Genomic DNA, 133,569 nt, shown 5'->3' with positions numbered 1-133,569 from the left:
GCCACCAGTAGCTTTATAATTGTGCTTCTGAATTAGTTTTCTGACATCGAATTGTAATCCAAATTATGTAACTCTGTGGCAGAGAGTACTATTTCTGATTCTTTCTTTTGTGGTGAGTTCTTTTTTCTAGGCATTTTGCTCAGCGCAGAGTGGCTGAAAATGAGTTGTACTTGTTAGAAGTGCAAACTCTTCTCTCTGTAGTTTTCCAGCTGTTCTTTCTTTAAATCTCAGGTCGAATTCATAGGTTTTCATGATGATTTGAAAGTTATCTAGGTAAGTTGGTGGGGATAGGTGACTTGGGGACCCTACTCCTCCACCATCTTACCTTTCTAGAGTTTCTGTCTGTGGTTCCCCCCCAGCACCATCCCCACCCCTCCAGTTTGCCTGGTTGTTTCCACATTCTCTTGTCTTGTCATACTTCAATATATTCTTTTCTTTCCTTTTTAAAAAAAATATTTTATTTATTTATTCATGACAGACAGAGAGAAAGAGAGACAGAGACACAGGCAAAGGGAGAAGCAGGCTCTACACAAGGAGCCCGATGTGGGACTCGACATCGACTCCAGGATCACTCCCTGAGCTGAAGGCAGATGCTCAACCACTGAGCCACGCAGGCATCCCTCTTCTTTCTTTAGAAATATTATAGATATATAGATATATTATTTTATGATGTGTCAGATAATTCTAATATCAGCAGTCTTTGACAATCTGATTCTACGTTGCCTGTGCACTTCTCTTGCTCGTGATCACTTATTTTGTTGTGCTTGATTTTTTTTTTAATTGATACTTCATCTTACTTGGGACTTTGTAGGAAGTTTTGAAGCCCGGTGTAAGTGCTTTCCTCCAGAGGAGGTGTGTTTACATATGTCAGGTGCAAGTGTATTACTCATTAGGGGTCAAAATTAAGTGGTATCTTGGGGTACCTGGGTGGCTCAGTCTAAGTGGCCAACTCCTGATCTCTGCTCAGACCTTGTTCTCAGGGTTATGAATTCAAGCCACATGTTGGACTCCACACTGTGCATGGAACCTACTATAAAAAAAAAGAAAAGAAAAATGAAGTAGTATCTTGTTATTTGTAACAAGCCCCTCTCCACAACTGGGTTTATGCTAATGAGGTGACTTTTGGAAGGTACCTGAGAATGGGGGCTGGTTTTCAGGGGAACCACACATGAACCTATCCCCTGATTTCTGGGGAGGGCATAAAGGCTAGAGGTTGAATCAATTACCAATGGCCAAAGACTTAATCAGTCACATCTAGGTAATGAAGCCTCCATAAAAGCCCAAAAAGATGGGATTTAGAGAGCCTCTGGGTTGGTAAACAGGTGGCGGTGCAGGGAGAGTAGCTTGCTCAGAGAGAGCTTAGAAGCTCTACCCACCTTCCCCATAGTTTGCCTTATGCATCTCTTGCATCTGGCTGTTCCTGAGTTATATCCTTTTATAAGAAACCAGTGATCTAGTAAGTAAAATGTTTCTCTGAGTTCTGTGGGCCATTCTAGCAAATTAATGGAACCTAAAGAAGGGTTGTGGGAACCTTCAATCTATAGCCTGGTGACTTATGAATTAGGGGAAGTGAGCAGTTTTTTTTGGCTGAGCCCTTAACCTATAGGATATGATACTATTCCAAGTAGATATGTCAGCATTGAGTTGTAGGACACTCAGCTGGAGTCAGAGTATCACTTGGTGGTTTTGAGAAAAATCCATACACACATTGGAATCGGGATCAGAACTCTTTTTAACTCTATGTTATGACTTTGAGATGCTCATCCATTTTGATAGATGAACTTTAGGTCATTCATTTTATTTTTTAAAAGATTTTATTTATTAATTTTTTTTAATTTTTTTAATTCTTATTTATTTATGATAGTCACACCGAGAGAGAGAGAGAGAGAGAGAGAGAGAGAGAGAGGCAGAGACACCAGCAGAGGGAGAAGCAGGCTCCATGCACCGGGAGCCCAACGTGGGATTCGATCCAGGGTCTCCAGGATCGCGCCCTGGGCCAAAGGCAGGCGCTAAACCGCTGCGCCACCCAGGGATCCCCTTATTTATTAATTTGACAGAGAGAGCAAGCACAAGCAGGGGAACTGGGAGCGGCAGAAGCAGGTTCCCCACTGAGCAGAGAGCCCAACATGGGGCTTAATCCCAGGACCCCAGGATCCTGACCTGAGCTGAAAGCGGACACTTAACTGACTAAGCCACTCAGGCACCACAAGGTCATTCATTTTAAATACTGATCAATATTTCATTATGAGTATTTGCCACAATTTATCTATTCTCTCTTTTTTTAAAAAAAGATTTTATTTATTTATTCACGAGAGACACACAGAGAGAGAGAGAGAGGCAGAGACACAGGCAGAGGGAGAAGCAGGTTCCGTGCAGGGAGCCCAACGGGGAACTCGATCCCGGGTCTCCAGGATCAGGCCCTGGGCCAAAGGCGGTGCTAAACCGCTGAGCCACCCGGGCTACCCTATCTATTCTCTCTCTCTCTTTTTTTAAAAGATAGATTATGTATGTATGTATGTATGTATGTATGTATGTATGTATTTATTTATTTATTTATGATAGACATAGAGGGAGAGAGAGAGAGGCAGAAACACAGGAGGAGGGAGAAGCAGGCTCCATGCCGGTAGCCCCAAGTGGGACTCGATCCCGGGGCTCCAGGATCGCGCCCTGGGCCAAAGACAGGCGCCAAACTGCTGAGCCACCCAGGGATCCCCCCTATTCTCTTTTGATGGACATTTAAGTTATTCTAAATTTTTGACTATTGTAAATAATGCTACAATAAATACTTTTTACATGTTTCTTTAGGTACATGTGGGTACACTAGAGTTTCTCCAGTGTACGTACCTGAAAGTGAAATTTGTAGATCATGGGATACATACATTTGAATTTTTTGAGATTATACCTAATTACATTCCAAGCAGTACCACGACATACTCCCACCACTGTTCACATTACCTCCAATATTACGAGTCAGATATTTTAATTTTTACCAATGTGAAAAGTGTGAAATGGTTATTATCTTTATCAGTGTGTCCTTGATTGCTAGAGAGAAGAGCATTTCTTCTTCTGTCCTTAAAAAAAATTTTTTTTTAATTTTAAGTAGGCTTCACACCCAACATGGGGCTTGAACTCAACAACCCTGAGATCAAGAGTCATACCCTCCACTGACTGAGCCATCCAGGTGCCCCAGAGAAGAACTTTATTTATGCTTTGGGCCATTTTGATTTTCTCTTCTGTGAAGTGCCTCTTTGTATTTATTTCTTTTCTGTATTTATCTATTTTTAAATTGATTTGCCATTCAATAGATCTTTTGAGTTCTGATTCCTTATCAATTATATATGTTGAAAATACTGTCTTCCTGTTTGTGGCTCATTGTATTTCATTTTATTGTGGCTTAAACCTATAGAATTTTTTTTTAAAGATTTATTTATTTATTTGAGAGAGACAGAGGGAGAGGGAGACAAGCTGAGTGGGGAGCCAGACACAGGGCTCAATCCCAGGACCCTAAGATTATGACCTGAGCTGAAATCAACAGTTGAATGCTTAACTGACTGAGCCACTGAGGCACCTCCAAACTATAGAAATTTAAACCAAATCTTTTCAGATTTGTCATTTTTTTTTTTGTATGCTTTAAGAAATCCTGTCCTACTCCTAAGGTTCTAAAGATAGCTTCCTGTATTTTCTGCTAAAGACTACAAATTTGCTTTTCATTTTTGGTTTTTATCCAGTTGGTATTGGCTTTTGTATAGGATTGTGAAGTTGGAGTTGATTTTTCCAGCTAATTGTAACACCATCCTTCCCTAGAGAATTGTAATGCTACTTCTCTAATATTGAAAATTTCCACACGCACAAAGATCGATTTCCAGGCTCCCTATTATCATTGCTCTATTGTGTCCATCTCTGTGCCAAAACCACAATGTCCGAATTTCAGTAATTTTGTAATTAGTACCAATGTCTAGTATGTGAGATTCTCATCTAATTTTAGCTCTTCAAAATCTTATTTATTCTAGGTGTTTTGCTCTTCCATTTGCATTTTAATATCTGCGTGCATATTTCCATGAGAAAAACTGTTGGGAATTTTATTGGAGTGGTGTGAATTAATGGACTAACTTGAGGAGAGTTGACATATTTATGACATTGAGTCTCTTATCCATGACCATTGTGTGTAACTAAGTGAATTTCTTTTTTTTTTTTTTGCTAAGTGAATTTCAATGGATTGATTGATTAATTGATTTAGAGCACTTGCACATGGTGGGGGGAGGGGAAGAGGGTGAAGGGGAGAGAGAATCCCAAGCAGGCTCCACCTTAGCATGAAACCCATGTAGGGCTTGATCTCCGGATCCTGAGATCATGACCTGAGCTGAAATCGAGAGTCCATCACTTAACCAACTGAGTCACCCAGGCATCCCTCGATAGTTTTATAATTCGATAGTTTCATAATTATTTTCCCAAAAATATTTTATGTATGTTTTGTTAGATTTATTCATTTTATTCCTATTACTTTATTGTTTGTTTTAGATCATTATATCTTTTTTTTAATCTAGTCTAGTGAGGTCTAATTTACATACAGTATTTGTCCTTTTCAGGCATTATAGTGCAGTGAGTTTTTAGAAGGTGTAAGGGGGCGTTACCTGGGTGGCTCAGTCAGTTAAGCTTTGGACTCGATTTCAGCTCAGGTTTTTGTTTTTGTTTTTTTTTAAGATTTTATTTATTTGAGAGAGAGAGAGAGAGAGAGGGAAAGCATGAGCAAGGGGCAGGGGTAGAGAGAGGAAGGACCAAACTCCTTGCTGAATGGGGAGCCCAATATGGGACTCGATCCCAGGACCCTGGGATCACGAGCTGAGCCAAAGGCAGACGTTTAACCAACTGGGCCACCTAGGCTCCCTCAGCTCAGGTCTTGATCTCAGGGTTGTAAGTTCAAAGCCCCACCTAAGGCTCCACACTGGGCTTGGAGCCTACTTAAAAAAAAGAGAGATATAAGGTCATGTAGCTGCGAACACAATCAAGATAGAGAATATTTCCATTACAACCAGAGATCTTTTGTTCTTTTGTACAATCCTCTCTCCCCAGCTCTGTTCCTGGTAGTGACTGCTCTGAGTTCTGTCCCTATAGTTTTGCCTTTTCTAGACTGTTGTGTTAACCCTAAAATCAAAACTGCCAGGGCACCTGGGTGGTTTACTGGTTGAGCGTCTGCCTTCAGCTCAGGTCAGGATCCCCGGGTCCTGGGATTGAGTCCTGCATTGGGCTCCCTGCAGGGAACCTGCTTCTCCCTCTGCCTGTTGTCTCTGCCTCTCTCTCTCTCTATGTCTCATGAATTAATAAATAAAATCTTTAAAAAAAAAAGCCTCCCAGTTATTTTATTTTTTTTAAAGATTTTATTTATTTATTCCTGAGAGACACACACACACACACAGAGGCAGAGACACAGGCAGAGGGAGAAGCAGGCTCCCTGCAGGGAGCCGATGTGGGACTCCATCGGATCCAGGGACTCCAGGATCACACCCTGAGCCTGAAGGCAGACGCTTACCTGCTGAGCCACCCAGGCATTCCTCCTACCAGTTATTTTACCAGCAAAAACGGGTTTGTTCAGGAAGAGCAGAGGATTACAACCCGTGACAAACCAGCTATGGCAAAATCAGAGGCAAATCCACCAAACAAAAGAGAGGAATGCTTTTTTACAGAGGAAAGGGGAAAGCTGGGGAGGCTCTTATCAAGTCCAGCTACAGTGACTTCTCATTGATGTCTTTCATTGGCTGGATTGTCAAGGTGAGAGGGGATGAAAACCTTTCTTCCCGCTGTTTGGGTAATAAAGTAGCATCCACATGAAAGGCTTGGCTCTTCCTATCGGATTTGCAGTTGGTGATGCCAGTAGAGTAAGACCTGAGAGCTCCCCTTCCTAACCTCCCCACTTTTTTTTAAGTGAAGTAACCCTTTATTAATTTTCAGTTGTATAAGTGGAATCAGAGCCATTTGGGTTTGGCTTCTTCCACTTAGTAAAATACTTTTGAGATTTCTTCACATTATTTTTTTTAAGATTTATTCATGAGACGCACACACACGTACACACACACACACACACACACAGAGAGAGAGAGAGAGAGAGAGAGAGAGAGAGAGAAAGAGAGAGACATGCCAAAATGTTTTTCAAAGTGGTTGTACCTATTGTTGTTTGTTTCTGGCAGCATCCAGAGTCCACATCTTCCAGCACCTGGGGCCCGAAAGCCTCTGGAATGTTCTAGCTCTAACTTATGGTCATACCATTTTGAATCCCCACTGGCAAAGTGTGAGAATTTCAATTGCTTTGCATCTTTACTAGTATGTGGTATTGTATTTTATTGTGGTTTTGATCAGCATTTTCCTAATAACTAATGATTTTGAAGTTCATTTCATGCAATTATGTGTAATCTGTATCTCTTCTTTGAAGTATTTCTTCAGGGATCCCTGGGTGGTGCAGTGGTTTGGCGCCTGTCTTTGGCCCAGGGCGCGATCCTGGAGACCCGGGATTGAATCCCACATCGGGCTCCCGGTGCATGGAGCCTGCTTCTCCCTCTGCCTGTGTCTCTGCCTCTCTCTCTCTCTCTCTGTGACTGTCATAAATAAATAAAAAAAAATTTTAAAAAATGAAGTATTTCTTCAAATCATTTGCCCAATTTTTAAAAATTGGAATTTTGGTTATTGAGCATTGAGAGTTCTTTATATGTTGTGGTTATACATCCTTTAATCAGATGCATGTTTTGCAAATATTTTTTTCCAGTGTGTAGGTGTTGTTGCTGTTAATGTTTTAAAATTTTCTTAATAGGGCAGTCCCGGTGGCGCAGCGGTTTGGCACCGCCTGCAGCCCAGGGCGTGATCCTGGAGACCCTGGATCGAGTCCCACCTCAGGCTCTCTGCGTGGAGCCTGCTTCTCCCTCTGCCTGTATCTCTGCCTCTCTCTCTCTCTGTGTCTCTATGAATAAATAAATAAAATCTTAAAAAAATTTTTTATTCTTAATATCTTTCCAAGAGCAGAATTTGTTAATTTTGATGAAGTCTGATATATCAATGTTTTCTTTTGTGGATGGATCATGGCTTTGGTGTTGAATCTAAGACATAGACCCCCCCCCCCAAAAAAAAAGACATAGACCCAGTTGACTAGAAAGTAAGGTAGGTAGGTAGGTAGATGTCTATTTCTGGACTCCATTCTATTCCATTGCTCTGGTTATTCTTTTCCCTATGCCTCATTGTCTTGATTTCTATAGCTTAACATAAGTTTGAATCCAAAAGTATGAGTCCTCCAACTTTGTTCTTTTTCAAAAAAATTTTTTTCAAAATTGTTTTAGCTCTTCTAGGTAATTATGTTTTTTCACATAAACTTTAAAATCAGCTGGGCAATGTCTACAAAATAGCCTGCTGGAATTTTGACAGAATTTTTTTAATAAATTAATTTTTTATTGGTATTCAATTTACCAACATACAGAATAACACCCAGTGCTCATCCCGTCAAGTGTCCCCCTCAGTGCCCGCCACCCACTCACCCCCACCCCCCGCCCTCCTCCCCTTCCACCACCCCTAGTTCGTTTCCCAGAGTTAGGAGTCTTTATGTTCTGTCTCCCTTTCTGATATTTCCCACACATTTCTTCTCCCTTCCCTTATATTCCCTTTCACTATTATTTATATTCCCCAAATGAATGAGAACATACACTGTTTGTCCTTCTCCGATTGACTTACTTCACTCAGCATAATACCCTCCAGTTCCATCCATGTTGAAGCAAATGGTGGGTATTTGTCGTTTCTAATGGCTGAGTAATATTCCATTGTATACATAAACCACATCTTCTTTATCCATTCATCTTTCGATGGACACCGAGGCTCCTTCCACAGTTTGGCTATTGTGGACATTGCTGCTAGAAACATCGGGGTGCAGGTGGCCCGGCGTTTCATTGCATCTGAATCTTTGGGGTAAATCCCCAACAGTGCAATTGCTGGGTCGTAGGGCAGGTCTATTTTTAACTCTTTGAGGAACCTCCACACAGTTTTCCAGAGTGGCTGCACCAGTTCACATTCCCACCAACAGTGTAAGAGGGTTCCCTTTTCTCCGCATCCTCTCCAACATTTGTTGTTTCCTGCCTTGTTAATGTTCCCCATTCTCACTGGTGCGAGGTGGTATCTCATTGTGGTTTTGATTTGTATTTCCCTGATGGCAAGTGATGCAGAGCATTTTCTCATGTGCATGTTGGCCATGTCTGTGTCTTCCTCTGTGAGATTTCTCTTCATGTCTTTTGCCCATTTCATGATTGGATTGTTTGTTTCTTTGGTGTTGAGTTTAATAAGTTCTTTATAGATTTTGGAAACTAGCTCTTTATCTGATACGTCATTTGCAAATATCTTCTCCCATTCTGTAGGTTGTCTTTTAGTTTTGTTGACTGTATCCTTTGCTGTGCAAAAGCTTCTTATCTTGATGAAGACCCAATAGTTCATTTTTGCTTTTGTTTCCCTTGCCTTCGTGGATGTATCTTGCAAGAAGTTACTGTGGCCGAGTTCAAAAAGGGTGTTGCCTGTGTTCTCCTCTAGGATTTTGATGGAATCTTGTCTCACATTTAGATCTTTCATCCATTTTGAGTTTATCTTTGTGTATGGTGCAAGAGAGTGGTCTAGTTTCATTCTTCTGCATGTGGATGTCCAATTTTCCCAGCACCATTTATTGAAGAGACTGTCTTTCTTCCAGTGGATCGTCTTTCCTCCTTTATCGAATATTAGTTGACCATAAAGTTCAGGGTCCACTTCTGGATTCTCTATTCTGTTCCATTGATCTATGTGTCTGATTTTGTGCCAGTACCACACTGTCTTGATGACCACAGCTTCGTAGTACAACCTGAAATCTGGCATTGTGATGCCCCCAGATATGGTTTTCTTTTTTAAAATTCCCCTGGCTATTCGGGGTCTTTTCTGATTCCACACAAATCTTAAAATAATTTGTTCTAACTCTCTGAAAAAAGTCCATGGTATTTTGATAGGGATTGCATTAAACATGTAAATTGCCCTGGGTAGCATTGACATTTTCACAATATTAATTCTGCCAATCCATGAGCATGGGATATTTTCCATCTCCTTGTGTCTTCCTCAATTTCTTTCAGAAGTGTTCTATAGTTTTCAGGGTATAGATCCTTTACCTCTTTGGTTAGGTTTATTCCTAGGTATCTTATGCTTTTGGGTGCAATTGTAAATGGGATTGACTCCTTAATTTCTCTTTCTTCAGTCTCATTGTTAGTGTAGAGAAATGCCATTGATTTCTGGGCATTGATTTTGTATTCTGCCACGCTACCAAATTGCTGTATGAGTTCTAGCAATCTTGGGGTGGAGACTTTTGGGTTTTCTATGTAGAGTATCATGTCATCGGCGAAGAGGGAGAGTTTGACTTCTTTGCCAATTTGAATGCCTTTAATGTCTTTTTGTTGTCTGATTGCTGAGGCTAGGACTTCCAGTCCTATGTTGAACAGCAGTGGTGAGAGTGGACATCCCTGTCTTGTTCCTGATCTTAGGGGAAAGGCTCCCAGTGCTTCCCCATTGAGAATGATATTTGCTGTGGGCTTTTCGTAGATGGCTTTTAAGATGATTGACAGAATTTTGATCCTGCACACCATTTGGGAAGAATAGACCTTTTAACGATGAGCTTTTTGATTTGTAAATATGGTATATCACTTATTTGGAACTTTGCTTTCTCTCATCAAGATTTTGCATACAGTTCTGGTCCCTTCCTGAGACTGCCTTTGAAGAGGCATCAAAAGGCTGTATACCTCATTTGTGTGTCAGGCATCTCAACCCAATTTGTTTCTTCTTGGCCCCTTGTCACACCTTCCCTGGAAGATGCTCCTTTCAATCTTCCATTGAAGTAAATGGCATTTCCCCTACCTACTGGCTCACGTTAGAAAATGGCGTAACCCTTGAAACCATCCTGATCCCCTCTCCCCGCAGCTAGGAATAACCCTGCCTCCAAAACACATTTTGAATCATCTGTTTCTTTCCTTCTGCATTCTACATCCTTGCCTCAGATACCCCAGCTCCCACCTGGATCACTGCAGTCACTCCCCAATTGTTCTTACTTCTATTTTTCCCCCACACAAGTGCTCTCTTCCCCTCGTCAGAGTGCTCTCTTCATAATGTCCATCTGATCATTTTACTGCTCTGCTTAAAACCCACCAGAGGTGACAACTGCCCTTATAATAAAATCCACTTCCCTTCCAGGGGCTTTGATTACTCCCTCATTCAACTTGTTTCAAACACACTGACCTGCTTGGGGCCCTTGTAGGGCCAAACTCTTTCTAACTAGGGCTGTTGCACGTCTTTCCCTGTCCAGAGTATTCTCTCCACAGTCCTTGCCTGAACCTCTCCCAATCAGTTTTGAGTTTTATTTTAGATGTCATCTTCTCCGAAAAGCCCCATTATTCCCTCTCGCATCACTCTCTGTTTTTTTTCTCTTTACATTTGTAATGTAGTCTGTTTGCTTTTTCTCCAAACAGGCCAGATTTCTCATTCATTTCACAGATATTGAAATGAGGCTGTTTGAGGGCCCTGTGGTGGAAATTCCAGATGTCATTGATCCTCCTTGGCAGAGTTTGCTGGAACCTGAAGTTGGAGAGCCTCCCCTCGCTCTCGGCTGGGCCAGCACACCTAGTACGCTGTACATTTGTTTGTCCCTCTGTGGGAGTGGGGGCACAGCCTGGGGTTTCTCATGGGGGGGAGTTACTCCCCACTAAGACCTGGGAGAGGCCCAGAGAATAGGAGGGGGCAGGAGTCTCTCCTAGTTCAATCCTCCCCTGCCAGCCCCCAACTCAGCCTGACCAGGGTCTTCTACCTGTGTCCTACTGGCTGAGCCCTCAGACATGCCTTGGCCCTATTTCCTCTCTTAAGGTCCCAGGCCCCTGACATTCACTTTAGAGGTCAGCGTGAGCATGGTGGGCACCCTGATTTGGTGGGGGCGAGGCCATGTTATCCAGTGCCCTTCAGTGAACCCAGCAAGGGTTCAAGTCTTCCTCGTCTGCGGGGGCAGAAACCACACACCCAGCCAGAGATTGTGATGTCCAGGTCCAGCACTCATTCTGGGCACTTGGCTCTTCCCATTGGTCCCTAGAAGGGAAGCAGCTGCCAGGCACCTTGACTCCCCTCCCCCAGGTTAAGGGTCAGTACAGAATGGTGGCTTCTGAGGGTCCAGAGCTGAGAGAGGCAGGGAGAGTCTGTACAGGCAGTGGGCCACGTGGAGGGCAGGGGTAACTAGTGATATGGGGATGCCAGGCGAGTGGTCAAGAAAGAATTCCTGAGACATTTTCAATGCAAAAAGTTTCTTTTATTATAGCACAGGGACAGGACCTCTGGGCAGAAAGAGGTGCACCTGTGACTGTGAGGAGTGAGGGGTTGGAGATAGCACAGGTCTCTAAGGAATTTGGAAGCAAAGTTTCCAAGACCTTGAGGGCTACCTATTGCTAAGAAAAGGCTATTCTCTACCGTCTAGTAAAACATTACTCCTGAGACCCTGCAGATGTAGATTGGTGGACCATATACTGAAAGAAAATTGTTACCATGTATCCTGGGGTCACCACACCACTACGGGGAGGGGCGAGTTTGTGTCTGGGGTGGTCGGTCCGGCCAGCTGTGGTGGGTGAGGAGAGGGCTGAGGGACCCGGCCTGGAGGGGTGGGGGTCGTGTACATGGGTGTGTCACAACTCCATCCTTTCCATGAGACCCCATGGTGCCCCCAAAGATGCTCTTCTCTCTGGAGGGTCTGGCGTTCTCTGCACAAGGACCTCTGGAAATCGCTTGCAGGCTGCTGCGCCATCCAGCCAGTCCACAGCAGATGTCAGTGGAGGTGGTCCCCGCAAGCCCAGCCTCCTGCCTGGGGCCCAGGGTGGGTCTCCCATCATCCTCCCCTGCTGCCCGAGCCCAGCAGACCCATGGAGGTGTCCAGACCAGACAGCTGGCACTGTGCCTCCTTTGCTCCCTGCTGAAAGCGCCCCTGCCTTCCGGCTCAGTGACCCCAGGCTCAGGCTCCATTTCTGTGAGATGAACTTGCTGAAAATACCTAACCCTTGGGGTTTAAGTCCTAAGCAAGACACTCTGTGCAAAGTTGCTTAGTACTTAGTCCTGGCTTACAAGCCTCACACCCTTCTGACCCTTACTATATACTCAATGAGAAAAGGGAGCCTCAGAGACATTGAACTGCTGGGGGTCTCACAGGCAGGGAGTGGCCCCTGGAATCCAAGCTGGGGGGGGGGTCCAAAGCCCAAGCCTTATCTCAGATTATGGCAGAGGGCACGTCCCAGATGCCTGGTGGGAGTAAGGGGGTTGGATCAGTCCTGTCCCCTTGGGCAAGTCATCTCTCTGTCTCTCAGGCCTCAGTTGCCATATGTGTTGGATGAACAAAGAACATTATTTCCAAGGTTGGGGGCTGAGAAGGGGCCTGGCCCAGGGCTCTCTGGGGCCGTGTGCTGTGGTGCCTCAACTCCGCTTGCCCAGCTGGGCCCTTCAGTGCTGCTGCTGCTGGAACATGGGGCTAGCCAGTGGGGGGCAGGCCAGCTGTGGAGACTTCTTGGCACCTGATGTTTGGGGCTTCATGTACTACAAGGACCAGGCTGGCTGTGGCTCTTTGAGTTTGTGCAAGATGGACTCGAATCCGGGGGAGCTCTCTCTGACTCCCAAGATGGGCAAGTGGCCCAGGAGGGGAGTCAGGTTCAGGCCAGGGATCCTTCAGAGCTCCCTCCTTTGTCTCATAAACATTCCCTTCCTAGAGAAATGAGGGTTCCTGGGGGAGCCCCCCAAGGCCTCCTCTGAGGCCCTGTAAGCCCTATTGTCCCCACACCCTTGTCCCTGGTCCTGACATGGTCCTAAGGCAGCTGGGCCCTGATCTACTCCCTCCCTCACTGACCTCTCCCTGACTCTCTTGAGGGACCTCCACAAACCCTCACCAGTCTCTTCAGGCCCCAGCCCTGCAGGGACCCAGCTGCACAGGACAGTGCTGAGGCCTTCTGAGAGGAGGGGGATGATCACTGGCTGAGGAAGACAGGCCCTCACTCTGCCAGGCCTATCCTCTCCCCAATGCTGTGTAGAGCTGGTAGCTGAATGGGGCTGGATCTTGGAGAGGCTGCATTAGAGCATACCTAGAATAGTAAACTGGGTTTCTGGAAGGTTCTGTGGTTAGACATGGGCTGTGGGCAGGCCCTCCTTCAGCCAGGCAGAGGGGGTGGCTCCTGGCTTGGCAGGTGGCACTGCCTGGGATTGTCCCCTCCCCCTGCCAGTATTCTTCCTGGCTGGGGTGCGGCCTGAGCCTGGCTCCAGGACTGTTCTGCCCCCTGCCACCCAGAACCTGCTAGGTTCCTGTGGAGACTTGCAGCCCACAGAGCTCGCACCACATTCTCACATGGCAAAAATGTGATAAGGTGCAGGCTGCTGGGCCTGTTTACCAGAGGAGGACTGGCTCCCAGATGGGAAGATCAGTGGGTAGGGGAGTGTGTGTTCAGTCCCTGTGTTGCCTGGGCCGCTACCTATGCCCCGAGCAACCAGTGGGGAATGGTGCTGGTGCCCTCAAAATGAGGGGGGCTGGAGGAAGCTGCTGTGGGCAGATTTGAGGTGGGCCTCCCACCTGTGAATTCTGTGGAAGGCAGGCGTCAGGACCCCATCTGCAAACCATCTCAGAGAGCCCAACACAGGGATGCCAGGTCAGCCTGAAGGGGCTTTTCTTGGGTTGGTGCCCCCGGAGCCCTTGCTGCTGCCCTAGGACATGGTAAGATATAAGTATGGATCACCCTGCCATCAGCCCCCCAGTCTTGTCTTCCCAGCCTCTGGTGTCTCTCAGCAAGGTCTACGGGCCAGGAACACCCCTTGTCCAGGGTGGGGGGTGGGCAGGCCCAGAGATCGCCCATGCATGGCCCTATCCCCATCCTAGTCTAACCTGGCTCTTGCCTCCCAGGGTTGAAACTATCTCTAACTTCTTAACCTGTAAAGAAAAGGTCCAGCTGAGGCCCCAGTCAGAAGCCACTTTTTTTTTTTTTTTTTTTTTTTTTTTTTACTTATCAACATCACCTATGGGGGCTGGGAACTTGAAAACAGGAAACAACCTGTGATGGGATTTTGTCACCTCACATAGATACACATGTGCCCACACGTGCACACATGCTGACCACATCCTCTGCCTGCAAAAAGGGGGCCTTGGCTGGTATGTGTGGAGACACTCATATAGTCCTAAGATAAAATAAGTTGTGCAAAGATGATGGGCGCCCAGGACAGACGCTCAACAGAAGGGGGACCCAGAGGCCTGAGAGGAGAGGAAACCCAAGCAGATTTGGGGTCCCTCTCATTGGACTCCTAAATGGCCCTCCATGGCTCCATGCCCAGACTTGGGGAAAGGGACAAGATTGGGGCTGGCTTGGAAAGGCCACTCTCCCGCCTGAGCATAAAGTCCATTCTCCATGGAGATGAAACTGTTGCGAGCAGAGGCTGGCAGGGGGGCCCAGTGGGCAGGTGGCTGGCGTGGGTATGCTGTGTGGGCGGGCAGCGCTGCCCACTGGGACAGTGGTGGGGGCCGGAGGGCCATGTCCAGAGTTGCCGGGCAGTAGCAGTTGTTGGTGCTGACGGTGGCGTGGGGGACATGGAGAGAGACCAGGGAGGCTTGGCCAGTCACCTGCAGGGATGATGGGGAAGTTAAGCCCTTCCTCACAGCTCTAGCCTACTCTGCCCCCCACTCTAAAACAGTCCCCCAGTCCTCACCCTTGCTCGCGTCTGTGTCTGGGGGCCGGTGAGGAGTGGCTGAACCTTCGTGACAGACCTGGGAGTGTCAGGAGGGTTAGAAACAAAGCATGTAGCTAGCCTGCTGGTTTGGGGGTTTAGACTGGGCCCAGCAGGGGTTGGTTCTCACCAGTGCCTCTGGCGACGCAGAAGGTGGAGGAGGTAGACACAGCCAAAGAGGAGGACCCCTGACACCCCCAGGATCCCGGCCAGGTCAGCCCGCAGTATGGGAGCTGGAGTAGGGGCAGGGAGCCCTGTGTATAGAGAAAGAGGCATACCAGACGGGTGGCTGGTGCCCTGCCGCCCTCCCTGCCCTCCCCAGCCCTCATTAGCTTCACCTTGGTTCGTGTTGAGGAAGGGGTTCCCACAGGCCTCCTGGGAGCCCTCTGGGAAGGAAACAAACTTGCAGCAGAAGGTGGTGTTGGGACTGGGGCTTCTCCCCTCAGACCCTCCTTCCAGGGTGAGGGAGATGCTGGTTTTGGTTTCCCAGTGGGCCTGGTGGGTAGGGGACCACTGCTGGATGCCAAATTCTGGGTGTAAAACAGCCAGCCTAGTCCCTCCGGCACCATCGGGCCCCCCCGAGCTCACAGTCACCAGGGAGACAGAGCCAGATCCCAGGAATCCACAGCGGACAGTGAAGGACGGGGACTTGGCGGCCTCCATCTGAACTTGAACCCATACTTCAGGGGTCCCTGTGGGATATAGGCATAGGAGGGCCCCAGGGCTGGGTCATCACCTTGCCCCCATGTCTTCTGCTTCTCTCCCGCCCCCAACTCACCAGCAGTGATGCAGAGCGTCAGCAGCGCCAAGAGCAGGACCAGGGCCCGGGGCCTGTCCATGGCTTCCCTCTGGCCCCAGCTCTGGGAGATGTCGTGCTGGGGACAGCACCTGTGTTTCCGGTCTCATCACAGGAAGTTTTCATGTACAGCAAGCCTGGGGCGCAGCCGGCCGTGTTTTCTGCACTCCTGCCCCACTTCCTTCTCTGTCTGCCTCAGCTTGGTGAATGCAGGGCAATGGACCCCCTTCCCCAGAGACTTAAAGCAACAGTGACCAGGTTTTATCCAAGGCTGTGCTGCACGTGAGCGGGGCAGTGGGCTCAGGTTCCTTTCCCAGCCCTGTCTCCATGTAACCACCTGGGCAGGGCAGGCCCTGGAAGTACGAGGGGTCCCTGGTTTCTCCTCAGGAAGAAGCCTCTGAGCCCTACCGCCCAGCTAAGGGAGTTGGGAAGAGGAAGACCCTTAGCAGGAAAGCCAGCGGGGGGCTGAGAGCCTTGCCCAGCTTGACCCGTCACTTACCTGCTGATCTCTCTAGCCCAGGCCTCCCTCCTGAACTGCGGCCTCACTGTGATCAGCTGCCCACTTAACACTCTCTTGGGTGCCCGTTACGAACGTGCCCCAAACTGAACTCTGCCATCTGCTGCCTCCCCACCAACAGCTGAGGGCAAGGGGCTTTCAGTAGCTTCGGCCAAAGGCATAGTCAGTCATCTGTGGCTCTTCTCTTTCATCTCCAGCCCATTAGGAAAGCCCAAGGGCTTCCCATCCTGACCACCTGAGCCCCTTGTCCCACTCCTCCTGCCACTTCCCTCATTCAAGCCATCTCTTTCCACGAAGTATTATTCCAAATTGTTTAAAAAAAAGATTTTATTCATGAGACTCACACACACACACACACACACACACACACAGAGAGAGAGAGAGAGAGAGAGAGAGAGAGAGAGAGAGAGAGGCAGAGACACAGGCAGGGGGAGAAGCAGGATCCATGCAGGGAGCCGGACATGGGTTTTGATCCCGGGACTCCAGGACTACGCCCTGGGCCAAAGGCAGGCGCTAAACATTGAGCCACCCAGGGACCCCTCCAAATTGCTTTCTTGCCTATGTTCATTTATAGAACAACCAGAATGCTGCTGTAATCAGAATGCTTTGCATCTTGTCCTATCCTATGCCAAGCTTGAGTCCGGGATGAGAGGAGCATGATGAGAGTCAAGGGCCTATGCTGAGGACTCTTGTCCAAGGTGTGGTGAGAACTGAGATGTGGCCCCGCCCCAGAGCTGTGTTCGTCTGAGGCCTGCCTTGTCCTTGTGTCCATTTCTGTGTGTTTAATCTTCTGTTAATCAAAAACCAATCAGTGCTCTCCTGGGCAGACTCTCTCATCCCATCCATACCTGAAAACCTAGAAAAGCAGGCCCTCCAGGTCAATCACTTCACCGCTCCCAGCCCAGGGAGCATCCTCTCAACCCTGTGACTCAGGCCCAACTGTACCAATCTCCAACCATAGACCTGCTCTCACCACTTCCTCCACTACTGTTCCCGACAGGGTGGGCACCCACCTCAGTGTGGATGCAGAGCACTGGGGCATATGCAACTTTAGCCTCCCTAGCCTAGAAGCCCTTTTTCTCACCCACTGAAATCCTCCTCACTTTGCAAGGCCCTGCTCAAATCTCACCACCTCCAGGAAGTGGTCCCTGAGTGAACATTTCCTTCTTGAACAACCACTGCACAGATGGTGGGTCCTGGGCATTGGCTGCCTGTGGGCCAGTCATCCCAGGCTGACTCTAAGCCCTGGAGGAAGGGCTGTCTTTCTGAGCCCAAGCATCCAAGGGGGGAGCTCAATACTTGGTTGATGGGACAAAAAGCAATTGCACAGCTACTCACAAACATCTTCCATTTTGCCTTATGAACCACACTGTCCCCTAAGTTCTCGTTGTAGACAATTTAAAACAGAAAACATCAAACTTCTACCCCCATTCCCCTCCCCATTTTTTCATGAGGTTCAGACTATCAATATTTTTTTTTATTTTTTTTATAAATTAATTTTTATTGGTGTTCAATTTACCAACATACAGAATAACACCCAGTGCTCATCCCGTCAAGTGTCCCCCTCCGTGCCCGTCACCCATTCACCCCCACCCCCCGCCCTCCTCCCCTTCCACCACCCCTAGTTCATTTCCCAGAGTTAGAAGTCTTTATGTTCTGTGTCCCTTTCTGATATCTCCCACACATTTCTTCTCCCTTCCCTTATATTCCCCTTCACTATTATTCATATTCCCCAAATAAGTGAGAACATACACTGTTTGTCCTTCTCCGATTGACTTACTTCACTCAGCATAATACCCTCCAGTTCCATCCACGTTGAAGCAAATGGTGGGTATTTGTTGTTTCTAATGGCTGAGTAATATTCCATTGTATACATAAACCACATCTTCTTTATCCATTCATCTTTCGATGGGCACCGAGGCTCCTTCCACAGTTTGGCTATTGTGGACATGGCTGCTAGAAACATCGGGGTGCAGGTGCCCCGGCGTTTCATTGCATCTGAATCTTCGGGGTAAATCCCTAACAGTGCAATTGCTGGGTCGTAGGGCAGGTCTATTTTTAACTCTTTGAGGAACCTCCACACAGTTTTCCAGAGTGGCTGCACCAGTTCACATTCCCACCAACAGTGTAAGAGGGTTCCCTTTTCTCCGCATCCTCTCCAACATTTGTTGTTTCCTGCCTTGTTAATTTTCCCCATTCTCACTGGTGTGAGGTGGTATCTCATTGTGGTTTTGATTTGTATTTCCCTGATGGCAAGTGATGCAGAGCATTTTCTCATGTGCATGTTGGCCATGTCAGACTATCAATATTTTATTTCTGGATTTTGTGCATTGCTTAGGAAGACCAAATTATAAAAATAACATTTGTAAATTTTGTTTTTATCTCAAACTCTTCTATGAAGAGTTTCCTTTTAGTCCCTAAAAAATTTAATTTGGGGATGGCATAAAATAGTGTAACCTTTCAGGTACAGAGCCAATGTCCCCAGAGTCTCTGCCTGCTGTTTTGAAATGCCATCTTGATCATAAATTCTTTTACAAATGACCTACTTCTGGATTTTCTTTCCTAATCTGTTGATTCATTTGCTTACTCTGGTTTCCATACTACATGATCCTAAGTAGAATGCTTTTGTTTTGATGTAATGACCTTCCCCTTTCTCAGAAACTTCTTAGCTATTCCTGAATCGTCTCCAGAATTTTGAGCTCTAGAGACACCAAAAGTCATTAAACCTACTAACAAAAGCCCTGTATCATCAGGCCTGCATTGCCGGTCCTCTTCCCTTTTTGGCCCAGAGGCACACATTAGATGACACAGGTCTGATAACGGCCACTTCCAGCTCTGACTTCTCTTCGTGAGATCCCTGCAGCCACGCACAGCTCACGTCCTGCTGCAGCAGTAATATCCCCATCATCAAGTTCTAGAATTAGGCCCATGAGGGTTGAATTGGTGCCACAATTTCCTAGCTCTGCAAGCTTTGACAACACAACCTAATCTCCCAAAGCAGCAGTATCCCAACGAGGATTATACTCCACTTCACAGCAGAGTAGCACTCTGCTCATGCCTGGCTCAAGCCTTCAGTGAATGTTGGTGACCATATTTTTTTAAAGTGATCTCCATCCACACCCATCTCACAACCCCGAGATCAAGAGTTGCACGCTCCCCTGACTGAGCCAGCCAGGTGCCCCCAGTGACCATCATTTTATAAAAGACCTTCCTCATCTAAGTTTGTAGAGTAAGACTCATAACTGATCCATTTATTTTCACAAATATTTTAAATGTGTGAAAAGGCCATTTATGCTCTATCAAGGTAATATAAACGAGAAGTAACACCAAAGCATACACTATGCGCTAAATTTGCTCTGAGCAAGTCACACATATCAGCTCTGTACTTACAGACCTTATGAGGAACTAACTTGGCCAGGGTCACAAGGCTAGTACACAGTGAAGCAAGGACTGGACACAAATTTTAGTTTCAGAACCCACATTATTAGCAACTATGCTGAGCTGCCTTTCCCATACATGTAAAGATTTTAAACTACAAGGTTTTTATCAAAGTCCAGCAGTTCTCTGTTCCATCCCTGGAGAACCTTTGCTTGGTTCAGAGGCTGGGCTTGCTCCCCATTCCCGGATGGAAGTGGCCCTGTGCCAACAGGAGAGGCTTTGTTCTTCGGCTGCTGCTACCCTACTCAATCCCTTTGGTGGCTCTCACCTACTGAGCTAAAGTAGATGTGTTTTCCTTCCAGTTTCCCCAGGATTCTGGGCTTCTCTGCTGTGCAGAGCTCTTCTCTAGTATCCCAGGCTTCATCTGGCACGTTGGCCACCCTGTTCCTATCTGCCTATCCTCCTTCAGTGCTGATTTCTCCGCCATTCCAATTCAACACCCAGGACTCCCTGGGAATGTGTGTTTGAGAAAGACTTGTTTTGTGGGCCCTTTCCAGATCTTCTGTTCCACCCTACCCCAGGAAATCAACTATGGAGCTCAAGGAGACTTTAAAATGTTTACGTGTGAAAACAAACCTTCTGCCATCCCACTACCTTATCCTTTCACACTGTCCAAGTACAGACTTTCTATCCCATATCATCCCCAGTCAGTGCTGCCTGGAATTCAAACACACAGGATGACTTACCTTTAAGCTGAAGACTGTTCTTAGCAATCTGAAAAAGAATCTCTTCACTTGATAATTTACGGAAGAACACCAACAACTCACCTTCTGGCAGTGCTCATGGCCACAAGCATTAAAAAAGAAAAAGCCTTAATTGAAGATTATTTAAAATAACTTAAAAGCTATTATTCAGGGTGCCTGGATGGCTCAGCTCAGGTCATGGGAACCCTATAGTCTGCTTCTACTCCTTCCTCCTTTCCTTCCAGCGGTGCATACGTGTGTGTGTGTGTGTGTGTGTGTGTGCCTATTATTCAGCAGTAAGCTAACAGGCAATGCAGAGCAGTGCCAGTCCCCTGAAAAGCACTGGTTGGTGTCACTTGTGAAGCCAGCTAAGGTCAGGCTGTGCAGCCACTTCCACCTCTCTGATGCAAGCTGGCCTCCATTTAGTTCCAGCTTGGCTGGGGCCTGGCCACTTAGGACTCCTGCTCTGAATCCCACAGCCCCACCTCTGTTAGCAAGAGATTTACTGGCACGTAGTTTCCAAGGTAGGGTGCTTGCACCTCAGACAGTACACAAAATATCCACTGCTGTCATGCAGGACAAATGAACATTTCTCATTTTTAAAGATAAAAATACAATGGAAGTTAACTTTTATTACCACTAAGTGACACTGGTGCCCTCACACGGATCCAAATGTTCACCTCTAATCACATCAGCATCCTGATATAAGAAATGCAAACCCAAAGCTTATTATGGACTATAATCTACATGCTATAAGATGTGGCAGTTTTGTGGCCCTAAACAATGTGTATCCCCTCTAAGAACATTGTCACTGGACTTAGAAATCATTTTCTGACCTGTTTACAAGTCTCCCAAATGAAAAATTTCAGTAGGTTTTGGCTCATCTATTAAAAGCAGTAAATGAGGCAAAAGAAACACCCATTCCATTTGGATTTACAGGTTTGGAGAAGTACTCTGTTCAGTGATGTAGAACATAAAAAAGAATTATCAAAATAAACTGAACTTTCAACAAGAACCTCAGAAAAGGTTTAACCAAAGGTTAAAAGATGTTTCTTACTTTGCTATTTTTTTTAGAGCAAATAGGCATTCTGTACTGTTAATTTTTTTAATAAATTAATTTTTATTGGTGTTCAATTTACCAACATACAGAATAACACCCAGTGCTCATCCCGTCAAGTGTCCCCCTCAGTGCCCGTCACCCATTCACCCCCACCCCCTGCCCTCCTCCCCTTCCACTACCCCTAGTTCATTTCCCAGAGTTAGAAGTCTTTATGTACTGTCTCCCTTTGATATTTCCCACACATTTCTTCTCCCTTCCCTTATATTCCCTTTCACTATTATTTATATTCCCCAAATGAATGAGAACATACACTGTTTGTCCTTCTCCGATTGACTTACTTCACTCAGCTCTGTACTGTTAATTTTTTTTCTTTTTTCTTTTTTTTTTTTAAGATTTATTTATTTATTTATTTATGATAGAGAGAGAGGCAGAGACACAGGAGGAGGGAGAAGCAGGCTCCATGCAGGGAGCCCCACATGGGATTCGATCCCGGGACTCCAGGATCGCGCCCTGGGCCAAAGGCAGGCTCTAAACCGCTGAGCCACCCAGGGATCCCTGTACTGTTGATTAATAAAATATTTCAAAATAGGGGTGCCTGGGTGGCTCAGTAGGTTGAGTGTGTCTGCCTTCGGCTCATCAGGTCATGATCTTAGGGCCCAGGGATTGAGGCCTGCATCAGGCTCCCTGCTCAGCAGAGAGCCTGCTTGTCATTCTCCTGCTGCTACTACCCCCGCTTGCGCTAATAAATAAAATCTTAAGAAAAATATCTCAAAACACTTATTTCATTAACTCACCCGCTCCTTTTTTTTGTTTTGTTTTGAGAGCGAGCAAGCTTGAATACTTATGGTGTGAGGGGGTGGGGGTGGAGGGAAGGGCACAGGGAGAGGGAGGATCTTAAGCAGGCTTCATGCTTAGCGCAGAGCCTGATGCAGGGCTCGATCTTGTGACCCTGAGATCATGACCTGAGCTGAAACTGAGAGTCAACACTTAGCTGACTGAGCCACCCAGGTGCCCCTCTTTTTAATGTGTACAATAGATTTAAAAAATTATATAAACTTCTACCACTAGTTTTTAACTGACATGCCCAAACTTTTGGAAGTCTTATGAACCTGAGATTCTGTTTTAGTTACTAGTCCTAACAAACCGCCCTAAATTTTGTTGTTCTTAGAGATTTTATGAGCATATTTTTTTGTGCTCATAGATTCTATAGGTCAGAAATTTGGAAAAGGCACAGAAAAGATGGGTCTTGGGGCCTTAGCTGGATGACTCAAAAGGTAAGTGTTAAAATCATCTGATTCATATCTGAAGCACATCTGGTGGTCAAGCAATCATAGAGCCCATATTCCAGGGGAGTGGACCTAGACCCACCTTCTCCCCTAAAGAGTGTCAAAGAATTTGGGGAGCATGATCTTGCACACATTCTAACGCTGGGGCTCAATTCACCACACTGGACTACCCGGATGCATAAGGATCTCCATATTTACAGAGCTGCCAAGTTTCTCTCTTCATCTTGTGAAGCACCCTCAGCATGCCTGGTAGTGGAATAACATGGGGATCTTCCTCCTCCTGGATCCTCAGTGACCTCCACATCTTCACCGGTTTTTCCACTCTATTCCCAGACCCCAGGGGAAGGGCTCCTCTCTGTTGTAGCTGCTCCCTCTGAATGCAGATTCAGAATCTCTGAATGCATCAGCTGCCTTTCCAAACAGAGACTCCTAAACCCAACTTTCAGCTTCTATCTGGGGGAGAGGGTACTGGAGAGGAAGACAGGAGGATAAAGAAATGGGTTTGGCTGACTGACCAGATCAAAGGAAGTCAGGGTTTCTTCTGCATAGATCACCAGCTAACTGGCCATATCCAGCTTGGGAGACCACAGTGAGAACCCGAAATTAAAGCAGATGCCCAGGACAGCAAAGAACTGATAATCCTATCTAAATGGAGGCTGAAGAGTTTAAACAAAGTAGAAAGTGACAAGAGTGTCTTCACATATCTGAATGCTCATTACAGGGCAAAGAAAGAGCAGGGGTGCTGTGCTTTTCCAAGAAGCAGAACAAAAACGAAAGAGAGTTCCAAGGAGGCAGGTTTCCAGAGCAGCCTAAGCGAGAGATGAGGGCAGCAATGAGGGAAGAGATGGACAGATGAGAGATTTTGCAGAAGGACTTGACAGGACTTGGTAAGGAATAGGTGGGGAAGGTAAGGATAAAAAAGGAAGCAGCATCAAAGCCTTGGATTTAGGGGCTGGACATTTTTTTTTTTTTAAATCTCAAATCTCTGTTACATATATATTTTTTAAATTTATGAGAGAGAGAGAGAGAGAGAGAGAGAGAGAGAGAGAGAGAGAGGCAGAGGCAGAGACATAGGCAGAGGGAGAAGCAGGCTCCATGCACCGGGAGCCCGACGTGGGATTCGATCCTGGGTCTTCAGGATCACGCCCTGGGCCAAAGGCAGGCGCCAAACCGCTGCGCCACCTAGGGATTCCTCGGGGCTGGACATTTTGAGTCACTTCTCTAAGTTTCCTCTTAACTCAGACACTGAGATTCTATACAATAACAAATTATAATAGGTCTTGGGGATGAAGTCATGAAATTCCCCTGGAAGAGCCCTTGGGTAAAGGCTGCCATGGTGGACGGCCTGTTCTCAATGTAGGTGAGATAGGCCCCCCTCCAGCCCATTAGGATTCTGCCCTCCTCAGTCTGAACTGTCCCCACTAGAGAAACCACTGGAAGACAGCCAGTGTTTTCCTAGTCCCTCTGCCCCAGCAGGCCTCCCAGTTACTAAGCATCCTTGAGCCAGTATACTAAAGCAGCTGCGAGCACGTGCAGCGCCGGCATGCATCTGTTTGCTGCACCATGGGGTCAGGCACAGCGGCTTAAGATGCTAGTGAAGAACCCGATGTGCATCAGTTTAACAATCTCGAGCCACACTCGTGAAACAGCTGCCTGAAACATGTTTATTGAGCTAATCACTAGGGTACAAAAGAAGCTGGGAAAGCTGTTCCAAAAATACAGGAAACTACTGGGTTCTTTCTATTCAGTACAGGGAGGCAGTGCCACTCCAGTACTGAGGTAAGGCTGCCACCTCCTCCAGACACAGCAGGAAAAAGGCATTCTCCACACAGGGACAGAGCCAGGAGTATGAGGAAGGTCAGGGGGCCTAAGGCTTCTCTATCCCAACATCATAGGAGAAACATTAGGTTAGAAAGGCACAGCCCACTCTCCTTCCCTTCAAAGACCAGGGTGGGGCCTGGAAGTAATGGTTCCTTCTTCTCTGTTCTCCTGTTTGCCTTTTCCCCGTTGAGGTGGGGAGTGGAAATGGGGAGGGGCATGGAGTCCTGTCAGAAATCCTGTAACGGGAAAGATGAAAACATGGAGACAGAACAACCCAAAGGGCAAAGAGATGATGGCAAGGTCCTCCAGGTGACCATTCTAGATCTCCTGCCCTCCCCCACCCTCCACCCCCACCCCCTACAACTACTCCTAAGGTTCCAAAGACAGCAGAGAGGGCAGGCCATGGGTTATGGCCTCCATCCACCTACTGCATAGTACACAGGTTACCTGTCAGCATTTCCCAAGGACACACAACCTCTCTTAACCTGCCTTCCAGTCTGTGTGGAGATACTTACCTCAAGGTTTAGCTCTGTAGAATCTAAGAGGTCCAGCCCGTGCTCACTGGGGGAAGTGTGCTAGAGAGAGCGGGTGAAAGTCAGATGGGCCCTTCTCACCTTCCCACCCATTACGTGGCAAACAATAAACAAGGGCCCTTTCTGAGGCAGCTCCCTGCAGCAGTGAGGGTGGGGGGCATGAGCCAAGGTGTGGTGGGCAGAAGGTTCAGAGCTAGAGGTGCCTCCTCTCCTGGGTTGCCACCCAAGTCCCTTAAATTTGTTCCGTTTGGAACCACAGAGTGCATTTTTCCTGAGGGAGGTTTAGGAAAAACTATTTTAATAGTGGCCTTGCTCTCTAATCTGTTTCAAGACCTGTTTTTTGTTTTTTGTTTTCCTTCCGAGTACCGGACTTCCGTTCCCCTGAACTATTCTGCCCTTTCTTCCCTCAGCAAACAGCAGAGAAGAGAGAAGAGTAACAGTAGCAGACACATAAAGAACCCTTCTCAGTGTGCAAGCTCCATTTGAAAGATGAAGTGGTTGAGCAGTCATGAGAAGCTAACTTGACAAAGTGATAGAGCTGAGGACTCAGGTCACCTCACAACTTCCTCGTGCTCCTACTGGCCTGGAGCCATTGGGGTGCGGCAGGACAGTGGGACCAGGGGACCTTCCATCATCTCTAGCTCTGGGACTCCTTTCAACTCTCGAACTCAGAGACAAAATACTTATATGGGGATTGAGAGGGAGCGTTATCTGAGTCCTTTGTGGTATTTTTGTTTTTCCTCCTTTTTTTTTTTTTTTTTAAAGAAGCCCAAGCAAATACAAAGGAACTTACAAATATTCTCCTTTACTCTGATTCTTTCACAAAATCCTAAGCAGCTTTCAGAGAAAGCATGTGGTCAGGACAACAGAGTAGAACTATTCTAGCTTCTATCTCATGGTTGCCTCTAGTTCTACAGGGAGAAGGGAATGTTGGGTCTGCTCACCTTGTCTGTTTCTTGCCATTCCTCACTTAACTCGTGAATTTCCAACTCTTCTTCATCCTCTTCCATGAGGCTGAGGCTGAGGGAAGTGGCAAAGAGTAAGGCTTTCATGGTGCTCTTTAAGGATGACCCCTGAGAGGCTCTGGGAAGCAGAAGGTGGAGCAGGCTCCAGGTTCCCACTGCTGTTTCAATCAGAGCAACTCTACTTCTACCAGTTCTATATGCTAGGGGCACGGGCACACATTATCCTGGAAAGAAGTGGTCTGTGATTTGAACAAGTCCAAAATGTATGGGCACAGAAGCAGTAGGTTAGTGGAGAACCCCTCCCAGTGGGTGCCAAATGTGAAGATGATGAGAAGCTCACCGGGTCAGCTGGTTGCCCAAACCAGGACCTGAAGGGTTGAGGAGAGTCTGGAAATGCTGTGGACTTGAGAACCTTGACCTCTGGTTGCCTGACAGGGGTTGGCTGTTGGGAATGAATAAGATCAGTGATGGGGATAAAAGTAAATAGTAAAAAGGGTAAGGTGAGTGATGTTACACAACAGGAAAGTGTACAAGGAGAAAGAAAATCTTAAGAAAATGGGAATGGTGTGAGGGAGAACCCGGGCACAATGGAGTGCTGCAGGACGAACAAGAGAGCAGAAATGGCAGGACGGAGACGGTGAGATGCCAAGACCAGCTGCCCAGAGCCGCCCTCAACCCTCACCCCTGGGTCAGCTCTGGTTCTGAGCGGCCTTCTTCCTCCACCTCTTCCAACCCCCTCAGGGGCTGCCTCCTCTTGATGGCTGTAGAGGTGAAGGTGGGTGTGGGTGGGATGCTGTTCAGCTGCAGGCTTTCTTCCTGAGACGAAGAGACATCCCCTCTCTGCTGCCTGGAGGGACCTGCAGAGAGACAGGTGTGCATATTCCCTACAGACCAGGTACTGTCACAGATGTTCCCTGTTTTCAAGACCTGTCCAGGGTTTGGTTAAGGAAAGTTGAAAAGAGAATGGAAAACCTATATGGCCTCATTGTGTTATGACTAAAAATGAGCATAACCCGACATACTAAAAAGTAAGGCTTACAGAAGGGTATCCAGGACTTGTTCAAGGATGATGAAAAAAAATCCCAACAAACTTAAAGTGGCAGTAGGAGCCCAGAAGCTATAAGAGTGGAAGCACGAGGCCTAGTGAGAACAGAAAAATTGGAGATGATTTTCTAAAAGCCAGGAAAATGAGATAACTGCAGTACCAGCGTGCCTCTGATCTGAAGGAGCAGCAGAGGACCCCCCCACCCAGTTCCCAGCATTAGTCTCTCCTGCAGAGACTCAAGAAGGCAGAAAAAGAGAAAGAATCCAAGGTTAACCCAGAAAACCCAAGTGACAGTATTTTCAAACTGATATTACTATTTTTAAACTGTAAATGTTCACACCCCTGTTACTCTCTGTCCCACAGCCATGTTTGCATCCTGTAACCAGTCACTGGAAAATGAACTGCTACTGGTCGAAGAGGACTAGAGAAAACCAGGAAGAGCTACTCATATAGACTTTGGGGCAGCTGGGTGGCTCAGCTGGTTAGGCATCCTACTCAACTTTGGCTCAGGTCATGATCTTGGGGTCATGAGATGGAGCTCTGTATCAGGTTCCATGCTCAATGGGCAGTCTGCTCATTGAGCTCATCCCTCCCTCTCTGCCCCCCTGTACCTGTATACACGCCTGTGTTCTCTAATATATAAATCCTTAAAAAAAAAAAAAAAGCCACACCCATGTCTTTGTATCCCCAGGGAGGACCAAGCTGGGCTCTCCTCCCCTCCTCAATGCATTCATGGCGTGATGCCCAAGGGCTCAACCCTTCAGCCTCTCCTATCCTCCATCTTCACTGGTTTCCTTAGCCACACAGCTTCCCATTTTTGAATACCAACTCCCAAATTTATCTCAAGCATCTGCCTCTCCCCCAGCTCCTATCCCCAGCTGTCCGTCCAGCACTTCCACCTGTGACAACGTGGCCAAAACTGGGGCTTCATTCTGCTTACTTATCACCTTCCCTATCTCAGTTGGTAGCAATGCCATCATCCCCAGTTGTTAGGCTAAAATCCTCTTTTTAGGCCAAATCAACCCTCAACTCCAGTCTTACATCCCACATCCAACTGGTCAAGAAATCCTATGAGTGATACCTTAGAAATATATCCAGGATCTGGCCACTTCTCACCAGCACCACCACTCCCCCAGGTCTACTCACTCCACAGCCTCCTTGCTGTTCCTTTGCTCCTGCCCTTGCCCCTCTACAGTCCATTCTCAACACAGCACCCAGGAGAAGCCTTTAAAAACATAAAAGAGATCCTGTTTTCCATTTCACTGCTGAGTAAAAGCCAGAGTCTGTACCCTGCCTCATAAGCTCTGCGCTCTTCCAAGCTCTCTAGTCTTCTATCCCACATACTCTCCCCATCTGCCATCTGACCTTCTCAGCTGTTCCCAGAACATGCCAGGTACATCCCCTGGGCACTGGTGCTCCTTTGGGGATGCTCTATGCTCTTCTATATACACCAGGCACCCCCGCTCCCTTCCTTGAGATCTTTGCCCAACACTCAAAGGCTCCACCAGGCCTCCCTCATCCCTCATGAGGAGACTGAAGCTCCTGCTTCCCCAGTGTTTGCTCACTTGCTTCCTGCTTTCCCACCAAGCACACATCACGACCTGCCACTCTCTAAAGAAGATAGATTTGTCTTTATTCGTGCACTGCTTTATTCCCAGCATATAGCGCTCAATGAATATCTGCTGAAAGGACAATGAAACCACTCTTTTCAGTCTTCTCCTACCTTTGCAAACCCTTTGTTAGGTAAACCATCCAAACTATACATCTACAAGCTTGGCTAGCACATACCTTCCTATGTTCTTCTAGTGCTACTCTACTAGTTCATGCTCCTCACTCTTCTTCTATTCAGCTTACATAAATCTTACCTGTTTTTCAAGCTCCGTTAAATTCCATCTTCCTGGTGAATCTTCATAAGCTTTGGATCAACTGGACTCAAAGTGATACCTTCCTTCCCTGCATTCTAAGGCACTCATCTGTCAATTCTTTAAATCCTCAGGAAGTTATCATTTACTGGTGACTATTCATAATTTAAATTTTCTTTAAATGTGTTTCCTCTCTCTCCCATTAGACAGTAAGCTGCTTGAGGATCCTTCCCAGCCTCTCAAACATCTAACACAGTATCATACACATAATAGGTCCTTAACAAGTATTAGTTAACTGATTAAAGCAGTTTCCTGGTGATATAAAAATACTCTTAAGTGGTATGCAAAAGACGTTAAAAAGAAGTTACACTCACACTCTACCTCACACCATATACATGAATTTACTCAAAATGGATGACAGACCTAAACCTAAGAGCTAAAACTAGAAACTTTTAGAAGAAAACACAGGTGTAAAAACTTCATGATCTTAGATTAGGTGATGATTTCTCAAGCTGACACCAAAGCACAAACAACAAAAGAGAAACTAAGTAATTTGGATTTCACCAAAATTAGGAAGCTCTGTTTCTAATTTCAAAGGCTACCAACAAGGAAATGAAAAAAACACCCACATGAATGGGAGAAAAATTCTGTATATCATATATCTGATATGAGACACTTGTATCCAGAGTATATAAAGAACTCCTACGACTCGTCAAGAAGACAAATAATCCAATTTAAAAATAAGCAAATGATTCGAATAGACATTTCTCCAAAAAAGATATACAAATGGTCAAAAAGCACATCAAAAAACGCTCAACATTAGTTATTAGGGAAACGCAAATTTTTTTTAATATTTTATTTTTAAAATTTTTTTTTAAAGATTTTATTTATTTTTTTAAGATTTTATTTATTCATTCATAGAGACACAGAGAGAGAGGCAGAGACACAGGCAGAGGGAGAAGCAGGCTCCACGCAGGGAGCCCAATGTGGGACTCGATCCAGGGTCTCCAGGATCACGCCCTGGGCTGCAGGCGGCGCCAAACCGCTGTACCACCGGGGCTGCCCGGGAAACGCAAATTTAAACCACAATGAGATACCACCTCATGATTGCTAGGAGATGGGGAAAGATAGGAAAGACAATAACCAGTGTTGTGAGGAATGTGGAAAAACTGGGGCCCTCATATTTTGGCGCTGGGACTGTAAATGATGCAGGAACTTTGGAAAACAGTTTGGTAGGAACTCGAAAAGTTAAACATAGAGTTACCATATGATCCAGCAATTTCACTCCTAGGTTTACCTCAAGAGAATTAAAAATATACGTACACACAAAAACGTGTATGTGAATGTCCACAGCGACAGTCAAAATGTGAAAGCAACCTTATGGAAGCAACCTAAGTGCCCCTCTATAGGTGAATGGATAAAGAGTGTATGTACACTGATACAATGGAACATGACTTAGCTTTCATTAAAGAGATCCTGCCATTTGTGACAACATGGATGGACCTAGAGAATCCCTGCTAAGTGAAATACCAGACACAGAAAGACAAATAATGATACAATTTTACTTATACATGGAATCTAAAGAACAAAACAAATGAAAAATCAGGAACAGACCCACAAATACAGAGAACTGGTGGTTGGCAGGGTGTAGGGGATGTGCAAAATGGATGAAGGGGAGTAAGGTATAGGCTTTCCAGCTATGAAATAAGTCGGAGGGATGAAAGGTACAGCACAGGAAAAACAGTCAGTGGTATTGTGATAGCCTATATGGTGACTGATGATCTCTATACTTATGGTGAGTACAGCATAACATATAGAGTTATCATATAGAGTTACAGAATCACTATGTTGTATACCTGTAACTAATGTAACATTGTATGTTACAACTATATTCCAATTAAAAAAAAGTGAAAACCACCCAGATGTCAATCAAGTGGCAAATGCATAAATAAAACATGGCATAGCTTTATAACAGAATATTACTTGGCCATAAGAAAGTATGAGGTACTGATATATGCTAAAACATGAATGAACCTTGAAAATATTCTGCTAAGTAAATGAAGGTAGCCATACAAGGCCCCATGTTGTAAGATTTCACTACATGCATATCTAGAGTAGGCAAATCCAGAAACAGGAAATAGATGAAAGATTCTGCCTAGGACTGGGGAACAGGGAGGAGGAGTAATTCAAAATGTTTCCTTGCAAACAAATGATAACACATCAAATTTGTGATTTTTAGGACATCATTACTTAAAATGAAACTGTATTTAAAAAGAAAATTTAAAAAAAAATCTTAGATTATAAAACAGGGGGATCCCTGGGTGGCGCAGCGGTTTGGCGCCTGCCTTTGGCCCAGGGCGCGATCCTGGAGACCCGGGATCGAATCCCACATCGGGCTCCCGGTGCATGGAGCCTGCTTCTCCCTCTGCCTATGTCTCTGCGCCTCTCTCTCTCTCTCTCTGTGACTATCATAAAAAAAAAAAAAGATTATAAGACAGGTTGTGATCTTGGGACTCCTGGGTGGCTCAGCAGTTGAGTGTCTGCGTTAACCCCAGGTCTGGGGATTGAGTCCCACATCTGGCTCCCTGCATGGAGCCTCCTTCTCCCTCTGCCTGTGTCTCTGCCTCTCTCTGTCTCTCATGAATGAATAAATAAAATCTTAAAAAAGAAAAAAAGGTTGTGATCTGAAAGTAAAATCATGAAGCTTGTGTAATAACCTTTAAAATTTGTAAAACAATAGAATAGTAGATGCAAAAAGGGGCCTCTTAAATGTACAGATTTCTTCATTCAATCTTTGGTTTTATGATTAGTTTCTATGTGATTTTTCACAGAGGTTTGCTATTTTTAGTTGGCTAGATAAACCTTGAAGAAAATGAGTATCCCTTAATGACACCACATGCTCAGTGAAATGTTTATTTGACCAAAGACCAAAGTTTGAAGGAGGCAAAAGACCAATGCTACTTATCTATGAACTAGCTAAAAACGGAGAAGTCATGATGAATCCTGATAGACAGACACACACACACACACACACACACACACACACACACACACACACACGGTACTCTACCTTCAGTACGCCTTTTCTTGTAGCGGGGGCAGCCCTGAGGACTGGTCTCTGCTATGTTCTCCACAGGGCTGAGGGAGTGGCAGTAGGTGGTGACTGGACCCCAGGGACAAGCAGGTGACTGGGAGATACGCTGCAAACACTTTTCCAGGTAGGACAGTCTAAGGAAGGGGTGGGACAAAGGGGCTGAGCTGCTCACCCACTGTTCCCTTCTTCTTCCCTGATCCATGTCATTACCCGCCCACTCACAGCAGCTGCTTGTCCTGATGGAAGAGTCGGGGGGAAAACTCTGAAAGGAGCTCCAGGAAGGCCAGGTTTGGGGGCTGACTGGAGGAGCCAGGTGGAGGCGGTTCAGACAAGGAGAACTTGATGCCTTCCCTTGGTGGAGCAGAATTATTTTAAGAAGACAGTCTCTCCCCATGTCCTGCCCAGAGCTGAAGCATCCCACCCAAGCATCCCACCCTCTCCTTCCCATTTGTCTCCCAGAGGACATCCACTGGCCACACTGACTGCCTTCTCTACATGCTTATCCCTCCCTCCAAGACCAGACTTCGGCTCTCCCTGTATACAGCCTTTGGCTTAGCCCTCTCAGAAAGATCCAAGTACCCTCCCCTGACTTCCAACTAGTACTTCCTTACTTGTGGAGTGTGACCACAAGGTCACGGTTCTGCAGCTGCTGGGGTCCAAAGCTCAAAGCAAACCTTCGGGCCAGATCCCTCATCTCACCAAAGGCTGGAAGCTCATTCAGGCCCTGGGGCCCCTGTTCCTGTAGCAGTTCTGTATATAACTGTGTCCACGAAGCATGGTACATTTGGGATAGAGAGGAACAAGTGGGAAGAGAGCAGGACAGCATTGCCTTCTCTGCCCAGAAATGCTCAAAGACTTGGGATGCCATCTGCTACTTTTACTCTTTCTTTCCTCCCAGACACTGCCCCTACCCCTGGCCCCCTACTGCAGAGACAGCCATCACCTTTGCTCTAGAACAATAAAAACATCTGTAGTAACTGAAGGCACTAAGAGACAACAGACTAGAAGAAAATTAGGAATTCCTATCATTTTACTGGTGCTGCTCCTATGCCCTGATAGCTGAAATCCTATGAAGTTAGGGTGGAAACTGCCCAACAACTAATACTTTCTACAGACCCATTAGTTACGAAGGAGACTGTCAAGTAGAGTCAAAGTAAGTTAGAAAGTTCCTGCTCTTAAGGATCTCACATCCTAAATGGCCAAGGGTTGAGCAGACAGTCTGGGCTACAGGGAAGGCACATCATAGGTCTGAGGTACTTCAGGCAGAAGGCAGTACCTGCTTGAGGCTCAGCAGCAGGATCTGGGAGCAATGACTCCGGTCAATCTGCCTTGCTCTAGTTAACGTTTCCTTGATGATGTCGCCATAGTCCTTGTAAAACTGAAGGACAGGAAACAGAAGATAATGTTTCACAAGACATTCCATTCTGTTCTTCCTTTACATCCCTCCTCATGTGAGGTGCTCAAAATAAACAGAAATCAATATAATGGTGAGTTGAGGAAACTGAGGTACACATCTAGATATCCTGTAAGGACTGATCCCTCTTCCATTCTTTTTCTTCTTCTTTTGTTACACTCCAGTTTATGGAGACTTAGTTCACAGGAAAAAAAAAAAAACTCTGGAAAGGAAATAAGATTATTTCCTTTCCAATGAATTTCTTCCTAACAGCTTTTCCCCATGATTGCTTACTACTGACTCTTTGGTTTCTTTATTCCAAACTTCTGCTGCCTTTTCCTTCCCACTTTTCCTGCAAGCCTGACACCACCACCTCCCCCACCTCGCCCTGCCCGGAGCCCTCCAGTGTTGGAAGTCCTGGTTGTGGTCAGCCTGACGCTTCACTGCACCTTGCTGTAGTGTTTGAAAACATCTGAGGCTGCATCCATGTCCAGCACCCCATAAAGCAACAGCTTGCAGAACCCAGCCAGGAGGCGGCGCCGCTGGTGGAGTTGCTCTATCTGTAAATGATCCTCCTGGGAATGACCTGGCTCACATTAAATGCAGAATGGAAATATTAGAACCACAGATTTAGGCCTCCTGCCTTTATACATCTGAGGCAGTCCTAGCCCCAGACCCTCCCTGAGCCCCAGGTACAGAGTCCTTGTACCACTGCCCAGTTCTCCAGGCTGGATGAAGACATGGTCCATGAGGAAGCTGGCTAGTTCAGACTGGAGAGTGGCTTCAGGAAAAAAGACAAGGGGTCTAAGGAAATCACGCCCCCCTACAATCATCTGAGGGCTGAAGATGAGAAGTAGATCACTCAGTAAGACAAAAGCCTGTTGGAAAAAAAAGAATGCTGAAAAAGGACAGGATGTTGATCAAGATGGAAATTATACAACTAATTTCCCCTTAGAACAAGGCTTCCTCTGACCACGGGGAGAAACATGCCTCCTTGGTCCCACCTAAGTAAATACTAACTTGCTCCTGGATCTCAGAATCCACATCTGACAGGCAGCTCTGGCAGAGTTCACAGAAGGCCACCATCCTGCCCTTTAAACTCAACAGCTGCTTCTGTGGAGACAGTGGCTTAAGGAGGAGGAATGGAGACACAGGCTCCTCCATTCCCAATCCCCCTACTCAGACCCATATTCACCTGGGAGGCACCTGATCCAGAAAGGTGAGTTAGTGTCCAGAGAATGGAAAAATAGACAAGAGTCAAGGCTGGCAGGATCACCTGTAACAACCAGATGTTGGAAAAATGGATGAGTCAGGAGAAGGAGGAACAGGGAGGAAGGGAGAAAGGGAAAGGCAAATAGGCAACACACATACAAAGCAGCAAAGAAAGAAAATGATATTGGGAGACACATGATTCCTTCTCTGGGGGGAAAAGAACCAATTCTGGACAATCTTCAGAGAATTGTCTTGAACAGGAATGCCACCTCCCCCTTATTTATCTGTCTCCTAGAATCCCTCAACATTATCCTTCACTCTCAGAAAACCAGAGAGGATGGCTATTTTCAGACATTGGAAAGTACAGTTCAACTTCCAGAGTGGAACAGAATAACAGCAAGCACCTGACTTTCCTCTCATGTCTACTCCACATTCCTGGGCCTGGAACTGCCTGGAATCACTAGCCACCTAAAACACAGAGCCCTTAAAAACTCTCTGCTTCCACATCTCAGACTTGTCTACTTGCCTGGTGAGGAACCTCTCCAGTGTCCACAGCCTTCTGGAGGAGCCGGCAGCATGGCTCATAGAGCTCCCAGCGACTTAGGTCATGAGCACTTTAGAAAAGAGAGGGAAACATTACGCAGGAACAAACAGGAGGAATCAACACCACAGACACCAGCAGAAACAGGAAGGAACAGGAGATGAGATGCTCACTTGTAGAAGGCAGAGAGGCGCTTCAGAGTGGCTGCCAGACTATACACCTCATCCTCATCTAGGAAGGATGACTGAGGAAGAAAGAGGATCCACAATGGGATTTTCCCCAAAACTCCTAGATTCATGTGCCCCATCTCGTGGCCCCCTAGGGCCCAAGTTTGGGGTGTCCCATCTTTCAGCCCCACTTCCTACCTGCAGCAACTCTTCCAGCTCCTGCTGGAAGCGGTCAGTCAGCAGGTCCATTAGCTGGCTGCGGGCAAAGTCTACCCGGCTGAAGAAGGTGAACTCAGGATTACAGAGCAGATAGAGGGCATGAGCACCAGCCTCAAGCACTGCAGGCTCTGCATGCTTCACCACCACCTCCTGGAGTTGCTGTAAGAATAGCTCCAGATGCTAACAGAGAGACAGGTGAGAGAAGATCATGTTGTGGGGGAGCAAGGGAGAGAGCAAGTCTTCTGGAGGGGAGGAGTGCTGAGGAAAATTTAAAAAATATGGCTGAAAGCATTAAACTTCAAGGATAAGATGTCTCTGAAAGGGTAGGCTTACTGATTTTTCTGGAACCCAGGTTCTTGAGAAGAACCAGACACTGGCAGTAGAACCTCTGGTCCTAGCAAGGAAGCAGCAAGGTATAGAACTATATGTTCCTCTCCTCACCTTCTCCAAGCGCCTAGTACAGTAAATGTTGAGGTCAAAGTACTTGAGAAGCTGGAGCAGGGGAGCAACCTTCTCCGCATCAGCTGAGAACTGCAGAGATTGAGAGGGAGAGCTACTTACTAGTTCACATATGCTAAGTCCTACTCCCAGTCCTCACTGAAGGCCATTTCCATTCACTGCTCACTCCCAGATACTGAACAGTGGGGCAGCTCTACCTTGGCCAGAAGCTGGGGCAGCAGAGGGATGAGATGCTCTGTCAGCTTCACCCTGTCGTCGGCTTGGATCTTACGTTCTTTTGGGGTTAAGCCCTGGAATTAGTCATTTGGGGGGTGGAGGGAAATGTGCAGAAAAACAGTGGCTCCAGAGGGTGTAGATATGTATCCCTCTTCCCCCACAACCTTATCTGCCCAGGAAGAAGAGAGAATTCATTTAGCAACTCCTTCAGATTTTTTTCTAGAAATGGAATTCTTTGAGAGGCAGAGAATGGGCACCCTTATCCTAGGGATAAGGAGTGACAATGCCTATCTGGATTTAATATTGCTAACCAATCCACCCACCCTTCATGCTGTACCTTCCTGCCAGTGATCCGCCCCACAGGTGGGTGACCCTCTGAAGCTTGCCGAACACTGGACACGAGGATTTCTATCAGTGTGCTCTCCTGCACATCGCCCAAGTCTGGGTCAGCAGGAGGATGAAAAACATAGAATCACAAATTAGTCATCCTTCATCTCCAAGTTACTCCAACTTCCCCACTACCCATGACACCTCTGCCTTTATAAGACTCTTGGTTTCCTACTAGGAGGTGAAAAGTCCCCTCCTCTGGCTACTACACAGTACGCACTCTGGTCCTTCTCCAGCAGCAGGCTGGTCAGACTCTCCCAGTCCTTTAGCTGAGACCCTGCACAGTCCCACAGGCTGTCTACTAAGTAAACAGCATGGTCATGGAGCTGTGGAAGAAGGTACATGTTGTTTTTTTTACATTTTTAAAATTTTACTTTATTTAAATTCAATTGATTAACATACAGTGTATTATTAGTTTCAGAGGTAAAGTGCAGCGATTCATAGGTTGCATATAACACCCAGTGCTCATTACATCATGTGCCCCTCTTTAATGCCCATTACCCAGTTACTCCATTCCCCTCCCCCCACCGCCCCCACAACCCTCAGCTTGTTTCCTAGAGTTAAGAGTCTCTTATGGCTTGTCTTCCTCTCTGATTTCATCTTACTTTATCTTTCCCTCCCTTTCCCTATAATCTTCTGTTTTGTTTCTTAAATTCTACAGATGAGTGAAATTATATGATACTTGTCCTTCTCTGAGAAACTTACTGCAACTTAGCATAACATCCTCTAGTTTCACCCACGTCATTGCAAAATGATAAGATTTTATTTGAAAAAGATACATGTTAATACTGAAGCCACATTAGAAAATTCTGGAAAGTGGCTACTGTTAAACTATGTCTTTCCTTCCCACAGTGCCAGCTCCCATCTTTCTCCACCAGCAGGTCTTATACACCACAGCCAAATAATACTTTCCCATACATCACCTCACTCTCCACAAAGAAGGACAGCAAAAGGTGAAAGAAAGTCCTCTGGGCACGTGGACTTCGGCGTCGCTCTCTCCCACCCACTGTTCTAGTCTCACATTCAGGGTAGAAGAGCCTGGTAGAATGAACATGGGGAAAAGGCCACACATGGGAGCAAATGAGGAGTGGAATAATCACTACGGGGGACAGAAAGAGTCCAAGGAAAGGTATAAGAAAAAGTGCAGAGCCAAGGGAAACCTCAAGGAGTTGAGAGAAAACAACAACAGATAGTATTATAGGAACAAATGAGAGGCCCTTACTCACTTCCAGTACAGAAACTCCCCTGCAGCAGACGCCAGGGCTCGGTTAGAGGCATATACAACAGGGTAGATGCCCTCACAGTCTGCATCTGTCAGTACCCCTTCCATGTTCCTGCCAAGAGAAAAGAATAAAAAGCAGGTAGATATGACTGTTGTCCTCCAGCACAACCCAGGGCTAGAAACCAAAAGAGGCAAATGAAGATTTGGAACAATCCAAAAGATGAACCAAAAAGAAAAAAAAAGCAACAAGGATTAATTGACAAAGAACTTTTAAACAAGTGGAAGAATGGAAGACAGAGGAGTAGAGAGTTAGAGAAGATGGAAATTTTCCCAGAGATGCTGCAACTCAGAAATGACCTCTATGTTTCAACCCACACATAAGAAAGAATCAACTTATGACAGGTGGAGGGCTAGGACTCTGGAAGGGCCTGTCTGATGTTAGAAAGGTAAAAGTATGAGATGCATGCCTCTCCACTCCCCAGGACTCACTTTAGGATAAGGGTTAGTAACTTGACAGCCTCCACCGCCACATCATACTCTCGGTCCATGGCCATGGAAACCATCCGGTCCTGTAAGGAAAGAGCACACTGCTCAAAACTTCATCATACTCATGCCCAAACATCATACTCTCATAGAATTTGAGAGATTCCTTAAAAAAAAAAAGGCACAGAAGCAGATGCTGGGATAGCTACACATACATAAGAGCAACAGGAATGGAAAGATAAGGTGGGGAAACAGGAACCACCAGAAAGAGTCAAGCACAGGAGTATGGCCCCAATTTCACCTTGAAGCGGCTGGTGAAGAGCTCCAGGCGGGCAGTCAAATCCTGGCTGCTGTACAGCCCTTTTAGAGCCTTCAGGCACTTCAGACGGACTTCTCGGTGCTATTGAGGAAAATGGAAGCATAACTGACTACTCCTCTACCCAACCCCCACTGGGCCTCCATACCCCTTACACAGATTACTCTTTCTGGGCCTTGGTGCCTCCATGCTGAGGACTTTGGGAGGACTCAGACAACAAACAAAAAGGTTAAGCAGAATTGAGCAATCATCATGAAAAGGCTGGTTTGGCTACAACCCTAGTACCCATCTTACTATCCATTTCTTGTTCTTCCTAGCTTTCTTGCTTTTTCCTAGGGAAAGTCTTTCTCTACTCTGGTTTGGAGGTGTTCCATCTCTTGGATGTACCTCTCTTCTGGTTTATCCTACCCTTCCCAATACCAGGGAGTTTTGTGGTTCACTGGGTTCCTTGATGGGCTGATCACTGGTGAAGTTTCCAAGTGGCAGGACCAGGAAAAGCTGCAGTGTCTCAGGGCACAAAAGAGGGTGAAGGCAACAGGAAAAAAAAGGACTGACTTCAACACTCACCTTATCATGCAGGGTCCAGCCAATATATTTCAAATAGCTGTCAGTGAGGAAAGATGTGCTGTAGCTTTGCATCCAAGACCCAATCTCCTCGATGCAGATAGCACGGATCTCAGGAAGGACATCCCTAGGCACAGACAGGTAAATGGACCCCTATTACCTTCTCTCCAAACTCACTTTCCATCCTCCCACATATCTTCCTGCCATAGAAGAAATGATTTTCTTCACTAAATGCCATGCTTCATGCCTTCCATTTCCTCTTCCCAATGTAAACACATAAAACATAAACCTTTTCTTTCTGTAATACTTCAGAAAATAATTGAGCTTATCCTCCCTGCCCCCTTTAAAACTGACTTTGGAAGTTAATCTAACCATTGGCTAAACTTCCACTTGAAGAGAAGATTAAATCAGCTGAAGAGTTCTTGGAAAGGCAGAGGTTGAAATCTTGTTGACTGAGGAAAAAAATATGGACACTATTTTTAACTTCATTCCACCAGTTCTTTTAAACAGTGTAGACCTCCCCTGCCTTTAGCACAGTGACACAGCAGGCTGGGTTAGGAAAAGGCCTGCGAAGTTGCACACCCTCAGAAAAGCCCTGCCTTTTGGCTCTTTGCTCTTGTCCTCTCAGGTCTCCAGTCCCAGGAAGATGAGGAAGGGAAGGTCCTCCGCAAAGCTGGTGCAAAATAATATCGAAAATGCCTTATTCTGTTATTTTCTCTCTCAAAAGAGCTTACAAGAGTCTTTGTAGTTGGGGATGAACTAAACTTCATGAATTCAAAACATCTGTTGTCACAGTTTTTGCTCCAGCTGCATTAGCGCTAGAACTAACCAAATAACCAGGGTCAGAGTGGGGGCCTTGCTACTTTTTACAGATTCTATAACCAAGGACCAGCTACTTCAACAAGGGGAGCCCATTCACTCACCTGTACCGGTGCACAAAGACACCCCTGAAGAGGGCATTCATCATCCCCTCAATCTCCTCTTGATGCTCCTGGAGCTGGAGGACAGGGAAGAACAGGTCAATCTTTCTCATTTTATGGCCTAAGGCCATAAAAATAAAGTATGACTCCCATCTACTTCCTATTACAGGACACAGTCTGAACCCCTGAAAACCTTCTAATTCTAGAAGAAGCTATAGAGTCAATTAATGCCTCAGAGGTTTCTTTGTATTTGGAAAAAATAATATCTCCCCTCTGGATCTGGTTATTCTGGCTATCTTTGACTATCCAGAGGTACTAGCTGGCAGTTATATACATTTTTGACTAACAACTGAGAAAATGAATTTTTAATAAATGCAGTTTAACAGAAAAACTAGAACTAATAAAAAACAAAAAAATAAGAGATTAGACCAATGGTACTCAACTGGGAGCCCCTCAGGGAACATTTAGCAACTTCTGAAAACATTTTTGGTGGTTAAGACTGGGAGGGGGTACTACTGCCATCTAGTGGATAGAGGCCAGGGATGCTGTTAAATATCCTGCAATGGCAGGACAGCCCCCATGTCAATAGTGCCATTGTTGGGAACCCTGGATTAGATGAATGATAGTTATCAAGGAAGCAGAATTATAAAGAGACTGACAAGAACAACAAGGAAGCGGGGTTATAAGAGAACATTCTTTAAGACAATTGACCCTACCTCTTCAATAAATCAACATACTGGGGGAAAATGGGGGAGGCAGAGGTTCTACACAAGATTATGACAGACTTAAGAAATATAATAAATACGGTGCATAATCCTTAATTTAAATCCTGGATGGAATTAACTATAAAAGGCATTTTTAGGACAGATCAGGAAATTTAAATATGAACTGGATTGGAAAATATTAAGAAATCATTATTAATATTTTTGAATGTGAAAATGGCATTGGGCTAATGTGGAGATCATTTTTTGGGGGGGATCATTTTTTAGATGAATTTTTTTGTATCTGGTAAAGTACATGTTTTAAGTCTTAGGTGGAAATACCAATGACCATAATTTACTATAAAATATCAAACTGGATGAGGCAATATAGTGAAATATTAGTTGTTAAATCTAAATAATTTGTATACAGTGTTCACTCTACCAGTGTCTCTACCTCTCACAACATTTAGAAAATTTCATATTGAAAAGGAAGGGGCACTTAGATGGCTCAATTGGTTAATCGGCTAGCTCTTGATTTACTCAGATCAAGATCTCAGGATCCTGGGATAGAGTCTTGTGTTGGGCTCTGTGCTCAGCAAGGAGTCTGCTGGAGGATTCTCTCTCTCTCTCCCCCTGCCCCCTCCTTCTGCCCTTCCCTGCCACTCACACATGCATGCTCTCTCAAATAAATGTTTTTTAAAATGAAGGAGAAAAGGGATGGAGAAAAGGAGAAAAGTGTGCCATTACTACCAAATTCTACAGAAGTTTGGATAAAGGAGATTGAGAAAAGACCACTGACCATATGGATTAGGAAGTCACTGGTTTGGAGAGAATAATTTCAAAGAAAAATGGGGACAGAAGCTAGGTAGCAAAAAAGAATTCAGTTGGATATTAAGAAATACTAAGAGGAAGGACAGAGATGGAGTAGTTCACAGAGAAGAGTAAAAGGAAGATCAAAGATCTACACACATTTATAAGAAAACAGTAGGGAGGAAGAGATTAAAAGCCAAAAAACAGGGATGCCTGGGTGGCTCAGTGGTTGAGTGCCTCCCTTTGGCCCAGGGCCAAGGGATCCTGGAGTTCCGGGATCGAGTCCCACATCGGGCTCCCTGCATGGAGCCTGCTTCTCTCTCTGCCTGTGTCTCTGCCTCTCTGTGTCTCTCATGAATAAATAAAATCTTTAAAAAAATAATAAAAAAATAAAATAAATTAAAAGCCAAAAGACAAATAATAACTGAAGAACCTAGACAAGTCAAAAAGAGATTCATGTGGTAGACACCATTTAAGACCTAACATACAAAAGGTTTAAGATCATACTGACATTGAAAACAATGAGAGTTAAGAAAGGCTTATTTTGGAAGAGACCTTGGTGAGGGATGGGAAAACAGTGCAGTTAAGACATGGGGAGTCCTGCCAACCTCATGCTGGGGGAGCCTCAGACAGTATAGGAGGGTAGGGAGAAAATCAGGGTCGCATGACATACATAACTGTTTGAAGGTTTAATCAGTGTAAAAGATTTTGTTAGAGCTTACATCCCCTCCAGTGGTCTTTAAGTTTGAAAGGATAAAGCAAGTACCTACAATGTGCCAGACTAGGCAATTCACTCACCATCTCATTTAATCTTCATAAAAAGGTAGAATTATCCCCTTTTTACAGAAAAGGAAACGGAAGCTTAGAGGTTACATAAGGCCACGGAACTAGTAGGTAATTGGAACAGAACTGAAACCCAGGAATGAGTGAAAGGCCTATTGCTTCCCAGTCCTTGAACAGTTGGCCTCCCTTGTCAGTGGCTGGCCATTAGTACTCCTGTGATGACCTGCAGACTGTATACTTGACCAGAAAATAAAAAGTTAACTCCTTGCACAAGATGCAAGCACAACACTTAAACACATTTTTGATAATGAACATAGACATGGAGACTAAGCAAAAGTGGAATTATGAGGAACTCTATAAAGTTTATTCTAAATTAGAAATAATTCAATGAGCATACATTCCAGAAACAAGCGTCAGTGACATCTAACATTATGGCTCTATTAAGACCATCAGACCCCACTTTTCATGACCTGAAAACGTTGCATAGGGGCCTGTGTCTTAGCAAAGAGAAGTGCTCAGGCCCTCAAGGCAGCAGCACTGGATGGCAACTGGGAGAGAGGGAGAGAAGAGGCAGGAAACATTTCTTACTTCTTTGCGCTTCTCCAACAGGCTCTCTAGCCGCTCAGGTGCTCTCTGTCCTGGCCCCTTATTTCGTTCAGCCTCATACTGTCGCTGATTATTGTCTTTGTGCAGACTCAGCTGGAGGGCAACTCTTACCAGGGAGGTCATCAGCTTCATGGCTTTGAGCCAGGAAAAATAAGAAAGGGGAATTATTACTTAGGTTGGAAGAGGGAGGATAGGTTCAAAAAGAAAGGAAAAAACCTTCTTGTGGTTCCAGTGGGAAGAGGAGGAGGAAGCAGGGAATGAGGCAGTTGGGGAAAACATACTATGACTGCTACCACCACTGCCACCAAAAACAGAAAAGGAAGGAAAAAAAAAAGAAAAGGGCAGTAAAAAATGAAAAGCTAGAGCAGAGTAACCCTAAAATCCGAAGACCTACTGTCCTGAACGGACATTTTTTCTCCCTCTTTTGGGCTTCATTTAATCCTCAGCATATTCCCAGCAGATGAGCTATGGGAAACAAGTTAAAGCTGTTAATTGTCATTGTAACCCACTTTTTTTTTTTTTAATACCATACTACTAGTGAGAAACTTGATTGCAAGTTCAAGGTAAGAGAAGCCTGGCCTTGAAGTAAAGGGCTAAGACAGAGAGAGAGAGAGAAAAAAAAAAAAGATCGGGACCAAAGAACAGAGGAAATCCCCCAGAGAACACTTAGACACTCAAATGAGTGCTCACCCGCTAGGGTGCTGGTGTGACGGAAGGCCCGGACCTGGGAGTCCGAGAGGCCAGTGAGCAGGGAGATGAGGTTGTCCATGGGGAAGCCATCATAGAGAAGGCTATACTGGCACTGATAGACCAAGGTCTTCACAAACTCACAGAAGCTTCCCTGGAACTTCTTCCAGGATGGACCTGGTGCTGTCAGGGGATAGTCTCCTGAGTCCTACAGAAGGGTTTATGAAAAAGATGAGAAAAGTGTTACCACGTCTATGAAGCTGTAGGGACTCTGTATGTCAAAACCCAATAGTACAGTAAAGATGTATCTTTGCTATACCTCATTCCCTGCTGTATTCAACTATAGAAGCATATTGAGATAACACCTACAGGTCCCTTTTTCCCACAAGAAACTTAACTCCTCCTTCCAAAAGCTATCCTATTTCCCAGAATCAGAAAAAGGGGGATAATGGGCCTTGTATTTTGAAATAAGAGTGGCAAGAGGATCCTGATTGTCTTCCTCCACCTCATTAAATTGTTCTGTTAGGTGCCGGATGATCTCTGAATTGGACATCTTCTTGAACATCTCAGGTGTCACAATGCCTGAGGAATGGAGGAGATGAGATACTTAAGAGAAAGATAACAAGACACTGACCATTTACACATATACCTGAAGATGAGCTAGGGGAATACACTGAAAAGAGCGTAGGTGGGGAATCAGAAGACCTGAATCCTAGTCCTAAATCTGCTACAATCTAACTGTGTATCTATTATAAAGCAACCTCTTTAGAGAACCCAAAGGAATCAAGAAATGGAAAGCAATAGAAAACAATGGTTAAAAAAATCCAAATGGGCATCTGGTTGGCTCAGTCGGTAAAGCACATGACTCTTGATCTTAAGCTAGTGAGTTCAAGCCCCACACTGAGCATGGAGCCTACTTAAAAAAAAAAATCCAAACAAAAAATAAAGCAATAAAACTACACCAGTTCTGGATTCCTGTAATACTGCTTGCCTAGGATTATCTTGCCCCAATAAATTAGGTCATGACCTCTGAGGATGTGGAGGGCCCACAGCTTCAGTGGAAAAATATGGAAGGAAGTGGCTGAGAAATAAGGATAAATGATTATTTCATCTAGAGAAAGGAAGACTAAAAGGTGTCTAATAGTCTACTTTCAAATTTGTGAATATCATCTTCATCACATTAGTGTGATTAGTTATTTTTCCCCAAAGGGTCTTAGCTCCAAATCAACATAGTTCCCTTACTAATCACTTCCCTATTTACCAATCTACAATGTATTCAAATCAGTGAAATTTTTCTCATGCTTTACCTTCTCTCTTTATTTAGGAAATACCTAGTCCCACTCATTTAAATGTAGCAAAAGTTTCATGACATAGGTACAGAGAGTTAAGGATTACAAAGGGATAGGAGTTTCCTCACCTTTACACCCACAAGATCGGATGAAAAAGTTAATAAGCTCCAGAAATCCTGCATCCTGGTCTTGCTTGTAGTTATCCAGCCACTCATCCACCAAAGACTAGGAAAATAAGATGGATGATTTCTGTTTCTGGCAATATGACAGACAGGAAATCCTATATGATTGTCCCAACTGAAACAGCAAAACTTCTGATTAAAATATTAAAAACATCTTTTAAAATGTATTGCTGAACCAGAATGAAAATGTAGAACTCCATGTAGACCAAAAATGAAGTGAAGGTATCAATCCTGGGAGATAAGAAAGCTGATTTTTGCCCTAAGAGTTCTATTAAACACTGGGAATCCTGACTCTGTCCAGACGGCTGCATGGAATGTAGAGCATAGGATATAGAGCCTCTGGGTTTTCCAAGAAGAGAGATCTAAAAGGAGGCTTCTGCAATAAAGCTAGGTACTGCAAAAAGTCACATCATGAAAGCAGGAATGAGAAATGAACCTATAGTCAAGCCAGAAGGCAACAAGCAACAAAACCAGCTTGTTAGGACTAGTGTGGGGGTGGAAGGGAACAAAAGAATTCTCCCTTGAGAATTCATAACCATAAGTCAGGTCTCAGGTCCTGGATTTGCAGTCCAGATCCACACGACCTGTACGATCAGAATACTGTCAATCAGAGAATTTAATTCAAAATGAACCTGGAATGTCCCCAATTAACTACCAGAAGCAAGTGCAGATTCCTCTCTTAAAAACCTACCTGTAACCCGGGGCCCAAAGAATTCTAACAGATAGAGCTCCTAGAAAAATGAGCAGTTCCTCGTGAAACTTAGTAAAGAAATAAGGCACTGAAAATAAGAATTGGCAGGAAAAAACAGCGGAATTATATTCAGACTTCAAGCATTAAAGTTATTACAGATTATAAATCATGCTATGAATAAAGAGATTGAAGCTTTAAAGTAGAAGCAAAGGACAATCATTTTTGAAAAAGGGCAAAAAGGGATGCCTGGGTGGCTCAGCGGTTGACTGTCTGCCTTTGGCTCAGGGCATGATCTCAGGGTCCTGGGATCAAGTCCCACATCAGGCTCCCTGCAAGAACCCTGCTTCTTCCTCCACTTATGTCTCTGTCTCTCTCTGTGTGTCTCTCATGAATAAAGAAAGAAAATCTTGAAAGAAAGAAAGAAAGAAAGAAAGAAAGAAAGAAAGAAAGAAAGAAAGAAAGAAAGAGGGAAAAATCTATAGAAGTGAAAAATACAATAAAATTGAAACTTGAACAAATGGATTAAAAGCAAATTGGACACAGCAAAACAAAAGATGAATGAACTGGAAGATTAAAAGAAAGAAATTATCCAAAATTCAGCCTGGGTGCTCACTTCAGAGCACATATACTAAAATTGGAACGATACAGAAGATTAGCATGGCCCTTGCACAAGGATGACACCCAAAATTCAGCCTGGAGACACTAACTGAAATACTGATAGAGCTACTAAGAGACAAGGAGAATAGAGGGAGAAGTTCTAATTGATGTCTAAATGAATTGCAGAAGTAGATAATGGAATGATAAAGGGACAGTATCTGAAGAGAATTTTCCACAGTTGTTGAAAGATATCTTCAGAACCTAGAAGCCAAAAGATTTCAAATATGACACATAAAAAGGAAATTTACATCTTTAAGCACTCTGTAAAACATCAGAACACAAAAAATAACTCTCAAAAACAGTCAAGGCAAAAAGAGATCACTTAAAAAGTATTTACATGTCATGGCACTTACAAACAAAGCCATTTACAAATTAGATCTGCACAAATAGGGGTGCCTGGGTGGCTCAGCAGTTAAGCATCTGCCTTCAGCTCAGGGTGTGATCCTGGAGTCCCAGGATGGAGTCCCACATTGGGCTCCCTGCATGGAGCCTGCTTCTCCCTCTGCCTATGTCTCTGCCTCTCTCTGTGTGTCTCTCTCATGAATAATAAATACAATCTTAAAAAAAAAAAGATCTGCACAAATACATTAGAGCCCCTAGCCATATATGGGTCTAAAAATTAAACCAAATAAAAATTTAAAAATCCAGTTCCTCAGTCACATCAGTCACACTTGTAAGTAAGTACTCAAGAGCCACATGTGGCTAGTGGATACTATATTAATGATGATACATAACATTTCCATCATTACAACATGTTGTACTAGACAGCGCTAACTTAGATGGCAGCTGGCCTTCAGCAGCAACAAATGAAGTCAGAAGGCAGTGGAATAATCTTTTCAATGTGAAGAGACAGAAAAATACCATCTTAGGATTCTATACCCAGCAAATAACCTTTCAAGAACAGGAATAAAAGACATTTCATACAAGAAAAAAAAAGCTTGCTAGTAAACTACCTAAAGGAAAATTTAAAGGATAAACTTGAACAGCAAGAGAGTGAATTTGTATTAAAGATGTGAGAAACAATGATAAGCAAAATGATAAAAATGTAAATACAAATACTGTATAAACAGTAATGTCTAATTTGTTGGAAAAAGGAAAATAGACATAAATAAAACACTACAAGACAGCATGAAAACTTGCAGGGACAATTAGAATTAAAGTGTGCTTAGGTTCTTATAGAAGACAAAAACCAAAAGCAAGCAAAGAAAGAAGAAACAGAAAAGGTAAAATAAAGCAAAAGTACATAAAATGATAGAAATAAATTCATATGTACCAATAGTGACAATACATGTAAATCAATCAAACTCTCTTGTTAAAAGAGAGATTAACAAAATGGATAAAAGAACATAATTTAGATATGTGCTATATGCAGAAGACAGACTCCAAACATACACAGAAAGACTGGAGACAAAAAGGTAAAAAGAAGAGTGCCTGGCTGGCTCAGTCAGTAAAGCATGTGACAATCTCAGAGTTGTGAATTTGAGCCCCAAGTTGGGTGGAGAGGGTCCTTAAATATAAAGTCTTAGGAAAAAAAGTATAGAAAAAGATATTAAGCAAATACTAATAAAAATAAGCTAATGTAGATTATATTTATAAAAAACAATTTTTGTCTTAAAATATAAAAAGTGACAATACATAACAAAGGTTCAATTTACTAGGGAACAAACACTCAAAATATTTAAGACAAAGATAGATGTGAATACAAAAGTAGTAACTAAAAAGATCATCTTTGTGGATTTTAATACATATCTCTGTAATTGACATACCAGACCAAAACCAAACAAAAACCTGAAAACCTAGTAGAAATATCAAAGAAGTATCATTTCACTGTGAAATAGCTTTGGAAATGAAGTAAATGCAAAATCATAAAGCTAGTCTCTGTAAGTTTCAAAGACATTTTCTGACTACAATGCAATAAAGTTAGAAATCAATAATGAAAAAATATATATAGAAAATTCCTTATGTATGAAAACATAGACTGTTCCAGAAACTATAAAAATCTACAGTACACAATATGACTAAATCTCAAACAATCAAAATAAGTCACAGAAGACTACACAAAAATGGTTCATTTATTTAAAGAACTCATTCACTGGTGACAAAAAAATATAATGAAAGACAGTGGAATGATTAACAGAAAATTAACTCTAGAAGTTATTTCTGGGTGGTGAGGGAACTGTGTGGGCCAGATGGAGAAAAGATATACTATGACACTATTAATGTTTCATTTCTTGAGCTGAGATTAGCGATCTGAGTGATCAAATTTTCTTTAAAACTACTTTTGAGCTTTCTACTCTTTTAGATGGTATCAGAATTACAAAACAATTATGGATAAAAATTCAGGGAGGGAAAGAATTAGATGTAACTGTTAACGTGGAGCTAAAACATGACAAGAGTGAACAAGCTGCCACCCATATCCATGATTTCTCTCTAGATTATCCAATGCCACTGCTTGCCTCCTCTGTCTCGATTTCTATCCTGTTCTGTGGCGTTCTCTCACACCCAAGGTCTCCCTTATGACATTCCAAGGATTCATTCCATGGTCTTAGCTCTGACTCCTGATATGTTATACTCCTTAATTGTCCACATTAGATCAGTTTTGTAAACATTTGCTCTTATCTTTCTACCCTACAAGATGGTAAGATGGTATCAAGAAACAGAGGGTGAGACAATGTTTTACCTGCATGTCACTTTTGGCAGCTTTCACAGCATCAAAGAGATCAATGGCTGTTGGCTCTGAGTCTTTCTGGCCATGACCACATACCATTTGGGACCCCTTCTTTGGATGTTTTGCCACCTAGTAAGTATAAAGGAATATTTTTAGGCAAAGTGATATTAACACTTGCTCTCATAACTGTCACACAAGTAGGCTTAAACCACCAATTTCACAGCAGAATCTGAGTTACTGAGATCTGAAATAACTAATTCTTACATTGTCAACTTTATTATTTTTCTCCTTTTAAAAATCCCCTCAGGAAAAAAAAATCCCCTCAGGCCCATTCCTGTTCCTCTGTATCCCTAATGCTGTTCTTTTATTCTTTTCTCTTCAAAATTTACCTTCTTCATACTTGTGTCCCTTAACACTTTTTAATAAAAATTTGTCCTTTCATCAAACTTATCACTGGAGTCTTTTCTAGGTTTTCTTTTGATGCTTCCCAGACCAGGTTCAAAACCAAAACAAAATCAAATGACTCACTGGGGTTGTTTTCAGTGGTCGTTTTGCTGCTCTCTTCTTCACGTTGCGTCTCAGGTGGTCTTCAAAGTCACTGCCTTCATCAGCTGATAAAGAATCACTATCCCTATGAGGGAGTATGGTTCTTTTTAGATACAAAATCCCAGTCCCTCCATATAAAAGGGCAAATGAATCATAATTTCTTTGTAACTATAGCCCCCTTTCCATGGGAAAAATATATTGAGATTTTTCTTTTTTTTAAATTTTTATTTATTTATGATAATCAGAGAGAGAGAGAGAGAGAGAGAGAGAGAGAGAGAGAGGCAGAGACACAGGCAGATGGAGAAGCAGGCTCCATGCACCGGGAGCCCGACGTGGGATTCGATCCGGGGTCTCCAGGATCGCGCCCTGGGCCAAAGGCAGGCGCCAAACCGCTGCGCCACCCAGGGATCCCTATTGAGATTTTTCTAAATAAATTTGTTTACTGTTAACAGAATGGAGACAAAATCTTAGAAGAAAACTAACTTGAAAAAAGCAGTGAAGATTAAAAATGAAAAACTGAGGTGGGGAAATGACAACCCTTTCCTAACATTCTCTCTGAATAAAAAAAATGATATTCGCTTAAGCAGGGAGAGAGAAAAATCAGCATGGCTTAGGAAGTCATTATTCATGCCTAAACTGGAAATTAATATGTGCCTATAGTTAAATTTCGCCTCTTGAAACAAGTTCACAAGTATTTTTTTAGAGTTAAGTTTAAAACATAGATATAGGGGATCCCTGGGTGGCGCAGCGGTTTGGCGCCTGCCTTTGGCCCAGGGCACGATCCTGGAGACCCGGGATCGAATCCCACATCGGGCTCCCAGTGCATGGAGCCTGCTTTTCCCTCTGCCTGTGTCTCTGCGCCTCTCTCTCTCTCTCTCTCTGTGACTATCATAAATGAATTAAAAAAAATAAAAATAAATAAAACATAGATATAATCTGGCCCCCAGTAGTAGCACTGATATATATGTCAGAGGAAGCCAATTAAAAAATAACCAGGAGATAAATCAGATCTTGTATGAGGTTATTTTTTTTCCTGGAAAGATAAAAAAACATATATATTACTAAAACCTTCACAAAGTAAGCTCATAGATAAGGACAGACCAATCTGTTTATAAAATTCCCCAAATGAACACAACACACCAACTAACAAGTATATACTACTTGTTAGGAAACAAATAAAGAACCCTTTACTTGTCCTCCTCCACCTCCCGGCTCTGGACAGAGGCTGTACATGTTGAATATACAAATGTATTCAAGAGGGATCCCTGGGTGGCGCAGCAGTTTAGCACCTGCCTTTGGCCCAGGGCGCGATCCTGGAGACCCGGGACCGAATCCCACGTCGGGCTCCTGGTGCATGGAGCCTGCTTCTCCCTCTGCCTGTGTCTCTGCCTCTCTCTCTCTCTGTGTGTGACTATCATAAATCAATAAAAATTAAAAAAAAACCTTTTAAAAAAAACAAATGTATTCAAGAAAGGTCTGGAAGAGCTGGATGGTAGGTTTAGAAAAAGATATATTATTTTTGTTGCCTACAACATACAAGGTAGGAAAAAGAAAAAAAAAAAACAAAAAAACAGCCAGTAGAGCTGGAGAGGATCACTATTCTGAACCAGTAAGCTTCTCTTATGTTTCCAGAGTCAAAGGCATACAGAGGGGAAAGCTGCCCGCACTGGAGAAAGTCGCGCAATACAAGTTCTCACCAACTCCACTCACCCCTGTGACGCCTGGTCTGAGTCCCTGTCACCATAGGGCACACTGACGGATGAACTGGAGGACGCAGAAAAGCCCCTCTGAACACCTCCTGCTGTTCTCCGCAGCGGGGAGGACACCGTGCTTGGGGAGGAGGAGGACCGCAGCGTAGGCATGCTGGTCTAGCTGCAGGAGAAAGAGGAGAAGAGAGGGCCTCTAGGCCACCACGTCTCCAGCCTCGGCCACAACCATCCCCTTTCCCTCCAAGGGGACTGCTCTGCCACTCGGGGTTGGGATGTGGGCGCACAAAAAAAATGGCAAGAGTCTTGCCCTAAGGCATCAGGGGTTCGGAGACACCACAGACCCACGGACGCTGGTTGGGAGTCGCTCTCTGCAGACATCCCTCTCTGCAGGCGTCCAACTGTCGACTGCCAGCCAGCTCGTGTCTGCGCGCTACAAATAAAAACTCAAAAAACAAAAAGGACTCCATCTTTCATTTTCAGGCTGGCGCCTGATTCCACATGGAATGGTATGGAAAGCGCTTAACAATCTGGGGCGTGGCCGCCATTAGAACAGGGTTAGAAACGCTGAATGAGTAAAGGCAATCGCATTCTCAGACCCATCCTGGGGTAAGTGGGCTGAGGGGCTTCCTAACCATTCAAAACAGTGGCTATCAGTCTCTTAAGGGCTGGGGCTAAGGGTTCCTGGCCTCTGTGAAGAAAGCCACTGAGGCATGGAAGAGGGCAGTTCCTCTCCTCAGGGCTGGGAGGGCGGGGAGAGGGCCTATTCTTGGGTCCAAGAGGAGTCTCACTGAGCCCAAAAGGGCGACGTCTGGATGGGCAGCGATGAGGAAAGAGCACTGCTTCGGGTCCTTCGGGGTTGTCCCGTCACCCCACCTCCACGACAGGCGCCAGCGGCTTCTCTTCCGAGGGAAGGGGAGAAGGGGGGTGGAAGAATCTAGAAAAACGCGGGAAGGCACGAGGCACCTGTGCGCAGGCGCGAGCTCAACGGCCCGTCCCACTGCTGGCAATTGTCGCGAGGCTTGGGCGTGCACAAGCTCGTGTTCACCACGTTCCAGTCACGCTACTCCAGCAGCCTCGTGCGCACAGCCTCTTGGGCGGGCCGCCCCGTCACATGGGCTCGGGCGCGGAAACCACCTGCTTTAGCCCTGCTCCACCCCGGTCCCGCCCCCTCTGCCCCCAATTTCCCCCTCCATTGGCCGGGCTTCGCATTAGAGTAGTTGTAGCCCCTTCAGTCTGGTTTCTCAACTGCTATAGGCTGAGTTCCACCAAGGCCCCGCCTTTCGAGTCAGATAGCCACGCCCCCAAGAAAGGCTACGCCCCTCCCCCACCAGCCTCCTTAGTTCCGCGGAGTACCGCCCCCCTGCCGAGCTTCCCCACTACATTGGCTTAATTTCTCCCTCGGCCCCGCCCCTGAGGCCCGCTCTTTACCATCATTGGCGGGGCCTTGCCTCGGACCCCGCCCCCTGTCCGGCTCCCCGCTCCCATTGTCTCCGCAGATGCCGCTTGGTCCAGCTATCGTGCTCGGGATTCAGTTTTCCGAGGTCGCGCTCTTTCTCTGGCCGGCGGAGCGGTGCGTTGGCAGAGAACCGGATTCCCGAGTTCGGGCTGTTCTCTCCTTCTTGGGACACACTTTGCTGAACCAGGTCGGCAGCGGCTATGTCCGCTCTGCGATCTCTTCTGCTTCTGCTGCTGTCTCTGTGTCCCGGTCCTGGTCCTGGACTTGGGAGCGAGGCAAAGGTCACCCGGAGTTGCATTGAGACCCGGCAGGTGCTGGGGGCCCGGGGATATAGCTTAAGCCTACTCCCTCCCGCCCTGATTTCAGGTGAGGAGAAAGAGGAAGACTAGAGAATTGGGGGCGCGGGAGGGGGCGGCGGCGGCTCCTCCCCAGTTCACAATAACTCTCCTCCTTTTCAGAATGACCGTTATCATAATCTTTTCATGCCATAGTCATGAGAGTAGTGTTTCTTCTGAACTTACCAGGATCACGATAACCCTCCTGTTCACATAATAGGTTTCTTACTCCACCCCCACCCTAGGAATCCCTTTTTAGTAATTAGCACCCCCCCCCGCCCCGTGTTTCTTTCTTCATAGCTCAATCTGTCCCCCTCGCTATTTCTAAGAGCCCCTTCAATGATAATACTTTCTTGCTTACCTAGTAACCCCACCCCTCCAATCCCCATTCTTCTCATAGACGCTGTCCTGTAAGTCCTTAGCGGCCTGGAGTGTGCAATATTGGGGAGGGTGACCTGAGGACACTGATCACTAATTTGGCCCATTACTATTTGATCCCATGGCTAATGGCAGTGGACTTGAGATGGGTGAGGGGACAATAAGGAGGGGATAGAGTCAGGTGGGGATGAGGCAGAGACAATAGAAAAGAGACCAGACAGGTAGAAGAGAAAGGGTAGCCCCCCCCCCCTACAGACAGAAGAAGGAAGGGATTTCATGAAAGCACTCCCGCCACCCCCATTGCTCTATGTCTCCTCTGTGCAGGTGAACACCTCCGGATCTGCCCCCAGGAGTACACCTGCTGTTCCAGTGAGATAGAGCAGAGGCTGACTTGGGACACTGAGGCCACCTTCCGAGGCCTGGTGGAAGAGAACGGCTCATTCCTGGTTCACACACTGGCCTCCCGGCACAGAAAATTTGATGGTGAGGACTTAGGGTCTCTAAACCTGGTTTGACACCTCACACCTCCTCTCTGCACTCATGACCCCAGTAAACATCCTGTCTCCACCCTCTAATCCATCCCTGTGGCATCCTAACCCTGGCTTAGCCCCCCTTCACTCTCACCCCCAGGCTCTCTCCAGGATCAGTGCCCCCCCCCCGACCCCCTCCCAGTCTTCCCAGGTCTCTAAGAGTTCCTGAGGCTCTAACTCACTTGTCTTTTTTTCCAGTCTTCCCTTCCTCGCTCTTCCTGCCCCAGCCCTTTCAATTTTCCATCCTTCCCTGGCCTCACCCCATCTCACACCCCTTTCTCCACATTTGCCACAGAGATTTTTCGGGAGATGCTCTTGTCATCTGAGCACTCTCTGGCCCTGCTCTTCCATCGCTCCTTCGGCCACCTGTATTCTCAGCACGCCCCCGTATTCAGTGGCCTGTTCTCTCGGCTGCGGGACTACTATGAGAGGTCCGGTGAGGGGTTAGATGACGCTTTGGTGGATTTCTGGGCACAGCTCCTGGAGAGATTGTTCCCCCTGCTGCATCCACAGTACATCTTCTCCCCTGACTACCTGTTTTGCCTCACTCGCCTCGCCTCCTCTGCTGATGACTCTCTGAAGCCTTTTGGGGACATACCCCGCCGCCTCTACCTGCAGGTGAGAGGCCCTAAAGACTGAGCTTCAGCCACCTCTGACCTGGTGACTTCTGAGCTGTGCACCACTCACCCCCAACTCAGTGAACACCCCCCATGTCCCAGTCACCCCTGACCTGGTGATCTCCCCCATCCTGCATGGCAGCCATCTCTGACCTGATGACCCCTATCTTGAGCCCCAGTCCCCTCCTCCTAACCCAGTGTTCTTTGATCTCCTTTAATTGGGTACCCTTTCACTCTCATTCTGTGCCCTAGTTTCACACAAGTCCCTGAACCACTCACCTGTTCTTGGCCCCAGCCACCTTTCTGCCAACTGCTCCCCAATCCTAATATCTTGATTTCCTCTGGTTCAACTAACCATGAATTAGGCACCTAATGAGACAGACTTTCATTTATGGTATCTCATTTAATTATCATAATTCTTCAAGGGAGATGGTAGTATCCCTATTCTATGGATAAGAAAGCTGAGCCTCCCAGAAGTTAAGGTCTTACAGTCAGTAAGTGGTAGAGGTGTATCTCTGGTGTGGGATGATGGGCAGGGTGTATCTCTGGTGTGAGATATACCTTTGGCTTCCAGTTCATTGCTTATGTGGATACACTGTCCCTCTATCACTCAGCCCTCAGCCCTATAAATCACAATTGCTCTGTTTCTTCCCAAACCCAGTTCCCGTTTATCCTTCTGGACTATAATTCCTTTGAGCCTTTTGAACCTGCTTCCCTGTACCACCTGGCACTCCTAACAATGCTGCCATTAACTCCACAAACCTAATCCCCGCTGCTTATGCCCTTGGTGTAGTCTCTTGGCTCCAGTCTTGACTGAACCATGACTGACCCTGTGGTTTCTCTCATCTTCTCTCCCCTATCCCAGATAACCCGGGCCCTGGTGGCCGCCCGGGCCTTTATCCAGGGTCTGGAGACCGGAAGAGATGTGGTCAGCGAAGCACTTAAGGTTAGAAGGGGCCTGAGTGTGGGCAGGGCCCAGGGAGGGAGAGGTAGAAGAGAGGCCCTATGAGGAAGAGTCAAGTGCCAGCTGGAGAGGTCTGAGGCCTTTCCGTGTCAGTCCTGGATACACCAGTAACCAGGATAAAGCAGGAAGGAGGGGCCCTTGAGCCATGACCCATGACCTTGTGCCATTCTGTAACCCTTTTCTGCCCTCTGAGACAACCCCCTTCCCAACCCTCCCCACCCCTGCCAGCCTCTGGTTGCCTGCTCATCTCCAGAGCAGCCTGAAATTGAAGTAGTGCCTTTACTATTCCCCCACACCATGTCCCACGGGACTCCTTAATAACTCCGCCTTCCTGGTACTGAAGGCCAGATTCCTGCTTTGGCCTTTATTTATTTTTTTTTTAAGATTTTATTTATTTATTTGAGAGAGAAAGGGAGAGGGAGAAGCAGGCTCCCTGCAGAGAAGGGAGCCCTACCCAGGGCTCAATCCCAGGACCCTGGGATCATGATCTGAGCCAAAGGCAGAAGCTTAACTAGCTGAGCCACCCAGCTGCCCCTGCCTTGGCCTTTAAATCCCTCTTTTCACCACCCATTTTCTCCCTGACCTCTCAGCCTTACATCCTGCATCCCCAGTCTCCTCTCTTCTCAGCCACAATGGGCTCCGTCTTCTCAACCTTTTCTCAGACTTCTCCTCCCACTGCCTCTCTAATTCCATCCCTCCCTCTCCCCCAAAAGATGGTATCTGTAGCCTGGCCCCTAAGAAACTTCCTTATCAGACGTGTTACTGTCTTGAGGTCTTACCTGTTGCCACATGGGGTCACCAACTCTACACAATCACATCCAGCTCTCCACAGAGAGCCTGGGGGTGGGTGGGGGGGTGGTGTTTGATTTCTCTCTGTCCAGCACCAAGTTTGGCTGAACGCAGTCACTTTGTTTGCGAATAACACAGTCCTGGTATCTGCCCCCAGGTGCCAATGTCTGAAGGTTGCAAGCGGGCTGTGATGCGTCTGACTGGCTGTCCCCTTTGTCGGGGCGTCCCCTCACTGCCACCCTGCCGGGGCTTCTGCTTCAATGTGGCCAATGGCTGTCTCCGAAACCAGGGACTGGATCCTGACTGGGAGGCCTATTTAGGTGAGGGGATTCAGGAGGGCTTGAGAGGGCTGTTTGTGTTTGGGATGCCTTGAGGTGGACTGTGGAGAGAGTTGTAAACCTTGTTGAGTTGAGAGACTGTTCTCATGTGAGGTTTCCCTATCCAACACCTTGTTCCTTCTCTCCAAGACCCAGGTTGGGATTTGTGGGAATATGATAGTTCCCTCATGACCCACTTTTTCTTCCTTCCTCTTCTTCAAGATGCTCTCCTGTTACTGGCTGAGAAGCTCCAGGGTTCTTTTTCTTTTGAGCTGGCAGCCCGATCCATTGGGGTGAAGATCTCCGAAGCTTTGATGTATCTGCAGGACAATAGTGTGGCAGTGTCAGCCCAGGTATGGGGGCCATGAGAAGAGTGGGAATGTCAGCCTGAGGAGAGGGGGGAGACAGTGTGGGGGTATCAGATGGAATACCAGAGAGATAAGTGGAGGTAAGGGCCTGAAGTGGGGAGACAGACTGGGGTGTCAGGGAGACCGGCATGTTGGGAGTGGGGACACTGTGGCTCTCACCGCCGGATGACTTGGCGGTGGGGGGGGGGTTCCTCTTCCTTGTGCCTTAGGTGTTTCAACAATGTGGGAACCCCGAACGGATACTGGCCCGGGCCCGCCGAGCCCCACCCCCGCAGGAAGAGGTGGGCCGCTTCTGGACCCCGCCGGCTGCGGGGGCGGCGGCGGCAGCACCGGCGGGGGCGGGGGCGGAGGAGGAGAGGCCCACGACGACAGCGAGCACCAGCATGAATCGCCTGGTGAGTGCGTGGCGGGAGGCGGCGGCGGGGGGGACCTGGGGGACGGGAAGTGGGGGGCGCGTGCTCCAGCCCAGCCACGCTCTCTGCTCGCCCAGGTGTGGGAGCTCCGCGAGCGGCTAGGCCGGGCGAGGGGCTTCTGGGCCGGGCTGCCCACGACGGTGTGCGGGGACCCCCGCATGGCGGCGGACATCTCTCAGGAGGCGGCACCCTGCTGGACCGGAGCTGGGCGGGGCCGGTGAGACCGGGCGTCGGCGGGCGGGCGGGGGGCGACTGCGGGTCGGCCGGGCCGGGCGGGAGCCTTCGGGGCTGCTCTGCCCGCAGGTACTTGTCGCCCGTGGTCGGGACCTCCCCGACCGAGCAGCTCGACAACCCAGAGATGGAGAAGGAAGACTCGGGCTCCGACCTCCAGACGCGGAGGCGGCGGCTGCAGCTCCGGGCGGCCACGACCAGGATGAAGGTGGCCGCGCTGGGACGCGACCTGGAACTGGAAGACTGGGGTGAGAGCCCCGGCGCCTCGGGGGCTTCGCCGCTCGCGCCTCTCTGCGGCCCGCCCCCGTCCCGCCCCCGCCCACTGCCTTCTGAGCCCCTCCCCTCGCATCTCCCCTGGGTTATTCTCTCTCTTCTCCTTTGAAAACTCGCTTACTGAACGCTTACCTCAAAGGCGAGGGGTAGAAGGCCGATGATAGGTCTCCCTCCTTGAGTCCACTCTTACAGAATAGGGGGGAGCCTCTGAGAGCCAACAAAAAAAGGCTATGGGTTGTTGGGGAGGGTGACCATCCTGAGGGAAGTGGGAAAGCCCAGTGCCGGGCCATTGGGTTGGCTCCCAAGATAGAGATTACCGGAGAAGCAAGGCACAGAGGGACGTTCATTTTTCTCTCCTACTGTTTGTCCATCTCTGTCTCTCATCGTCTCTCTTTCACCACCCCTCTACCTGTTGCTTCTGTGTGCATCTGTTGCCTTTTTCCACGTATTCTCTCTCCCCATCTTTCTCTGTTCTGTCTTATTGTCCCTTGTCTTTCATTCCTATATCTGTCTGATTTCTCTCCTTGCCTTCTTGTCACTTTCTCCCTTCTCCCAGCTTCCACCTATATACCTGTGTCTCTCTCTCCCCTCTCTTCTCGTCTGTTTTTAATCTCAAATTGTCTTCCCCCCTGTTTACATCTCTCTCTCTTTCTGACTCCTACTGCCTCTCTTTCCCAACCCTGTCTCTGATCCTCTCCTTCCTGCAGATGAGGACGCCAGCGGTTCTGGAGAGGGACAGCACTATGCAGATGACTGGATGGCTGGGGCAGCAGCTGTGGCACCCCCAGCCCGGCTGCCTCGCCCTCCTCGAAGGGATGTTAGTGGGGGCAGAGGAGGAGGTGTCCTTGTCCGCCACAACCAGGGCAGGAGCAGGACTGGGGGGACATCTGTTGGTTTTCACACCCAACCCATTCTCATTCTCTTCCTCTCAGCCCTGGCCCTGCTTGGACCAAGATAACAGGGGAGGGGTGCCCTAGCATCAGAAGGGTTCATGGTCCATCCCCTCCACCCCCTGCCGCTTGGCTGGATCTGGGGAGGAATCAAAGGGGGATGCAGACAGATAGAGAAAGGGACTTTTTGGGTGAATGGCTGGGGCCCCAAATCCAGATTACCATTGGTGGGTTGGGGGTAGGTGGGTGGGTGGGTGGTGTTCATGATATTTATTTTTTCATTTACAATCTGGGGAGGAGGGGCTGGGGCTATTTATTTAGGAAGGAGGTGTACTTTTCAACCTCAACCTTTATGTTGGGCCATTTGTCAGCCTCAAAAAGGAAAAAGGGAAGAATTTTAGAGTTGCAGTTGGGGATGGGATTTGAAGGAAGTTGGAAGTGGGGAGGGATGGGGCACCTGGTCTCAAAGGGATAAAGCTGGGTGCTGATGGGGTGCAGGGCAGGGGACTGGGGTGTATATGAATAGGATGTCAGGATCTGTGGGCTGTTTCTGTGTTTTCTCAGTATCAATTTCTTAAACTAAAATACCAAAAAGAAAAAAAAAGACTCATCTCATGATCTCTGTCATCCATATCCTTCACAAACTTCCACATTTCATATTTCAGTGTTGGATTCAGTATCTGTTCTACAAATAAACAGCTAATTTATTGGACCCTGTGTGTGACTCTGGACTTTTAGCATCCTTCCCTGAGCATGGCCACGTCCCTGGCAGTGACTTCTGACCTCTCCTGGAACCTGCCCCTGTCATTCAATTTGGGCAAGCTGTCTATTCTCTGGGTCTGAACCCCTTCATCTGTAAAATGGGGAGAATTGTGCAGCCTGGAGGCATCATTAATATTACCACACCACTGTCCCCTGCCATCAGGGTGGGGGCCCCTGTTCTCCGTGTGTCAACCCTGGAGCTACCTTGTCATGTCCTTGACAATGTCTGCTTTCTACTCGTTATTTTCTCTTTCCTTCTTTCTTTCTGTTGCCTGAATGAGTCTTCTGTTCTGCACAAAGCTGGGAGGAAAAGGTATAATTGATTCCCAAGTGTGAAAGGAGGGTAAAAGTGCTGTCTTCCAAGAGCGGGCTGGGTGCCCTGACAGAGAAGGAAGGATGCCGGCAGCGACCCAGAGACGCGATTAAAGCCCTAGCAGCTGCTGGGACTGGCGGGACAAAAGGAGGGAGGGGGAGGAGCCTGGGCGCGGAGCAAGTTTATGGGGAAAGTTAAGCGCAGCGCGCAGCCGGGCGGTGGCTGGGGCGGGCTGACGGGCCAGACCCCGATTTCCCTGCTGCTCCTCAGGGGGCCTGGTGAGTGGGCAAGTGACGCCGAGGCCGCGGCCAGTCGAGGGACTCTCGAATTGATGGGAGGAGACTTGGGGGTTTCATAGAGAAAACCCCGGAGCGGGCCAACAAAGGGCTGACGACAGACCGAGCCAATACCAGGGTGGAGGGGATAGAGGAGGGCTGGAATGGGGGTAATGGATGGATGAAAAGAACAGAAGTCTAGGTACAGGAGGGAGTCCGGTGCCAGGCTGGATCCTGGGGGCTGTGTTGGGGGAGGGAATTGGGGGGGGGGTAATGCCAGAGGGGGCGGGTCTCTAGGTAGCAAGTGCGGGTTCTCCTTGCCTGGGGTTACTCCTGGCTTGTCCCAGAAAGGGGCTGCCAGGGCTTGTTGGAGGGGCTGTGGCCCAGGGTTGTGGCTGTGATCTGAAGGGGTGGGTCCGGACTCCCAGTTGATTAGGAAGCCAGGGCCTGGGAAAGGACTCAGAAGCTCCGTGTTTATATCTTTCGGTATCTTTATGTCGCAGAGTTTTCTCTCTCCAGCTCCACCCTCTCAATCTCCCCTGGGTGCAGAGGGAGTTGGAAAGCAGGCATGGGTGTGTGTGTGGGGGGGGGTGTCCCGGGAGCTGAGCTTCACAAATAACCCCACATGTCCCCCAGCTCTTTACACACTGGGGTCTGCCCTGCACTGAGAGCGCTTTGGAAGGGGGACGAAATGCCTGAATTTTGACTCCTACTCATGACAAAGTCGCTTCTATAGTTGACCTCTCTAGGCTTAGTAGCCTGTGCCCTGACTGTCCCCCATTCCCTCCTTATGCCTGCCCCTCATGGCCTCAGAATGGGACTCTTCATCCCCATCTGCCACAGGCAAAGGAGCTCACTAGGAAGCCAGCCAGGGAAGCCTGGCCCGCCCATGTCTACCTCACTGGCACATGAACAGATTGGTCCTTCTCATAGGGTCTTTGCCTTTCTACCCTCCCCTTCTAAATCCCTGAGGCTCAGGTAGAAACTTCAGGTTGGGGCCAGGGAAGCAGAGGAGTAGTTGTGGGCCACCTGGAAGATCTGGGTGTGGAGACCACACACCCCTCCCCAAAGGCTCCCACTCCTGGAATGAGCTGCAGCAGCAGGAGAGAAGGCTCTACCCTCTCCTTAGACTCCCCTCCTTCCCCCCTCATTTCCCTTCTAGACGCTGACAGAGGCAAAAATCTGCTAACTCAGGGGGCAGACTCAACCAGGGCTACGAGCAGGCCTGGGGGATGACCCCCCGATCTCGAACCAGCGCCTTCCACGGCTGCACGGTTATCTCAAGCTGTCTGCCTCTGTGCCTGGCCCTCGCCCTGTCCCTTCGTTAGCGTCACCTTTACCTGTGCCACATGGGCCCTCTGTCTCCTACCAGGACCAGGCGCCTCTGGGGGCCTCGGAGCCTGGGGGTGGCTCTGGGAGTCTTCATGACCATCGGATTTGCCCTCCAGCTCTGGGGGGGGCCCTTCCAGAAGAGGTGAGTTCCTATCGTGTCCCAATGCCTGATAGATGCTCCCCATTAGCTCCTCCCCATGCCACCTAGGTCTGTGACTCTTGGGGACTCAGAGGAGGTTCCATGTCCTCTGTCCTTGCTCCAGATGCCCACCCACCTGCTGGTGAGAGACAGGAAAGTTCCTCTCCCATCTCTCCCCAGGCTACCAGGCCTGCAGCTCCGCCAGCCCTTGGCCCCATCCCTGAGATTGGCTGTATCATCCTGCCCACCCCGGCAGCGACTTGTGTTCCTGAAGACTCATAAATCTGGGAGCAGCTCTGTGCTGAATCTACTTCATCGCTACGGGGACCGACACGGGCTGCGATTTGCTCTCCCTGCCCGCTACCAGTTCGGCTACCCAAGGCTTTTCCAGGCCTCTAGGGTCAAAGGCTACCGCCCTCAGGGTGGAGGTACCAAGCCCCCCTTCCACATCCTTTGTCATCACATGAGGTTCAACCTGAAAGAGGTGAGAGGTGTGGGAGGGGGTGGGTGGGATTGGAGAGATGTGGGCTTAGGCTTGTGGCCAAGACCACCAGGGGAGGAGGCCCCAGGCCTGGGGATTCCCAGGCACCACTTCATCCAAAAGTTGGGCATAAGGGTCACAGAGATTCCTGTTCCCCTCTCCTCAGCCATCCCTTGCCTAGTAGTTCCTGGGAGCCAAAGTCCTGCCTTCTTCCATCTGGAACTTTCTAGCCTCTTTCCTTGACCAGTTTACCCCACTGGTATCAGTGCTCTGACAACTCTGACCACCCAACCCCCACCTCCATGCGTCTTGCTCTTCTTGGTCCCTTCTACTGACACTACCAGGTCCCCTGCTTGGCCACTGCCTTCTTACTATTTTCTGCCAGATGGAGAATCAGCTACATGCCAAGTCTACATACTAAGCCTTAGCCTGGTCCTGACCCCCTCCTCCCCAGTTCTAAAGGGGAAGATGTGTGCACTTATGTGCTCATCCACACACCCAGGAACCTGAGAGCTCTTGGGCAAACAAAATCAATGTGCAAATGAAAATATACAGGGAAGGAACTTTTACTGAATACTTGCTGATTCCTGGGTACTAATCTTACCATCACCTTGCCAGAAAGGCACTTAGAAGTGTCTCCATTACACATATGAAGAGGTCAAGTTTCAGAGAGGCTAAGTGACTGGCCTCCCCAACAGAAAGGAGCAGAGCTAGGATTTGAACGCAGGCCCATCTGCTCCCAAGTCAAAGCAACTTTCCTGGTATGTGTGCATTTGTATTTAGAGCTGTGGGGAGAATATTCACCAAAAAACATGGGGCTTTCTGGGGAAGTGGGTTTTAAGGAAAGGGTGGACACAACTTTGTAGTAAGAATATCAGCAAAGATGTGGTGGCGGCAGTGGTCGTGGTGTGTGTATGTGTGTGTCTGTGTGTGTAACAGGGGCAGGGGGATTGTATGTAGGTGGTAGAGTTTCAGCGGGGTCGGCAAAAATGTTCCTGTTAAGCTGGAGCTGGAGAAAGCAGATGAGGGTCATGAATAGGACCTCATGAGGAGTCACTTCTGGGAGTGAGGTGATGACAACAATCTTTCAGGCAGGTTTCTCTGTTTTTTTTTTGTTTTTGTTTTTGTTTTTGTTTTTTTACCTTTACCTTCATTGTCATCATCATTCACGGAGTAACTACAGTGTTCCATGCACTTCTGCATTCAAGGTAAGTGGTAACCCAGATTTATAAATGGAGGACAGTGGCTCTGAGAAGTTTGATAACTTGCCTAAAGTTACATAACTGATAAATGGCTGAACTGGGATTCTATTCCAGGTTCACCTGATGTCATAGGATGTTCTCTGCACTGTTCTCCCCTTCCTTCAAAGAGACACTCAGTTCATAGGCTCTGCTCTGCGGGCATGCCTGCATTAGCAGAGCAGATTGGAGGACATCATGTTTGGGGCATCAGGTTCAGTGACAAGCCATATTCAGAGGCAGAAACCCTTTGAGGAGTCCAGGAGTCGGGTTCTGCATCCTTGGGTGTGGCTCAGTCCAATCCTCACCTTTGTTTTTTTTTTTTTAAGATTTTATTTATTTATGAGAGAGAGAGAGAGAGAGAGAGAGGGAGGGAGGGAGAAGCAGGCTCCATGCAGAGAGCCTGATATGGGGACTCGACCCCGAGTCTCCAGGATCACGCCCTGGGCTGAAGGTGGCACTAAACCACTGAGCCACGCAGGCTGCCCCTCACCTTCCTTCTTGCTGAGAATTAGAATCATGTGTCCCAGGCCTCAGGTAGCATCCTACCAAGTGTCCATAACTCCCCAGTTCCCAGTTGAGGGGTGTCTTTTACTTTCCAAGATGCCTAGGAGCCCCAGAAGTACTCTGTCCTTTGGTCATGCTGAGCTTGGCCTGTCCACCTGATGCCTATACCTGAGACAGCTTTATGGTTGGCCCCTCTCCTTCCTCTTCACTGCCAGTGACACCCTCTCCCCACCTGGAGGAGGCCTGAGACCAGTTCCTTTCTTAGAGCTGTGACCAAGAGTCCCAGGGTAGGCACTTAATAGGTATTTGTTGGGGAAGTGAAGGCAAAGTTTGATTCTTAGAGATTTTACCAACCAAAGCTACATAGAGAGGCCCAAAGAAATTAATGTTCCTGAGGAGCTTCCCATGTACCAGCTTCCTTCCTACTCTTTGTCTTGTGGACCCCCATAGTCAGTGGAAAGGTAGGGGTATCTCCATTTTTCAGATGAGCAAATTGAGTCTCAGAGATGATAAATAACTTGCCCAAGATGTTAATGAAGGAAGCCAAGAGTTTCTAGCAGAGCTGTAAGAAGGAGGTATGAGGAGTCTAGGGGATGAGCTGGCCATGGGCTTGCTCTTAGTTTCTTCCTGGCCCAGTTCTTTCTCCCTATACCTGTTTTTTTTTCCTCTGCAGGTACTTCAGGTCATGCCTTCTGACAGCTTCTTCTTTTCCATTGTTCGAGACCCAGCAGCTCTGGCTCGCTCTGCTTTCTCCTACTATAAATCCACCTCATCGGCCTTCCGCAAGGCACCATCCTTGGCTGCCTTCCTGGCCAGTCCTCGAGCCTTCTACCGACCTGGGGCCCGTGGGGACCACTACGCACGCAATTTGCTTTGGTTTGACTTTGGCCTCCCCTTCCCCCCAGAGATGAAGACCAAAAGAGGAAATCCTCATTCACCTGGAGACCCCAACCTCCCACAGCTGAACATTTTGCCTTCTGGCACTGGTCCCCGAGCCCACCATACCCTGGATCCCAATGGTCTCTTCCACCCTGCTCCCACAGTTGCTGGTGGTCACAGACAGACATCCAGCCCTGCCTCTCTAGATTTGGCATCTTCGTCCTTCATCCATTGGAGTCTGGCCTGGCTAGACTCTGTCTTTGATCTGGTCTTGGTCGCTGAGTACTTTGATGAATCATTGGTTCTACTGGCAGATGCCCTGTGCTGGGGTCTAGATGATGTGGTGGGCTTCATGCACAATGCCCAGGCTGGAGGTGAGCAGGGCCGAAGTGCTGTCAGCAACAGCGGACTGACCACTGAAGACATGCAGCTGACAGCACGGGCCCGAGCCTGGAACCACTTGGACTGGGCTCTCTATGTTCACTTCAACCGTAGTCTGTGGGCACGGATAAGTCAATACGGCCAGAGCCGCCTGGAGAGTGCTGTAGCAGAGCTCCGGGCTCGCAGAGAGGCCCTGGCTAAACATTGTCTAGTGGGGGGTGAGGCTTTAGACCCCAAATATATCACTGACCGACGGTTCCGCCCTTTCCAATTTGGGTCAGGTAAGGTTTTGGGCTACGTACTTCGGAGTGGACTGAGCCTCACAGACCAGGAAGAGTGTGAGCGCCTGGCTACCCCTGAGCTACAGTACAAGGACAAGCTAGATGCCAAGCAGTTTCCCCCAACAGTCTCTTTGCCCCGTAAGACATCAAGGGTACTCTCCCCCTAGACATCAGACCACAAAGTCTAGCGACAAAGCTACAAGGGCACACATGGTTGAGCAGGGGGCAGCCAGATGCTATTTCTACTTTCCTCTGAAAGCATGTTTGTGGCCTAGAGGTTGAATGAAACTTTGCACAACTGTGAGGACCAAGTCTTCCAGCCTGTGCGAAGGCATTCGAGAGTCATTCAGCTCCTTGCAGTACCCCCTCCCGGCCCATTTTGCCCCTTCCCCTTTCCAACCCCCTGGCAGATCCCTTTAGCACTCTCCAAGATCCCCTAGAGGAGCAAATCGCGGAGTAAGCCAGAAAAAAATTGGACCGTGTAAGTTGGAATAATGTGTCCATTTCTCTATGAATTATTTAGTTCTGGACTATGCTCATTTCACTGTGAAATGTTTGTTGAATGAATAAATAATTTGAACCTTTGACTTGCTTTATGCGGGGCGAAAAGGGGAGGAGGATGGAACACCGGCCTGGGAGACATGGAGTTGGAGAGGGTTCTTTTAGCATTTCTTCTCTAAAATCTGTCCGCAGTCTCTCCAGAATCCTTACTGCAGCCTAACCCCAGCCGGACCCCGCCTCTCTCCCCAGCAGTCCGGTCACCCACAAATTCCGGGGCCTCGGAGGCCACGCCCCCTCTTTTCCGCTTCCGGTTTCTCGCCAGTCAATCGGCCCAGCAGCCCGGTTCCGGCCCTGCGGGGCCTCGGTACCGGGTTTGTTGCCCCGGCTCCCGGCCCCGGCTGGTCTCCCGGCCCGCAGCCCCGGTCGGGTGTCGGGACTCCCCAGCCCCACGCCAGCGGTCCCCTCGCCCTCCGCCGGCCCGGCCCAAGCCGTCCTCGCCGCCCCATGGAGTCCCAGTGTGACTACTCCATGTACTTCCCGGCGGTGCCGCTGCCGCCGCGCGCGGAGCTGGCGGGGGACCCGGGCCGGTACCGGTCGCTGCCCCGGCGCAACCATCTCTACCTGGGGGAGACTGTCCGCTTCCTGCTGGTGCTGCGCTGCCGGGGAGGCGCGGGGCCCGGCGCCGGGGGCGGCGCGGGCTTGGGCTCCCGGGGAGCCTGGGCAGAACTGGCAACGGCCCTGGCCGCCCTGGCTTCGGTCAGCGCCGGAGGCGGGGCGCCCGGGGGCGGTGGCTCCGGAGACCAGGATCCCGAACCCCCAGGGGGCGGGGATCCTGGCGGTGGGGCGTTGTTCCGAGGCTGCAGCCCCCTCCTCACCCACGGCCCGGGCCCTGCTACCTCAGGGGGAGCGACCACGGTGAGGGGCTTGGGGTGACAAGGCACGGGGCGGAGGGGCGGTTTGCTGGGCTCCAGAGACAGGAGGGGATGGACGCTGGGGGCCCTGGAAGAGGCAGGTGACGGAGGAGGAGAGCAGAGGCCTGGCGGAGAAGAACCGCGGATTGCACATTTTAAAGGGAACGCCGCAGGCTGCCTCTTTGACTCTCCCGCCCTCTTACCCCTTTCACTAACCCCAGCTGCCTGTGGAGGAACCAATTGTGTCCACAGATGAGGTCATCTTCCCACTCACCGTTTCACTGGATAGACTGCCCCCAGGGACACCTAAGGCCAAGGTAAGATTGGCAAGGGGTGGAGCTGTTGTCCTAATTCAGACTCCCTTTCTAAGGCTGGGTTGGCTGTCGCTTCCTTTGACCTCAGTCCTGTGTCCCTTGTGCTCAGATTGTAGTGACTGTGTGGAAACGGGAGGTTGAGGCACCAGAGGTCAGAGATCAAGGCTACTTGCGCTTGCTGCAGACCCGATCTCCTGGGGAGACCTTCCGGGGGGAGCAGAGCGCTTTCAAGGCCCAAGGTGGGGAGAATGCAGAGAGGAAATGCTAGAGTCTGGAATTTGGGGGACAGAGTGGAAGGGTGATACTGGCCAAGTGCCTCAGCGGAGAGTCCAGGAAGATTAGAACTGGGTGTTGGAGGTGAGGTCTGAGCCCAGCTCCTCAGTTCTTGTCTCTGCCCTCTCCGCAGTGAGCACCCTGCTGACTCTGCTGCCCCCTCCAGTTCTGAAATGCCGCCAGTTCACTGTGGCTGGAAAACACTTGACCGTGCTCAAGGGTGAGCAGATCTGTGTAGCAGCAACGGTAATGACGGGGGGGCGGGGGAAGGGGGCAGTTATTCTGGGCACGTTGGTGGGGATCGGTCCATTTTGGAGGGGTAAAGCTGCGGTTTGAGGGGTCCAGGTACTCTTGGCTGAGCTTGTTACCTCCCACAGTGCTGAACAGCTCGTCCCAGGAGGAAATTTCCATCTGGGACATCCGTATTCTCCCAAACTTCAATGCTAGTTATCTACCTGTCATGCCCGACGGCTCTGTGCTCCTGGTGGACAATGTCTGGTGAGGTTCTGAGGAGGGGCACAGCCACACTGTGGGGATGGGGGCAGGGTCAAGGGCTCTGGCATGAAAAGATCAAGCTCTGTCCCTCTTTCTGCTGAACTAGTCACCAATCTGGGGAAGTCTCCATGGGCTCCTTTTGCCGGCTCCCTGGTACCTCTGGCTGCTTCCCCTGCCCGCTTAGTGCCCTGGAGGAACACAACTTCCTGTTCCAGCTGAGAGGGGGGGAGCAACCCCCTCAAGGGGCCAAGGAGGTGAGTATAAGAGGCTGGCATGCTCAAGGAATAGGGTTAAGAAAGAGCAGTGGGAAGGAAAGGCGGGGGGGGGGGAGCAAAAGATGGAAAGGAACCGTAAATATAGATGATGTTCCCTTTTGTCTCTCCCACAGGGCCTAGAGGTTCCCCTGATTGCTGTGATTCAGTGGTCTACCCCGAAGCTGCCCTTCACCCAGAGCATTTACACCCACTACCGGTGAGTTTGTGGGACTCCCCACAGGGCACCACCCTCCTGTTCACCGTGTGGCAACACACACCCTGCTTCCCTCTCACACTGCTTCTAGCCTGCCCAGCATCCGCCTGGACCGCCCATGCTTTGTGATGACTGCCTCTTGTGAGTCCCCCGTTCGGACTTATGAGCGGTTCACTGTTACCTATACACTGCTCAACAATCTCCAAGACTTCCTCGCTGTGAGGCTTGTGTGGACCCCGGAGCATGCACAGGCTGGTAGGTGGGCTGTTGGGCTCTGGGACCTAGTCCCAAAGGAAGGGAAAAGAGCTCATGGAGGTGGGTGGCTTGCAGCAGGCTGCTTCGGCTCTGTACCTGGGTGGTCTTCAGAGTGTCACATATGGAGAGTTTGAAGAAGCAGCCAGGCAGTGATTTAAGGGCAATGACCCTGGATCTGGGCTCCCTGGCATGTTTGATTTCTACCTCTCGCATTCACTAGCTGTGTGACCTTAGGTAGGTTACTTAATCTCTCTGAGCCTCACTCAGATTCCTCTTCTCTAAGATGGGGGGAAATAATATCTCATGGGGTTGTTTTGGTGATTTAACAGTTTAACATAAGTAAAGTGGTTAGAATAGACCTCAGCACACAGTAAGTATTAGGTGTTATTTTATGAAGTTGAGCAAAAGATGACATATACTCAGTTTACTCCACAGAGTGGCTCTGAGGAGTGCTCATGAAAGCCCTTTGTGAACTGAGAAGTTCTGTACAGATGTGTTTATTGGTGGCTGGTTCTGTCATTTACAACTCCCCCCTCCCCCGCCATCCCCCTCCAGGAAAGCAGCTGTGTGAGGAGGAGCGACGGGCCATGCAGGCAGCCCTGGACTCCATTGTCTGCCACACGCCCCTCAACAACCTAGGCTTTTCCCGGAAAGGCAGTGCGCTCACCTTCAGTGTGGCCTTCCAGGCTCTGAGGACGGGACTCTTTGAGGTGGGCTGGGGAGGGGCTGGACTGTATGTGATGGGTTGTGTGGAAGGTCGGGGTGGGAGGAGTCAGAGCCACCAGCCTCTGTGGAAGAAATACCATGGGTGGCACTGAACAGCCACCCAAAATGAAGGTGGAGTTTAGATCCAGCATTGGCAGGGCAAATGGGGAACCTGATTTGAAAGGAAGGCTGGGGCCTGGAGGCTGAGTTGGAACACTGACCTGTGTCTCCCCTCGCCAGCTGAGCCAGCACATGAAACTGAAGCTGCAGTTCACAGCCAGTGTGTCCCACCCTCCGCCTGAGGCCCGGCCACTCTCTCGAAAGAGCAGCCCTAGCAGCCCTGCTGTCCGGGACCTGGTGGAGAGACACCAGGCTAGCCTGGGCCGTTCTCAATCCTTCTCTCACCAACAGCCGTCCCGCAGCCACCTCATGAGGTACAGAAGCAGGGGAGGTGTGCTATTGGTACCACTGTACCGGGTAGAGGCCAGGGTTGGGGGAGGAGCAGATCAGGGTCCTGGGTGTGATCCGGAGCCCACAGCCTCTGCCTTCTCCCAGGTCAGGCAGCGTGATGGAGCGCAGGGCCATCACGCCTCCTGTGGCCTCTCCTGTGGGCCGCCCCCTCTACCTGCCCCCGGACAAGGCTGTGCTTTCTCTGGACAAGATTGCCAAGCGTGAGTGCAAGGTCCTGGTGGTGGAGCCTGTCAAGTAGCACCATGCAGGCTCTCCTCCCTCTTACCTCCCAGAAACCGAAAGCCCCTGGAGAGGGTCCTCACTCCAGACTCTGCCCCCCCTGGGATGCCTTCCACCGTGGATGAGGAGGCCCAAGAAGGCCACCTGTCTGTGTCTGCTGATGAGGGACGAGGGGAGAAGCTGTAAAATGGGCGGGTACGGCTACAGCACTAAGCCAACAGTATTTCTTCATCTCCCTTGGGGGGAGGGGACTGGCCCCACCCCGAGGCCAGGGCAGGGACTTCAAGAGCTCCCCTGCCCCCCTTCCACCCCCCCCACCCTGTACCCTGGTTCTAAGTTTACAAAGTGTATTCCTTGTTCCTATTAAGTTGTCTCTCCTGCCTCTGACATTCCCTCCCTCCCACCCACCTGCAGGGCTGAGATTAGAGGGTGGTGATGGTAAAGGGACCCGGACAATGACCCTCCTGTCTCAGGGGAAAAGGGAGATAGCCAGGTGGCCTCCTCCTGCCCCTTATGTTTACGTTTGCAGCCTGAAGCACTTTAAGTTGTGTGGGGTTTTCTTTTTTTGTTTTTCTGTTTGTTTTTTTAATCTATCTGTTCCTGTAACTTATTCTCCAATTACTGCTTCCAACTGAAATAAGACTATTAAATGCCTGTTTAGGAGGGGGAAGAATGATTTTCATTTGTGTGTTGGCAGCAGGGGCAGAGACCCCAGAGGCTCAGAGTGGTTCCCTTCAGCATGCACACCAAAAAGCTCCCCTCAACCCCCTTCCTACCATATTATCCTCTGACTGCCAGTTTTATATACACTACCCCTCTGGTCCAACATACATGACTGTCTCCCTAGAAGATGGAAGACGGACTTGGGGTGTAACCCCCCTCATACACACATTCCTAGGCCTGGGAACATCAGACTCATGTTTATTAGGAGGGAGGGAGGGATGGAAAGAAGAGGGAGATCCCCTTGCCCTCACTCTCCCCGACACAGTGCAAAGTCCCCAAGCCTCTGCCCTTCGAGGGGAGGGGAGGGGAAGTGGGTGAGCAGAAAGCCTTAGTTCTAGCAGCAAGCCAAGAAAAAGGTGGAGAAGGTTTGCGTCTTCCTCATCGAGGAGGCTCATGGACCCAATCCACCTCTGCCCCTTGCCCTCTGGCAGGCTCAGACGTCAACAGGCTCCCGGCCTCGGTTCTGCCTCTTCACCACAAATACCCTCTGTCCTGACACGGTCACCAGCAGCGTGTGTTCTCCAAAGACCACTGGAGAGGAGACACACCTTCCCCCACCCGGGAGAGGGAAGGGAGCACAGAGTTAGTGGGGTACAACGGCCTCTACTGGGTCACATCAGCTGGTGGGATCAAAAGCCAAAGGCATTTTTAATAGTTGAAGGCTCAATGATTTGAAGATAGGAGGGCTCCATTATGTCTCCTTCCTTCTCTTGCTTTCTCACAGTTATGATGCAGGGATGAATCCCACCCAAAGGGAAGAAAGTAGCCAGAACCAGGGACCCCAGAGGGAGATGGTGGGAGGTTGGCAGGAGACAGGTGTTTTTTTCCCCCCTGAGAAGAGAAGCCTCTGGGAGCAACCCCCACCCTCTCCCACCACCACCACCAGGGGCAGGGGCTGAGGCTCACCGGACAGGCGCTTGAAGGGTATGTTCGTGCTGTGGTGCAACCGGAAACCACAGGCTGTGCTGACCAGCTCAGAGATGGCACTGGCTGCCTGCTCGTCATTCTCTAGATCCCCAGATGACTGCATGCAGAGGGAGGAGGAGGGATGGCAGAAATTAGGGAACAGAACTGGGAAAGAATTCCAAGAACAGTCACTTTGGCTCTAGTGTTTGTAACCTCTCCCTCTCAACTTCCTAGTACCCCTAAGGTCACCCCCCATTTTTGGAAAAACAAACCTGAAACTTTCCTATGATATTGTTGCTCCTATTGAGGCCATCTTGTTTCTCATCCTTACAATATGGGGCTTCCCCCTGTGAGCAGTGACTCTCATTCATTTCTTTACTGACCATTCTTTCCTAATCCCTGAAACTTGATTTCTTCCCTTGTCCCCACTTCTTAATAAAACCATTCTCAAACATCTGTGCTCATCCACCACTGACTAGTTCAAGTCTCCCTCTTTTCCTCAGTCTTTCTATTTGTTGCCCTATCTGCAGAATCTGAAACGTAACTGAACATACTTTTTGTCCTTGAGCCCCTCCCTACTACCTAGCCCTTGGGTAATGATATGACTGTGACCTAGGCTTCCTCTTTTCTGGTAACTGTCTCAATTTCCTCTCCCAACCTCTTCAGCATGGACCTCCCAACTAAGGAAGTGCCCTTTGTTCTCTTACACATTCCACACTTCAGTTTTCTCATCTGTAAATTGGGACAAGTTCCTATCCATGGGCTTATTGAAGATTACATTGAGATATTGGCGAGATGCTTAGTTCCTAGCAATGTACTCTAACTGCTCTCATTCTATATCAAAATATCTAAAGTCAAGTCATCAAAATTCCCCTTTATCTCACCCCCTCCGAAATCAACTTCCTTTCTTAATTTCCTCTTTGTTAAGATACCATCAGTCTAGGCTTGGGCTCAGTCTTACTACATGAAGAAGTATCTCTTCTGTTACCTATCTCTAGTCATTACCAATATATATTGATTCTTCCTTTAAAATTCCTTCTCTCCTTGCTCCTTCTCACTGCTGCCAGACATGTCTCAGACCTAGATTTTCACAGCAGGCCCCCTACTTCTGATTCCCACCCCTCCCAGCTTATCTTCACACCTAATAGAAGAATCTTGCTCAACTATTTCCTTAACCTACATTTCTATTTGAAACCCTTCAAAGCTCCTATTCCCCTCACGATTAACCCAGTGTGTCAACCCAGTCTTGAAAGTCCTCCACAATGGAATCTTTTATTCCAAATCTCTTCAACACAAAGCCACCACTCCAACCCTGAGTACTCTCTTTTTCTGCCTGTTCACTACTTATCCTTTAAGCCCAGCTGAATTCTTACCTCCTCTAAGAAAGTCTCCTTGTCATATGTATAATACATGGGTTGAATCTTTCATTTTCTGGTCTCCTTCACTAGTCTTTACCACTTGCATTACTTTCAACTTGTAACCTTAAGCGATGCTCTCCAGCTCCATTAAAACTTTCAGAGAGCTTAACACTATATTGCACCATGGAACAAAATACAAAACCTCTTACATAAATACTAACTAAAGACAATTCGAGAAAACTTGGATAATATCAGTTATCATCAAAAGACTATTTGTCTGACTTTGGTAAAGTCAGTAAACCTCTTTCACTCTGAAGTACCAGACTACGATTCCAGAGATTTATTTGATTGGTTACTGAAAGCTTACTACACGCCCAGCATGATAGCTAAGACTGAGACTAGAGACAACTTAGGCTAAACTGGGCTATGTTAAAAGGGATCACGGGGCCTTGTGTCCATGGGGGACCCCCTCCCTTGCCCAGAACGCACCGCCAGCACTGCGCCTTCACTCAGCACCAGGTAGCCAAGCTGGTCTGGGATTCGCTCCAGCCCCTGGGTCAGTGCAGAAGTCTAGTGGGTAAAGATGCAATTAGAGAAGCATACCAGGATGGCCCTAGATGCCCTTCACTTCCAAACCCAAGGCTTTTTGACAACCCCCCACCCCCACCCCGCCCGAACCTTCTCTTTCCCCAACCAGGGCCCTTCCAGACCCTCTTGCCTCTACAAAGCCTTCAACATTGATCTTAAGCTTCCCATCTTCCTCACCCTCTGACCCTGGGCTCTCTTGGCTTCTGCAGATCCGCTGTTCCCTTCCCCCACCCTGCCCCATCTCCAATTCCCCTGGTGGCCCGTCCCACCCCCGCAGACTACTCCCCAGCGCCCATACACCCTCGCACAGGTCCCTCCTCAGCCCTCTACGTCGCCTCCCCTCCCATCTCGATTCTCTCTGCCTCCCGGTGGACGGGAGGTAAGGGCGGAGTGTAGGCCCAAGTAGGGGTAACCAAAGAGATTGGGGAACAGGCATACAGAACCCCTAGCGCGTACTCCCGCGCATGCGTCCTCACTCACCATCGCAGCCTTAGGTGCTGGGGGCGCTCCCTATCAGATAGGTAGCTTCCGGCTCCAGACCCAGATCACGTGCTTCCACAAGGCGGTTCCCTCTACCCTTGCGCTCTGGAAGTTAAGCCCCGCCCCCCCAAAGTGCGGATTGGAACATGGCTACGTCATCAGCCTTAATCTGCCAATGCGAAGCGCCGCTTCCCGTAGACGCAAGCGGATTGGTCTCAGGCCCTCCTTCACAGACATCTCCCAGCCCCTAAGCCCCGAGCTCGGGGAGGGGGCGTGTCGGCGGAGGGAAGGGCCTGGAGGGGCGGGGCCGGAGGGAGAGGGTGGACTGAGGATGTGCGCCTGCGCGCAGAGGGGCGAGCGTTTCCCCTTTGGCCGCGCTGCTCGTCAGTGTGACCACCAGCGAGAAAATAAAGTGAAATGACGCGTGAAATGCGCGAGAAGAGCTATTCAAATGCTACTCATATCCCTATTCTAGGCAACTATCCCTTTAGGACAGGGATTTGTTCCCAAAGCTGCTTTCCCTCCCGAGATTCTGTAAGGAGCGGTGTGACGGTGAGTGACTTCCCCGCCTCCTCCCCTCAGGCCAGGCAGCCGCGAAGCTAAATATTCTCTGCCAGGAAAAATTAGAAACAGGACTCTGAAGTCCTTTTTTTAAATACCCGAGTGTCTTCTCGGAAACTTGTTTTAAGTAGTTTCTAGACCCGCGCTACCAAAGTGACAGAAAGTGTTGGTGAGGTAAAATGAAGGCTGGTTCTAGAAATAGTAAACACCTCGTTTGGTGAAGGTGTAGAGAAATTGGCGCCCGCCTGCCTCGCTAATGGGGCTGTGAAATGGTGCCGCTGCTGTGGAAAGCCCATCAGCGGTTCCTGGAAAAGTTCAGTCCAGAGGTAGCTCCACTCCTAGATGGACTCCTGAGAGAATTGGAAACATGTCTATGCAAAAAACGCTTGCACGCAAATGTTCATAGCAGCATTAGTCATAAGAGCCGGGAGATGGAAACCACCCAAATATCCATAAACTCAACAACAGAGAAATAAAGCCTAATATAGCCATACAATGGCCTTTCATCCAGCTGTAAAAAAAGGAATGAAGTATTGATAAGTCCTACAAGGTGGATAAACCTCAAAAACATTACTAACTGAAAGCAGTCAGATACACAAGGCCACACAGAGTATGATTCTATTTCTGTGAAATGTCCAACCCAGTCAAATCCATAGAAACGGGAAGCAGGTCTCTGGTTAAGAGAGGCTAAGCCCTGCTACAGGCACACTAGCTAGCAAGTGGCAGAGCCAAATTCCAGTTTAAGTTTGCTGACACGGAGTTTGATGCTTTTTCCCATTGCTCCATCAGCCAACTACATTTATTATTACTATTTAAGTTACTACTTAATATTATCTCAAAAGTTCCTTTTTTTTAATTTTACTTGATACAGAGGAGCCCTTTGCAGGACAGTGCTCATTAGCCATCGTCAGAATTGTTTTGTTTTTACAAATCATACTACTCTTGTAGAGAGCACAGTTTTTCGTTCTTTCATTCAACCAGTATTTGTTGAGTACCTTCTGTGTACCAGACACTCTTCTTGGAATTGGAGTCAGATATTATCTATCTGTTTCAAAATGATAAAGATCAAGGGAATGATTTTTAAAAATTAGAGTAATGGCCACTTCTGAAATTGGGTCAGGGATGGGATAGAAGGAGATACAAAGGGTTTCAAAGTGTTGATAATTGCTGTAGTCTGAATGCTTGTGTGCCCCCACCCCTAAATTCATATATTATGAATATATCAACCTGATCCCTCCCAACATACACACTTTGTTCCAGTGGGGTTAAGGAGCTCATATCTCTAGTGTAGCACTGACTATACTTTACTATTACTCTTTGCCTGCCTAGCTTACTTAGAAGCTGAGCAACACGGGGTCAGGGCTGTGATGTTTTCAACACTTTACTCCCAAAGAATATGACTACTACCCCACAGTCTTCAAAAAGTGCTGGTTGAATCAATATGTCAGGCTTAAGAGCCAGGAAAGGCAGAGTGAAGGTTGGGAAGTCTGTTGATGGGTATATGTAATTTAGACTGATGTTTGACCAAACCACTGGATCCTATAGCCTAGCCAAGTTGACACATAAAGTCACAAAACCCAAATAGGGTGGGTGCCCCTTTGCTGTGACAGTCTCTGTGGCAGCATTCATACCTGGGCCTGAGTTGTAGGTAATCCTTTCCCACTTGCTTTCTCCTGCCTCCACGCCAGAGTATTATGGGATAACTGAGCAAAGGGGAAGGAATGCGCTTTGTAAGTACATATCTTAGGGGAAGCATTTGTGAGCCAGAAGGGGGAGGAGGCATTTGAGTGTCTCGGGCCTGGCAGTCTGTGATTGCTGGGAGCCCATATAATGTTGGAGAGTCCACTTCCTTGGTTTTCTGTGGCCAAGAGGCAACAAAGCCCTTCTAACACATGCACGCTCTCTCAAAGCTCAGGCCACTCCATTTCTCAGATTTAGAGGTATGTGAAAAACCAAAGAGAAGCAAAATCAGGGTTCCAAAATTGTGGCATGATTGAAATGGTTACATTTAACAAATGGATGCTTTTAACACAGAGATATTACAAAGCTTTATGGTTTTGACAGTCCTGCAATAATTATCAGGATTACAAAACTAATCTGTGAGGCAGAATGCTGTAATGAGACACCAGTTAAGTTGTAATCTGTAAGTCTCTTTCTTTTCTTGTGGCCATGTCTCTGGCTGAATATATAACCAACTCCCTTTGGAAGGAATGTTCAAAACCTACATTTGAGGCTTTTGTGAATGTGAAGCCCAAGCAAAACTCCCTCTCCATCTGGGCTAGGCTCCAGATACAGCTTTAACATGCCTCAATTTCTAGTTATTTTTATGACCTTAAGGAGGGGGTCCCAGACAGAATTAATAATGTGGTCATGAGTCACATCCTCAGCCCTGGCCTTATACTTTTTTTCCAGTTATAGATTCATACTCAGCTGAATTTATATTTATGTCTAGGATTTAAGTTTTTCCTCTAGGGCTGGAAAGGATTAATTCATTCATTATTGAAAGCTACTACATTATACCAGACACTGTTCTAGAGGCTGTGGGTAGAACAAAGATCTCTACCCTCATAGAGCTTATACTCTAGTGGATGGAGACAGAAAACAAGCAATACATAAAATAAGAAATTTAAATAGTGTGTTAGAAGATGATGAGTGGTATAGGAAAAAAATCATCAGAGTAAATGGGGGCCAGAGTGAAGGTAAGAGAGAACATGCTGCAGAGTTAAATAGAGTGGTCATAGTCAATGGTAGTTCTCTCTGAGATGTTGAGAAGACTCAAGCAAAGACTGGAAGGAGGTGAGGGAGTCAACCTGGAGAAACCTGAGAGTGAATATCCATGGAGGTAACTTTTGTGAAGGTTCAGTGTGTGTGTGTGTGTGTGTGTGTGTGTGTGTGTGTGTGTGAATGTGCATGACTGATATACATGAGAATCAGCAAAGAAGCCAATATGGTTGAAACTGATCACGGAGAGAGTATTAGGAGAGAAGCGCAAGGTGATAATGGGGGCCAGATCATGTACAGCTGTGTAGGAATTTGATTTTTCCTCTTAGTTGTCAACTTTTTTTTGGTTGTTTTTTTTGTTTGGTTTTGTTTTGTTTTTTCCCCTTAGGAGACTTTTTAGATTTTATTTTCCTAACTACTACTATCTCATAAAATGTTAATACCATAGATATAACTTACATTTGTCTATGTAACATGGCTCTCCAAACAGCCACAAACCATTGTAATATCCAAGATTTTTTTTAACCCTGACCCCTAAGAAACAACTTTCCATCCCCCTGGAAATGATATTATTCCTGTTGAGACTGCATGCTCATGCTGAGTGAAATAGAGAGTCATCAAGGAGTTTAAACAGAGGAATGGTATGATCTCACTATTAAAAGGATCATTCTGGCTATTATGTTGAGAAGAGATTATAAGAAGGTAAGTGTGGATGCAAGAAGACCAATTAGGTAAGAGATTATAGTGACATAGAGCAGGATGGTAGTAATGGAGGTATTGAGATGTAGTCAGATTATAAATATTTTGACAGTAACACCAATAGCATTTCCGGATGCATTGAATGTAGGATATGAGAAAAAAACAAAGCAATAAGAATGATTTTTGGTTTTGGCCCAAGCCACTGGAGGGATGGTATTATCATCAACTTAGATGGGAAAAGCTAAGGATAGAGTAGCTTATTTAGAGGACAGTCAGTGGTGGTGGAATTAGAATTCATTTTTGCCCATATCTATCTGCTATGTATCAAAGTGGAGATTTTGAACAGACAGATACGAGTCTGGAATTCAGGAAGGAATTCTGTGCTAGAAATATAAATTTGGGAGCTGCTGATAGATAGATGGCCTTGAAGCCATGAAACTGGATGAGCTCAACAAGGGAGTGAGTGTACAGAGAAAAGAGAATGAGGGTCTGATCCCTGGGCCATGTCAGCACCAAGAGGTTGTGAGAAGAGGAGAAATCAGCAAAGGTGTCTAAGAAGGAACAATTGGTGAGATCAGAGGAAACCAGGAACATGAAATATCCTGGAAAACAAGTGAAGAGTATGTATCAGGAAGGAGAGAGTGACCAGCTGGTGTAGACACTGCTAATAGGTGCTGAGAACCATCAGTAGATGATTGATTCTTGGCTTATGTGCTACAAAGATCATTGATAATTTCAAGAAGGACAGTTTCAGCCAAGTCTGATTATAACAAGATTAAGAGAGAATGGGAGTGGAGAAATCAATGGCATTGAGTATAGGAATGGGTTTAAAGAGTTTTACTCTTTTAAAGTTTTTTTAAGAGTTTTACTGCAGCAAGATCAAAGAAATGGGGCAATAGCTGGTAGAAGAGCTGGATACATCAGTGATCAGGACAGACGTCAGGGATCGGTGGGGTCAAGGGAGGGTTTTGTTAAAATGAAAGAATAAAAGCATAGCTGTACATCGAAGGAAATAACTCAGAAACGAGGGAGAAAATGGTGATGTAAGAGAGAGCAAGGAGAATTTCTGGTGCGATAGCCTTGTGAAGGTGAGGAAGGGTGGGGTCTAGTGAAGGATTGTCTTTAGATACAAATACAAACGGTTCATCCATGGCAACTAATGGACAGGACGATTATATGGACACAGATGCTGATAGCTGGGTAGAAATGGGAGTGGGGAAGTCTGTGAAATTTTTTTGAAAGTGGGAACCATAATCACTGCCTGAGAGAGAAGAGGAGATGACATCTGGAATTTGAGGACAGAGGCCCAGGTGTGAAATGGTCAGTCCTGAATGAGTAACTGGGGGGGTGGATGACAATATCTGGTGGAAAGCAGCTCACAGAAGTGAAAAGCTGTAGTGTTGAAAGGTTCATCTACCTGGATTTTGAAATTAGGATGAGTAGGGAATTAGAGTGACACTGAGCCAGAAGCTGACATTGTTTAGAAATGAGGCGGAAGGACATGTCAGCTGGCAGATAGTAGGATCTGAAAAGGCCCTGAGCAATTATTAGCTTCAGTCCCATTCCTGGTCAAGAAAGTGGAGCTGGGAGTGCAGCAGGTGAGGGTGAGCAAATGTGGCCTCAGAGGAATGGCACACTGAGCCAGGAAGCCAAGGCTCAGAGGCAGCCAGTCAGCAACAAGTGACAAAGCTTATTGAGAGCCAGAGTAAGGAGGGGCTCTTCTGCTTTCATTAGAGGGTGAGTGTGTGCTGGTTGAGGCAGGCATTTGTATTTAAAAGATCTTGATGTGGCAGCCCTGGTGGCTCAGCGGTTTAGCACCACCTTCATCCCAGGGCATGATCCTGGAGACCTGGTTTCGAGTTCCATGTCAGGCTCCCTGCATGGAGCCTGCTTCTCCCTCTGCCTGTGTCTCTGCCTCTCTCTCTCTCTCTCTCTCTCTCTCATAAATAAATAAAATCTATAATAAATAAATAAATAAATAAATAAATAAATAAATAAATAAATAAATAAGATCTTGATGGTAAAATGGAGATGTGTATTCCCAGAGCTGTTATTGCACATGAACCCATAATACCTGAATGGCTCAGAGTCCAGTTCGCACCACAGTGGACTTGTTATTTAACATGTTCTTGGTTTATGGAGTAATAGCCTTGTATTACTTGTATTTGAAAATATCAATTCATCTTTATCCTTTATGCAGCCCCAGAAGGCTCAGCTCAGGGCTATTAATAGAATTTAGTCCTTGCCTTGCAAAACAAGATCTTGTTCATAAACTGGGGCCATATTTTCTCAAAATTTGGCAAAACAAAATCAAATAGAATTCAGGTCCACAAAACCAATATCATCTTTCCCAGCTAGCCCTCTATCTCCTTCATCCCCACCTCCCTTTCCATAAAACCACCCACAAGAGGTAAGGGAGCCAAATTTGGTGACCCTTTGCTCTCTTCAAATAAATAACCATGTAGCCAAGAAAACGAAGAAGAAAGGCCTGGGCAAATCTTGGCAGATACAGTGAAGAGAGTGAAGGTGGGAGACTGGGAAGAGGCTAAGATGGGAATGGGATGGTAATGTGAATCCAGAGGAGTGTATGCTAGTACACGGAGGTCCAGTGAAGTTCCAAATCATCTCAGAGACAGAGGGAGTTGGGCCCATCAAGGAGATCTTTCCTTGGTTGGACTGGGAAGAGAGTCGTTTCTGATTTTGGCTTTTCCCTCAAAAAGCCCTCCCAAGGGGAGCCTAGGCGGCTCACTCAGTTAAGCAGCTGCTTTTGGCTCAGGTTGTGATCCCAGGGTCCTGGGATCTGAAGGAAGCCTGTTTTCTTCCTCTCCCTCTGCCACTCCCCCTGTTCATGTGCGTGCTCTCTCTCTCTCTGTCTCCCTCTCTCTCTCTCTCAAATAAAAAAAATAAATAAAATCTTAAAAAAAAAAGTCCTCCCAAGTTGACTAGATTGTAATGTGAAGATATGACTTAATTTTATTTCATGATTCTTAACCTTTTTGTCACAATGACCCCCTTTGTTATGGACTGAAAGTTTGTCTACCCCCATTCATGTGTTGAAATCCTAACCCCAATATTAATGGTAGTAGGTGGGGCCTTAGGAGGTAATTAGGTCATGAAGGTGGAGCCCTCTGAAGGAGATTAGTGCACTTGATAAGAAGAGACTGGAAAGAACTTCCTTCTGGTCTCTGTGTCCACCATGTGAAGTTAAAACTAAAATCAGCAGCCTCAACTCAAGAGAGGGTTTTCACCAGAACCTGATCATGCTGGCACTCTGATCTGGGACTTCCAGCCGCCAGAACTAAATTTCTGTTGTTTATGAGCCACCCAGTCTATGGTAGTTTGTTACAACAGCAAGAATCAAGATACCCTTTTTACTACATTGCATTTATGATATAACCTTTTCCCCGTTTTTGTTTCAAATTTATTAAAATTTTCCTTTCTACTTCCAAAATCCACTGGATATTGGATACCTTCAAAATCCATCTCTAAGTATTTTAAATACTTCAGATAGTTTACAGACCCCACTGTGGGAACCTAACTGCCTCATTTCCTGCACTGCTTGGGTTAGTTCCTATGTTTTGTGCCAGTCCTGTCCATATTACCTTTGCCTTTCATCAGGGCTGACTTCGTGGGTGCTCAAACCGTACAGTCACCGCACAGAGCCCTGGGCTCAGAAGGGCCTGTGCTGGTTTTAATGTTCTGCTGTCCCCAATTTGAAATTCGTAATAATTTTTTAACAAGAGGCCCCATGTTTCATTTTGCACTGGGCCCCCAAATGTAATTAGTCCTGCCAGTCATGACTGGGAGGTCCTGGCATTGGTGGGGGGCATGGCCCTGAGTTACTGGGGCAGGCTGCTCAAGACCCTGTCAGGAGGGAAGGAGACTTTGCTTTATCACAGTCCATACCTCAGGCCCACTTTATTTGCATTAAAATGATGGAAGCATGGACATGGATTCCCTCTTGCCTCTTTGGTTGGAAAGCCCCCTCCTACAAATCCTGTGCCTGTTGCTCTCATTTTTGTTTCCTTCTGCTTTATTTCATTCCCCTGCAGCCAAGTGTGCATAGTTGAGCAGATGACCAAGAACCTTGGTGGGGACCCCCACTCACCACCTCCCGAGCTACCCTTTGCTATCACCAGTGGGCGCCAGTGACTTCTGCAGAATTCCTACTGCTGTCATTGAACTTTCTGGCTCCACATGCACTGAGAACCAAGAGTGGTAAAGGGCAGAAGGGAAAAGAAATCGAAGGAGAAGGAACAGAGGAGGGGGAAGGAAGGAAAAGACGGAAAAGAGACACAAAAGGCCAGTAGATGAGGGTTTGGAAGTGCTTGGGATGAGACCTTGCTAATTCTGCACAGCTGGTACCTGCTAACCCCTGAGAGTGGAGACTGCTCAGTGATCATGCCAGCCCACTCCTGAGACCACAACAAAAACAAAACCAGGAACCTATGAGCTGAGTTGTTAAGTCCAAACTCTCTAGTCAGGTTTAAAAACATCCCTGTTGTGGCTGTAACCTTCTATTCTAACTGCATCTTCTGTTTCTGCCTTTCTGGAATTACCCATGTTTCTTCTGTGCATGTGGCCCTTCTATCTGGAATGCTCTTCTCTCCCTCCTCTAGCTTTCTGTGAACCATCTCAACCTTCAAGACCCTCTTCAAACCCCCACTTCCTCTGTGAAGACCTCCTATGCCCAGATTTTGTCACAGGATCCTCTGTGCTGTTCTAGTTCTTAGACATCATACTGCAGCTACTGGTCTATGAGCTGGGGTTCCCCACTTTAGATGTGAGCTCTTCAAAGAACCCTAGGAACATTCCTGACCCAACTGTTAATCCATGTTTACAGAATGGATAATGAGAATAATGCAGAATGAATGAAGAAATTGGAGAGGAAAAAAAATTGCCTCCTTCAGAATTTATAAAGTGCATTTTATATCTTCAGAACATTTGCAGGTTATATTTATCAACACAACTAGTTTGTAATGCAAACAAAGTAGATAGGATTAATTTAGTTACAGAAAAAAAAACAGGTTATGCAAGTTATGCAAGATGTATATAGTAAGTAGCTGGATAGTAACAGTAAGTATGACCTGAATCCGGGATGGTGTTTAGGGGGAAGAAAGTGGTGGTGGTACATCACCTATTTCTTTTCAAGGAAAAAGAGGAAAAAAGATAAAGTAAAAGGAGAAGGCACCCTTCCCAAACCCCACCCCCCCCCCAAAAAAAAAAGAAAGAAAGAAAGAAAAGAAAGAAAGGAAAAAAATATTCGAGAAGGGGGGTGCCAGAGTGGCTCAGTGGTTGAGCGTCTGCCTTTGGCTCAGTGTGTGATCCGGGGTCCTGGAATTGAGTCCCACATTGGGCTTGCCCACAGGTAGCCTGCTTCTCCCCCTTCCTGTATCTCTGCCTCTGTCTTTCATGAGTAAGTAAATAAAATCTTTTTTAAAAAGAATATTTGAGAAGGGGTGGGATAGGCTTTATTTCTATGCTTTTCTCTTTAAGTTCATGTCACATTTAGCTCCTCAACCATGTAGCTCTAGAGGGTGGATTTGATGTTTATTGGTTTTGAAGAAATGAAGATAGGAGGTATATGCAATGGGGGAAGGAAATAAGTTGAATTTGGGGGTTAAAGAAAATAGTGACATCTAATTCTTCTGTCATCTGGACTAAAGACAGCTTGGGATAGTACAGACTGGAACTCTAAAGTTTCAAAAATGGGAAGGGGAAGATGGGAGCATGATAGGTTTTGTGTAAGGTCTCTAGACTATGTATCCCAAGGGCAGAGATGGAGGAGGTTTGTTGATGAAGACAGTACACATTTTAAACTTTTTTTTTAAGATTTTATTTTTAAATAATCTCTATACCCAATGTGGGCTCGAACTCACAACCCTGAGATCAAGAGTTGCACACTCCACCAGCTGAGCTAGCAGACTCCCCTTTAAACTTACTTTAAAAACAAAAAAAAAAAGTAAGCATTATGGAAAAATTAGGAAACATACATATGCAAAAAGAAGAAAATAAAAGTTACCCACAATCGATCATTCAGAGATAAAATGATATTAGCATTTTCAGTATATTTTACCAGATATATTTATTCATTCATGGGAGACACGGAGAGAGAGGCAGAGACATAGGCAGAGGGAGAAGCAGGCTCCCTGTGGGGAACCTGATGCGGGACTGGATCCCAGGACTCTGGGATCACACCCTTAGCAGAAGGCAAACGTTCAACCACTGAGCCACCCAGATGTACCTATTTTACCAGATATATATACACATATATTGTGCATACTATTTTAATTTTTTTTGGCTTACCAATTATTCAGCTTTTACACACATATATTCAACTACCCATTTAAAATAGCTACCTCATATTCAGTCATATAATTTATGTAATTCAATAATTTCCTATTGTACACCTGGGCATTTAAATTGTTTTCAATTTTCATTTTTAAACAACCGCATTGAAAATTTTCGTGCACATCCAGGATGATTTCCTTGGGTTAACTTTCTAGAAGGAGTATTTTATTTTATTTATTTATTTATTTATTTATTTATTTATTTATTATTTATTTATTTATTTATTTATTTATTTTTAGAAGGAGTATTTTAAAGGATGGCAGTTCATAGTGTAGAGTACAATTGTGTAGAGTACATGTCTAAAGCATGGATTAAAAACACTTTTCCTCTGCCTCTGTCTCTGCCTGTGTCTCTCATGAATAAATAAATAAGATCTTTAAAAAAAAACCACTTTTGAAAAAAAAACACTTTTGCTGTGTAATTTGGTTATATCATTTAGTTTCTCTGTATCTCTGTTTGTACATCTGTAAAATGAGAGTGTTAGCACACTGCTACGTAGGGCTGCTGTGAGGATTAAAAGAACTAATAACACACTTAGCCTGGTGTCTGAACATAATAAGAGGTTAATAAATGTGAGCTATTATTATTGCTAGACAGTTCTTTCAAAAAGTTTCCCAAATTACAGAGCACACTATACTAGGATACACTGTCACTAGAATTAATGTTGGATATTATCATTCTTTTAAATTACTGATTCTGAACTTTGTACTTTGGAATCACATGGAGAACCTTAAAAAATACTGATACTCTGGTCCTACTCCTAGAGATTCTGATTTAATTGGTCTGGGATGTGACCTTGGGCGTTGGAATTTTTTAGGCTTCCCAGGTGATTCTGATATACAGATATGTGAATTATTCATGCTTTATATCTTCTTTGATGGAAAAAATATATCAATGGTGCTAGCAGCTGGGAGGAGGGTGAGTGAAGGGCAACTGCTTAATGACTAGGTTTCCTTTGGGGTGATGAAAATGTTTTGGAACTAGATAGATGTAGTAGTTAATGTAACATTGTGAATGTTCTAAATGCCACTGAATTGCTCATTTCAAAATAATTTGTGTTATGTGAATTTCAGTTCAGTAAAAAATTAACAAAAATATGTCTTTTAATTTCTTTATTTACAGTTATGGTTGAGGATTTAATTATATGTTTAGCAACCATTAGGATGATTTTTCTTTCATTCATTTTCTTAGGCCTATTGTCTACTTTTCTGCTAGGATGTTCATTTTACTGTTTGCAGGAGCTTGCCTGAAACAGGTTTCAAGTATTTTTCCAGTTTGCTTTTTGTCTTTTAATTTATTCATATATTTTTTATGTATGTAAGTTAAATTTTTTTCTGTAATTAAGTTGTCAAGTTTTTTATGATTTTGTCCTTTGGTGTCAGGCTTATAAAGCACCCCTGCACACACACACATGCACACTAGAAAAAGAGCAAATGAAACTTTAAAAGAGTAGAAGGAAGGAAATAATAAGGATTAGAGTGGAGATAACCAAAACAGAGAATACAAAAATAATAGAGAAAATCCATTAACCCAGAAGTTGGTTCCTTGAAAAAATCAACAAAATTGACAAATCTTTAGCCAGATTAACTATGAAAAAAAAGACTCAAGGTAATAAAATAAAAAATGAGGTGATGACATTACTACTGACATTACAAGAAAAAATTATAAAAGAATATTCTGAACAGTTGCATGCCAACAAATTAAATAATCTAGATGAAATGAGCCACTTCGTAAAAATACACAATATGCCAAAACTGATTCAATAGGAAATAAATAATATGAATAGACCTATAACAAGTTAGAAGATTGAATCAGTAATCGAAGACCCCAAAAGGAAAAGTCCAGGACCAGGTTTTACTGGTGTTATCCAGTGAAAAGTTATAGCAAACATTTAAAGAACCAATTCTTCTCAAATTCTTTTAAAAAATAGCATAGGAAGGAACACTTCCTAACTTATTCTGTTAGTTCAGCATTATCCTTATACTAAAGTCAGAAAAATACATTCCAAGGAAAGAAAACTGCAGACCACTATTCTTTATGAACACAGATGCAAAAATCTTAAACAAAGTATTAGTGAATTAAATCTAGCAACATATTAAAAGGATTATACACTATGACAAAGTGGGATTTATCCCAGGAATGCAAAGATGGTTCAACTTACAAAAGTCAATCAGTGTATTACAATAATAGAAAGAAGGGGGGAAAATCCCCACATGATGACCTCAGCTGATGAAAAAAAAAAGCATTTGACAAAATCCAACATCCTTTCATGATAAAAACAAGAAAAAGATGTCTGCTTTTACCAATTTCTATTCAGCATTGTATTGAAAGTTCTAGCCAGAGCAACTGGGCAAGAAAAACAAAACATCTAAATTGGAAATGAAGAAGTAAAATTATATTTTTTGCAGATGACATGATTCTGTGTGTGTGTATATATATATATATATATATATATATATATATATATATATATATATATATGGGGGGGGAGGGAGAGGATCCCAAAGAATCCACAAAAACACTATTAGCGCTAATAAACCAATTCAGCAAAGTTGTAGGATACAAAACACACAAAAACTAGTTGTATGTATATTCATTAGCAATGAACAATTTAAAAAGGAGGGGCAAAAAAAAAAAAAAGGAGGGGCATCTGGGTGGCTTAGTGGTTAAGTGTCTGCCTTCAGCTCAGGTTGTGATCCCGGGAACCAGATACCTCCAGGGGGCCTGCTTCTTCCTCTGCCTATGTCTCTGCCACTCTTTCTGTATCTCTCATGAATAAATAAATAAAATCTTTTTAAAAAACCTAGAAAGGACATTTTAAAAATTCCATTTACTATACATAAAAAAGAAATAAAGTTTACTTAGAAATAAAGTTAACCAAAGAGATATGAGACTTGTACACTGAAAACTACAAAAAAATTGCTGAAAGAAATTAAAGAAGATCTAAATAAATGGAAAGACATCCATATCATGGGTTGGAAGACTTAATATTGTTAGGATGGCAATACTGTATCATATTGCAAGGTGATCTACAGATTCAATGCAATCCTTATCAAAATCCCAAAGGGCTAAAAAAAAAATCCCAAAGGGCTTTTGGCAGAAATGGAAATTGCTCCTAAAATTCATAAATTAAGAGAATTGACAACATAGGTCCACACAAAAACTTGTACACAAATGGTTGTAGCAGGACTATTCACAATAGCCAAAAGGTGGAAACAACCCAAATATCCATCAACTGATGAATAACAAAAAGTAGTATCTCCATAAAATAGAATATTATTCAGCCATTAAAAGTAATGAAATACTGATTCATGCTAAAGCATGGATGAGTTTGGAAATATTATGTGAAATGAACGTAGCCAGAAAAAAAACACAATATGTACATTTCTATTTATATGAAATGTCTAGAATAGGCAAATCCTTACAGACAGAAAGTTTGTGGTTGCCAGTGGGAAGAAGGAGAAAATGGGCAATGACTGCTTAAGTGGATATGGGGTTTTCTTTGGGGTGCTTAAAATACCTGGAGACAGTGAAGATAGTTATACAGTATTCTGAATGTTCTTAATGTCACTGAATTGTACACTTTAAAATGCTAAAATAATAAATTTCATGTTATATGTATTGTACTACAATAAAAAGTCCTCTCCAATGCAAGAGTAAGTAAATCTTTACCTTTTGTCTTAAAATATAATTTTATTTAATTAATTTTAAAATATAATTTTATTTAATTTATTTAAATAAATTTAATTTCAATTCACCAACATATAGTACATCCTTAGTTTCAGATGTAGTTTTCACCCAGTACTCATCACATCACGTGCCCTCCTTAATGCCCCTCACCCAGTTACCCCATCCCTCTACCTGCTTCCCCATCAGCAGCCCTCAGTTTGTTTCCCAGAGTTGAGAATCTCTCATGGTTTGTCTTCCTCTCTGATTTTCCACTATTCAGTTTCCTCTCCTTCCCTTATGATCCCATGCACTATTTCTTATATTCTGCATATAAGTGAAACCATATGATAATTATCTTTATCTGACTAACTTATTTCACTTAGCATAATACCCTCCAGTTCCATCCACGTCTATGTGAATGGTAGGTATTCATCCTTTCTGATGGCTCAGTAATAATCCATATATCTATGTCCATATCTATCTATATCTATATCTATCTACCACATCTTTATCCATTCATCTGTTGAAGGACATCTCAGCTCCTTCCACAGTTAGGAAATCTTTACTTTCAAAAAATAATAGGTATTTTATTTTATTATCAAAATTTTAACTCTTTTACTTAGAAAATTTCACCCATGGGGGCAGCGTGGGTGGCTAAGTGGTTTAGCACCATGTTCAGCCCAGGGCATGATCCTGGAGATCCAGGATCCAGTCCCACGTCAGGCTCCCTGCATGGAGCCTGCTTCTTCCTCTGCCTGTGTCTCTACCTCTCTCTGTGTGTCTCTCATGAATAAATAAATAAAATATTTTTTAAAAAGTATTAAAAAAATTTCACCCAAAATATCACAATACCATTTATTGAATAATGTCTTTATTTTGCACTGGTTTGAAATGTGATCTCTATCACATGCTAATTTCTATGGTTGGTCTGAGTGTAGGCTTTTTCCAGGAAGCAGTTGGATTTTGCAGTTTTATTAGTCTCTCTAGTCTGTTTTCGTATAATGTGTTTTTTATCCATTGTAGTTTAAAGCATATTTTAGTTTAGAGCACATTTTAAAATCAAAGTATCTCTCTTAAGCATTTTCTTGATGATTTTTGAATATTTTCTCCCAGATGAACCCAATGATTATTTTGTTAGATTAAAATTACAGGGATCCCTGGGTGGCGCAGCGGTTTGGCGCCTGCCTTTGGCCCAGGGCGCGATCCTGGAGACCTGGGATCGAATCCCACGTCGGGCTCCCGGTGCGTGGAGCCTGCTTCTCCCTCTGTCTGTGTTTCTGCCTCTCTCTCTCTCTCTCTCTCTATCATAAATAAATAAAAAATAAATAAAATTACACCCTCAGGGGCACCTGCGTGGCTCAGTGAGTTAAATGTCTGCCTTGGGCTCAGATCATGATTCCAACTCAATCCCAGGGTCCGGGATTGAGCCCCACATCCACCTCCTTGCTCAGTGGGAAGTCTGCTTCTCCCTCTGCCCCTCACCCCTGCTTGTGCTCTCTCTCACACTTTCTCAAATAAACAAACAAATAAATAAATAATTTTAAAAAATAAAAATAGTCCTTCAGAGAAAGACAAGTACCATATGATTTCACTTATATATGGAATTTAAGAAACAAAACAGGTGAACACAGAGGGAGGGAAGCAAAAATAAAATAGGATAAAAACAGAGAGGGAGGCAAACCATAAGAGACTCTTAACTATAGGAAACAGAGTTGCTGGAGAGGATGTGGAGGAGGAGATAGAGTAATTGGGTAATGAGCATTAAGAAAGGGAGAAGAAATGGGTAGGAAATATCAGAAAGGGAGACAGAACATGGAAGACTCCTAACTCTGGGAAACGAACTAGGGGTGGTGGAAGGGGAGGAGGGGGTGGGGGTGACTGGGTGGCAGGCACTGAGGGGGGCACTTGACGGGATGAGCACTGGGTATTATTCTGTATGTTGGCAAATTGAACACCAATAAAAAATAAATTTATTATTTAAAAAGAAAAGAAAAGAAAAGAAAAAGAAAAGAAAAGAAAGGCACTTGAGGGCAGCCCGGGTGGCTCAGCGGTTTAACGCTGCCTCCAGCACAGGGCGTGATCTTAGAGACCTGGGATCGAGTCCCATGTCGGGCTCCCTGCATGGAGCCTGTTTTCCCTCTGCCTATGCCTCTGCCTTTTTCTGCCTCTCGTGAATAAAAAATAAATTTAAGAAAAAAAAGAAAGGTACTTGATGTAATGAGCACTGGATGTTAAATGCAACTGATTAATCACCAAATTCTACTCCTGATACTAATAATACACTGTATGTTAACTAAATTGAATTTAAATTAAAATTTTTTAATAAAATATTTCAAAAATATATTTAAAAATACTCCATTACAATATTGTGTATTCCTGTCCAAGAACATGAAACATCTCTCCGTTTATTTAACTCTTCTTCTGTGTCATATAGTAAAGTTTTGATGTTGAATTCATAAACATGTTATACTTTTATCACTTTATTCCCAGAAAATTAAAAATTCCTTTCTTTTGAAAGTTTGGTGACTAATCATTGCTAGTATGTGGGGAAGTATATGAAAAAGCTATTAGTTTTTGTCTAAATATTTTATAACTAGCTATGTTACTGAATTGTAATTGATTCCAGCAAATTTTCAGGTGCTTCCCTTGGGTTTTTAGGTAATGATATCATCTGTGAATAACAGAAACTTTGTTCATGCCCTACCACGTAGGCATAGTTCAATCATAGGTTTGTCCTAGGATTTACTACTGAATGTACAATTCTTGGAATTTTATTTTATTTTAAAATTTTATTTATTTATGAGAGACACACAGAGGCAGAGACATAAGCAGAGGGAGAAGCAGTCTCCCTGCGAGGAGCCTGATGTGGGACTTGATTCCAGAACCCTAGGATAACGACCTGAGCCAAAGGCAGATGCTCAAACACTGAGCCAGCCACCCAGGCACCAACAATTCTTGGAGTTTTAAATGAGATTAATATGAGGTTTTGTATTTTTTTCTACATTGTCTATGCTAGCTAAGAGTCATGTCCAGGTTTCTGTTCGTTTCATAAAATGAGTTGGGAAATATTCCATTTTCCCCAATGTTCGGCAGCAGTTTATACAGTATAGAAATTATATATTTCCAGAGCATTTGAAAGAATTTACCCTCAAAGCCAATTAGATCTGACATCTTTCTTGGTAATATATTGTTGATAATCTAAGAAAATCTCATTTGTGGTTTGTGACCAGTTCAGGATTTTAAATTCTTACATCAATTTTGAAAACTTCCTACAAAATCACCCATTTCACAAGATTTTTAAAATGTTTTAGCCTAGAGTTGTATATGCAATCAGTTCTACAGTAACGCAACATACACATTCCTAAAAATCACTAAAATCACACAGTGAAAACCATAGGGCTTATGGGAAAAAGTGGGATTAGGGGCACTGTCAGTGGCATGTTAAAAAAAAAGATATGAACCTACAGTAGCGTGATTTCACACTTTATACCCATTTGTGAAATACATAAACACTATAATAAATATGGCACTTTATATTGAAAAAGACCGTTTGCTTGTGGAAGTGGGCACTAGAAAAGTTGTAGCTTCAGAATTATGAAGTGGCCAAGGAGAAATCTAAAATGAGACAAAGTTGTAACAGGAGATCTGGGTGGGTGAGGCTCATAACACATCCAGGCAACAGAGGTAGCTGGAAAATGCTTTAGAGAGTGCACTGTGAGTTTCAAGTATTCCTTTGTGACTGGGCTCAGCTGGTGAAGTGCAATTTTTAGCATTCACCTGGTGTTCCCCTTGAAGACCTCTCACTAGCACCCTAAAGCACTTATTTCCAGCAGGTTCCAGAAGGTAGGTTCACCTCAAGTTCTGCTGTGACATCTCTGCCATTCAGTGGTTATGACTTGAGTCCTCTCCTAAAGGTCTGGATCTCAGCCCTAGGAGTTGTATCTGCCTTTCTATTTGCTATTCTTGCTAATCATTGTCCTCTGGAATGCTCTGATGCTCTCAGATACCCTCTTCCTACAGTGGGAATTTGTCAATCAAAGCCTCTCATTATAGAACCACAATATAGCAATAAAACAACTACAATGAACACCAAATACATTTTGTGAAAACTTACAAGTGAATGACGAATGTAAATTCTCTCACTGATGACTTTTGGGTACAATGAATTATTATCTAAAACAGTTGTGGAAAAAAGTAAGTCCTCAGATGTGCAAGCCAGACTTCATGCAAAGACCTGGGGTTGGGGTAGGGTGGGGGTGGGATCTTGGTATCCCAGAATGGAATCTACCTGCTTATGGGAAGCTGTATTGGTTCTAAAGGACAGAAAGTGATTTCTAGGATTCCAGGGGTTGAGGGGGGTGGGGTGAAGGACTAGGACTTAGATGGATTTTGAGAGAAACGGGACCTGGAAGAGTTTGCAATATCAGGCAGGACGTGCATATATATGTCACATAACAATTTCCACACCCTCTCTTGGAAAGTTGCCAGAGTTAACTCACTCTTTAATGTTAGGAAGGCCTATTAAACTTTTATTGTTTTATGCTGTACATGGGTCCATGGTTCATATTGGATTTTTATTTTATTTTGTGCTTTTTAAAAGATTTTATTTATTCATGAGAGAGAGAGAGAGAGGCAGAGACACAGGCAGAGGGAGAAGCAGGCTCCACACAGGGAGCCCGATGTGGGACCCAGTCCCAGGACTCCAGAATCACACCCTGAGCCAAAGGCAGATGATTAACCCCCGAGCCACCCAGGTGTCCCCATAAGGGATTTTTAAGAGAAAAGTCTAGGCTGTCATGGATCCATTCATGGGGTACAAGATTCTGACAGTGGCATTTGTCTTTCTGGCTTGGGAGAGTATCACCCTTGCCTCTACTGCCTCTCATTATTGACTCCTTGTTCTTTCCTTGTGCAACCTAAGGTTTGTATTAATGTTTTAATCTGGGTGAGGAGACTGAGGGAAGCTCTCAGTCTCTTTACCTGTGCCCTCATGTGACTCCAGAGGCAGCCATTGCAGGGTGGGGCATCATCCTTAGAAGGAGGGTGAGTGGTTGGGTGTTCAGGTCTAATAAGGAATCCAAAACAAATCCAGAAGATTGTTCAAGGAAAATCCTCTAGAGAAAAAACAAACAAAACAACAACAACAAAAAAAAAACCAAGCAATTCCCATGATTCTCAGCTCTTCTCACCCTTCAAAAGTGTTTCTTTTTTGTTCTAGTGTAAGAGAAAGAGATGGAAATCCATGGTGTCCAGACCTGCTTTTTTATAAAAGAGGGGGGAAAGGGCAGAGATTCGGTGGGGGAAATGTCTTTCTGGAAAGAGAGTGGGTAATTGGCCGTGTCTTTGGAAACATGGGTATGGCAAGAAGCTAAGAATATCTCTGAGAGAAGGCATTTCCCTGTTTGTCCATAAGACCAAAAAAACTGTAGTTCTGGGCTTAATGTAGCTACAGATGCATTTTGTTTGGACTGTTTAAATAGCTGAGTGGGTTGTTGATAGTTAAACAGTAGGGGCTTTTTAAAAAGATTTTATTGATTTATTCATGAAAGACACAGAGAGAGAGAAACAGAGACATAAGCAGAGGGAGAAGTAGGCTCCACGCAGGGAGCCCAGATCTGGAATCACACCCTGAACCAAAGGCAGACGCTCAACCCCTGAGCCATCCAGGCATCCCTAACAGTAGGGGCTTTCAAATGAAAATATGGATTTCTGGTTTCACTTAAGTGGTTGATCTGGCAAAATAGGTCTTTATTCTAAAAGTATGAAGGAGTTTGGCAGGGAAACCCCAATTCCTTAATAATCTGGTCCAAGGAAAGTGTTGATTTCATTTCCAGAGTAACCTTTCACTGTGATAAAAAGCAATACTTCTTGGTGTAGCAGCCGAAACTTTCCACCTTTTAAAAACGTTAAATTATAATATACATGAAAATATATAAATCATAAGTGCTCAGTGAAATAAAAGATAACACATCTGTGTAGTCATCACTCAAGTCAAGAAATAGACATTACCAGGAGCCCCAGAAACTTCCTCTATGCCTTCATCCCCATCACTACCGCCCTCTCTTCTTTCCAACTATAAACATTATTTTTGCCTGATTTTGCATTTAATAGAAATACAAATACATTATGTACTCTTTTATGCATGTCTTTTTTTATCCTTAAGATGTGTTTTTCAGTATTTTTGTGAGATTCATCTCTGCTGTAGTGTAAAGCTATCAGTCATGTTCATCTCATAGTACTCAAGTGTATGAAAATACAAGTATTTGTTGGTTCAGTGGTTGATAGACAGTTGAGTTGGTTTCAGTTTTTTACTATTTTAAATATTGCTGCTATAAATCTTCTTGTCCATGTCTCTTGGTGTGCATATGCATGCCTTTCTGTTGGGTATACACCAACAAGTTAAATTGCTTAGTCCCAAGGTATACTATATGTTAAACTTTGGTACTTACTGCCAAACAGTTTTTGATGTGGTTTGCCCAAGTTATTCTCTCACCAAAACAATATGAGAGATTCAGTCACTTCACATTCTTATGAACATGGTATCATCTGTCTCTTAGTTTTAGTTTTTCTTTGAATATGTAGAGATACTTCATTGTGGTTTTAATTTTCATTAAATTTTCTTACTAATTCTGCTGAACATCTATTCATATATTTATTAGTCATTTGAATTTCCTCCACTGTGAAATGCCTATTAATTTCTGTCCATTTTTAATTGAGTCATTTGTTTCTTATGAATTAGCAGGAATTCTGTATAGATTTTGGATATAAGCCCCTTGTTATATATGTTGCAAATATCTTCTCCAGCTCTATGTCGTGCCTGCCTTTCACACTAATAGTGTCTTTTGATGAAAATGACTTATTTTTTATTTCAAAATTTATTGTGATAAGAACACAGTGTGATGGGCACCTGGGTGGCTCAGTCAGTTAATTGTCTGCCTTCAGCTCGGGTCATGTCCTGGTATCAAGCCCTACATTGGACTCTGCTTAGCAGGGAGCTTGCTTCTCCCTCTCTCTCTATGCCTGCCACTCCCCCTGCATGTGCTCTCTCTCACTCTGTCAAATAAATAAATAAATAAATAAATAAATAAATAAATAAATAAATAAAATCTTTAACACATACAGTGTAAGATCTACTGCTTAACAATTTAAAAAATATACAACACAGTATTATAGGAACAATGTTGTACAGCAGATCTGTGTACAACTTATTCACAGGGCTTAACTAAAACTTTATGCCTATTGACTAGTAACTCCCCATTTTCCCTCTCCCTAGCTCCTGGCAAACACCATTCTACTCTTTGATTGTATAACTTTGACTATTTTAGATACCTTCTATAAGTAGAATCATGCAATATTTGTCTCTGTGACTGGCTTCTCCCCTAGCATAATAGCTTCAAGTTTCATCCATGCTGTCTCATATTGCAGAATTTCCTTCTTTTTATTTTTTTAAAATGTTTTATTTATTTATTCATGAGAGGCACACACAGAGAGAAAGAGAGGCAGAGACACAGGCAGAGGGAGAAGCAGGCTCCATGCAAGGAGCCCGATGTGGGACTCGATCCCGGGACTCAATCTCGGAGCACCAAACCACTGAGCCACCCAGGGATTCCCCCAAGTGGCGACTTTTGATTTCAGTTTAGGGCATAATCTCAGGGTCCTGGGATTCAGCCCCCTGTGGGGCTCCATGCTCATCAGGGAGTCTGCTTGAGGATTCTCTTCCTCCCACTCCTTCTGTCCCTCCCCCCTTCAAATAAACAAACAAATCTTTTATTTTTTTATTATTTTTTTATTTTTTAAGAAGTAGGATTGCTAGATTTCATGGTAGTTCTATTTTTAATTTTGGGGGGAACATCCACACAGTATCCCACAGCAGCTGCACCATTTGTCATTCTCACCAACAGTGTTGCAAGGGCTCCAATGTCCCTGAAATGCTTCCTTTCCTTTCCTTTCCTTTCCTTTCCTTTCCTTTCCTTTCCTTTCCTTTCCTTTCCTTTCCTTTCCTTTCCTTTCCTTTCCTTTTTCCTTTCTTTTCCTTTCCTTCCTCTCTCTTTTTTTTATAATAGTCATCCTAACAAGTGAGGTGATATTATGGTTTTGATTTCCATTTTCCTGATGATGAGTCTTGTTGAGCATCTTTTCATATACCTGTTGGTCATTTGTATGTCTTCTCTGGAGAAATGTCTGCTCAAGTCCTTAGCACATTTTCTAACTGGGTATTAGTTTTTTTGTTATTGAATTGTTGAAGTCTCTTATATATTTTGGAGCTTAAGTCCCTATCAATGATATGGTTTGCAAATATTTTCTCCCACTCTGTGGGTTTCTGTTGATGGTTTCTTTTGCTCTACAGAAACTTTTTAGTCTGATGCAACCACACATGTCTATTTGTGTTTTTGCCTATGCTTTTGGTGTCATAGCCAAAAAAATAATTGCCAGGCCAATGTTAAAAAGCTATTTCCCTAAGTTTTCTTCTAGTAGTTTCATGATTTAAGGTCTTACATTTAAGTCTTTATTCTGTTTTGCATTAATTTTGTATATGGTAAAGTGCCTCAGTGTCCTTTATATAAATGGAAATAAGAATAGTACTTCATGGATTTTGTAAACGAGTAAATGAAATAATACATATAAATCACACACACAAAAAAAGAGTGCCTGGCATGTTGTAAGTTATTAATATTAGCTCTGTTCTGTTTTTCCTTTTCCTTACTGCTCTGTCCCCATAAGCTCCATACTGCCCTGGGATTCTGGGCCCAAAGCCTGCTGGCTTCTACCCCTAGGATGTATATCACTCACTGTCCTGCTAAGGCCACTCCTCTACTATTGACAGCATCCTGGGGCTGCCTGGCTGGCCACAGCCACACAATGGCAGACTCCACACTTTGGCAATGGTGGGAGAGCCTGGAAGACACCATGCATGCTGTGAGTGGCTCTGGGGGGAGAGGGCAGGACACCTGGAGCCTTGTGAGGGAAAAGGTGAACAAGGAGGGCTTTGAGAAACAAACCTCCTGTGTTTTCCGTGGAAAGGTGGGGCAGGATGCTGGGACTTTTCCAAGGACCAGTGAGCAAAGGAGTCTGAGCTGAGCTGGGAGAATGTAATTATTACCATTGAGCTGCCTTTCCAGTTTTGCTAACCAGATCTTATGTAATGAGCTCAAATAACAGCATTTTAAAAAGCTTTCAAATAATACAATTTCTTATAATGCAAATAGGTCCCCCCACTTAATTAATAAATAAAATCCCCATTTACTCTCTTAAGTAAAATTAATGTAAGCAACATAAGATTCAAACTTTTGTCCCACATCCCTCCCCAATTTCTTGTCTTTTCTTTCTCTTTCTTTCTTTCCCTTGTTGAGCAGCAGCTGGTGGAGCAAGCTGTGGTTCTCTTAGGACCTAAAACCTGAATGAGTCCTGCTCAGTGCATGCACCTTCCTCATTCCCTCTAAAGTTAAACTGATCCAAATCCCAAATAATCCATGTGTGTCATTTTTCTAAATAGTCGAGATTAATGGAAAACAGAAAACTATCACAGGACGTGAGTTACCTCCCATTTAGAAAAGAAAAACATTTAGCATCTCTAGCAGTTATATAGAATAAAACGATGTCTCAAGAAGGCAGTACCTCGTACAAAGATATTACAAATCTTAAAGATATGTGGGAAGAGGACGGTAGAATAGAAAAGCTAGCTATACTTTCAGTGATCATACTGTCTGTGAACTCAGTTGTAAAGTCAGCAACAAGTTAATCATAGCTCTTACTTATCATGTTTTTGAAGATTGTCCATCTAAGCATATTATCTCTGATCTCAGATGGAAAGCACAAATATATTCCTGTCTTCCTGCAAAGTTTAGAAATTTGCCATACTGTAACCCTTAGTCACTAGGCTAATTGGAGTTTCCCCTCTATTTTAAACAGTTTATTGAAGTGTAATGGACAAAACATAAATACATATTTAAAGTGTACAATTTCATAAGTTTTAACATATATGTACACCTATAAAACAGTCTTCACAAATGAGGTAATTAACATACCCACCACCCAGGAAAGTTTTCTCCTGGCCCTTCCTAATCCCTTCCACTCCCTCAGTCCCACTTCCTCCCCAGGCAACCACACATTTTCTTTCTGTCTTTTTAGCTTAGTTTGAATTTGCTAGAACTTTACACAAATGTAACCATACAATATGTACTCTTTTTTCTGTGTGGCATCTTTTGCTCAAGATAATTATTTTGACGTTCATCCACATTTCTGAATGTGGCAATGGTTCACTCACTATTTACTGCTGTGTAGTATTCCATTGCATGGATATACCATTATTTGACTATTCATCTGTCGATGGACATTTGGGTTATTTCCAATTTAGATATTACAAATAAAGCTTCTAGAATATTTGTGTGCAAGTCTTTGTATGGGTATATGTTTTCATTTCTCTTGAATAAATACCTTAAAGTGGAATGGCTAGATCTTATGGTAGGTATATGCTTAGCTTATTAAGAAACTGTCAAGGGGATCCCTGGGTGGCGCAGCGGTTTGGCGCCTGCCTTTGGCTCAGGGCGCGATCCTGGAGACCCGGGATCGAATCCCACGTCGGGCTCCCGGTGCATGGAGCCTGCTTCTCCCTCTGCCTGTGTCTCTGCCTCTCTGCCTCTCTGCCTCTCTCTCTCTCTTTCTCTGTGTGTGATTATTGTAAATAAATTTTAAAAATTAAAAAAAAAGAAACTGTCAAAATGTTCTCCAAACTAGTTGCACTGTTTTACATTCCCACTATCACTGGGCAGGACTTCTAGTTGCTCCATAGCCTTGCCAACACTTGGAAGGGTCAATCATTCATTCATTCATTCATTCATTCATTCTAGAGAAAGAGAGAAAGAGCAGGGGGCAGGATAGAAGGAGAGGGAGAGAGAGAATCTTTTTTATTAATATCTTATTTTTTATTTTTTATAATAATTTTATTTTTTTGGTGTTCAATTTGCCAACATACAGAATAACACACAGTGCTCATCCCGTCAAGTGCCCCCCTCAGTGCCCGTCACCCATTCACCCCCACCCCCCACCCTCCTCCCCTTCCACCACCCCTAGTTTGTTTCCCAGAGTTGGGAGTCTCTATGTTCTGTCTCCCTTTCTGATATTTCCCACACATTTCTTCTCCCTTCCCTTATATTCCCTTTCACTATTATTTATATTCCCCAAATGAATGAGAACATACACTGTTTGTCCTTCTCCGATTGACTTACTTCACTCAGCATAATACCCTCCAGTTCCATCCACGTTGAAGCAAATGGTGGGTATTTGTCGTTTCTAATGGCTGAGGAATATTCCATTGTATACATAAACCACATCTTCTTTATCCATTCATCTTTCGATGGACACCGAGGCTCCTTCCACAGTTTGGCTATTGTGGACATTGCTGCTAGAAACATCGGGGTGCAGGTGTTCCGGTGTTTCATTGCATCTGAATCTTTGGGGTAAATCCCCAACAGTGCAATTGCTGGGTCGTAGGGCAGGTCTATTTTTAACTCTTTGAGGAACCTCCACACAGTTTTCCAGAGTGGCTGCACCAGTTCACATTCCCACCAACAGTGTAAGAGGGTTCCCTTTTCTCCGCACCCTCTCCAACATTTGTTGTTTCCTGCCTTGTTAATTTTCCCCATTCTCACTGGTGTGAGGTGGTATCTCATTGTGGTTTTGATCTGTATTTCCCTGATGGCAAGTGATGCAGAGCATTTTCTCATGTGCATGTTGGCCATGTCTATGTCTTCCTCTGTGAGATTTCTCTTCATGTCTTTTGCCCATTTCATGATTGGATTGTTTGTTTCTTTGGTGTTGAGTTTAATAAGTTCTTTGTAGATTTTGGAAACTAGCCCTTTATCTGATATGTTATTTGCAAATATCTTCTCCCATTCTGTAGGTTGTCTTTGAGTTTTGTTGACTGTATCCTTTGCTGTGCAAAAGCTTCTTATCTTGATGAAGTCCCAATAGTTCATTTTTGCTTTTGTTTCTTTTGCTTTCGTGGATGTATCTTGCAAGAAGTTACTGTGGCCGAGTTCAAAAAGGGTGTTGCCTGTGTTCTCCTCTAGGATTTTGATGGAACCTTGTCTCACATTTAGATCTTTCATCCATTTTGAGTTTATCTTTGTGTATGGTGCAAGAGAGTGGTCTAGTTTCATTCTTCTGCATGTGGATGTCCAATTTTCCCAGCACCATCTATTGAAGAGACTGTCTTTCTTCCAGTGGATAGTCTTTCCTCCTTTATCAAATATTAGTTGACCATAAAGTTCAGGGTCCACTTCTGGGTTCTCTATTCTGTTCCATTGATCTATGTGTCTGTTTTTGTGCCAGTACCACACTGTCTTGATGACCACAACTTTGTAGTACAACCTGAAATCTGGCATTGTGATGCCCCCAGATATGGTTTTCTTTTGTAAAATTCCCCTGGCTATTCGGGGTCTTTTCTGATTCCACACAAATCTTAAAATAATTTGTTCTAACTCTCTGAAGAAAGTCCATGGTATTTTGATAGGGATTGCATTAAATGTGTAAATTGCCCTGGGTAACATTGACATTTTCACAATATTAATTCTGCCAGTCCATGAGCATGGGATATTTTTCCATCTCTTTGTGTCTTCCTCAATTTCTTTCAGAAGTGTTCTATAGTTTTTAGGGTATAGATCCTTTACCTCTTTGGTTAGGTTTATTCCTAGGTATCTTATGCTTTTGGGTGCAATTGTAAATGGAATTGACTCCTTAATTTCTCTTTCTTCAGTCTCATTGTTAGTCTATAGAAATGCCATTGATTTCTGGGCATTGATTTTGTATCCTGCCAGGCTACCAAATTGCTGTATGAGTTCTAGCAATCTTGGGGTGGAGGCTTTTGGGTTTTCTATGTAGAATATCATGTCATTGGCGAAGAGGGAGAGTTTGACTTCTTCTTTGCCAATTTGAATGCCTTTAATGTCTTTTTGTTGTCTGATTGCTGAGGCTAGGACTTCCAGTACTATGTTGAATAGCAGTGGTGAGAGTGGACATCCCTGTCTGGTTCCTGATCTTAGGGGAAAGGCTCCCAGTGCTTCCCCATTGAGAATGATATTTGCTGTGGGCTTTTCGTAGATGGCTTTTAAGATGTCGAGGAATGTTCCCTCTATCCCTACACTCTGAAGAGTTTTGATCAGGAATGGATGCTGTATTTTGTCAAATGCTTTCTCTGCATCTAATGAGAGGATCATATGGTTCTTGGTTTTTCTCTTGCTGATATGATGAATCACATTGATTGTTTTACGAGTTTTGAACCAGCCTTGTGTCCCAGGGATAAATGCTACTTGGTCATGGTGAATAATTTTCTTAATGTACTGTTGGATCTATTGGCTGGGAGATAGAGAATCTTAATCAGGACCCACACCCAGCTTGGTGCTGACACGAGGCTTGATCTCATCACCCTGAGATCATGATCTGAGCTGAAATTGAGTTGGATGCTTAACTGACTGAGCCACCCAGGCACCCCTGGGAAGGTCAATCTTTTATATTGTAGCTGTACTAATAGGTATGTAGTGTTCATAATGGCCCATTTAAGCATTTTTTATGATGGCTGCTTTAAAAATCCTTATCAGATAATTCTACCATCTGAGTACCCTTGATAGTTGGCACCTGATAATGATGTTTTCTCATTCAAGTTGTGATTGTCCTGGATGTTGGTATGATGAATGATTTTCTATCGTTTACAGGAAATTCTGAGCTTTGTGTTGTGAGATCCTGGGTCATATACTACCTTTGTTCTTTTTAGCAGGCAATCACCTTGTTTAGGTATAGCATACAGATCTAGGTGGGATGTATGTTCAGCTGTCTTAGGGGCCCTACTAATGCCATCCTGGTGACAATGAAGCACCAACTCTCACTGTCTTATTGCCACTGGGTAAAGGTGGAAGTTCAACTTCACACTTTGCCCTTCTGACACCAGGGGCAGGGAAGCATAGTGCCAACTAGCATTTCTTCATGCCATCTTGTCTGCCATGTTGCTTTCAGGTGGGAGTGGAAGCTCAGATCCCTCCTTGAGTCAATTTATCTTAATCCATGTATATGTTACTTTGAATTCTTCACATACTACAACCAGGTAGATATCTTGCAAAGGGAAATATTCTTTGAAAACACTCAGCAGATGGGATAGCAGAATGGATACCACTTTAGAGCAAATTAGTAAGCTAAAGAATTATTCTAGAATTCAGGTTCTCTCCCTCAAGTCTAGTAGTGTTGTTTTGGAATTCTCTTTACTGTTTTAATTAATAACTCTTTTTTTTATTTTTTTTAATTTTAATTTTAATTTTTTTAATTTTTTTTCAATTTTTATTTATTTATGATAGTCACACACACACACAGAGAGAGAGAGAGAGAGAGAGAGAGAGAGAGAGAGAGAGGCAGAGACACAGGCAGAGGGAGAAGCAGGCTCCATGCACCGGGAGCCCGACATGGGATTCGATCCCAGGTCTCCAGGATCGCACCCTGGGCCTAAGGCAAGCGCTAAACCGCTGCGCCACCCAGGGATCCCTGTTTTAATTAATAATTCTTTACATTAACTTTCCCTGTTCAAATTAAATCCTATGTGTTTCTTTCTCCTCATTGAATTCTGATACATTAATAATTCCTAATGAATCAATTGTTGACATTCCTCTTTTTTGCATAATAAAAAGAACCCTAGAATTTCAGTGGCTTGATACAAGTTTATTTTGAAGTCACTTGAAATCCAGTCTTTGAGAGCAGCCTTCCATACTGCTGTCCTTTAAGCTGTGACTCTAGAATCAAGGTCCCTTTTATTCTGAGTCCCCACTGCTCCTCAGGGCCTCCTAGGGTCACTACCAGATCCTCTGCATCTGGCCCACTGATAGATTGAGAGAAAGAGAGAATAGAGCATTATATGGGGTGTTTTATGTCCAGGCATGGAAGTGTTATACATCTTTGCTTCCCAAATTCCATAATCCACTCAGGGAATTTAGGAAACAAAGTCTTCAGGAAAAGAAAATAGGGTGGTGAGCAACTAACGAGACCCCCATTTTCCCAATGTATTTACATTTATTTTAGACATACCAATGAACTATGTTTGTATTTTTGTAATTATGTAAGTTTTTTCCTCTTCATATTCAAAACTAATACTATGTTTCAGTTTCTTGTGTAGTCATTTGTTTTTGTTTCTCCCTCCCTTCCTTCCTTCCTTTCTTATTTTTCATCAATAAATATTGAGAACCTCTGATGTCTAGGCACTGTTCTAGGTTCTAGGAACATAGCAGTAAACAAAACAAGAAGTCAAGATTCCTGTTTTGTTGTGCATGAACTCTAGCTGAAAGGCCCAGAAACAAGTAACAAAATAAATACATAGACAGCTCTAGAGAGGGTAAAGTCCTGTGAGAGAAAAACAATGTGAAAGTGCAAGATGGTAAGGAGGAGGAAGGCGGTTAGATTAAAATGTCAGAGATGGTGTGTCTTGAGCAGTTTCATTTGAGCTGAATCCAGAATGACAAGAAGTAGCCAGCTATATGATTATTTTGGTGATTATCTCTGGCTTTGGTTCAGTCAACCCTCTGACTCTTTTGCAATACACCTGTACAGCAGAGTACACCTGAAGAAAAATGTTCCATCATGCTGACAGTTCTCACTTGAAACACTAGACCATACACCTCAAGGGGTTCCTAGTGAAGCACAATAATCACAGTGGTTCTCAAAATGTGGTCCCCAGATGGGCTGCATCATCATTACCTGGGGCCTTGTTAGAAATGCAGCTTCTCAAGCCCAGCCCCAGACCCGCTGAGTCAGAAACTCTGGGGAGGAGCCAGTCTTTGTTTAGACAAGACCTCCAGGTGCTGCTGATATGCATTGAAGGCTGAGAGCCACTGCCCTAGTTCCACTGGGCTGCTTCTAGGTGACTGCTTCCCCTGAGTCTGCTTTCCCCTGAAACCTTCCTCAACTTCACCCTCAGTGGATGACCTAACATATTCTCTTGGACAAAAAAAAAGCAACTGGAGGTGAAATTGCACATACTTCCACCATCACATTTCCTTACCTTATGGCATCTGTTCTAGAATTCTCTATCTTCCCACCTATTTTTGTAAAGAAATCTCCCTGCTTTTATGTGTGATCGGTCCTTCCACATCAGCTCTGGTTCTTGTCCCCTCTTGCCTATCCAAAGGCATCTCTCTACCAATTTCCCCTTCCTCCTAGATCACTTTCCCTCTCAACTGTTATTTCCATTGCATTCCTGTGGTGTAAACCTATCCCCCTCCTTTTTAAAAAGATTTATTTATTTATTTATTCATGAGAGACACACAGAGAGAGCATAGACAAAGGCAGAGGGAGAAGCAGGCTCCTCATAGGGAGCCCAATGTGGGATTTGATCCCAGATGCTGGGATCATGCCCTGAGCCAAAGGCAGATGCTCAACCACTGAGCCACCCAGGCATCCCTAAACATATCCCTTTTTATTTTATTTTCATATGCTTGAGTATTTGAGTTAATTACAGAATCATGATGTTCCATTCCCAAATATTTCAGTATAAATATTTTAGAAACAGAATATTTTTATATATAACCAAAATAAGATTATTACAGTGAACAAAATGAGTAATAATTCCTTAAGTTTCATATGAAGTTCATAATCAAATTTCTTCCATTGTCATTCAAAAGTCCATACAATTGTTTTTTCCAAATCAAGATCCATTCCGGGACCTGGTGGTTTATCCCTTGGTTTCTTTATTTTTTAAAGCTTATATATTCATAATCTCCATACCCAACATGGGGCTTCAACTCACAACCCAAGATCAAGAGTCACATGTTCCACCAACTGAGCCAACCAGGGACCCCAATTCCTTGGTTTCTTTAAATCCAAGCTAGTCTCTCCTTTTCCTTATTCTTTTTAGTGGAAAATCAGGGTCAATTGTCCTGTCAAATATCCCCTTCTGGATATATATTAAGATTTTATTTATTTATTCATGAGAGAGAGAAAGAGAGAGAGAGAGAGAGAGAGAGAGAGAGAGAGAGAGAGGCAGAGACACAGGCAGAGGGAGAAGCAGGCTCCATGCAGGGAGCCGGATGTGGGACTCCATCCTGAGATTCTAGGATCACATCCTGAGCCAAAGGCTCAACTGCTGAGCCACCCAGGGATCCCCACCTTCTGGATATTTCTGATTGCTTCCTGATGGTGACATTTAGTTAGTCCTCTATTTCTTGTATTCCTATAAAAATAAAGTAAGAGTTAAAGACTTGATTTAACTTAAGCATTTGCAAACAGATGTTATAAATTCTATTTGCAATACATTGGGGGAGGCAAAGTATTTGACTACACACATCAGTGACCATGAACATGAGTGACCACTGGATAGGTTCCCTGATCCCTCCACAGTAGTTATGTTTTCCCCTTGGGAACAGAAAGGAAACTAGTGGTATCATTTTGGCCTTGTATGAATTCCAGAAATCCTCATTAACCATTCTCCTAATGATTTAACACAGCTGATAATGATTGCCTGTATCAATCTTTCTGTAAGTGTTACAAAAGAATGATTTTCTTTCTTTAAAAATTTTTTTTAGACATTGGGAGGGGGAGAGGGAGAGAAAGACTCTTAAGCAAGCTCCGTACTGCCCAACATGGAGCCCAAACAGAGGCTTGATCACAACCCTGGGATCATGACCTGAGCCCAAATCAAGAGTCAGACACCTAACCAACTGAGCCACCCAGCCACCCCACAAAAGAGTGATTTTCTACCTCCATTGTTCTTTCTACAGTTATTGGCTGGCCTTCTTTTATAAAAATAACGCTTCTTTTCATTAACTAGAGCTAATAGGTTAGCTTGAAAGATAGCTTCTCCTGGAAAGGCAAGGAAAGGTTCAACTCTTCCCCTTTAATGACCAATTTGCAAAGAAAAGAGCCGGTTTAACATAATATCTAATGACCATCTTTTTTTAGTGTCACTGTGAATACATCTGGCATGATTGAGCCAATCTTTTATAAATTATCATTTTCTCTAATTGTTCCCTCTCATTCTTTTCTCTAATATTCAAATTTTCACAGTCTTGGCCAAATTGACTCCTATGTCCTTTCTTATATAACTCTAACACTAGAAATTTCCTTGATTTCTGGCACAAGATATCCAAGGCTCACTTTGTCCTATTTTGCTCCAGGCTAGAATTTATTGATTCTCCAAGAATTCAAGGAGTTCGAAATGAATAGAATGAAATTAAAAATGAATATTTGGTCATCGTGAGTCCTCATGATTATTGGGGTAACATTGTTTCTAGGTCATTTAACAGAAGAAAATGCAGATGGATGATGGATACACAGATAGACTAAAAATCATGAATTCATATTGATATTTCAAATTTATTTTAGAATTAGTGGTTTATTTTCTTATTTGAGTTTATATTTGTTATATATATATATTTTTTAAGATTTTATTTATTCATGAGATACACAGAGAGAGAGAGGCAGAGACACAGGCAGAGGGAGAAGCAGGCTCCATGCATGGTGCCCGATGTGGGACTTGATCCTGGGTATCCAGGATCACACCCTGGGCCGAAGGCGGCGCTAAACCACTGAGCCACTTAGGCTGCCCTTGAGTTTATATTTGTATCTCATTTCTCTTACACTGAAAACCTAACAATACAAACACGATTACTTTCATGCATTGTTGGTGGGAATGCAACTGGTGCAGCCTCTGTGGAAAACAGTATGGGGGTCTTCAAAAAGTTAAAAATAGAACTGCCCTACAATCCAGCAATTACACTACTATTTATCCAAAGAATAGAAAAACACTAATTCAAACCGATACATTCACTCTCATGTTTATAGCAGCATTATTTTCTATAGCTAAGATATAGAAGCAGCCTGTGTCCATCAATAGGTGAATGGATAAAGACACACACAATGGAATATTATTCAGCCATTAAAAGAATGAAATCTTGCTATTTGGAACAACAATGGATGGAGCTAGAGAGTATAAAGCTAAGCAAAATAAGTTAGAAAGGCAAATATAATATGATTTCACTCATATGTACAATTTAAGGAACAAAAATAGGCAAAGGGAAAAAAGAGAGAGACAAACAGAAAAATCAGACTCTTAATTATAGAGAACAAATTTATGGTTACTAGAAGGGAAGGGGGTGGTGGGATGGGTGAAATAGGTGATGGGGATTAAGGAGTGCACTTGCTGTGATGAGCACCAGATGGTGTATGGGATTGTTGGATCACTACATTATACACCCGAAACTAATATAACACCATATGTTAACTAACTGGAATTAAAAACTTTTTAAAAATCGCACTTACGGGGATCCCTGGGTGGCACAGCGGTTTGGCGCCTGCCTTTGGCCCAGGGCGCGATCCTGGAGACCGGGGATCGAATCCCACATCGGGCTCCCGGTGCATGGAGCCTGCTTCTCTCTCTCTCTCTGCCTCTCTCTCTGTGTGTGACTATCATAAATAAATAAAAATTTAAAAAACTCCGCACTTACTTACTGTATTCTATCATATTTTAGAAATTAATTTCAAAGTAACAACACTACTATTAAAAATAACAATAAAACCACCGAATGCAGTTAAAGATCTGTTTATAGATGAGCAGGGTTCTATCAAAAGGACTCAGAAGCCAACCTGAAGAGCTTCCACTGGACCAAAAAAAAAAAAAAAAGACATTTGATTATCAACAAGGACAAAAACTGCTACACTGGATTGAAACACAACAGACATGTTTAAATCCACAAATTTATAATGATAACATTTTGGATAATTTTAGGCAACCAACTCATTATTTTAAAAACTGATAAATAGGACATGCCTGGGTAGCTCAGCAGTTGGGTGTCTGCCTGCCGCTCAGGCCATGATCCCAGGGTCCTAGGATCGGATCCCACATTGAGCTCCCTGTAGGGAGCCTGCTTCTCCCTCTGCCTCTGTCTCCGCCTCTTTCTATGTGTCTCCCGTGAATAATAATAATAATAAAACCCTCATAAGTAAAGGAGAAGAAGGAAGTTTTTATTTATCCTGTCTTTTCTATATAACCAAATGGTTGGCAAGGGGAAATTTCTCTCTATAAAAATATTCCAGCTAATAAATAAAGAAGGAATGATAACACTAATATCATTTTGTAACCCCTTGTGAATTGATAGAATTAGTCAATAATCATCAACATCTGCTCATATCACAAAAAGTAGAGATATCCAGACAATATGATTCCTGATGGAAGCACACAGTCATTACTTTTGAAGCTTTCCCCCCAAAAAATGGAATCTGAATTTGGTCATGCCTCTAGAGATCTATGCCTCTAAATCTAACTACTAATTTATAGGAAATACAGAAGATGAAAGAAAATGTTAAACAGTATTGATGTGAAAAACCAGACCATAGGAAACTCTACAGAAAAAACAATCTGGTTTCTTCAACAAATAATTGCAAATGGAGGAGGGGAGTAAGTGGTAGAGGAGGGGCTGATAGATTGAAAAAGATGTAAGAGACATAGCCACCAGTCACAAAGTGTGAACTTTGTATGATTTGAACCAACTGTAATATTCCTTTGTAAACTTTTTTTTGTCTTTAGAATGCATCCCCCTAACCAAGTGCAAAGAACTGTGTTATAAGTCACTTGAAATAAATTCTTTCTCCTTGGGATCCCTGGGTGGCGCAGCGGTTTAGCGCCTGCCTTTGGCCCAGGGCGCGATCCTGGAGACCCAGGATCAAATCCCACGTCGGGCTCCCTGCATGGAGCCTGCTTCTCCCTCTGCCTGTGTCTCTGCCTCTCTCTCTCTCTGTGATGACTATCATAAATAAAATAAAAAAAATTATTTCTCCTTATGGTTGTTAGCAGTTTGATAAATATTTTGAGTTGTTCATTATGTTCCCAATTTCAGGGACTGCACTTTTTAGATTTAAATTTTTAACAGGTATTGCATATACCATGATTCAAAAGGCAAAACTGTACAGAAAATTATGCAAAGAGAAGTCTTGTTTCCATACTAGCCCCTCAAATTCCATTCCCTTTCCATCTATAGGCAACTATTTTATTTATGCATCAGATGCGTCTTTTTACAAATATAAGGATTTAAATGTATATGTATGCATGCACGTATATAAAAATGGGTGCACGTAATTTTACTTAAGATTTTATTAGAAAATATAGCAAAACAGAAAATGCGTAAACAGTTTAACAAATTTTTATAAAATGATCACTCATATAACTCCCACCCAAAATAAGAAAGAGAACAAGACCCTCACTCCAGAAGCCCCTTTATTTTTATTTTTTTTAATTTTTATTTATTTATGATAGTCACAGAGAGAGAGAGAGAGAGAGAGAGAGAGGCAGAGACACAGAGGGAGAAGCAGGCTCCATGCACCAGGAGCCCGACGTGGGACTGGATCCCGGGTCTCCAGGATCGCGCCCTGGGCCAAAGGCAGGCGTTAAACCGCTGCGCTACCCAGGGATCCCTCCAGAAGCCCCTATACCATGTCTCTCCAGAGTTATACCCCTCCCTCTCTCCTATTATTCTAGATAGACTCATTATTCTAACTTTTATAATATTTTTGCCCTTGTCTTTCTTTATGGTTTTCCCAATTTATAAAGCATTCTCAAACAATTCATGTTGATTTTGGCTGATTTTCAACCTCATGTGAATGAAAGCATACACTATGAATTCTGTTTTGTCTGGCTTCTTATGCTCAATAAAGTAATTTTTTAAAGATTTTACTTATTCACGAGAGACAGAGAGACAGAGAGAGAGAAAGAGGCAGAGACATAGAGGGAAAAGCAGGCTCCCCATAAGAAGCCCCATGCGGAACTCCATCCCAGACCCCAGGATTATGCCCTGAGCCAAAGGCAGACACTCAACCGCTGAGCCACTCAGGTGTCCCTGCTCAATAAAGTATTTAAGATTCATCCATATTCTTCATGTCATTTCCACTGTTATATGATGTTTCATTGTATGATTATATCACACTGTATTTTTTCATTCAACTGTTGATAGGCTATTATGAAAAATTGCTATATTCTTGTGCCTATAACTTCACAACCTACATGAATAGGTGTTTCTGTAGGGTGTCCCCTGGTGGTGGTTTTGCTGATCAGAGAGTAGATGTATTTTTTGACTTAATTGGATTCTGCCAATTTTTTAAAAGTGGTTTTGCCCCTTTATTCTTTCACAAACAGCTCTTGTTGTTCCACATTCTTGCCAGCATTTGTTATTATCATTTTTAAAGATTTTGTCACTTTTAAATATTCGGAAAAATTTGTGGATGTGTAGTAGTGACTTACGTGGTTTTAATTTGAATCAGTCTTAACCCATCTCTTTGAATTCTAATCCTATCCTTTTTCTCTCCTGATAATTATTTTAAACTTTTTTTCTTAAAGATTTTATTTATTTATTTGGGAGAGAGAGAGAGTATTCATGAGCAGGGGGAGTGGGCGCAGAGGGAGAGGGAGAAACAGACTCCCCTCTGAGCAGGGAGCCTGACCTGGGGCTTGATCCCAGGACCCTGAGATCAGGACCTGAGCCAAAGGCAGATGCTTAACCAACTGAGCCACCTAGATGGCCCAAAACTTTCTTTTAATTACTTTTTTCAGTTGTCTTCATAAGGATAGTTGGACCAAATCCCGCAGTACACCGTTGGCAAAAGGTAACATATAGCATAGACTATTCAGTGCCTTTTTTCTCACTTAGACTATTTGGGATGGATAGTGCAATATCACAACTGGGCTATTAACATTGATACTATCCACCAATCTTAGTCAGATTTCCTTATTTTTACTATACTCATTTGCATGTGTATGTATTTAATTTTATGTAACTTTGTCTTATGTGTTGGTGATGTTTCTAATATTGGTGATAATTCTAATTCTTTAGCATCTGTTTTGTAGTCTTGCAAAGGAAAGACAAGATCCAAGGGTTTTATCCAAAGTGGCCAGTCTAAGAGGAGAGCCCTAGACAAACTGGGGTTTCAAAGATTCTACCCTTAGGCTAAGGGTAATATATAGAGAGCTATAACTTCAGATCTAAGGAGCACAAAGAAAACTACTTTGGGAAAATTTTATAAGTAGAAGTATAGGGAGAGTACCCCCCTAAAACTGTATAACCATCAGCCAGTGCTCATACTGATTTTTAGCTAAAATTGACACTACTTGCATGGCTCAAAAAAAATCTCTAGATCAAAGTTAATTTAAGTGGTTCTAGATTCGTGTCACATCAAGATATCTGACAGAAGAAAATACATATGATTTCTGGAGAAACCTACATTTATTTCAGATTTCAAAGAATTTTCTACAGATGTGTTACAAGGATATACTTCCTTTGACTTGATTCTCGAATTACTCTAGATTTGGCCAGTGAGAACCCCAAGCTGCAGTGTTATTGTTATTGAAAGAGGTGTCTCCCCAACTTCATTTCCTCCCTTTCAATCCACTTCCCCTTCAGTTAATTAAAACTGCTCCCATTAAGGTAACTAAAAGCACTTTTGAAGGTATATCCAATGAAAAACTTTCGATCCTTACTTTTTGATATTTTTCTACGTTATGGACCACTTTTTTCTCATGACTTCTATTATATGACATCTTTCAATTCAGACATGAGTGATGTGAAAAACAAGGTCCACACAGAATCCATTTGCTGGTAAGGGTGGTATCAGAGGTACATGGCTTTCAATAGTGGTGGTGGTTGCAAGATCAGGATTTATGACACAAAAAATGGCATTCTTGGTATAAATAGCAGGAATTTCTCCTACTCAGTCACTCAGTCAGGCAGCAGAGTGATGGTGGGTGCCTTAACAGGCATGTTTAGAGCATGGTTGTAAGGGTATAGTTCCTAGAAGCTTAGTATTCAAGCTTGCTTTCCTAGTCTTCCAGCAGTTTTTGGGGTTCCCAGAATCCTCCTATTAATATCCCTTATTCTTTACTCAGCCAAAATTAACTTCCGCCTCTGGAAAGTAAGAACTCCAATTAATCAAACTAAATCATTATGCTGCCCCTGGTAACTGGCAATTACAGTTTCATATGGTAAATGTTACAGCAGAGGTGAGCTATGAGAGTGCCTTTGGAGCTGGGGAAGAATTCCACAAAGGAAGATACTTGAGCTGAGTTCTAAAAGAGGATTGTGAATTAGCCAGGCACAGAGCATTCTAGGACATTCTAGATAGAAGAGCATTCAGGCTGGGAAACAGAGATATCCAGGGATGACATAAATCACATGGCAATATTTTGGAGATGGGGACAAGGTGAGGGAAGAGGTGTGATAGCAGAATTAAGCAAGAAAAAGATCTCTGAGGATTTTATACCATGCCCAAAGTGGTTTCCTGGACTAAGCCCTTGAGCCCTTGCCTTGAAGTGTATATCCTGGGTAAAAGTAGATGCTTGACACTTCCTGGATATGGTTTTATTTTTTTAAATTTATTTATTTATGATAGTCACAGAGAGAGAGAGAGAGAGAGGCAGAGACATAGGCAGAGGGAGAAGCAGGCTCCATGCACCGGGAGCCCGATATGGGATTCGATTCCGGGTCTCCAGGATCACGCCCTGAGCCAAAGGCAGGCGCCAAACCGCTGCGCCACCCAGGGATCCCCCTGGATATGGTTTTAGATGAGCACTTATTTTGTAGTTGTGCTCAGCCTTGCTAAAAACTCAGGAAAGAGCTAGCTGAAAGTGACCATAGCCCATGATGGAAACCCCTGGCCCAGAAAGAAACCAGCATGCTGGACCCTCACCTTGCAAACCCCTGAGACAGCTCCGATCCCTTAGTCAACTATGACCCAACTGAGCCCAACTCCATTCTCTTAGAGACCTTGTTATCTCAAGTTCCCCCAGACAACCCCCCCATGTCTTCTACAGTTTAGTTAATAGAGCATTTTTCTCCAAAGCTGTATCTTACTGTTCTATATGGATAGATGTTTTGTGGTTTGTCCCGCATGACTAATCACCTGGACCTGCATGTACACAGGCAGGCTAAAAAATACTTTTTGTGAGACTTACGCTATGTGAATAACCTTGGGAGCCTGTTTGTTTGAAATATATTATCTGCCTCCGGGTCAGAGCTGGCCCTTCTGTCCTTGTCCTATGACTAAGAGCTACATATATTGTCTCACATCCCCTCCTGCTCCAGACTGGGCTGGCCCCCCAGAATGGAATCTAGGAGGGGAAGAAGACACATATAGCCCAAGATTCTTGAAAATATAGAAAAATTATAACATAGAAATGCAGCTAACTCCTAACTGCACAATAGGTGAGCAAATGTTTAATTTCAAACTCCATTATGTGCCGTATAAATATGGCCCTTATGGGGATGGTCAATTGGAAGTCTCACTTTAGGAGAGGACACTCCACCCAGGCCTCTCAGTTGGAACTGCAATCTGGCTGTTTCCATGGGGCTTCCCCAGCTGATAAGGTTGAATGTTGTAAGTACCCAATTTGATGTCACTTTGCCTTATTCTCATTTAGTGCCTACTATTACCTTCACTTAAATGTATTCCTTTCCTCTTCTGTTTCTATTACATTTCTATGATAAAAGTAAACTTTACTTTCCTTTTTGGAACTGAAACATGGCTGTCTGAATCTTTTGTTCAGAACGCTTAACTTTGCTGGGAAAGAAAACATTTTATATCCCTTGATTTTGGCCTTGCTGCTAGAAAACCTAAAGCTAAGTTGATTGCTCACATGGAGAAACTTCTAAGCAACAAGTTCAATTACTAGTTTGTCTACCTCTGCAATTCGATGCACAATTGTCTCTCAGGTCCAAACTTACCCTTCTATGCTCTACTTTGTGAGCCTGGGACTGGGACTCCATAAACATCTCTGCTCTACCTGTTGGTTTCCTCTTAGGACCTTCCAATAGAGGATGCCAGAGGGAGAGGGCAAAGCCCTAGGGAAAAGATGGGATGTACTACTCCTGTCTGCTTCTTGTGGGATTGCTGTTTGTGTCCTGTTCCAATGAGCTTCAGCTACTGTCCTCACACTGACAGCACCTGATCCTTCCAGGAGCAGAAGTTGATTTAATTTGTGTTTTTTTCCCAACACTTTCAGAACAAGTTGAGCAGTGCCCTTCTGCAGAGGTCTGAGTGTTATCTCCATGGACTCCTACGTTTCTAAGTTTTCATCATTCTGGCAACTTCACTTCCCTAAGTCCCAAGTGTGATAGCTGCTTCCTGCAATTGGAACCCACACAACAGCGTACTGTTCTCATTCTGCTTTTTCAGTTACCTCTGCACAACTCCTTATACCCAGTTAATGATTCTTTTTTTTTATTTTTATTTATTTATGATAGTCACACACAGAGAGAGAGAGAAAGAGGGAGAAGCAGGCTCCATGCACCGGGAGCCCGACGTGGGATTTGATCCGGGGTCTCCAGGATCACGCCCTGGGCCAAAGGCAGGCGCCAAACCACTGCGCCACCCAGGGATCCCCCAGTTAATGATTCTTTATGTTAAATTCTCTGTTTGATCAGGCAGGATTTCTGTCTCCTTACCAGACCCTGACCAGAATACTTTTCTCTCTGCTTTCTGAGTTTTTCTTTCTGTAAATCAATCTTTCTTATTTTGTCTGATCAAATAATTTGTGTTATATATTTTGTAAATAGAAACAAAATAATAGGGGATCCCTGGGTGGCTCAGCGGTTTAGCACCTGCCTTTGGCCCAGAGCACGACCCTGGAGTCCCGGGATCGAGTCTCGCGTCGGGCTCCTGGCATGGAGCCTGCTTCTCCCTCTGCCCGTGTCTCTGCCTCTCTCTCACTCTCTATGTCTATCATAAATAAATAAATAAATAAATAAATAAATAAATAAATAAATAAAATCTTAAAAGAATCAAAATAATATTTTCCTACATAAACTCTGGATTTCAAAGTTTCTCTTTTCCCCCAATCTCTCATGCATTTCCTACAGCCACGGCATTGGGAACCCTTCTCCCACTCCCAAGCCCCTTTTCTCTCAGGGCTTGAGCACTACATAGAAGACAACAAAAATTCAGACTCAGGGAAAAAAGCCCTCAGTCTTCAAGCAAGGACATCATCCCCTCTGCACATTTCCCACATCTACTTAGGTATGGGATTCAAATCTAGTTTGTCTTTAGGAAGGAAACATACATGGCCCTCTCCCCAGTATGTTACTTTGTTCTCAGATGTCAGTGGGAAAGGTTTTCTGGTGAGTGGGAAGAGGAAGTCATTATTCTTTGGGGGTTTGGACCATAGTGTTCTACAGTGGTTAAGCTCCTCTTGCCTGCAGACTTATTCCTGTGTTTTTTTCTTTACTGTTGTGTTATCAGCCTCTAAGATTATTCTGCTAAGCAATGTGGCTGTCTTTTCTACTACCACTGCCCTCTCTCCACATTTGACTTAATTCTGGCTGCCTGACTGGCTGCATTATCCACCTGTTTAGAGATGCCATACTTTGGCAGAATTTGAAGCATTGGCAGGATGTTACCCTGTGAGTTGCTGTGAAGAGAAGAAACAAGACTTTGTAGAGGAAGGAAAGAAAGAGCAAGACAAGTTAAGAGATCCTGAGATGAGGTAAGCAGGCTTACGCTTCAGAAAGGAAATGTGAGCAGAGGAAGTAGACACATGGGCAGACTCAGGTTGAGGGAATAGGGCATTTGATCTACTTTTCAAGCAAGCGGCATAGATTAAAATCACTATCTAGGCAAATTACTGTCCTTAATGTTGTGTAGAATACAAAGCAGAGCACAAGATACGGTGCCTGGTTTTGAGAAAGTGATACCTACAGATAGAATACTGGATAATACCCACAGAAGAGGGTATGAGGCAGTGCCCAAGTTGTCAAGAAGACAGGAGACTCGGGTAAGGCTTCAGGGTGAAGAAAGTAGTCAACAGTTTCAAATACTACTGGGAACTTGAGAAAGCTTATGGAGAAAGAGACCCCAGAGTTGGCAATTAGCACTAGCAACCCTGTGGAGTACTAGGAGCAGTTTATGGTTGGGAGTGAGGTGAGATGGACTTTTTATTGTTACAAGATTGGAATAGCTCTAAGGATAGGATACCAGGTGTCTACCCACTGAAAGCCAATAGCCAGCATCCAACTTTGCAGAGCCAAGGATGATGGCTAAGGTATCTTGGAGTGTGGTGCTACACCAATAAGCCCATAGCTGACCCTGTTGTTCTGTAGCGTACCTCGTGGTTTCTCTGCAAGCTCATTCTCATTTATGAACTGGGTGAAAGGGGAAAGGGAGGTGGCATTGGATGGTGGCAGGGGACTACCATGGTTCTTATTTCCCTTTCTGATCCTATTGACTATTGCCTGGTGCATGGCAATCATCTAGATGGTCCTGAATGCAGTGCTGGCTGAGGAACCATGCCTGCTGATTGCTACCCAAATTTCAAAAGTATGTTCAAGTCTATGTACAATAGTGAGTTGTTCATTGATTAGCTGAACAAGCTTCTCTGACATGGCTTTGCTGGCATCCCTTTGGGGTTTGAGTCATGACATCAACTTGACTCTGCCCTGGGCAGCATTTATAATTAGGCAGATTCCTCTTCTTGGTCCGCTCTAACTGAATGTGTCTGCCTAGGTCCCAGAGCTCTGTTGGGGGGAGCACGGAGCCTGCAACCTAGTCCCAGGAGTGAAAAGGAGCAATTGAGTGGTAGGATGTCTGGAATTTCTAAGGGAGGATGGTCTGGATTTCTAGGTCTTCCAAGAGCCCCAAGAAGAAAGTGCAGAGGAGGACATAAGCTCCCTCCTAAAGGAGGAGCTGAAGAAGGAGGAATAAAAGAGTAAGCAGCAGTTGCTTTATAAAGCTGGCTCTGTCCCAAGTGAAATTCTCTTATTAGTATTAGCCTTAGATTTGCTAAGATGTTGAATAAATGTGATGTGATAATAATCTGGAAGCAGATGCCTGACAGTGTAGGATGACTGCATTTATTAGAGCAGTGCTAGAGCTCTTAGATTTTCAAGGAAGTCTGTCTAACGTTATAGATAGGTAAGAAAGAAGGAAGCAGGGCTGGAGTTTCTAGGTGCTTGATGGAGGTGAAGAAAGTGAGTAGGTACATAGAGTTGGGGGCCCAGTCCTCACATTTCAAGAAAAGAAATGGAATGGGAATGTATCTTGAGTTTGCTAATAACCACTGAGGGGACTGAATATCTTTCATACACTTCCCCCTGCCTCCCATTCTCATTTGGGCAGAAGCTAAAAATCTGCTCAGTTGTCCTATGTTACTGCTATTACTGTTACTGCTGTTGTTATTGCTTCACATTTTTATGGGGCCTCATATTTCTTTTCTAGAGAGAGAGAGAGAGTACATGTGGAGGGGAAGGGCAGGAGGAGAGGGAGAGAAAGAATCCTAAGCAGCTCCATGCTCAGTGTGGAGCCCGACATGGGGCTCAATCTCATGATCCTGAGATCATGACCTGAGCCAAAATCAAGAGTCAGATACTCAACTGACTGAGCTACCCAGGCACCTCTGGGGCCTCATAATTTTAATTGCACTTGCATATTATATATTCACTTGGTCTCCACATGGGCATTATTGGAGACAATAATATGGAAAATTATAATGGCATTGGTAACACCACTCACTGGCTTTATTGCTTTGGCCCAGAACTCTTTGCTATTCTGGATTAGAGAACATGAAGAAATTAATGCAGAACATTGGGGCTCCTAAGTGGCTCAGTCAGTTAAGCATCCTCTTCTTGATTTCAGCTCAGGTCTTGATCTCAGGGTGGTGAGTTCAAGCTCTGTGTTAAAATAAATAAGTAAATAAAAATAAAAAAGAAACTAATGCAGAAGGTCAAGAGGAGTCTCAGTTTGTCCTCAGCTTGATGGTGCCCCATCCTACCCAACAGCCAGGTTGCCACTATGCCTAGTGGAATTAGCTCTTTGTCATTCTCAGGATTCATGTTGGACAGTGAAAGGCCTGGTTCTCCAGCTCTAGGCCAGGTTTCCAGTGGAGTCATCTGTCTCTGGCTCCAGACAACTTGAAGGACCCCCAATCCCATTGCCCCATATAAGTAGTCCTCTGGACCCTCCCTTGGCTTTGCTCCTGGGCTACCAGGTCCTTCTTAAGCTCTTGCCTCAAGTCCTTGGTCCTCTCCTACTTAAACATGTCACCAGCTACCAAGGCAGTACCTTGGGATATGCCTGTCTTTGCCCCACTTAATCCTGTCCTTTCTTGGGATTTAGTCTCAATGGAGGAAGAAGGGAATTCCTCCAAAAAAGTACACTTCTAATTTCCATAATTAAAATGTGATTGTTATAGGGGCAACTGGGTGGCTCAGTCCATCCAACTCTTGATTTCAGCTCAGGTCATGATCCCAGGGTGGTAAGATTGAGCCTCACATTGGACTCCATGCTGGGTCTAGAGCCTGCTTGAGATTCTTTCTCTCTCTCATCCTCTGTCCCTCCCCCAATGTGCTGTCTCTCTCAAAAAAAATGTGGTCATATAAATAACATATGCTTTTTATTTGAACTTGAATAACACATGAAAATATAAAGAGAAAAATAAAAGATACCTGAAATCTCATTACTTTGAGATTACTAGCAGTTTGGGGACCATCCTTTCAAGAACCCCCTTATGCATTCAGGCTTATATGTGTATAGTTTTACATGAATGATATCGTATTGCACATACTGTGTGTGTGTGTGTCTTTTAAATCATAAATCTCTTTCTTTCTCCCTATCTCTTCTTTCTAAGTGAACATCCTATCTCCATTTCTGCCCTACATGTGATCGATGTTACTGTCTGCTGTGTACCCTTCTTTTTTTTTTATTTATTTATGATAGTCACAGAGGGAGAGAGAGAGAGGCAGAGACACAGGCAGAGGGAGAAGCAGGCTCCATGCACCGGGAGCCCGACGTGGGATTCGATCCCGGGTCTCCAGGATCGCGCCCTGGGCCAAAGGCAGGCGCCAAACTGCTGTGCCACCCAGGGATCCCCTACCCTTCTATATTCTCCATACCCAATTACTATCATATAGATATATATGTTTATGTATCTATGCTTATCTAATATGCATACACTTTATACATAGATAGGCTTTTTCTTGGTTTTGAAATGTGATACACTTTAATCCATACTTTCTTTCATCATCTTGCTTTTCTTTTCTTTTTTAAGATTTATTTATTTCAGAGAAAGAAAGAGAACGCACAAGCTAGAGGGGCAAAGGGAAAGACAGAGAAAGAATCTCAAGCAGACTCTGTGCTGAGTTTGGAGCCCTACAAGGGGTATGCTCCATGACCATGAGAGCACAACCCAAGCTGAAACCAAGAGTCAGACTCAGCTGACTGCACCACCCAAGCACCCGACCTTGCTTTTCTCATTTAGTAATACCTTATGTCCACACTTCCAAGTTACCTACTATAATTCTATTCCATATCAAGTTTCATTTCATAACATGGTAAAATCAATAGAATCCCCCTATTGATATACACATGTTTTGTTTCCACTCTGGACCACTGTGAGCAATGCTTCAATAAATATTCTGTTTCTTTCAAATAGGTTCTTTTATTTCTCTAGCATAGCTTTCTAAGAGCCAGAATTGCTGGTTCAAAGATTATATGCACTTTAAATATCAATAGATACTGCCTTCCAAAAAGGCTTTAACATTTCAAAGTTTTACAAGCATAATTTCTTTATCTACTTTCATTTCCTCCACATTCCAGGCAGAAATAGGGAATTACTTCTCATTGTTGTTTCAATTTATAGTTTTCTGGCTTCAAGTGAATTTGAGCATCTATTCCTGTGGCTGACTGCTTAGCAAATTGACTATTTATGACTTTTCTCCCTTTGTCTATGAGATTTTTATCTTTTTCTAATCAATTTGTAAGAGTTCTTTGTATATTGTAGAGGTTATGATGATGGAGAGAAAACTTATTCCTCACTTCAGGTGTTTCCACCTAGCAGGACCAGCCATTAGCATAATGTTTCTGTTAGTTCTTTTTTTTTAATTTTTATTTATTTATGATAGTCACACAGAGAGAGAGAGAGGCAGAGACACAGGCAGAGGGAGAAGCAGGCTCCATGCACCGAGAGCCCGACGTGGGACTCGATCCGGGATCTCCACGATCGCGCCCTGGGCCAAAGTCAGGCGCCAAACCGCTGCGCCACCCAGGGATCCCTCTGTTCTTAAACTCTTTATTCATTTCTTTTCTGAGGTAGAGAGATTGAATCTGACTAGTGAGTTTGGGAGGAGACACTGCATGTGGTAAGCCCAGACCCTTCTTTTTTGTTTTCTGGGGGTGAGATGTCCACTCAAAGCATATGTTCTTGATTATACTCCACTGTCTTTTAATTGGTGAGTTTAACCTATTTGCATTTATTGCAATTACTGTATAAATTAAGACTTGTTTCTTCTAATTTATTTCAAATTTCCCATTTATTGTACTATATTTTTTTCTCCTTCTCTACTTTCCAGTGGATGAATCAAATTTCTTCCTGATGGTTTAAATATTTTTACATTCTATTTTTAGTGTTATATTCATTACTTGTACTTAAGTTTACTTACCTCCATTGATTTCTTGTGTTTACTTACCCCTTACTGATTTTAACATTGTACTGGAGGTAGCAAGGGAAACTAAGTAAGAAAATACAGTAAAAAGCATGCAGATTTGAAAGGAAGGAGTAAAACTTTCTATTTTCCAGATGACATGGTCTTGTATAAATGAAATTCTAAGGAATACACCAAAAACTATTAGAGCTAATACACAAGTTCAGCAAGGTTGCAAGAATCAAGGTTAATATGTAAAAATGAATTATATTCTTAAACATTATGAGTGAACAATCCAAAATAAAATTTAAAAACAATTTCATAATATGTCAAAAAGAAATATCATTATCTGTTTATTCCCCTTGAACAATAAAATATTTTAGTATATTCTCACATCCTTTAATCTTACCTTATGCACCATCTCTACCATGTTGATATTGTGTAAAATTTAGTTATGAATTATATGCATATACATGTTTTTCTTTTCTTCTCTCTAGTCCCTGGTTTTCTCCTTTTATTGAGTTATAGTTTGCATATAGTCAAATGCACAGATCTGTGTATAACTATTTGGACAAATGTATATAATATGCAAAACTATCACCCAATTCAAAATAAAGGACATTTCCCTAACCCCATAAGGTTCCCTCATGCTCCTTTCTGGTCAGCCCCCTCCACCAGAGCCAACTGCTATTCTGATTTCTATCACCATAGATAGTTTGTTTCTTTCAGAGTTTCTTACTAAGGAGTGCCTGGGTGTCCAGTCAGTTAAGTGTCTACCTCTTGATTTTGGCTCAGGTCATAATCTTAGGATCCTGGGATCAAGTCCTGTATCTGCATCTGGCTGTGCTCAGGGAGAGGCTGATGGAGATATTCTCTCCTTCTGCCCTTCCCCCTGCTTGTGCTATCTCCCTAAAATAAATAAATAAATCTTTAAAAAGAATTTAGTTTCTTACTAAAAGAATCATGTAATATGCACCTTTTGTGTTTTACTTTTTTCACTCAACCTGATATTTTTGAGAGTCATTCATGCTGTTGCATTTATCTGTAGTTGTTTTTTTTCTTGCTAGTTGTTATTCAATTGTATGAACATACCAAAACTTGCTTATGTAATCTTCCACTGGTAGATACTTGTGTTTTCTTTTTCAATTTGGGAATATTATGAATAAAGCTGCTATGAACATTCTCGTATAAGTTTTTGTGGACATGAATAGAATTGCCAGATTTTAATTGCTCCAGAGGGGTGCTGGAACTTCTTTACTGGACACCTGAACTTCTACAAAAACCCTCTCATCCACAATGATTGTCATTATTGGTCTTCTTTATAGGGAAGACAGTAGAAAACTCTTATTTCACCATGTTTGTAATGACACTCCTTCTGATTTTATACTTTTATCTATCTAGGGTCTTGATCACATATCAGATGTCTAGTAAACAACTCCAGGATTCCACAGACCTATTTATCAGACAGTTCAAGTGGCACATGACCATGGTTGTGGGATCAGTCATTGCAATTTGTGTAAGTATATTTCTTTCTACTTACCTCTATTTGTCCATAGAGCTTGAAGCAATTGCTTTCATCTAGGAGAAGGAGGCTGAGGGAAACTTTCCATTTCATCATTCCATTGTCCTCTTTCTAATCCAGAAACTAAAGTGTCAAAAAGGGACACGCTCTTAGAAAAAGAATGAGCAAATTATATCAGATAGGGGTAGCTATAAGAGAGTCCAAAGCGCTAGTCCAAAAAACAGTTTGTTTGAGGGGAAGATGGAAACTTGAGCTATCCATGCTTTTTCTTTCTCCAGCTCACCTGGTTCCTTTTTAATTCTTAAAACTGAGATAGCTTCCATACATTGCCTCCAAGGATACGCTGCTCTTGAGGCACCTGGGTGACTCAATTGGTTAAGTGTCTGCCTTTGGCTCAGGTCATGATCCCAGGGTCCTGAGACTGAGCCCTGTGTTGGGCTCCCTGCTCAGTAAGGAGTCTGCTTCTCCCTCCCCCGTCTCTCTGCTACTCCCTGCTGCTCATACTCACTCTCAAATAAATAAATTTAAAAAAAATTTTAAAGGATACCCTGCTCCCCCTCTGTGCATATGTAGAAGCTTTCTTTTCCCCTTGGGTCTGTTGAAAAAAAGTTGAAGTCTATAGAAAGAAGCTTTACCAGGGATAAATAGGGAGGGAAAATAAAAGAAACCTTAAAAATATAATTCTGCGTATTTACAAAGGACGAATCATTTATGTTAAGCTAAATAACAATTGTCTTCAAACTGAGTTGCTTCTACAGCTCCTTCTTCTGAGCATTACTTCAAACTTTTTGTCACATAGACTGAACTAAGTTTATATTGTTGCTATGACTAGTTCTGGTGAAACTGAGAATGGTTTCTTGAACATCCTTTCTTGTTTTGGGTTCTTTATCAGAGAACAGGAGAGAATCCAGTAGAAAAATGTTGTCTTAGAATAGGATATATATTTTAGGGATATGATCCTGGCAGAGGAAAAGATTACCCCAAGAGATGGCATTTCCTGATATCACTAGGGGTAAACCCTTGGGGATTATGGAGGAGGGCAATCAAGAAAGGTGGCAGCTGGACAAGAGCAGGAAAAGGTTGGGAAATTGGTTTCATACAGAGAAATCAGGCAAGTAAGTAAATTCGGGATAATGAGAAACCGATTGTTTGAAGGAGTTACAGATATGGAAAGGGTAAGACTAGAATAGACCCTGAGGTATTGAACTGGAATTGAAGGGATACAGGGAGTTATTTCATAACATTAAAAGGAACATTTCACTAACCCATCAAGAGGACATAACAAACCTAACTTATGTACCTAATAATAGTTTCAAAATATAAGCAAAAACTTAAATAACTTCAAATAAAAATAGATTAATTCATTCATAATTGAAAGTACAAGTCAAAAGAAAACCAAGGTAACATGTAGAAAAACACTCCCCACAACAGCAGAATACACATTCTTTTCAAATGGCATGGAATGCTTACCAGAATAGATTGTATTCTGGGCCATAATACAAGACTAAATAAATTTAAAATGTTTCAAATCAAAGTTGTGTTCTCTGACCACATTTAAAATACATTAGAAATCAATAACAGAGATTTCTAGAAAACTCCCAAAATATTCGGAAACTAGATAACATCTAAATAGTCCATCAGTCAAAGGAAAAATCTTAAAGGAAATTATAAAGTATTTTGAATGGAAGGAAAATGAAAACAGATCTATTAATTTTTGTGGGATTATAAAGGGAAATTTATAGCATTAAATGCCTTTGTCAAAAAAACAAAAAATGAGTAAGATCTCAAATCAATAAACTTAGTTTCCACCTTAAGAAACTGGAAAAGAAGAGCAAATTAAGCCCTATGTCAGCAGAAAAAATATATATCAAAGCAGAAATAAACAAAATAACAAACAAAAACATATATGGAAAATAATTTAAATCCTAGTTCTTTGAGAAGATCAATAAAACTGATAAGCCTGTAGTCTAACTAATGAGGAAAAAAGAGTAAAGACAAAAATTATCAATATTAGGTATGCAAGAGGTATCTCAATAAATACTCTGTAGGTATTAAAATAATGAGACACTATGAAACAAATTTAAGCCACTAAATTTGACAACTTTGATTTAATAAATTCCTTAAAAGACACAAATAACAAAAGATGACTCAAAAAGAAATATATAACCTGAGTAGCCCTATATCTATTATAGAATTGAATTTGCAGTTAAAAAATGTTCCTGAGAGAATATGTCATTACCAAGTGGAGTTTATCCCAAGTATACAAGGCTGATTTTACATTCAAACATCAATAAATATAATTCACCATGTTAAAGGCCTAAGGGAGACATATATATGGTCACCTCAGAAGATGCAGAAAAAGCATTTGATGGAATTCAACATCTACTCATGAGTAAAAGTCTTAGCAAAGTAGGCATAGAAGAGAACTTACTTATCCTTAGAGAGGGAATCTACTTAGTCATAAGTAATGGTTAAAGACCGAATGTTTTTCCCAAAGATCTGGAATATGGCATGGATGTCTGCTTCTAGCACTTTTTTTTAAGACCTTATTTATTTATTCATGAGAAACACAGAGACAGGCAGAGACATAGGCAGAGGGAAAAGAAGGCTGACTGTGGGGAGCCTGATGTAGGACTGTATCCCAGGACTCCGGGATCATGACCTTGAGCCAAAAGCAGACACTCAACCACTGAGCCACCCAGGTGCCCCTGCTTGCAGCACTTCTCTTTCACATTATACTGGAAGTCCTAGCCAGTGCAATAATGCAAGGGGGATAAATAGTATACATATTGGAAAAGAAGCAATAGAACTCTTTCTATTCACAGAAGACATTATTTCTCATATAAAAACCCCCAAGAAATCTCCAAAGATCTCCTAGAATTAATAAATACATTTAGCAAGTTCACAGGAAAAAGGTCAATATACAAATCAATTGTATTTCTATATATGAACAGTAACAATTGGAAACAAAAACAAATTTAAATACCATTTCCAGTAGTAGTACCCCTCAAAAAGGGGGAAATACTTAGATATAAATGTAATAAAATAATGCCAAGATCTATACACAGAAAATTACAAAACATTGATGAAATAAGTCAAAGAAGACCTAAATAAGAGATATACCATGTTAATGGAGTAGAGAGTCAACATTGTAGATATGTCACTTATGGAGGGGAAACATCATTTAAGAAGAAAATACTAAATCAAAAGTTGAATTTAAGGTAGTTAAATGAAATAAAACCAATATATAGAAATCAACTATTTCTATTACTAGCAGTAAACAGAAAGCTTATGGGCCGTGGCTTTTCGATGTAGGGTGATTGGGCATGCTGTTTTATTGGAGAACCTGTGTGTTAGTACCTATAGGTCTTCCTCTAAGACAAGTCAGAGTCCTCAGAGAAATTTTCCAGGGTTCTGCTTTGAGGTTGGTGGCCTATGCTTAGCTAGCTGTCAGTCTTCTAGGTGTTGAGTCTGGGAAGAAGGCTAGGGGTGAGGTTTGGGAAGGGAGGGAAGAGTTAAGCATTCAGTATGTACTCATTCCACTCCCCTGGGAAGGGCTCCCCAGACATCATTCTCCATGGTCCTTGGCTTCATTATCTGGGAAGTTCTTCCTTATCCATAGTCCACCTAGGTCATAGTTGAAGTAGACACTGAAGAGGTGATATCCAGCATAGTAAAGGACTGTCAATTATCTACTAAACACCTTTTTCTAAAAACAGAACCTCTAAACCAAGACTTTTTTTTCTGGAGAACTACCTCAGAGATCCCTGAGTTTCAGGGAAGCAAGGTCCTTACCCAAACCTCAAGCCCTCCAGGTTGAATTATAAATGGTCTCAACCAATCATGATAATGTCATTCTCCTAGGTCTGGTGGTCAACTGACACCTGATAATGAAATATAAAGCCAACGTCTTCTGGGTGGGGCTTTTGGGAAAATGTTTGCTTTCCTAATTTAAAGGAGAAAATCTACCAAGCACAGTCTGCCATTCCCCATTTTTCCTTACTGGCACATGGACATGAACACTGGAAGTATAGCCATCTTGCACCACAGAGCAGCAAGTTAACATAATTAGGACAGCAGGTGGAGTCTGGATCCTTACTGACATTTATGGAGCCACTAAACAGCCCTTGATGTCCTATTCCTGGACATCTCATTGTATCAGAAAAATAAGACCATCATTCTTAAGCTACTGTGTGTTGACTCTTTTGTAACCATTCCTAGCTCCTATAACTAATGTAGTTGAACATCTTTTTCTGATCTTTATTTTCTTTTGCAGTTCCTCTTCTGTAACATGCCTATTCATATACTTTGCCAGTTTCTCCACTAGACTATTTATTGCATTCGTGTTGACTTGTGGGCATTCCTATCTTCTGGGCATTAATCCTTTGCTATTATATATGTTGTATATATCATATTTTGTCAATTCCAAGGTATGCATTTTTTCATATTTGAACATCTCCAAAAATGAGATGAATCATATATAGTTTCTCATAATGTGGTCAGTTGGGAGGCAGAGTTGGCATTGCTGTTGTCATAACCTGAGGCTTGAAGTTCAGATTCTAACTTGCTCAGATGCCTACCAAGGCAATGAGAGGTGTGCTAGTAATGCCATGTGGTTCTGTAAGTTTTACAGTAGTGAAATATTTTAATATTTTGATCTGTTAAGGTCATGTATCTTTCTATTAAACTTCCTCCATGTCAGATGTTGTTGGAGTGTTTGGTCACAGGCATTTTTTTAGAGCCTGTTAAGAGCAATTTGAGTTGAGGAACATTTATTTAGTTTTAATGTAATGGGTTTGTAGTCATTCTTGTGTATAGCTAAGTTGTAGCTAATTATCTCAGTATAGGAATGGCTTTCAGGAATACTCCTTCCCCACACTGTGCCAACCCAGCATCATCACACAAAGAAACAGCCAGAGGTCCCTATCATGATATGAATGTCTTCTATAACACACAGCACCAGGAATGGAGGTACTGGAAAAGAAATAAAATTTGAAACTGCCTTTTCTTTCTTATTGCAAGATGGCCAACACACCTCCAGACACTGAATTCACATCTCAGGTGGAAATAAAATAGGGGCGGTCCCAGCTTTTATTGGTCCTTTTTGTTAGGGAGTGACAGGTGTCCCAGATATCTCTCATCAGACCTCTTCTTGTATTTTATTAGCCAGAACTGAGAAACTTTCAAGAAGACTGGGGAAGTGTAGAACATGAATATCATGACTGGCTCAGGCCAATAATAATACACCGCATGATAATAATGTATCACATTTGGCTATATTCCATCCCAAACAAAAATGGGATATTGAATAGGCAACCAAAAGTGTCTGTCACAAATACCCTCCCCAAGTCTAGACCTAGAGAAACCGGCCTGCAGGAAAGCCCAGATCTGCAAAAGAGACACACTTCTATACAGGATCACAATCTCACATACCTAGGCCCTAAGGGTTAAGAATGAAGGAAGAAATAGAACAAAGAAGAATGATAGCAAAATCCCACCCCTCTGAATAGTTAACCTAGGAAACAATGTTCCCAGAGCCTAGTACAATCCAGCTTCTGGTTTTGCTGAAGAACAAAGCTGAACTTCAGAGGTAGCTGAAGGCAAGTCAGTAGGCAAAGAAGTGAAAAAGCTTCTTGATTTCAGCCTCACCAGATATTGGTCTGCACTGGTTATCTGAAGTCCACAACCTATGAACTTAAATTTTGTTAAGACATTTCCCCCACTGTGGATGACTGTGTCCTGTGCATACTCTAGCTGTGGGGAAAATCCACCTCTGTGTGCTTGCTCCTTTTCCAGAGAATGTGGTATGGGACATCCCTTCCTTTTGAAAAATGTGGAAATGTGCAATTGCAAAACCTTCATTATCAGACCTTACTTGAAGGGCCCATCTTCCCCAGATCCATATGTTTGAAACATCTCAATTTCCTGTTCCCTTTTAATTTCCACAGTCCTGATATCCAACTGATATGTAAGGCGTGAGTACTGTAAATTACATGACCTTGAGAAATATATCCCTCCATCTGCATGTTGGCATCTTCCATGCTCTGTCCAAAGGCTGTGGCCAAGTCTTCTTGCACGGGAATTCATTTGTCCCAAGAAACATGCCTCCCAAGGGCAGTTGCTCTGTCAGCCTGTTGGGTTTCACTCTCATCAGATTCCTGAACTAAATCTGGTGGCTACAAGGCTTTTGGCTCATTTTAGAAATATTCTCCCATTCTTCTCTACTTACCCAAACCTGGGAAAGGGGAAACTTTATGTCCAGACTCCATCACAGACTGGAGTAGTCAATGAAATATAAACAAAAGTTGTTGGACAGTACTTCTAAAGCTATCTGGTGTCCTGCTTTATTTATTTCCTGCTGCTGTAAAAATGAATGTGATGGCTGGAGCTCCAGCAGTCTTCTTGGGACCATGAGGGAAATGTAAAGAAAATCTCAGAGACCTTGGCCTGACAAACTTAAGACCAAGGCCACCAATTGTCTATTTCCAGACACTCATTGAGAGAAAAATAAGTCTTCCTTGCTTATGCCACTTAAGTTAATGTCTGTTACTACCAGCCAAAAGCAATTCCTGATTAACAGGAATTTGCCTTTTTTCTGCTTTTGAATTTTCCAGTATTTGAGTAACTTGTTACTTTAATGTCAGAAAAAAAAAATCTCTGTGTCACATCTTTCTTCATAGAGGAGGGTTTGTTTCTGATAATATATTTCTCTCCATTGTTCTCTAGTCATTTAGGGAAGCCTCAACTATGCTTTTAATATTTTAACTTGCTTAAAAAATTAGCCCATTTTCCTCTCCTTCATCATAGCCTTTACATATCCTCTTTTTCTTTGCATTCCTTTTTAACAAATCCTAATCTCCCCTTAGACAGATGAACCCCCTCAAGCTGATTGGGTAGAGGGGATGTACTTTATTTTTTTTAATTTTTTAATTTATTTATGATAGTCACAGAGAGAGAAAGAGAGAGAGGCAGAGACATAGGCAGAGGGAGAAGCAGGCTCCATGCACCGGGAGCCCAATGTGGGATTCGATCCCGGGTCTCCAGGATCGCGCCCTGGGCCAAAGGCAGGCGCCAAACCGCTGCGCCACCCAGGGATCCCGGGGATGTACTTTAAAATACAAAACAAGCAAAACTAGGGGCACCTGACTGGCTTAGTCCGTAGAACATGTGACGCTTAATTTCAGGATTGTGAATTCAAGCCCTGTGTTGGGCATGGAGCCTAATTAAAATAAAAAACAACAACAAACCTATATGCTCTCTTGTCTTGGTAATCTAACCACAGTTTTAGGAGCAGATTCTTAGATCAAAGTCAAAAGCAGATGCTCAGGTTTTACTTACTAAAGCCCATGCAACTAAAATCCAGTTGCAAGACCACAGCCATCAATTGGGTCACTGCAGCCTGCAGAAACTAAAGGCCCATGCTTACTAGAAAACTTATAACCAATTTAGGGAGAACCTAGTTGGAGTATAAATTCGAAACAATTTTAATTCATTCAGTTGTTGCTATGAACTGTGTCTGTTGTGTGCTATCCTTCCCACCACATCTCATTCTGATTCCATAAGTTTTAAGTCAATTTCAGTTATGAAATCAGTTGATTTTGTGTCTCTAAGACTCAGTTCTATTCATTTCAAACTTCAATTGCATATCATATTAAAAGCTTTCCTCCTCTGCTCCTTCCCTTCTCCCTCTGTCCCCTCTTGCCAAGTTCAGCCAAGGCTCTAGCTGATTTGAGTCAGCTGGAGGCATGCTCTACTCATGTGTGCACTTCCCTCATTTCTCCACTCTATTTCTCCTTTGATATGGAGAGGGAAACCAAGAGAAGGAGATGTAGACAGCCTCCACCCTGTCACTAACCTGATAAGGTGGCCATCCCTTCCTGTTGACAAATCGCAGTTGTTGACCACTGTATTGACCATTGGCTTGAGGTAGGTAGCTCCAGTAGGCCCTATGGATAAAGAACTCAATCTCAAGCTACTCCCAGAGCCATTGGCAGACTCTGGTGGGACTCCACCATATCAAGTCTCATTCCCCAGTTGCCTGGGTCCCCGGTAAAACTGTGTCCCACCTCCCCAGTTCTCAGTCACAAACTATGCCAACAATTCATACTAAAAAAAAAAATTCAAATTCCAGGGGCTTAAGTAAGTGCCTCTTGGACAGGTCTCAGTGATCAGCATAAAGGAAATAGCTCCTTCTTCTCCTGCTCTGTAACATTTCTTTCTTCTTCATGTAACCCCCAAATCTTTCTTCCTGCTCATGTTGATTTTACCCAGGAAACATGAGTTGTTATCTGCAGATGTGTGTGGTGGTCGCTCAGACACCAGCTTTGGATCAGAAGCAGCATGAGGCAGGGCAGGTAGGATTCCTGCCTGAGATCCACCAGAGAACTAAATCTTGTGAACTGACAATGCCTTCCCAAAAGAAAGGTGAAGAGACGTAAACCACTGACAGGTTCTTCTTTCTCTACCCACAGATCTTGTACATCAGAGTTTCCTGGCTTGACAACAACACCATTCCTCTGCCCCCACAGCCCCACCCAGCCCACAAGTCTTCTGGCTCTCTCCCTCAGGAGCTCTCAGACCTGACCCATCTTCTGCACTGGCCTCCCACCCCAGGAGATGGGGGAGACCTTTTAGCCTCCACCAGTCCCCAGACCTCCACCTACCACCTGAGGAAAACTTCTCAGGCCAGCTACACCCTGGGAGGCTACCTAGAGGCCATTCTTATTGCCAGAGACCACCGGGGCAGGCCCAAGACCCATGGTGGGGATCTGTTTCGAGCACAGCTGTTGGGTCCCTACCTGAAGGCAGGAGTTCCTGGGGATATACAGGATTTGGAGAATGGCACCTACCTGTTGTCCTTCCCCCTACTCTGGGCTGGACAGGCCCAGGTGCAAGTACGGCTGATCCACTCCAGTGAGGCAGTTGGGGTCCTGCGGGGAATCTGGAGAGACCAGTGGGCCATGGTTGATTTCACGGGCTATTTCCGAGGACCCACAGGATATGAAGAAATTGTGACTTGCAATGTTAACCCCCTGCTAATAGGGGAGGAAGAATCTACCTGTCACTACAGGGATGAAGATTCTGGTGAGCTCTGGTTCTGTGCTCGACCTCCTACCCTACCCTGTGACTCACTGGTAGGGCATTCAAGTGGACATTATTGGAATGTGACTACACCACACGAGGAGGCCCTACTGGCATGGTAAGAAACCCAGCATCATCTGGGATGTCTGCCCCAATCCCTGACCCCAGCCCCTGTGATTATTCTCCCTGAGCCACCACCCTTATCCATCTATTCCCTTCTATTAAACATGTTTCCTACTGCATGCCAGGTCTCATACTAAGTGCTGACTACTTTTATGTAATGGTCAGCATCCCTGCCCTCTACAAGTTTTCACTGAGGAGACTCCTGGCTTTTAAAAACACACAGTGTGATGAGTGCTTAAGTGTAGTATGCAAGGAGTGGTGTGAGGAGACAGAGAAAGGGCACCCCACCTGGCAGGTCAGGCAGATGGCAATTTAGCTACGCTTAAAGGAGAAGCATGGGTCTCTGGCAAAAGAGAAGCATTCTAGGCCTCTCTGCTCTTCTGATGGCCCTTGTAAGAAGAGATGTAGTGAAGAAATCACCAGCATATATTGTTGGGGAGTATGGAAGATGGATGTGACCCCCTGAATGAGAGGGGAGCAGAGCCTATAGCCTAGAAGCTGGGAATGGCTAAGAACTGTCCTCAGTCTTGGGGGAGCAAGCCTCTCTGGATAGACAGAGAATGGGAGTCAAGGAGGGAAGATGTGGCAAACAGCCTGGCTTACCTTGAGCCCTGCTGTCCCTGAGATCTGAGGTGGGGTGGGGGCAGAGAGACCCCAAAGAGATGGGAGGCATTTTTTAAAGTGTGAGACCTGGGCGTCTGGTCCCAGCAGGGAGAGTAGGGGATGGAGGCAAAGATAGGGTCCCAGAAGATGGCTAAATGGGTGCAGAGCATGGGTGGAGGGCCACCCCCACTGACTGGGGAGAGAAGAGCCAGAGGTGTTCCGGGGAGGGATGGCAGCTGGAATGGCTGCTGCTCCTCAGCCCCAGAGAGCACAGAAGTTCTCACTGGCTGCCATGAGGACTGGAGGGGGTGAGCCAAGCTAGAGACTCCTGAGGTGCCAAGGTGCCTGCTGGCCCCACCAGACACTCAACTTCAGAAGGCTCTCAGTAGCTCAGTCTGGCAAATACCCACTAACATTTATTTCCTGGCATGAGAATTTAGCACCAGGAAACCTTGGTCTTTCCAAACCAATTCTTATGTTCCCTTTGGTCAGAAAAGGAGAACACATCCTTTTTGCATTGGTCAATTGAAAGTAAATCTAAGGTTAAATTCAGGATCCATCTCAGGAAGTCCCTCGGGGTACAGCCCAGAAGTCTCTGGAGTAAGAGTGTGTGGGTTCTGATCCTGACTTGACCTGCTCCAACTTGCCAGCTTCTATCCATGGGATCTCTGGCAAGTCATTTAACCTCTCTGTTCTTTCATCTGTAGACGGGAATAATAATAGTACTTCCCTCATAGACTTGTGGTGAAGAACAAATGAATTAATATGTGTAAAGTGCTTAGAACAGGGACAACATATAGTGGCTCTGTTGGCTTTTACAATCTTGTTCCAAGCGTTTTGCTACCGTTGAGTGGCCCCTGCCCTGTCTGACATTGTCCAAAGTCCTGGAGGTCCTGAAGATGGGAGAGGAGGGCAAATGTAGCTCCATCCCACACAAGCCAAGAGTGTACTGATAAAAGACAGGCATTAGGGATGCCTGGGTGGCTCAGCAGTTTAGTGCCGCCTTTGGCTCAGGTCATGATCTTGGAGTCCCGGGATTGAGTCCCACGTCGGGCTCCCTGAATGGAGCCTGCTTCTCTCTCTGTGTCTCTGCCTCTCTCATGAATAAATAAATAAACAAACAAATAAATAATCTTTAAAAAAAAAGATAGGCATTAAAGAGATAACCACACATGTGGCGAATGTGTAGCGGATATGAATCTGCAGCGCCAGGGTCAGGTGTTTTCTTGACATCAATTTTAATCCCACCTGAGGACTTCTGCAGATGGGCTGGTGGCAAAAGCTCCCCTCACCTAAGGTCCTGCAAAGAAACTGACACTTTGGCCATATGGGATTCTTCCTTTGTCCTTTGTCCTGTACATGCTGGTCACTCCAAAGTGTCTGCTCTCCAAAATTGTGTAATCTTGGGCTCTGCTGGGAGGGCAAGCATTTCCACCCGGGTCCAGAGTCTCTGGGATTATCCTTCACCTGCTTCCTGAAGCTGTTATCTCTAGGGGGCACTAAGGCCCTGACACTCAAAGAAGGCCATACTCAGGCATTTTTTTAGATTGTAGAAATATTCTCATCCCCTCTCCCCCTTAGAGGCAAATTCCCCTCTCCTCAGCCCCTTCAAGCAGTCCGTTCTTTCATTCAGCAAATGCATTCTGAACGGCCTCTACATGCACAGTCTTGCTGGTCCTGCTGGAGGCACTGGGAATGCAGCCGCCAAGTGACAGCAAGGCCCCTGCCCT

At 44.4% G+C, this 133,569-nt stretch overlaps 7 protein-coding genes and 1 non-coding gene across 10 annotated transcripts in view; 5 read left to right on the top strand and 3 right to left on the bottom strand.

Moving 5' to 3' along the window:
* Nucleotides 1-14,135: 14,135 nt before the first annotated feature.
* On the bottom strand, nucleotides 14,136-15,657 carry PVRIG (PVR related immunoglobulin domain containing). Its single transcript, XM_055341152.1, is given in 6 exon segments — nucleotides 14,136-14,647; nucleotides 14,734-14,791; nucleotides 14,882-15,005; nucleotides 15,090-15,443; nucleotides 15,530-15,581; nucleotides 15,583-15,657. Coding segments are annotated over 6 exon segments (990 nt in total). The 3' UTR covers nucleotides 14,136-14,320.
* An 8,612-nt stretch (nucleotides 15,658-24,269) lies between these two features.
* On the bottom strand, nucleotides 24,270-52,141 carry STAG3 (stromal antigen 3). The gene is made up of 34 exons (XM_055340588.1): nucleotides 52,068-52,141; nucleotides 51,281-51,442; nucleotides 49,553-49,655; nucleotides 49,037-49,153; nucleotides 44,955-45,051; nucleotides 44,043-44,119; nucleotides 43,541-43,745; nucleotides 42,833-42,984; nucleotides 39,954-40,027; nucleotides 39,034-39,157; nucleotides 38,452-38,550; nucleotides 38,157-38,236; nucleotides 37,672-37,779; nucleotides 37,369-37,483; nucleotides 36,666-36,771; nucleotides 36,396-36,499; nucleotides 36,040-36,132; nucleotides 35,825-35,914; nucleotides 35,363-35,563; nucleotides 35,171-35,241; nucleotides 34,983-35,070; nucleotides 34,440-34,520; nucleotides 34,265-34,357; nucleotides 33,954-34,122; nucleotides 33,694-33,830; nucleotides 33,128-33,229; nucleotides 32,463-32,611; nucleotides 32,074-32,202; nucleotides 31,828-31,985; nucleotides 26,533-26,707; nucleotides 26,191-26,292; nucleotides 25,830-25,905; nucleotides 24,868-24,927; nucleotides 24,270-24,588 (listed from the first exon to the last, which is right to left on the bottom strand). Exons 2-34 carry the CDS (start codon nucleotides 51,430-51,432, stop codon nucleotides 24,580-24,582), a joined length of 3,696 nt encoding a protein of 1,231 aa, XP_055196563.1. The 5' UTR covers nucleotides 51,433-51,442; nucleotides 52,068-52,141; the 3' UTR covers nucleotides 24,270-24,579.
* On the top strand, nucleotides 46,305-46,408 carry LOC129520325 (U6 spliceosomal RNA). The gene has a single exon (XR_008666562.1). It is a non-coding gene; the product is annotated as a U6 spliceosomal RNA (small nuclear RNA).
* Nucleotides 52,142-52,776: 635 nt separating the features above from the next.
* GPC2 (glypican 2) lies at nucleotides 52,777-59,062 on the top strand. The gene is made up of 10 exons (XM_055340589.1): nucleotides 52,777-53,101; nucleotides 53,773-53,931; nucleotides 54,274-54,596; nucleotides 55,461-55,541; nucleotides 56,506-56,668; nucleotides 56,888-57,018; nucleotides 57,243-57,428; nucleotides 57,524-57,663; nucleotides 57,750-57,925; nucleotides 58,658-59,062. Exons 1-10 carry the CDS (start codon nucleotides 52,936-52,938, stop codon nucleotides 58,906-58,908), a joined length of 1,776 nt encoding a protein of 591 aa, XP_055196564.1. The 5' UTR covers nucleotides 52,777-52,935; the 3' UTR covers nucleotides 58,909-59,062.
* Nucleotides 59,063-60,102: 1,040 nt separating this feature from the next.
* Nucleotides 60,103-66,012, top strand: GAL3ST4 (galactose-3-O-sulfotransferase 4). The gene is made up of 4 exons (XM_055339241.1): nucleotides 60,103-60,193; nucleotides 61,353-61,664; nucleotides 61,842-62,145; nucleotides 64,561-66,012. Exons 2-4 carry the CDS (start codon nucleotides 61,540-61,542, stop codon nucleotides 65,593-65,595), a joined length of 1,464 nt encoding a protein of 487 aa, XP_055195216.1. The 5' UTR covers nucleotides 60,103-60,193; nucleotides 61,353-61,539; the 3' UTR covers nucleotides 65,596-66,012.
* A 198-nt stretch (nucleotides 66,013-66,210) lies between these two features.
* Nucleotides 66,211-70,745, top strand: TRAPPC14 (trafficking protein particle complex subunit 14). Of its 2 annotated transcripts, XM_055341266.1 has the most exons (11): nucleotides 66,211-66,844; nucleotides 67,062-67,157; nucleotides 67,264-67,393; nucleotides 67,561-67,647; nucleotides 67,805-67,925; nucleotides 68,029-68,176; nucleotides 68,311-68,393; nucleotides 68,482-68,645; nucleotides 69,201-69,355; nucleotides 69,591-69,784; nucleotides 69,906-70,745. In XM_055341266.1, exons 1-11 carry the CDS (start codon nucleotides 66,434-66,436, stop codon nucleotides 70,057-70,059), a joined length of 1,743 nt encoding a protein of 580 aa, XP_055197241.1. In that variant the 5' UTR covers nucleotides 66,211-66,433; the 3' UTR covers nucleotides 70,060-70,745. The 2 variants fall into 2 exon arrangements, with proteins under 2 accessions (XP_055197241.1, XP_055197242.1); XM_055341267.1 differs by lacking the exons at nucleotides 66,211-66,844; nucleotides 67,264-67,393 and having other exon boundaries at nucleotides 66,896-67,157; nucleotides 69,906-70,743.
* Nucleotides 70,746-70,945: 200 nt separating this feature from the next.
* Nucleotides 70,946-74,203, bottom strand: LAMTOR4 (late endosomal/lysosomal adaptor, MAPK and MTOR activator 4). Of its 2 annotated transcripts, none has more exons than XM_055341269.1 (4): nucleotides 74,096-74,203; nucleotides 73,517-73,597; nucleotides 71,670-71,787; nucleotides 70,946-71,311 (listed from the first exon to the last, which is right to left on the bottom strand). In XM_055341269.1, exons 1-4 carry the CDS (start codon nucleotides 74,096-74,098, stop codon nucleotides 71,265-71,267), a joined length of 249 nt encoding a protein of 82 aa, XP_055197244.1. In that variant the 5' UTR covers nucleotides 74,099-74,203; the 3' UTR covers nucleotides 70,946-71,264. The 2 variants fall into 2 exon arrangements, with proteins under 2 accessions (XP_055197244.1, XP_055197243.1); XM_055341268.1 differs by having other exon boundaries at nucleotides 70,946-71,294.
* Nucleotides 74,204-121,916: 47,713 nt separating this feature from the next.
* LOC129520027 (NXPE family member 3-like) overlaps nucleotides 121,917-133,569 on the top strand; it is a 17,586-nt gene continuing 5,933 nt past the window's right edge. The window contains exons 1-2 of the mRNA XM_055340926.1: nucleotides 121,917-122,026; nucleotides 130,504-131,231. Coding sequence (XP_055196901.1) covers nucleotides 121,931-122,026; nucleotides 130,504-131,231 — 824 coding nt within the window. The 5' untranslated portion in view covers nucleotides 121,917-121,930. The remainder of the gene's footprint in view (nucleotides 122,027-130,503; nucleotides 131,232-133,569) is intronic.

The sequence above is a fragment of the Nyctereutes procyonoides genome, unplaced genomic scaffold, assembly GCF_905146905.1.
Source record: "Nyctereutes procyonoides isolate TBG_1078 unplaced genomic scaffold, NYPRO_anot_genome, whole genome shotgun sequence".
Lineage (NCBI taxonomy): Eukaryota > Metazoa > Chordata > Mammalia > Carnivora > Canidae > Nyctereutes > Nyctereutes procyonoides.
Note: the sequence above shows the minus strand (reverse complement) of the source record. Positions and strands in the feature narration are given on the sequence as shown.

What these genes read in the sequence shown, in the direction of transcription:
- GPC2 (XM_055340589.1), top strand. Translation starts at nt 52,936, where the DNA reads ATGTCCGCTCTGCGATCTCTTCTGCTTCTGCTGCTGTCTCTGTGTCCC. An exon ending in CCCTCCCGCCCTGATTTCAG is followed by an intron (nt 53,102 to 53,772) that starts GTGAGGAGAAAG and finishes TCCTCTGTGCAG; the next exon opens with GTGAACACCTCCGGATCTGC. An exon ending in GTGTGGCAGTGTCAGCCCAG is followed by an intron (nt 57,019 to 57,242) that starts GTATGGGGGCCA and finishes CTTGTGCCTTAG; the next exon opens with GTGTTTCAACAATGTGGGAA.
- TRAPPC14 (XM_055341266.1), top strand. Translation starts at nt 66,434, where the DNA reads ATGGAGTCCCAGTGTGACTACTCCATGTACTTCCCGGCGGTGCCGCTG. An exon ending in CAGGGACACCTAAGGCCAAG is followed by an intron (nt 67,158 to 67,263) that starts GTAAGATTGGCA and finishes CCTTGTGCTCAG; the next exon opens with ATTGTAGTGACTGTGTGGAA. An exon ending in TCCCGCAGCCACCTCATGAG is followed by an intron (nt 69,785 to 69,905) that starts GTACAGAAGCAG and finishes GCCTTCTCCCAG; the next exon opens with GTCAGGCAGCGTGATGGAGC.
- STAG3 (XM_055340588.1), bottom strand. Translation starts at nt 51,432, where the DNA reads ATGCCTACGCTGCGGTCCTCCTCCTCCCCAAGCACGGTGTCCTCCCCG. An exon ending in TTACTAACCCTTATCCTAAA is followed by an intron (nt 37,780 to 38,156) that starts GTGAGTCCTGGG and finishes TTCTCTTGGCAG; the next exon opens with GAACATGGAAGGGGTACTGA. An exon ending in CATCAGGACAAGCAGCTGCT is followed by an intron (nt 31,986 to 32,073) that starts GTGAGTGGGCGG and finishes CCCCTTCCTTAG; the next exon opens with ACTGTCCTACCTGGAAAAGT.
- GAL3ST4 (XM_055339241.1), top strand. Translation starts at nt 61,540, where the DNA reads ATGGGCCCTCTGTCTCCTACCAGGACCAGGCGCCTCTGGGGGCCTCGG. An exon ending in GGGGGGCCCTTCCAGAAGAG is followed by an intron (nt 61,665 to 61,841) that starts GTGAGTTCCTAT and finishes ATCTCTCCCCAG; the next exon opens with GCTACCAGGCCTGCAGCTCC. An exon ending in TGAGGTTCAACCTGAAAGAG is followed by an intron (nt 62,146 to 64,560) that starts GTGAGAGGTGTG and finishes TTTCCTCTGCAG; the next exon opens with GTACTTCAGGTCATGCCTTC.
- LAMTOR4 (XM_055341268.1), bottom strand. An exon ending in GTGAAGGCGCAGTGCTGGCG is followed by an intron (nt 71,788 to 73,516) that starts GTGCGTTCTGGG and finishes CTCTGCATGCAG; the next exon opens with TCATCTGGGGATCTAGAGAA. An exon ending in ACCCTTCAAGCGCCTGTCCG is followed by an intron (nt 71,295 to 71,669) that starts GTGAGCCTCAGC and finishes TCTCCTCTCCAG; the next exon opens with TGGTCTTTGGAGAACACACG.